Source organism: Lolium rigidum, chromosome 1 (assembly GCF_022539505.1).
Source record: "Lolium rigidum isolate FL_2022 chromosome 1, APGP_CSIRO_Lrig_0.1, whole genome shotgun sequence".
Lineage (NCBI taxonomy): Eukaryota > Viridiplantae > Streptophyta > Magnoliopsida > Poales > Poaceae > Lolium > Lolium rigidum.
In genome coordinates, this window is record NC_061508.1 from 289,844,101 (window position 1) to 289,987,943 (window position 143,843).

General features: G+C 45.8%; 8 protein-coding genes and 1 pseudogene across 9 annotated transcripts in view; 3 read left to right on the forward strand and 6 right to left on the reverse strand.

Moving 5' to 3' along the window:
• Nucleotides 1-6,105: 6,105 nt before the first annotated feature.
• LOC124659941 (putative F-box/LRR-repeat protein At3g28410) lies at nt 6,106-8,524 on the reverse strand. Its single transcript, XM_047197748.1, has 3 exons — nt 7,697-8,524; nt 6,761-6,904; nt 6,106-6,648 (listed from the first exon to the last, which is right to left on the reverse strand). The coding sequence occupies exons 1-3, from the start codon at nt 8,522-8,524 to the stop codon at nt 6,265-6,267; spliced, it is 1,356 nt and encodes a 451-aa protein (XP_047053704.1). The 3' UTR covers nt 6,106-6,264.
• A 2,929-nt stretch (nt 8,525-11,453) lies between these two features.
• LOC124659950 (protein ALP1-like) lies at nt 11,454-12,568 on the forward strand. The gene is made up of 2 exons (XM_047197758.1): nt 11,454-12,025; nt 12,111-12,568. The coding sequence occupies exons 1-2, from the start codon at nt 11,482-11,484 to the stop codon at nt 12,566-12,568; spliced, it is 1,002 nt and encodes a 333-aa protein (XP_047053714.1). The 5' UTR covers nt 11,454-11,481.
• Nucleotides 12,569-15,866: 3,298 nt separating this feature from the next.
• LOC124659959 (putative F-box/LRR-repeat protein At3g28410) lies at nt 15,867-18,076 on the reverse strand (the record flags this gene model as incomplete). The annotated part of the gene is made up of 3 exons (XM_047197765.1): nt 15,867-16,457; nt 16,560-16,703; nt 17,282-18,076. Coding segments are annotated over 3 exons (1,323 nt in total), but the record flags the coding sequence as incomplete, so codon positions are not given.
• A 559-nt stretch (nt 18,077-18,635) lies between these two features.
• On the reverse strand, nt 18,636-21,091 carry LOC124683895 (inosine-5'-monophosphate dehydrogenase-like). The gene is made up of 5 exons (XM_047218323.1): nt 20,708-21,091; nt 20,418-20,600; nt 19,760-19,829; nt 19,567-19,638; nt 18,636-19,007 (listed from the first exon to the last, which is right to left on the reverse strand). The coding sequence occupies exons 1-5, from the start codon at nt 20,996-20,998 to the stop codon at nt 18,952-18,954; spliced, it is 672 nt and encodes a 223-aa protein (XP_047074279.1). The 5' UTR covers nt 20,999-21,091; the 3' UTR covers nt 18,636-18,951.
• A 9,780-nt stretch (nt 21,092-30,871) lies between these two features.
• LOC124695710 lies at nt 30,872-38,416 on the reverse strand. 2 transcript variants are annotated; one of them, XM_047228539.1, is made up of 14 exons: nt 37,986-38,415; nt 36,271-36,642; nt 35,714-35,973; nt 35,508-35,585; nt 34,667-34,738; nt 34,473-34,577; nt 34,245-34,385; nt 33,552-33,737; nt 33,397-33,476; nt 32,696-32,768; nt 32,527-32,628; nt 31,912-32,023; nt 31,451-31,535; nt 30,872-31,359 (listed from the first exon to the last, which is right to left on the reverse strand). In XM_047228539.1, the coding sequence occupies exons 1-14, from the start codon at nt 38,296-38,298 to the stop codon at nt 31,179-31,181; spliced, it is 2,160 nt and encodes a 719-aa protein (XP_047084495.1). In that variant the 5' UTR covers nt 38,299-38,415; the 3' UTR covers nt 30,872-31,178. The 2 variants fall into 2 exon arrangements, with proteins under 2 accessions (XP_047084495.1, XP_047084489.1); XM_047228533.1 differs by having other exon boundaries at nt 35,714-36,642; nt 37,986-38,416.
• Nucleotides 38,417-40,594: 2,178 nt separating this feature from the next.
• On the reverse strand, nt 40,595-45,903 carry LOC124695728 (110 kDa U5 small nuclear ribonucleoprotein component CLO-like). The gene is made up of 10 exons (XM_047228548.1): nt 45,124-45,903; nt 44,000-44,068; nt 42,732-43,925; nt 42,541-42,639; nt 42,272-42,430; nt 41,942-42,027; nt 41,655-41,853; nt 41,400-41,510; nt 41,094-41,300; nt 40,595-40,997 (listed from the first exon to the last, which is right to left on the reverse strand). Exons 1-10 carry the CDS (start codon nt 45,886-45,888, stop codon nt 40,899-40,901), a joined length of 2,988 nt encoding a protein of 995 aa, XP_047084504.1. The 5' UTR covers nt 45,889-45,903; the 3' UTR covers nt 40,595-40,898.
• Nucleotides 45,904-62,134: 16,231 nt separating this feature from the next.
• On the forward strand, nt 62,135-66,361 carry LOC124683896 (annotated as a pseudogene).
• Nucleotides 66,362-95,296: 28,935 nt separating this feature from the next.
• Nucleotides 95,297-99,517, forward strand: LOC124695737 (vacuolar protein sorting-associated protein 32 homolog 2-like). The gene is made up of 8 exons (XM_047228559.1): nt 95,297-95,417; nt 95,511-95,641; nt 96,693-96,792; nt 97,620-97,705; nt 97,813-97,904; nt 98,671-98,785; nt 98,875-99,067; nt 99,278-99,517. Exons 2-7 carry the CDS (start codon nt 95,555-95,557, stop codon nt 99,061-99,063), a joined length of 669 nt encoding a protein of 222 aa, XP_047084515.1. The 5' UTR covers nt 95,297-95,417; nt 95,511-95,554; the 3' UTR covers nt 99,064-99,067; nt 99,278-99,517.
• Nucleotides 99,518-140,405: 40,888 nt separating this feature from the next.
• Nucleotides 140,406-143,843, reverse strand: part of LOC124683898 — a 4,138-nt gene continuing 700 nt past the window's right edge. The window contains exon 2 of the mRNA XM_047218324.1: nt 140,406-143,378. Within this exon, the coding sequence (XP_047074280.1) occupies nt 140,666-143,338 (2,673 nt within the window). The 5' untranslated portion in view covers nt 143,339-143,378 and the 3' untranslated portion in view covers nt 140,406-140,665. The remainder of the gene's footprint in view (nt 143,379-143,843) is intronic.

Below are 143,843 nucleotides of genomic sequence, written 5' to 3' on the forward strand. Positions count from 1 at the left end.
TTGTTTCCGCGGTTATGGACGGATTGCCATTGGGCTTCGCCGCCGCTGGCGAGCATCTCCGGCTAAGGTTTTCCGGCTCGTGGAAGGTCAAGCGGGCAAGCCGGAAAATAATGAGATCAGCACTTGCTTTCCGACATAAAACGAAACATGCACATAATATTAAACGGATAGCAGGATAAGTGTTTCCGCCCCATGCATAATCGTTTCGTTCCTAGCTACTTAAGAATTTAAAGTCTTATTACAAACCCTCGCTGGGGGCCAAAATGATGCATTGTTTTTCCCGCAGGAATAAAAGTTCTCACTCCCCTTAGCCGGAGAAGTCTTGCCCTCTCGGATCTTGTTCCTTGGCGCCTTCGGCCGGAGAAGACACATCTTCTTCACTTTCTTTTCAGAAGCAGCAGCGCTGGTCTTGGGTTCCTCTTGGGGAGTTTCCTTGGAGCTGGTCCAGGTAAATTGGGTTCCGGATTCCGCAGGTCGCGCCTTGGCAGCAAGCTCCTTCTGAAGTTCCGCTTCTAAGGGCTCGTCCGCAGGAAGAACGACCTTGTCGTAGAATTCCTCGTGCCGGATCCTGCGCGCGATACGGGTGTCGTAGCCGCTCACTGCATCCAGTAGCGCGTTGACATCCGCATCCGGAGGAACGCCCGTGGTCACTTCATCAAGATCAAGATCCGGAGTATGTGCCGTGCACATGGTTAAGGCCATTGCAGCTGCGCCTCGGCCGAGGATGCTTGCGGATCTGTCACCGGTTCCGGCAGGACATCCATCTTCCTAATAAGTTTCCGGACGTCGCAAGTGCGGCTCCTCTTGATGGATAAGTTGTAACATATCTTGCGGGAGGCGGAGATAAGATCTTTGCGCTCATCGCCTGCAAGTTGAAGGAGGTCGTCACGTGGGTACAAATTCCGGCGCTCTTCCGAGTACCCAAGCGGCTCTGCACAAAACAGTCAGGGTATAAGCATACAGTATTGAGCATAAAGTAAAACGTCGGAACAAATATCTGGGCAGGGTTCCAGTATTGGTACCCAAGATGTTCTCATTGAGCAAGTCCCAGTGCTGCTCCGCCGTCCGCATAAATTTCCGGAGTCCGTCAATCTCTTTTTGCTGCCTCTTGATGGTCTCGCTATCAGCATTCTTTTTTAGTACAAGCTCGCCCTTTTCCCTGATATGCTCGGAGTTTTTCTCCGTCAGCTGCTTTTCGGCTTGTTCCCTCTTAAGTTCCGCCTCCTTTAGCTTCGTCTCCAATTCTTGGTACGAGGAGCGCAGGTTCTCAAGTTCGGTTGAGGCTGTAGCAAGGGAAGAGGATGCGCCTATAATAATATAAGTTAACAATAAGTTCAAAGTCGGAAATTGGTTAATGACGAAGAAGGCGGAAACCAACCTTGGGCGTCCGCCGCTTGTTTAGCCAAATCTGCATTCTCATCCTTCGTGGTCCGGATATTTTCCGCCCGACTCGGAGTAACGCGGCGCTGCAAGGCAATGTTCTTGTGCAGCTCGTAGTGTAGCGCCTCGTCGTTCTCGTAAAATTTAAACAGTGCAGGAGTAAAAAGTTCCGCCTGTAGCAGTGGTTTCTCTTAAAAGCATCATTGCCGGAACCTTTCCGCCATAATGCTTGGGGGCTACTGGTTCATTCTAAAAAACTTTCTCGGAAGTAATCTTTCTCTAAGCATCTAAGCGCTAACTACTTTTTCAGTTTCCGCTTACATGCTTGGGGGCTACTGGGGGAGTACCTTTTGCTTGCGGATGAGTTGGTCGCGAATCGGCCAACATTTTTCTTGAAATCTTGGATTTCCGACGTCCCGGAATCAGGTTTCCCCTGTGCGTTGTTCAGCATGGCGTTAAGCAGGTCTTGTTGAAGCTCCCACTTTTCCGCCTCGGCCGGCTTGTTGAAAAATTTAGTGGCATAGGCCTTTGGGGTGGAAGTGGTGTCGCCGGATCTCCAAAGTTCTTCGGAAAACGACCATATCGCCGCCGCCTTCCCCAGCCTTTCTCGGAAGAAGTTACTTCCACCTCTCCTTGTACTTGTTTTTCCGCCTCCTCTTGGGCTGGGCCTTTGGCCTTAGGGTCTTCATCGCCCGCATGCTCGCCGCTAACCGGAATTATTTCCGGTGGAGTGTTTGCGAGCAGGTGGGGAAGATGGATCCGCCCGAGGGGGCGACGGTTGGGGAGTTGGGTGGGTGACGCTTGGTGGAACTGGGGTAGAGGGACCAACAGCCGGAGATTTCTTCATGTATTTTGTGATGGGCTCTTGGCTGGTGGTCCGCGTGGTAGTGATTTTCGGATTCCTGCGAACAAGTGAAAGGGTTTAGACAAGAGATAATTTCGTTAAGTTAAAATCGCATCATGACTCGGAAACTTACGGGGCGCCGGGGATGATGGGGCGCGTGCCTTGGCCAGCCGTTGAGAGCATCCTTATACGAGCACGCTCCGCTTTCCTTGAGTCTAGCGGAGGTGGTTTTACCGTCTTCGGTTTCTTGGCGGAGGCCTCGCCGCTAGCTCCGGCTTCGGAGCCGGAAGCCTTGGCGCGGGGACGCTTTGTAGGTCGAGGGGCCGCCTTGCGAGGTGCCTGTTCCTCTTCCTCCTCATCGTCATCCGGAACCTCCTCCGCCGTGTCTTCGGTGACGGGGACGCGGAGAATGGCGCGAAAGTCTTCCTCCGCCAAAGTGTTGAGCTGGAAGGAAGATGGATAAAAGTTAAGTTAAACATCTAAAAACTTGTGAAGTTTGAAGCACTGAAAGGAACAAAGTTTACCGGAGGACACTGGTCGTTTGTAAAGATGTCTTTGGTCAGTTCCGGGACTTGTTGGCCCCTCGGAATCTTTACCAGCGTCTTGATCCTTCTCTTCAGAGAATCGGCCGGAAGGTCGTGGCGGGTTACTCGGAGAAGATCATCCGCCCCGGTATAAGCGCACATCAGGCGCGCGTTGTAGCGTAGAGGCTGGATTCTCCGAGAAAACCAGCTAAGTGTGAGCTGGGCTCCGGTTAGTCCGTCGTGGACTAGCCAGGAGATTCTCCGCGCAGCCTTCTCCAGAATTGGGGTCTGGGCGAGCGAAGGGACGAAGCTCCAGCTTGCAAGCTCTTCCGGAGGTTCGTTGACAAACTGGGGGAGGCCTTCATGGACTTTCGGAACTGAGGCGTTCCTCTCATAAAACCATCCGGCGTTCCAGTACCGGACGGATTCGTGCGAGTCATGAGGAGGGTACATGCGGCTAGGGCGGAGCATAAATGTCATGCTTCCGCAGTTCACCATAGCTTTCTCCTTGGTTTCTTTCTTCACCCGGAAAAAGAACTGCCACAACTTGACGTCTGGCCGGATCCCAAGATGTCCTTCGCAGAGAGTCACGAAGTTGGACAAGAGAAGGTATGAATTCGGGCAAATGTTGTGGGGCTGGAGCCCGTAGGTGCTGAGGATGGAGAGAAAAAATTCCGAACAAGGGAGTGAAAGTCCGCGTTCCACCCAAGCCTTAGTCATAACGACTTCTCCGGCTTCTGGCTTGGGGACGACGGAGTCACGTGTGAAGCTCCAATGTGAGGAGATCATTCCTTCGTTCTGGAGCTCTCTAAGCTCCACATCGGTAGTTTCGCAAGGCCACCATTGACCTCGTTCTCCTTCGCGGATCCGGGCCTTGGACGCCTTCTTGTTTTCCGCCTCCTGCACCTTTGCGGCCATCCGAGCTTGTCCTTCGAGTTATTCTTGGAGCTCTTGGAGGGTAGGAATCCGGCTTGGAGCGGTGCTGGAAGATGCGGAAAAAGGTTGAGCTAGTCTGATGTCGGAAACATACGGTGGTAGGAATGATATGGGATCCGGGCATATGGGTTCTATCTGATTGGGATCCGGGCTACTCGAAGAGCTACCAGTGCAAAGTGACGATTCGAGTGGCATGCTTCCGGCTGCACCCATACAAAGTGTTTGAGTACCCGGATCACTAAGCCTATCTTCTACACTAGGTTGTCTTCTACAAAGCCGATGAACTTACCGCTAATGGCGCGGTGGCTCGACGGAGCTCCGGCGGAGATGAGGTCGCCGAACTTGAAGGAAATCGACCCGCGTGACCACGAATCGGCGGCGGAGCGAGTTTCTCGTTCAAACGTGAGAATCTTGGTGCGAAGGGAGCCTAGGTTCGGCGGCGCGCGAAGTTCACCGTGACGAAGCTCGCCGGAGTCAAGATCTGGCGGGCGGCGCGGGCGCGAGGAGGAAGACGATGTGGTGAAAGGGGGTGAAAGAATGAGTTTTTACCGGGCCGCGGGGTATTTATAGGCCGCGCTCGGAGATTCGGGATCCGGATCCGACGGTGGAAACTGAACGGTCGCGCCGTTGGATGGATGACACGTGTTTAGGTCAAATGCGGTAAAACGACGTGGAGGTAATTTAACCATGCACTCCCGAAAATTCCGGCTGAAGATTGGCATCTGCGAAATTTTAGCGCGGGAAATAGGGAAGTTATGCGCGGGAAATACGGGACTTCCGTTGTTGAGCATGATCTGAAAATGAAGGATTTCCGAAGCCGTTTGAGTCTTTTGAGATTCCGGATATAATTTGTCTCTCATTCGAGCGGAGAGTAACCCGGAGATGTTCTTTTGAATGTCGATGGATGAAGTCCCGCGGGGTGGGAGCATTTTCCGGCTATAAGTTGGAAAAAAGAAGAAAATGCAAAGTTGGAGCTCTTCAAGTTTCTCCGCGTTACCAACGTTTGCCGGAGATTATAATGAACCAAGCAAGGCGGAAACTGCAGGTGAAACTCGGAGAACTCTGGGGGCTACTGTTGTGGGTATACTTCATAGGTGTACCATCGACAGTGCCTAGATCCGGCAAGCCCGGGTGGCCCACAGGCGGTGATGAGGCATGTGGCCCATCGGGCGGCCCAGTTGCTGTTGATCATGAAGGAAGAAGTCCAGTCCAGGATCAGCAGGCCGGATTCGCACCGACATAGGAGTGACCCGGATCCATGGAGGCCCATGGCGGAATCCGGATCCAGGACGACGTGTATGGAAGGCGGATCCGTGACGTGCACGGCAAGATATTGTACCGTAGTTAGGCTATCTGTAATCCGGCTAGGACTCTCCATGTAAACCCTAGATCCGTGCGCCTTTATAAGCCGGATCCCGGGAGCCCTAGAGGCACAACCACAACTCATTGTAACAACGCGAAAGCGCCCGGATAATTCCGGACAAGCAGCGAGTAGGCCCCGTCTTCGTGCAGGTGTTCCGAAGCTGGGTAACTCGCGTACCACCGTCCCGTGTGCACTCCGCCCTATGGCCCCTACTTCTTCTCCCCCTCGTGAGGATCCCTCCTCCGAGGTACCGTCGATTAGGCAACGACAGTGGAGAACCGCGATCTGTTTACTGAAGTTGTGTGTACACGGTTGGAGGACATGGCAAGGGATACTTTTTTCCTACATGAGTGGCAGCATAATCTCCAGACTTTTGAGACCTTTTAAACGGTTGTGTGCATCTTAGCTATGCAGAGGTCGGGTGTAATTGTTTCTCTATAAGTAATAAAGCGCCTATTATCAAAAAAAAAAAAAACTTGGCCAAGTCAGGCCACTTTGCAGAAAGGAATTCCTTGCAAACATTAGTGAGCCTACAACATTTCATTACCTGAAAGATAAATTCGATTCCCAAATGCACAAACACTAAGTAGGGTCACGAGCACCAGGTTTGCTCACTTTCAACAGAATAGCCAGTCGCCCTAAAGAAAGACAATACCCAATTAAATGTTCACACAGGGCTTCAGCTTTGAGAGTTGTACTTACAGCTACAGAAGATCAGCTTCTGATGGACAATAAGAAGTTAACTAGCCGAGCTATCATACGGCATGGGATCACAAGCATTTGCCATCCTGATCATATCTACAAAAGCTGATGCATTAAACAAGAACAAATCCTTATCCTAGTCACTACAATTAACAGAGAAGAGGTAGGTAACATGTCAAAAAAGCTCATCATACCCTGAACATCTGATGACACTGACCAAAATTTGACAAGCAAAGAAAATGGCACCTAAGACATGCTACAGAACTAGCGCACTATATTCAGAAGAACATGGCTGTTATAATACCAACACATGGATATTGGACAACACATGGAAAATAACACTTGTTTTTGGATACTTGTTCTAGCTTCAAGACTATTTACGTATTCATGCTAGTTGAAATCAGCCATATCTCAGGAGAAGCATGCCTACACGCGAAACAGCATGATCTACAGTCAGCGATTTCCCAAAAGGAGCGGAGCAATCTTGAAAAACATATGGTGCATTAACTATGCATTCAGAAGCGAAAAGGGTCATCGAATGTAAGATCGGTTGCTTTCTGCATGCTCGAAATAGAGTCCTCTTTAGGCAACACCAGCAGCACTGCAGAAACCCCTGTTTGAAACCGTAGACTCTGCAATTTCTCTCTTGTGTCGTTCCCCTTGTCAGTGGAAGAAGTGTTTTCTTCTTGCAACACAACATGCAAAGACTGCAGCTCCTGGGAATTCATGGCGACGAACTTGAGGAATTCAAATTCGTTTTGATCCGCTCGGAATTCGTGGATGACCATCTTCTTGACATGTGATCTCAAGCACTCAACCGGACTTGCCCCCTGCCAGAAGCTGGCATGAAGCTCCGCACTGTGTTCATTGGCAGTTACAGATGGATCATGCAGGGCAGACTGCAAAATGCGAACCAATGCGTGAAAAAATCAGTTACATATATATATGGTGCTGGCTAGCTGCTAGATACCATTCAAAAACGGCTGCCTGGCTGAAGTAACCGGCAGATACCTCGATGTGCAGAGTGTCAATGTTGGGAAAGCATCTGAGGAAGCTGGCCAACATCTTGACCTCCCTGAGGATAACGAAATTCACAGTCACCGCCAATATCCTGACGCTTGGAATCGCAGTGCTTGTACTCGCCATTGTGTTAAGCTGCAATGCGGTCCACCGAGACAGGCAGACATCATTAATCATCAAGTTTTCTACTATCATAGGGAATATCATGATGGATGGATCAATGTACCGAGTAATCTATAGCTAGCTTTGAGAGACAGGTCCATGCCATTTTATTTCATTTTTTACCGTGTACTGTGAGGCAACATCCCCACAGCAATTTTATTACTCAACCCAAAAAGCAAGTCCTATGTACAGAACATAAAGGAAAAAAGACTAGGCTAGAAAAAATACAAGAAGGAAGAGTCCTGATCCAAGATATCAGGATATCCTTGTGCTTGGGTTGAACCCTATGTTGCAGCAAAGAGATGTCATGTGTAAATTTGCATTTTCACTTAGTGAAAGAATGCCTCTCCTCTCTGAAAATACTCCCACTGCGAATCAGCCAAACATTCCAGCAAATGGAGATCTTAAACTTGTTTTCGCCTGTTCCACTACCAGCTGCAAATCATGATGCGGGTGGGTTTCAGTCAATTTGCAGGTAATTCCGAATTCTTCTGCTGTGGTTGCACTCAAAAAATAAGTGAAGGTCCACAAATGATTACTCATCAAGTTTTCTACGATCACAGGAAATATCATGTTGGATGGATCATGTAATAATTTTGAGAGACTGCACTGCATTGCATTGAGGTGCACCAAGAAGCACTAGTATCGAAATCAATTGACTACTACTTTATGATCACAGAGGAGAAGATGTTGAATGGATCGAGGTGGATGGCATAAGCTGAGAGAGATGGAGAGATAGCAGTAGTGCAGTATTGCCGTACGTACCTCGATGAGGGTGTCGCGGATCTGCAGCCTGTGAAGTCGTCTTGTATCCAGGTGGCCGAGCACCCGCAGGTTGGCTACACGATCGATCTTGACCATCGCGGGAGTAGCAGGCAGAAACAAGACGAGCCGCTCCAGCAGCGGCGCGTCCACCACCGCCAAGTTTTCGTCCCTGGACAGCGTAACGGTCGCGCATCGGAGGCTTGGGCTGCAGAGGTGGATGCGCTTGGCTGTTGTGCCGGCGAGCTTCAGGATCTCCAGAGCGGTGCAGGCGGTGATGAGGTGCTGGAGGTCTCGGTCTTCTATGGCAGCCGTTACCAGGGTGAGCTTCCGGAGGTTGGGAAGGGAGACGCCGGCGCCGCGGGAGAGGTCGACGGGGAAGGCCCAGGAGCCGAGCAGGAGCTCCTCGAGCGAGCCGCAGCGGAGGATGTCGGCGGGGACGAGTGGCAGGATGTCGTTGGCCTGGCAGCGGTTGGCGAGGTGGAGTTCCTGGGTGTGCTTCGCGGCGACGAGGCGCGGCCAGCCGGGGAGCTCACGGTCGAGGGAGGCGAGCCTGAGGTCGTGGAGGGCGACGGTGCGGAAGTGGCCTTCGTGCTTGGCGAGGACTCGCGGGACCAGGGCGTCGCGCGCGGGCTCGGGGACGGCGGCGTCGCGGAGGACGAGCGGGGTGGAGCTCCAGAGGTGGCGCCAGCGCCTGGCGAGGGCGGCGGTTTTGGCGGCTTCGGTGACGGGGAGGTACTGGGTGATGATTTGGTGGAGGAGGTCGTCGCTGAGGGCGCTGAGGCGGTCCCGGCGGACGGCAGCGGAGAGGGGGGCGGCGCCGTCGGCCATGGCGGCGAGGCGAAGCGAGGGTTTGATTTTGGTGGAAATGGAGCGGCGGCCCAGCGGTCCAGACCAGCCTGGAATGTTCTAGAGGATGTTTTCTTCCCGGATGCCGGAGCTCACGCTTAAAACGAAGAATGCCTTTTCCTTTTGTTTTTTCCGAAACTGAGGCAAAAGCTTTACAATTGATGCATGCATGAGAAAAGAGCTGGCCCGTTTTCTAAAAAAAACTGGCTAAAACCCGTTGCAACACAATACCATACACAAGTCCTGAGGCTGCCTTCTACACGAGTCGGCGATCCACTAGGTTAACATTAGACCTCAACGTAATATGCGGAGGCAAAAGACCGAAGCCACTGCTTCAACTACCACGCCGACTCCAAGGTTGTGCCTCGTTTGGTCGAAGATGAACCCGCCTCCGCCGAACCATCAAAACACTCCACATGTCTCTTTAGGGCCGGTTTGTTTGGGCTAGAGCTTGTGCTTCTACTGCTTTTAGGTTCCTATAAGCACAAGCCCAAACAAACACCTAACTTTTGGGTCTAAGCTTTTAGAAGCACTTCTCCATTTTGTACTACAAGCCCGGAAGCGTCTCGGGAGGAACTTCCCGCAGCTTCCCGCAGAGTGGAAACCCTCCCGCTATCTCATGCCCCAGGATATCTACGTATTTACGGAAGAAATGCCACCGCGTATATATAAGAAAACCCTTCACGATTTTTCCCCAAATCCCACCCCAGCTCCGAGTCGCACGACCTGGATAGGGTTCGAGGCGTCGCCTCCGGGCTCTCCCGCCGCGCCGCCGCCGGGCTCTCCCGCCGCGCCGCCGGCCTCCCCCGCCACGCCACAGCCTCTCCGACCTCGTGCCCCGCCAGCTCGCCGCTCCTCCGCGCCGGCCGCCACGCCCCAGGCCTCTCCGCCCGTGCCGCCCGCCAGCTCGCCGCTCCTCCGCGCCGCCCGCCAGCTCGCCGCTCCTCCACGACGACGCCCGCCACCAGCGTCCCCGGCCTCTCCCGCCAGCACGCCGGCCGTCTGCCTCGTCCAGGCCGCCCTCCACCAGGGTCCCCGGCCTCTCCCGCCCGTCCCTGACCTGCCGACCTGCTGAAGAAGAGCAAGGTATGATGTGTAATCTCCCCTGATAATTTGGCTCCCTGTTAAGTATTATTAGATGTGTAATTTCCCTGCTAAGTGTGACATACTTGCTGCTATGTTTTATGATTGCATAATTTGTGTGTATCATGTACATATTCTTTACATACTAGTTGTTCATGTATTGTTAGATGGAATCAGAGAGTAAGAATCAACCCAAAGCAAATTGGGATGCAATTGCTGCCCAAGCATTTTGTGAAATTTGTGCTCAAGAGAAGCAAGATGGTAACAGACCAACGGCATTTTTGAGCAACACGGGTTACAAAAACCTAGAGATGAAGTTTTTCCAAAAAACTAGAAGAGCTTACACTAGAAAACAATTCAAAAACCGATGGGATGCGATGAAATCTTTGTACTTGGCATGGAAGTACTATAGAACTCACGCAACCGGACTTGGTTGGGACCCCGAAAAGATGACATTTACAGCTGATGATGCATGGTGGAAGGAGATCATAGCGGTATAATTTCCATTTTATTTTCTCAAGTAATTTATGTTGCACAATTGACTCAAGTATTGCATGCTAAATTCCAATACCATTGTGCATAGGCCAACAAGTTGTGTGCTGGTTTTCGTGAAGGACCTCCACCACATTTGAAAGAACTAGATATTATGTTTTCTAAAGCTCATGTTGATGGCACGACTTCTTTCATACCCGGAGCTGCCACCAATGTGAATGAGGTGGTATATGAGGAAGATGAAGAAGTTGAGGAGGTAGTTGCTACCCCCGAAAGTGCAGCGCGTGGGGTAGCAAAGCGCCCGCTTGAAGTATGTGACAATCCAACGATGAAGAAAAGTGCAATACAAAAAGACTTCAAACGTATGGTTGACCATTATACTTCCGGGTCCAGTTCGGTTGCAACTAGTGCTCTTACATTAACCTCTGAAATTGAAGCTATAATGGAGAAGGTTGTGGAGTGTGGAGCACAAGAAGGAAGTGAAGAGTACTACATAGCCACAAAATTGTTTGGTAAACTTGAAAATCGAGTCTTCTTCAACACTATGAAGACAAATGACGGAAGAAAAATGTGGTTAACGAGGATGTACCAAGATAGGAAGAAAAATTAGCTCACCTATGTTCCTATCATGTATCTTGCAATTTCAAATTGTTAGTTTCCATTTGCATTGAACAAGTATTGTCGGTTGTAATATCTAAACCCGGATGTATGCACTCATTTGGATGTCTTGTTTGGATATTTGTTGATGTATGTTGCTGTTAAGTGCTGCTGTTATATGCTGTTGTATGTTGCTGTTAAGTGCTGCTGTTATATGCTGATGTTATATGCTGCTGTATGTTGCTGTTAAGTGCTGTTGTTGTATGCTGCTGTTTATATGCTGCTGTTATATGCTGCTGTATGTTGCTGTTAAGTGCTGCTGTTATGTTTGAGGGGGCGTATCCCCGGGAAGGGGAGAGTGGCCGAGCGGTCAAAAGCGACAGACTGTAAATCTGTTGAAGGTTTTCTACGTAGGTTCGCTCCATGGTTAGAACCTCTAAGGGGCCCCAATGGTTTGGACTTGAATAGGTTGAAAAAAGTTGTTGCTGTTTATATGCTGCTGTTATATGCTGCTATATGCTGATATGTGCTGCTATATGTTGTTGTTTGCTGTTTTGTAGATGAGCACTAGTGAGAGTGATAGTGGAAGTGATGATGAAGTTGCTAGGGATGCTCAATCAAAAGAAGACGAGCTGATGCTAATGGTTGGTTATTTTATTATGAACCACGATGAGAAGCACTTGAACAAGAAACCGAGGAAGGTACCATTATGCACCGGTCAACAATGGGTTTTTGAAAATCTTAGCGATCCTGCAGATTGTTACTCCATGTTCAGAATGTATCCTCATTGCTTCCATGCACTTCATACCACATTGGTTGAAGACTATGGATTGAAGTCAACACGGCAAATGTGTTCTATGGAGGCTCTTGGTATGTTCTTATGGATGGTTGGAGGTCCTGAACCGGTAAGTCAAGCACAAAATCGTTTCAAGAGGTCTAAAGAAACAATTCATCGTAAATTCGATGAGGTGTTGGAGTGCTTGGTTTGTTTGGCTACGGATATCATTAAACCAAGAGATCCGGAATTCTCCACTTTGCATTCAAGGCTTCAAGACTCGAGATTCTATCCCCACTTCAATGACTGTATCGGTGCAATTGATGGGACACACATACGTGTTGTTGTCCCCACCGATGAGATTGTAAACCATGTGGGACGATATGGATATCCGACGCAAAATGTGATGGCTGTGTGTGACTTTGACATGAGATTTACATCAATAGTTGCCGGATGGCCGGGGTATGCACATGACACAAGGATATTCAAAGATACCTTGAGAAAGTATGAAGAAGAATTCCCACATCCACCCCCAGGTTAGAAATCTTGATTCAACTGACAAAGTGTGGAAATGATACAATGTTGATTCCTTTGCCTTGCACTAACATGTTTTTCTTGTAGGAAAATATTACCTTGTTGATTCCGGATATCCCAATCAAACCGGCTATCTTGCTCCATATAAGGGACAAAAGTACCATCTACCGGAGTTTCGACAAGGCCGCAAACCAAGTGGAAAAGGAGAAGTCTTTAATCATGCACATTCATCGCTCCGAAATGTCATTGAGCGAGCCTTTGGTGTCTTGAAGATGAAGTGGCGTATTTTACTACATATCACAAGTTACCCAATTCTGAAGCAAACACGCATCATTGTTGCATGCATGGCACTTCACAATTGGATAAGAGAGAGTAATCTACATGACAAAGAGTTCTACAAGTGTGATCAAAATGAAAACTATATGCCGGGAAACATACAACCTGAACCATCTGTACCACTTCCTGGAGTTCAGTTGGGTGTTGAGCATGGAGACATGCATGTGATTCGCGAAAATATTGCGGATGGTTTGATGGGAGATGTGTAGCTAGTTTGGTTACAATGACGTCTTACCTAGCTAGCTAGTGTCCAAATGAATCTCGTTTTCTTTTGTGGCTCGATGTATCAAAACCAAATGTTGGACCTCCTACTAATGGTAATATTGACCATAAAAATATATTATGAAAAATCAAAGTATTTATTATGATTTAATTTTATTTATTATAATATTCTATTACGAAGTCGAAAAGAATGCTTAACACACCGATAAGCATATTATCCTGATCAACGTAATTCATCGAAATACTTGTACATCATCTTCAGCATACAAGGGTATTTCAGACAATCACCGCCAGCTGCATGTCCACAAGCCGTCCTAGAAGCAGGATGCCAAACAACATTTTTACATTTCACCAGCTGCCCAGCTCCAGCTGCTTCTCAGATCCTACCAGCTCCAGCTGCTTCTCGTTCAGCTGTAGCCCAAACAAACAGGCACTTAGTCCGATGGACTATCCGTAGTTTCTCTCCCCTCTCTCTATTCTTCAATATTAGAAGCACCAAAGCAACCAAGTCCCAAAATTTATGTCAAGAAAAATAGTACTTCGAAACGAAACAAGTGTATCTTTTATAAGAAAGAGCAGCCGGTCGATTGCCTAATCAACTGAATTAAGGAGGAAGCTAGCATATGGAAAGGGTAAGCACTAATCTCTAGGTTTAGAGGCTCTCATTTCCCCCCCATCTCGCTCTCAGCCAGCTACACCTGTCCGCCTCTTCCTCCTTACCGGGCCGCTCCTTCCTCCTCTCCGCCGGAATAGCCGGTCGGAGATGGAGAGGAGAAGGCGCCGGTTGTAGATATTTAGTTTCTTTTTTGTAGTTTTCGTCCCTTTGTGGTGTTTTGGATCTGCACCTCGGATCTAGGCGACAAGATCTGGGGTTAGGGTTCCTCTTCTTGCTGCTATGGCTCCTGTGGTTGGAGCATGGAGTTGAGGAGGGAGCCACTGTCTCCGCAAATAAAGTAGGGGGCCGCGGATCTTGTGCTGCTGTTGGGGTGCTGCGAAGCAGAGCCTCCCCTGACCGGCCATGGAGGCGAGGGGGAGGGGCGATGCTTTCTGCGACGCAAAACGGAGCTTCTTCTGGCCGGTCGTGGAGGCGAGGAGGAGAGGTGAAGCAGTGCGCTCTCCCCGGCGAAGAGGAGATCCTGGTACTTCTCTCTGACTCTGGGTTTGGTGGATTCTTGGGCAACTCTTCCTCCTCCTTGTGGTTGTGGGGACAGACAGGAGGGTGCGAGCCCCAGAGTTCGTCGATCTCAAGTTCGGAGGCACACTGGTGAGCGTGCGGTGCTCATCATGACGGAAGCTCTCAATCGGCGGCAGATCCCAAGCATCGGCAACTACAGCCGCCGCTATCTTTGGCCAAGGGGGCCTCTCCGCACCTCGGGAGAATTTGCTCCGGGGAGAATCAACTTCCTCCAGGCCTTAGTGCTGCGGTGGAAGATCTTCAATCTCGGCACGGTGGTCCATCCTGGCGACGAACCAAGTGGCGTAGTCCCCGGCGTCGCCGCCAGCGACCGTGGCCCGATTTAGTCAACGGCGAGGTGGAGAAGAAGGACTTGATTGCTTTTCACTTTATCTTTTTGGGGTCCTTCTTGTAATATTTCAGGACTCTTGTGCAGCTGCTACTCAAGCCAAGGTCCTTTTTGTATTTGTACCCACCGTTTAATGGAGCTTCTCGGTCCTTCGGGGCCTTATCTGTTCAAAAAAAAAATCTCTAGGTTTCTAAGAGATAGCTTTTTAATATACATTCTGAAAAATACTGCAATGAATTCTCAAGGTTTGAAACATTCATGAATTCAATAATACTACACGCATGCAATCCGATTGAGAATTTTCATTTCATAGTTATCAAATCGTATATTTTGACTCCAGGCTACCTATTGTAGATGTCTAAACATTTTATTTTCTCGGTATCTAATAAGGGTATGGCGGTACGTATTTTTGCTACGGTGACAAAACAAAACCCTATATATTCAGTAAATTTTGTGGGGATTTTAAGTTGTGCTCAATGTCCACCCCCTTATGCTTATTTCCTGGCTCCGCCGTTGGTCCAAAGCTTGCACAGCCTGCCAAACAAGTACGCTATTTATCTTTGCCACCATTCAGGTTATTTGATCTAAATACACTGCAAGATCATGTAAAGACCTGAGCAATAGTGATATGTGAGATTGGACACTGATATTTAGTTCTTATGGCATCCACACAACACGCCAGCCAAACCTAAATACGGCATGGGATCACAAGCATTTGCCGTGTCCTGATCCTGATACAATTAGAAAGGAAGAAACCCTATCCTTGTCACTATGATGCAAAGGGAAGAGGTAGGTAACATCGCCAAACAAGTTCAGCATACCCTGAACATATGATGATAATGAACAAAATTGACAGCAGCAACGCATATGACACTAAGACATGCTACAAAACTGGTGCACCATATTCAGATTCAGACGAACATGGCTGTTATAATACCAACACATAGATATTGGACAGCACATGGAAAATAACACTTTTTTTTGGATAATAACTTGTAGATTCAACACTTGCGTACTAATGGTAGTTGAAATCAGCCATATATCAGGAGAAGCAATTGCAGTACTTCTGGAGCTGGAGTTTTAGGCTTAGTTTTACACATTCTAGCAATTGCTAATTACCAAAATCAATGACACATAGCAGTCGGATAGAAGGGCTTCTGAAAGACTGAACTATATTTGCTTCCTCCCCATTTGCCAGTACCAATTCAGCTTCACTTGGCACCGTCAGGTGCCATTTGTGAAGAAAGGAATTGCTTGCAAACACTAGTGAGCCTACAACATTTCATTAGCTGAAAGAACAGATAACTTCGATTCCCAGATGCACAAACACTAAGTAGGGTCACCAGCACCAGGTTTGCTCACTTTAATTAAACAAAATAGCCAGTCGCCCTAAAGAAACACAATACCCAGTTAAATGTTCACACATGGCTTCAGCTTTGAGAGTTGTACTTACAGCTACAGAAGATCAGCTTCTGATGGACAATAAGAAGTTAACTAGCGGAGCTATCATACGGCATGGGATCACAAGCATTTGCCATCCTGATCATGTCTACTAAAGCTGATGCATTAAACAAGAACAAATCCTTACCCCAGTCACTGCAATGCACAGAGAAGAGGTAGGTAACATGTCAAAAAAGCTCATCATACCCTGAACATCTGAAGACAACTGACCAAAATTTGACAAGCAAAGCAAATGGCACATAAGACATGCTACAGAACTAGCGCACTATATTCAGAAGAACATGGCTGTTATAATACCAACACATGGATATTGGACAACACATGGAAAATAACACTTGTTTTTGGATACTTGTTCTAGCTTCAAGTCTACTTACATATTCATGCTAGTTGAAATCAGCCATATCTCAGGAGAAGCATGCCTACACCCGAAACAACATGATCTACAGTCAGCGATTCCCCAAAAGGAGCGGATCAATCATGAAAAACATAGGGCAAAATAACAAAGCATTCAGAAGCGAAAAGGGTCATCGAATGTGAGATCGGTTGCTTTCTGCAATCTCGAAAGAGTGCCCTCTGTAGGCAACACCAGCAGCACTCCAGAGATCCCTGTTTGAAACTGAAGACTCTCCAATTTCTCTCTTATCTCGTTCACCTTGTCACTCAAAGAAATGTTTTCTTCTTGCAACACAACATGCAAAGACTGCAGCTCCTGGGCATTCATGGCGACGAACTTGAGGAATTGGAATTCGTTTTGATTCCCTCGGAATTCGTGGATGACCATCTTCTTGACGTCTGATCTCACGCATTCAACCGGACTTGCCTCCTGCCAGAACCTGGCATGATGCTCCCCACTGGGTTCATTGGCAGTTACAGATGGACCATGCAGGGCAGACTGCAAATGCGAACCAAAGAGTGAAAAAGATCAGTTACATATATATGGTGCTGCTAGATACCACTGAAAAATGATGGACTGACTGAAGGAACCGGCAGCTACCTCGATGTGCAGCGTGTTAATATTGGGAAAGCATCTGAGGAAGCAGGCCAGCATCTTGACCTCCCAGAGGACACCAAAATTCACAGTCACCGCCAATATCTTGACGCTTGGAATCGCAGTGCTCATGCTGGCCACTGTGTTAAGCTGCAATGTGGTCCAGCAAGACAGGTCTACATCATTTTTTTTTATTACTCAGCCCCACAGAACATAAAAGGGAAGACTAGACTACTGTAGAAAAGAATACAAGAAGAGGACACTTAAGGCAGAGTCCTGATCCATGACTTGGGTTTAATCCTCCTATATTGCAGCAAAGAGATGTCATGTATAAATTTGCATTTCCATTTAGTGAAAGAATCCCTCTCCTATCTGAAAATATTCTCATCGCACAGACCTTCATTTCGCCTGTTTCACTACCAGCTGCAAATCATCATGCAGGTTCCAGTCAATTTGCAGGTAATTCCAAATTCTTCTGCTTAAGTTGCACTCAAAAAAATAGATGAAGGTCCACATCATTACTCATCAAGTTTTCTATGATCATATTAGGAAATATCATGATGGGTGGAGCAATGTAATAATTTTGAGAGACTGCATTAAAGTGCACCAAGAAGCAATAGTATCAAAATCAATTGTCTCCTTTATAACCACGGAGGAGAACATGCTGAATTGATCGATGTGGATGGCATAATAAGTTGAGAGAAAGAGAGATAGCAGTATGGACGTACCCCGATCACGGTGTCGCGGATCTGCAGCCTGTGAACTCTTGTATCCAGGTGGCCGAGCACCCGCAGGTTGGCTGCATAACCGATCTTGACCATGGCAACCTTACTGGGCAGAAACAAGACGAGCCGCTCCAGCAGCGGCGCGTCCACCACCGCGAAGTCCTCCACCCTGGACAGCCCAACGAGCGCGCACCGGAGGCTTGGGCTGCGGAGATGGATGCGCTTGGGTGTTGTGCCGCTGAGCTTCAGGATGTCCAGAACGGTGCAGGCGGTGATGAGGTGCTCGAGGTCGTCGTCTCTTATGGCAACCATTATCAAGGTGAGGCACCGGAGGTTGGGAAGAGAGATGCCGGCGCCGTGGGAGAGGTCGACGGGGAACGCCCAGAAGCCCAGCAAGAGCTCCTGGAGCGAGCCGCAGCGGAGGATATCTGCGGGGATGTGCGGCAAGGCGTCGTAGGTCAGGTTCGGGGTGGAGCGGTTGGCGAGATAGAGTTTCTGGGTGTGCTTGTCGGCGAGGAGGCGCGGCCAGTCGGGGAGCTCACGGTCCAGGGAGGCGAGCCTGCAGTCGAGGAGGACGACGGCGCTGAAGTGGCCTGGGTGCTCGGCGAGGACTCGCGGGACCACGGCGTCGCGCGCGGGCTCGGGGAGGGCGGCGTCGCGGAGGACGAGCGGGGTTGAGCTCCAGAGGTGGCGCCAGCGCCTGGCGAGGGCGGCGGTTTTGGCGGCTTCGGTGACGGGGAGGTACTGGGTGATGATTTCGTGGAGGAGGTCGTCGCTGAGGGCGCTGAGGCGGTCCCGCCGGCGGCCGGCAGGGGAGAGGGGGGCGGCGCCGTCGGCCATGGCGGCGAGGCGAGGCGAGGGTTTGGTTTGATTTTGGTCGAAATGGAGCAGCGGCCCGCCAGCGATCCAGACTGATCTGGAATGTTCTAAAATGAAGGACTGCCATTGTTTGTTGCGATATCAGCCATTTTTAGCTGTAACAAAAAGTCATTCGTACTAACTTCTGAAAATTATTGGTTTCAAAGAAAAAACCTCTGAACATTAATTTTCTGCTAGAACTAACACAGAAACTGATAAACGGACATTGTGTCTAATCGTGCAGAGTCATTGGTTTCTCTCTATATTGGTCTACCATCCCCCAGATTTTGTAAGTTGTAGAAAAACTGATCATTGATTCATATTACTTGACACTAATAGTCTAATATGGATGAACCTAGAACTAAAGTATGTCTACATACATCTATATTAGAAGCAACTAATATAGATCGGAAATAGAAGAGATAATTTGGGGGATTGTAAACCAAGTACGTATCAAAGATGACTGCAGATGGCATCCATCAGCCATAGCTCCAGCTCGTAGCAAAAGAGATAGGTAATGCAGTTAACTGAAAGAATATCTCACAAGTTCATGACAAAACAGAGCAAAGGACAGCCATGCTAAATTAAACGACTACTCAAGATCTCACGGATCCACAACACAGCATAAAACTCATACAGACAGAAACATGGTATACCACTATACCGAGCCCTCGCCCGCCATATATACAGGAAGGCCTCAGTATATATGTCCATATTACACCGCTAGGATTATTCATGTACAGGAGTGGCACCCCGCCGCGCCGTCGAAATGTACAGGGATGAGGATGGATGGCCTGCAGGGAACAGGGAGGATCTTAGGCCTTGTTGGCCTCCTCCAAAGCCTGGAACACGTCTGTGCGCGTCACGATCCCTGTTCGTCGGAAATAAAAACATGTTTGGTGAGAAGAGAGTTCCTGTTATCGCAAGGAAAATAAGGTTTTCATGTCTGCAGCTGAGGACTCGTTCGAATTTTATGCATTCGTAAGTGTTCTGTGAGAGTGCGAAACGGGTGAAACTTTGCAAAGGACAGTGTGGCAAACTTGGGCATTTTTCAGCTGAAACCTGCAGGGGGGCAGGAAGTTTCTACCGCTAGTACAATGTTCAGGAAACATGATGCTCGATAAAGCAGAAACAGAACTAAAATGTGAAATGCATTGTTCATACAAATACCGCAGGAGACCGGTGGGTTCCCGTCCAACTTGCAGGGACCTGGTATTTTTAGTGCAACTACCGATGCAAGCGGCTTCAATCAAAGGTCAGTACTTTTACAGAGCATGATAGGACAATAACGTGAACCTAGATTTCATAGAAACTACACTACAAGCGGTATCAATCGTGACAACCCAAATCAAGAGATACAAGTAAACGGCCACAGCTACATATCTTTCAGAAATGAGGCTAATAGAAAGGAGGGGCATCAAAATTCTTACCAATCACTTGCAGCTGTTCATTCACAACTGGAATCCTGTGAACTTTATGCTTCAGCATTAGTGCGGCAGCTTCTGCTCAGGCAAAAAGTTGCATAGAAGGACATTAGCACATCTTACCGGGAGAACACTTTGTGTTTCTGTATAACCGTGGTTTAGGAATGCAGGCTGCAGGGCAGAGGAAAGAGAAAGTTACCCAAGACAGTCTTGTCAAGCGTCAGAGTTATCGCAGGAGATGACATGACTTCTGCAACGGTCGAGTCCAACTGCATCATAAGAGCAAGCAAGAAAAGATCAACATCGTTAGAGACCGGGTACCGGAAACTGTACAGTGTATTGGTCTTCTGTGCACATATCCTGATCATACCAATCTGAAACTAACATACTCCAAACCCGAACTGATTGATTAGAAAAACTGTTCTCTGCTTGCCCCATGAATCGCCGCAATATTCAGTCATCTCAAAGTGAAATTCATGGTACAGTTTGTTTTAATATGCATTCAAGGCTGTTCTTAGAGGTTCAGACAATTTAATTTAACCCTGGAATATTGCGGAACCAACTCAAGTGACTTCAACATGTTCCTAGTCGCCTTAATACTGCTACACTTCATTCTTCAGCATGCAACATAAACAGAAAAAAAAACGACTAGTGATACTCTGAATCATACAACTGAATTGCATTTCAACAGATGAAACAAAGCAGGGTCATTCCAGCAGATCTATCATTATCAAACAAATATAGGAGTACATATACTTGTATCATCCGCATTCGATTACTCAGATAGTTGCAATTGCAAGTAATGGGGGACATGCAAAAAAAAAAAAAAGATGGACAGAGGACACTGAAGCACTGACCCCGTTGGATGCCTTGGCCTTGTCTTTCTTGGAGACGACCCCGATGCACCTGCCCTCGCCGTCGAGCACGGGCAGTCCGGACTGCGTGGCGAAGAGCGCGTCGATCTCGGCCAGCCTCTGGTCCGCCATGGCCACCTCCACCGGGCGCGACATGACCTCGCTGAGCTTCGCCGTGGGGCTCATCTGGCAAGGCAGACCGAATTCAGGCATCAGATTCGAGGAACCCGAGAAGGCGGGCGGGCGGGCGAGGAGGAAAGAGGTCGTGAGCAAGAAAGGGAAGGGGAGGCAACCTTGTCGGTGGAGACGATCTGGGACTCGAGGTACTTGCGGAGGTCCTCGTAGCTGACGAGGGAGAAGTTGTCGGGCCACTCGCCCGACAGCACGCCCTCCGGGTTCTCGTCGATCGCCGGGCGCATGTCCCCCAGCGCCGCCGCCACCACCGCGGCGCCCCTCCGCTGCCGCCGCCGCGGCGCCACAGCGCGGACGAGTGAAGCGGGTGCCGGCGCGCGGCGCGGGTGGGAGGAGGGCGGCGACAGGGTACTTCTCGCGCAGTGGACGGCGGCGGAGGGCGAGGACGCCATGGACGGCGGTGGGTTCGGGAGGGATGGGGACGGAGATTTGGCGATGGGATCCCGGGCGGCGCGGCGCGGCGTGTTGTGTTGCACGAGTGGGACGGTGGGTGGCGCAGAGTGAGGGCAGTGGAGTGCAGAGTGGTGTGGATGTTTCTGGAAGGATGTGGCGCCGTGGGGCCCGCCCGCCCGCAGGCGGATGGACGACGAGTGTCACCTTCACGTGTTGACTGAGTTTCCACAAAAAGCAAAATACATGTGCTCGTGCTCGTGCCTTGGGCTTGGATTTTATTCCTCCTCCTAGCGATCCAGATATCTCCACTCTTAGAGCTTCTTGAACCGTCCAATTTTCGGTTCGCCTTCTTGTTTAAAATGGAAGAAATGTGAAACACATATTATATGCTAAAAAAGGGAATAATGAGCTGAGGATGGGATTCTTTCACTTGCTTTTCTTTCTATTTTCCTTCTCTAACGGTTTTCGCTAGACTTACTTATTTTATTTAAGCCACTTTTCTTAAACTCAAGGACGCATTATTTTTGTTTCTTGAATAGACGAGATTTATTTTCTATACGCAATAATTCATGTTCCCTACATAAATAAGATATGTTATTCGGATGCAATATCTTGTTCCCCCGAGTAGAGAGAGACATGTATTTCTCGGACACAATATTTTTACCCCCAAATAAACGAGGTTAGTTATTTGGACGCAATATGCTTGTTGAAAGTGGGTGAACTAGACCAGAAGGGGTATAGGTTGAACAAGATCTACCCATTTTTTCCAAATTTTATGTTGGTTGCGGAACGTAAATGTGATTGCACAAAGTAAACGTAATCCTATATGCCATGCAAACAAGAACAAAGAAAACACAATAAAAAAAATAAGTGTAAAGGGAAGCGGTACGACTGGGATACCGTGCGGAGACGAGGAGACGCGATATATTTCATGTAGTTGCCTCTCCACAAAAAGAGGTACGTCTATGTTGAGTAGGTGTGGCACCACAAAGTTGTCACCTTGTTCTCGCAGGCACACCAGGCGTACCTACTTCTCCACTAAGCAAGGCCGCTCGAGGTGGCTAGCCTTCACACAAGGTTGGACTGGAGCAAGCCCCATAAAGGAAGGAGGCTCTCAACGACATCACGTGAACTAGTCACAACATGATCTAGAACGAGTGATACGTGTAAAATGCATACATGAACTTTGTAGTTTATTGATAAATATTTCCACATATTTGAAATATATATATGATATTATATATATTTTTATATTAATTTTTATGGGGATTTACCAATGACCTTTATTTGGGTTATAACATTGTAGGACAGGAAAACCTTGTTTTGTGTATTTTTTCTTTTTTACTTTCAGCGATCTAAACGGAGTCAAATTGAGTTAGGATTTCGGGGATGTCAATATTTCATCAAAAGAAGCATCCGGAGCGCTTGGACATCAGTCTTCTTTCTTTTATCACTTAGGAGCCGTGCGAGAAATCAAAAATATTAGGAGATAACTATGAAAACATCTCTCTGGATCCTCGAATTGAAAGAGATATTGAGAGGGATCAAGAATCCTAATTCTTGCTATTTGGAATGGATCCAATTCTATTGAATCTGACTCATAGTGATCATTTCTCTTTAGCAAAGAATGACCTTGGTTATCAAAGGATTGAACAACCGAGAGGCTTTCCCAATAAAAACTTACTTTCTTTTATCATTTTTTTGAAGCTCCATTGTGGCCTAGAGGTCCAAAAGAGAGCAGGTGGCGCGCCCAGTAAGGGTGGGCGCGCCATCCTGACTCTTTTGTCCCTTGGCCCTCCGATTCGCCTAATTATTTCGCTAGCCGACTTCATTTGACCTAAAACCCCTATATATACGACCCACAGGGTTCCCTTGTCAACACCCGGATTTTTAAGTCCAGATGCCTGTCATGCCATACATCGCAATCCCAGGAATATTGTTGTTGCGAGACATAACAGTTGAATATCATAAGTCATCATTCATTACATACCATAGTCGTCTTACAAATAGAGATCACATGATCCCATAGTACACACAGAGTTGATCTAGGGATCAACATTCACCAAGTTCATAGTTTCATAGCGGAAGCGTAACGTAGAAAGGACTCTCTAGTCCACAGGCCAACGCTTGACGTCAGAAGGCTCCCTAGTTGTCGTGGGCGTCCCGCTCGGTCGTCTTCTTCATACTCGTTGTTCTGCCTCGAATCCGGCCATTTGAATAGCCGGGATACAGTCCGTGAGTACTTTAAAGTACTCGCAAACTAATACTAATGAAAGTGCTAACAATTCTAATAAGGGGGTACTAAGCTCTAGTTTGTTTTGCATAAAGCCAATTTTATTTCACAAACATTTTTGGTAAACAACTCTTTCTGTGCTAACTAACTCAAGTGGGAACATTAGTGTCATTCCCACCATTCGGTTGTGATTCCAAGTCCATGTCACCGTTCAAGTTCAAATCCACAAGTCACCCTTCACCATTCATAGTTTTCGAAAAGTTCTGATGACGGAACAGTATGGCCTTTCCAACTGTCCATAACCGAGGACGCGGCTATTCGAATAGGTTTAACTCTGCAGAGGTTGTACACTTGTGCCACAACAATTGCAATAGCTCGTCGTGGGTAACCGGCCCTGATTTATCGTACGCAGACGCGAACTACCAATCATAACCTTTCATTTACATACCCTAGTATAGGCACCTCTCCCCATGAGCGTGGCCTCCCAGTGAAGACCGACGGTCAGCTCGGGAACCGCACAGTGGCTTGGGCCGGACATTCACCTCATTTCGCATCATATCATATCATATCGTTTCGTTGTGGTAGAGGCAGCTTTCGGCATAACCCCGATGACGCTTGTTTAGAGGGAACCCATACTAAGACACACAAACTTCCAGCTAAGCCCTACCCGGATTCGGGTATTGTGGGGGTACATGTAAAATTGGAATGGTATCGCATCCGAACCCAACCATCGTTGTTTTTTTGTAAAATTCACCAAGTCATTCACCAGCCATATCCACCTTCAAAATCTTTCAATAGAATGACTCATCATTCCAAGGTTTTCAAAGTCATTTCAATTCCCAAGTTCCCAAATGTAGTAGTCACTTCCAAATTTAGCACTAGCATCTATGTATGAGGGGTGCTAAGTATTTTGCTTTGCTTCTAGGCTAACTTTGATACTCTTGTACTAATCCAAGTACTAACCAAGTGAATCATGAATCGAAAAGTACTTTGATAAAATAAAAGTAAATAAAGCTTGTAAAGTAAAACTGGGAAATAGGATCATAAGCATAAGGTAAATAGGGGAATGCCTTGCTCATAGAGAGCTTTGCACTTTGCAAGAGTATTATCTTGCAACCAAAATGGTTTGCATCAATCTAGCTTGCATTAGTATTGGCTTGCAAGAGTGTAGCTTGCATGGGTAATAACTTGCAATAATATCAGCTTGCAAGAGTGTAGCTTGCATGGGTAATAGCAGTAACTCATTGAGAAAACGAGTAAAAGCTTGTAAAGTAAAAACTTGGGATAGGCTTATGTAAGAAAGGTAAGAGTCATGGTGCCTTGCCCCAAGGGGGCTTTGCACTTTGCAAGAATATTAGCTTGCCTTGGTTGGAGTGGGGGTCCAAGTTCTCGTCTCCTTTCTTGTTGTAGAAGTCCTCCTCTTCCTGATGGTCTCCGGTACTAACGTCTAAAATACGAATACGGGGTACACAATCATCATACCAAACTTACATACTAAACTAATCACACACAAGCTTCACACAACTTAACTAGCATCACACCCTACTATTAAGTGAGTGGAGGTGTTCCTCTTATTTAAGAAAAATAATTTCCTCTCATTATCTTATTAAGATTTAATTTCGCTTATGAACAATATATGACCTAGGTTGACCAAAGTCAACCTCTTCATACTCCTTATTTGAGAAAATGATTTAAATGAGGTTCCATACCTCATACGATTTAATACTAACATGGTAGTGATTTAATGTCACCAAATACTCAACATGAGATTATATATATCATGGTCACCACCTCATGTTGAAATACTTGAGACCAAGATTTAAATGAGAGGAAAACTTCTCATATGGTTTAGCACATAGTTGTAACTAGGTTAACAGTTACCATTGAGGTGATTTAACATTATAAACAATTCATTGGCTATTCTAACATTACTTGTACTCACACCAATTATTCTATTCACACCAATACTATAATTAGGGTGCATTGGTTGTGTTGCTTGAGGAAGATAAATTCCTCTCCTTACATATGTAAATGATAGTTTCCAAATGGTTCTGAAGAAATACTTTTCTCTCATTGAAATTTCTTAAGATTTAATTTCTCAAACAAGCATACATGAAATCATGTTGACCCAAGTCAACCATTCATCATCCTCATTTGAGAAATAGATTTAAATGAGGTAGAGTACCTCATATCATTTAATAACACTACATATGATTTAAATCTCTAAGTAATTCATATAAGTGAGTTTGACCAGGGGTCCAAACATCACATGAATTCATTTGAGACAAGATTTAAATGAAGTATAAGGCTTCATAAGAATTACTTAATAGTTTTGGACAATATCAACTAGTTAAACTAGCCATATTATCCACTACTTAAACTAGGGCATGATCATGCAAAGTGACCACACCATTTTATTTCATAAACAATTAGTGTAAGTCAAATGTGAGCTATTAGAGTTGGAATTAACTCAATATCTAGTTTGGTTGATTTTTAAGAATTATGCTAAGGCAGAAAAGTCCCTGTCTTGTTATTTTTGTCAGATTAATCCTACACAAGATCTTGAGGTGGGACCAGTGGCATTGGGTAGATATTTTCCTAAGCTTTCCGAATATATAAAATTTATCAATTTTGGTTCAGTAGATTTGAAACTATTCAATTTCAAAGTGGGATTCAGATTCAATTTCATTTACAATTTATTTAACTGGAATTGACTAACGAGGCCGGCGGGAAATTAAACGGGCCCAAAGATTTGAAAATGCCAGGGGCAGAGTTGGGCCGGCCCAGTAGTGCGTCCAGCGCGCAGCGGGCCAGCTGACAGGGGGGGTCCACAGGTCGGCGGGTGAAACTCACCGAAACGGTACGGGGATCGTGGGCGGTTGGATTAGAGGCAGATCGTGCGGTCGAGGCGCGTCGTCGTCGTCGACGCGAGGGCTGACTGGCACGGCGGCGGTAGGAGGTCGGAGTGGTCGTCGGAGCTCCGGCGGTCGACGGCGATGTGCGCAGCGACGTTGTCGAAGACGGCGGTCCTCCCGGTAGCGATGGCGTCTCCGGGAGGGCTCCAATCGGCGGCGGCGATCTCAGGTCCTCTCGCGGCTCCGGCGAAGAAATTGGAGGGCTCCGGTGACTAATTGAGGGAGAGAGATGGTTGAGGAGGATCGAAGAGAGGGAAGCAAGCGAGTGTGAAGAAATCGTCCAGGGTTGCTCTCTTTTTATAGCGGCGCGAGGTGCTGCGGGGGTGAGCTCGGGTCGACCGTGGCGCGGCTTCTCCGGCGAGGGAATCGGGTCGGCGACATCAGCGCGAGCCAAGTGAGGTCGAGGCGGTGCTAGAGAGCTAGAGAGCGAGGTGGGGGACGGTCTGGTGACGACGCCTTGAGTCCGGGTCTGCGGCGGTGTTCACGGGATCGTGTCGCCGTCTCCGGCGGCGGCGGTCCAGGGCCGCTGCCGCGCGCGTGTCTGGCGGCGTCCAGGTGCCACGCTGGTGCTCAACGTGCTCACGGGGGTCCAGGGAGGGCTCGAGGCGGTGGCATTGCACGTGGCCAGTGCGCGTCCACGGCGCCCCTCTGCGACGCGAGCGGCATGGCCGTGCCGATCTGGGCGCGCGATTTCCGGCTGCTGTTGTCGACGAGTTCGACCGTGGCGGTGCTAGGACGGCGTAGGAGCGCATGGTGGCGAGCTATGGCACTAGGGCCAGGGCAGAGGAGCAATGGGAGAGGAGGGGGAGGAACATGGCCGGCATGGCCATGGCTAGGCCATGTCTTGCCCCTCCCTAGGGTTTCTGTGGTGGTGTGAGGCAGAGAGGGGGCAAGGGAACATGTAGGGTTGGTTTGGGTAGGTTAGAGTTAGGATAGATCACTATTTCGAATAGTGTCACATAGTGCCATAATTGAATTTTGTGAACTTTGTCCAAATTTGATTAAATTCAAAGGGTTGACCAATTTGAATTGTGTGTGTTTAGTTGAGTTAGAAAAAGCCAGAGATGATGAGAGGTGGTGGTGGAATGGTTGAATGCAAAGAATTGCAAAAATTGGCAAAGTTGGAGATTGTTGAATAAGTTAAAAAGTTGAAACTTTGGATGAGCATAGCTCATGATCAAAAATGATTTTGGCATTGGTATCTTTACAGAAGTTGTTCACCTTGATGTTGACTTGGATTACATGCAAAGAGTTGGGAAAGTTTAGTTTGAAAAACTTGAAATAGAGAGGCTCAAAGTAGTGATCAGACTATAATTGGCAGATTTGACCAATATCATATGTGGGCAAGTTTTGTATTTGAAAACCATTGATTTGTGATTCTTTGTTTCCAAAAGTTGTAGTAAGTGTTTAGTATCATTATTCAACTCTTGGTGAAGGCCAAATTGGTCTAGGTCAATTATTTGAAAACAAATGGCATACACCATATGTGAGGGTTTTGGTGAATTTCTAACTATTTATTATTTTATTTTTCTTGGCCTCACTTTGACAAGGGTGAGGTTTATTTGGTGTTAGATTGAGTTGGATAAAAGGTTCCAACCATTTTGAGACCAAGTTGGGGCCTAGGGCAAGGTTTGATAAATTGGTACTATGTGTATGTGAGGGAAAAATGGAATTATCCCACTATTGGATTTCTCTCCATTTGATTGGACTTGTCTTTACTCTAATGTCATTCTTATTAGTTTAGAAACATTTTCAAACCATTGAAACCATTCCAAAAGGTCTAGCTCAAAGATTTGTAAAATTGGCCAAAACACATGAGAGGTGATATGTCAATTTTCATTATTCTTGTAATGTGCTCCCCTTGCTTTGCTTGGGCAAGGTTGAGGGTCAATTTAGGGTTGGATTAGGTTTATAGATTGTTTCACACCATTTGGTCAAGGTAGAAGTGCATAGGACAAGAATTGGTAAAAATGGCTATGTGTCACATATGCCTCTATGCATATGTGGCATTTGATTCTTATTTTGACTAGGCTTGAACCAATTGGTATTGTTGAGTGTTGAAATGGTATATAGGAGTGATCCAACCATTCACTACAAGTCTTAGGGTCAAGATCCTCAATTTCACAAATTTGATATTTTGCTCTCATATGCCTCTATGGCATTATTACTTTCTTTTCAAAAAATCTTTTATTTCACTTTGGACTATGTTTGAGGAGTACTAGATAAGGTTTGTGAAGGTTTTCCAATCCTCTAAATAAAGTAGAAAGGCCTAGGGTAAAGTTTTACAAAAATAGCCATATGCACATATAACTCTATGCATATGTTTGATTTCATTTTGTTTCACACTTGAATTGATTGGTAAGTGCTTTGTTGAGTGTGTTGAGGTATTTCAATTCATCTACTCAAGGTAGACAAGGCAAAGCTCATTATTTTCCACCAGTATCCATAGGCTTGCATATGCCTTTTTCTTAAATAAGATATTTCCTTTTTATTTTATTTCTCAAAGTTTGATGACAAGAGGGATGTGGTTTAGGGTTTAATAAGTTTTGCAATGGTTCACCACCATTTAGTTAAATAAGAAAAGGTAGGGTTCAAGATTTATATATTATGGCTATAGGCCCACATAGGGCTTTTTCTTTAATTTAGGTTTCTCAAAATAGATCCAAATGATTTTTTTGAGAAGGTTAGGGTTTAGGGTTTTTCTTATTTGATTTCTTTCTCTTTTAATTTCATTTGGTCTGTGATCTTCACTTGATCACTCTAGGGTTTTAGGGTGTATCACACAAGCATAATAACACTCATCATGGCAAAGACACAAGTGATAGGTAGGAGCACTAAGCATAGCACTCTATGTAAGAAAAGTTTTTGTTGGTTCTCATTTTTGGAAAAAGGAAATTTATTTTCTCTTTGTTTTGAAATTTGGGGTGTTACATCCCTCGAGAAAAGCGCCGCAGAAACACCAAAACAGAGGCAGAAACAACAAAGATTAGAGGGGAAAACTCTGTCAAAACCGTCTTTGGAGGGATCTCCACCTTCTCTAACATATTCTACATCATCACCATGATGAAGGGGAAGTAGTCCACCTCTGAACTATGGGTTTGTGGCAGTAGCTTGATCTATTTCTTTCTTGTTCTTCATAGATCTTAGTACCATATGAGTTGCCCAACATAATTATGATTGTATATGTAATTTCTATGTGGTGAATCTTTATTGTATGATATTGATATATGAGATTGGAATCTATGAGCTAGGATGAGTCCTTGCTTTAGAGCTTGGGCTTCCGCCGAGAGCACATCCTGGACAAAGTCTAGTTTCATGTAAATTTGCTTTTTTTTTCTTAGAGGAAATGGCTTCTATACCATTGACAAACTCTGCAAATGGTTGCCATTGAACAAAGATACAGTGCTTATATACCAAACACAAACAAATTCAATTGCTTATATACCACTGGTTGCTAGTCAAACGTTATCTCAGTCTGTTAAGAGGCCATGACTGATTTGCCCTTAATAGAAAATAAGCAACAATTGTAAAACATGTCTAGATTTTTTTGGAATTTTCTATTCCTTTTTTTGCGGGAATTTTCTATTTCTCTTTTTTTGCGAAAACGCAAAAACATTGCGTTTTGATGCATTGATAGAAAAAGAAGTTTATATGTACATATTCGAGAAAGAAATATATCTCTGATACGTGAAGCGTACCGGTCCTCATACATACGTGCATCCCGAGACATTGAAGTATTTTCCTTAATCATTATTCATTCCAGTGTTAAACAACCGGCCAATGAGATAGACCATGGTTAATGATGCAAGTGGATCAATATTAGGGTACCCTCTACCCACTTTAGTCTAAAAAATGAACTAACTTTTTTTATAACATCATCATATTTATTTCATTTTTTGCATCAAAGAGGGTAGAGTGTATCCTAATAGTGATCCATTTGTACCTCTAATCATGGTGGTTATCATGTATGTTCAATCGTGAGACCCTGTCACTGCCTTTTCTTAAAGGAAAATATCTCATTCGGATATTATCAAGCATTTTGTAAGATTGAATCTGTACTGGGTAGCCACTTGTGAGACGTTTAGAACAATATAGTTTTCACTTAGTTGTGATGTATCTTTTAGGGACAATATTCTGTTTCATGTGCTCTTGGATTATCCATAACAGTAATACGTTCATGAATATTGCTGTCCAGCTCGACGTCTAGCCTATGTTGTAGATTTGACATTGCCACGCCTGAATGCTGACTGGTTCCTTAAGCCTTACCACCTAAGATAGAAATTTTTCTACGCTGAGGTAAGATAGGAATTTTTGGATGGATTGTGAGACACGCTAATGACTAACTAAAAGCGATGGCAAATAAAATAAGCACTTAAACTTGCTTGTGTTTGGTATATAAGAGCTGTAGCTTTGTAGGATGGCAAATAATCCATTGTGTAGGTTGTCAATGGTACAAAAGCAAATTTCTCCTGTTCTTACAGTACCCATTTCCATCTGCACCTCTCTTGTTTTATTTTATTTTTTATCTGGCTAAGAATCTCCACCTCTGTACATGAGTTAATAGACAAACTTCAGTTGTATTGTGCCAAAATGACACAGTTTTCGGACTGCAAATTTAGACTCCCTCCATTTCCTTTTTAATTGACTTTGATTTAGTATAAATACTGAATCAGTGTCAATTAAAAGGGAACGGAGGGGTAGTATGCAATTCTATGTGATTGAGATTCAGGACAGCTTAACATCTTTTTAGTGAGCACAGCGGCTTCACTTGGCAGTGCCAGTGCGTCAGGTCCCATTACTTCAGCATTCACAAGAAATGCTTACATACAGCAACTCATTAGCTCAAAGAAGAGAAAACTTTCCGGCTGAGATGCTCTAGTCTAGCAGTCAGTTGGATCACGACTCACGAGCACTCCAGTTGCAAAAGGCAAAAAAAACCCACTCCATTGTCCAAGAAGGAGAGCGGTATCTACATAAGGTGATGCTATCCTACCAGACTTCATGTGCAGCAACGCATAGCAGTCTGGCAGGTCAGCCTGGCAACGTGTTAACCAGCCGGGACAACATCCGGCACAGCCTGAGGATCATCGTGCGCCCCGGCTGAAGGTCCCTGATGGAAGCCGTCAGCTTGTCCACGCTTGGCTGGGACAGCGTTGTCTGAGCTTGGCATACCTTGATCGGCAACTCCGATGGCTCAGCAGGGTAGACCGCGCTGTTCCAAATTATTAGGACATATACAGTTGTAAGCAAATAGCGTAGAGATGTAAAGGTATCTAAGCTCTGGTTGGTTTCGCTGGACTAACCGGCTCAAGTCTGTCATGTCGATGGTGAAAGCAACCCTCTTGGCGCTCTTGTAACTCATGAAGCGAAGGCTAAAGATAAGTTGCCCTGCTTGAAATGGTACAGATTCAGAGTTATTATTACACAATTGCCAGGTCAAGAGAGCACTACAGCAAGCTCACAACTGCTATCATGCCACTATCTTTTTAGTTTTTCCACATCAAATACTTTCATATATAAAATCCAGTGAGAACTATGATAAATCGTAACTGTTGTCTAGATCGAACAAAATCCTCCTCATTTCCAGGTGTACCTTCAGCAGTCAAAGCATGACGACATCTACACCCTAGCCTATGGACTGTCTGCTTACCTCCTTTCCGTAAAGCAAAATAGCAACTAACAGCATAATCTTGACGATTTGTCTGAAAATGGATGTGCATGCAGCCCCATTCTAAAATACAGAAGTAAGGGATAGAGAGGAGACCTGTCTGGGAATCCATGCTGAAATTTGCAGAGGTCAGATTCAATAACTCCCCTTTAGCATCATCAATTTCATCTAGGACATCAACAAGATTTCCCAGAAGCAAACTTGTTTCCTGCACAAATACGTGGGGACAATTAGACTGAATTTGTTATGTCACTTCCAAGACATGGCAGCTGTTTTGGACTTTTGATAAGCGCACACGGTTCTGAACTCACCCACCTATGTTCAGGCCCGGCTTCTACCTTAATTTCAAAAGTTAGGGAACCAAGTCAAAGCTAAAAGCCAAGTGTCATAATACTCAAACTGACACAGCTCAAGGTGAAAACATTATAGGCATAAACACATAACTGCAGACTACTATACCTGTCTGTAATAACATTCTGAAACTACAAATTCATATAGAAATGTCGTATAAAATGTGTCTGCTGTCTGTGATACAAAATGTAATGCCCTCCAATGTCTGCTTAGGGCACACAAATATATTTCATATGCGACTTCATATGCTAGCCATTGCGGTCTCAAAAAAAATATTAAAACCATTACTTTAACTTTACTCAAAAGGGTTAGTCCAAATTGTCTCACATCTAAGAACTTCCAAAGTAAAAGCAAACTCACCATTGACTTCTTCTGCAAGGATCGCAAGTCACTAAGTCTTTGGTTCTCCTCAGGTTTGAAAACAAAATTGAATGCCACCGATGCATTCAAATTTGGGAATGCCTGACCAAGGGGTGTATCATGAGATTCTTACATACAGAAGAAGAAAAGATCAGTTTCCTCATCTCACCTGTTCTATTTTGGATCCCAACAGTGAGTTATTCACAAATATGGTTGACATATCGCTGATGTTTAAGATGATCCTGCCAAAGGTACAGTAACCAAACAAGTAAGACAGACACATGATATAAAGGGAAGATTGTGTTTCGCTGTTGGCTTGTTGCTACCAAATGTTTTGCAAACTAACAGTAACTAGCAGGTGCAAGAGTGGCATGAATTTGTGCCTAGGCTCAGGGTTACACACCAACAAACCTCTGACATGGGGTTCATTCTACTAGTGCAAAGTTTTAGCTGGTTGAAAACAGGCTTTACATTGCACAGAGATATCCTTGCAAAACACGGTAAATACAAGAGCTGCAACTTGCCATTTGCCAAGTCCATGCAGGTTCATCAGTAGCATACAAAAAAGCTAAGGTTTGAAGCACATTGAGCCAGTTAAAGTCAGTAATTGGTTTGAAAAAGTAACCTGGCAGTGTCCTGTTCCACAGTGGATTGGGAATCATGGCAGTGGCGGAGCCACATGCTAGTTGTGTAGTCAATTGACTACACAGTTTTTTTGGTACACAAGTAGAAATCGTGCCAAATATTATAAAATATTCATATATTTGACTACGCAACTTTAAATTGACCACAAAAGGTTAATGTTCTGGCTCCACCACTGAATCATGGTTGCTATACTATGCAAAAGGGCAGGTGATTGTAGGATAATACCTTTGGAACAGCAAATTGTGATAGTTGAGGATGACGTCACGCTTATTTTCTCTTTTAACAATGTCATTCAGCGTCCAGAGCTGAAAAACAAAAATAAATGTAAGTCACTGAAGGGAGAAAGTATATTACGGTAGATCTAAGGCATGCACTAATACCGATGCTTGCTGGCTGATGATCTGACGCCGGTTTCTCATCTCCAATTGCTCTTCAGCAACCCTCACGACTTCGCCAATATCACCTTTAATGTCGCAAAAATGTTCAAGCGAACTCTTAAGCTTCTCCGCCTTCTTTTGAACCATGCTGAGTACAAGCTTCTTTTCAGCAATCCTAGCATGTACTTCCTGGGGAAACACAGGATATGTTCCTCATAATTGTATGTGTGAGAGAATACATGAAGGTATGCACAAGTACTATACTTAGCAAATGCGAGTATATAAATAGATGATGGTCAAAGCAACTGAATTTACGGAAAAACAAAGGATAAACAAGAATAAGAACAAATGAGAGAAGTGAAAGTAAGAGCCGCAGAAGCAGTAGTAGCACTGTTACAGCAAGAAGTATTGCTACTGATAGTTTGATAGCCAGAAGTAATAGATCAGCTTCATGAAACACAACAGCAACTAAACAAAATATACACTGTCCAATTTCAGATATTTTCGGGTTGTCCAGATGACTGACTCTTACAACTTTGGCAAATGAAACAAGTATAATCATTTGAAAGGAATGCCTGACGGTGTCATATATTGATATGCAACACACACACACACAAAAAAAAAAACAGTGCAGGATCTAATACTATGGATATGGGACCATAGTTATGCGAAGTACAGTGGAACATGGTGCTGTACCTGTGCATTGATCGAAGTTGCTGCACCAAGAGGGCCTCCCTTATCCTGTGTAGCACCCGCTTTGGAACGACGAAGCTGTGAAATCTTGGATTTCAGATAGCTGCATTCTTGAATTCCAACATGACATAGCTGTGCTTTGTTCTACGCCAAACAGAACAGGGGTAAGCTAACTGCACTGCACCTTAGAAACCATCAAGAGGGCTGAAAGGAAGACGAAGAAATCCCTACTTGCAGTTTATCTAGTTTAACAGAATTTATTTGCAATTTTGTCTTTTCATGTAAAAGCTTGTCATGGAGACATCTTGCTTCAGCTAGTCTGGAATCTTGAATCCTCTGAGTTCAGAAAACAAACACATCAGACAAGTGGAAGTAATTTTCTAACGGTGACAGACAATATGACAACTAAATGATGGATAGCATACCACAGTAGCAGCAAGTCTCTTATATTTTCTAGCCGCATGAATCTTCCCCAGCTTATCTCCGAACATATCAAGCTTCATTAAAAAAGAAACATACATCAGATACAACAAACTCACGCTGCATAGAACATTTCCACGAGACATCCCGGACACTAGATCATAAGGTTGAAATATCGAATTGAACACATTATAAAAAATAAACCTCGCGGAAAAAAGTTCACAAAAGAGGTTTAGAGAACTATAAATTCTGAATAACAATTAACAACTTTACTCTTTTTTAGATTGCTCAACACATGCAATTAGCAACTGTACTCAAACTCCAAATAAGCAAGTAGACCATATATCCATATCAGACTGATATCTAGAAGTCTGGCTAAACTGGTTGAGAGAGTAATTCACTCAGGAATTTGCAGCTTCCAGATTTGAGAATAGACATAGATAGTTTGAAAACAATCAAACCGTCTTTGAACGAATGGTGGTCATCTGATTGCAGAAGTAATCATGAATTTCCTTTTCAAGCCACCTCGGCTGTTTATTACAGAAGATAATGCTACCTCAAATACTCTTGAGAATTAAAGGATAATGCATGTCAAACACATGAATCGTGTCACTTAGAAGACCCTAACTATGTGGAGCCAAGGTTAGTCCGAAGGATGACAACATATTTTCCCAAGTAAATCTAAGGAATAACTAAGAACCGTGATTCAGTTTCTGTAGGACCTGTTATTGAAGCATATTAAAATAAAATAAGACTACTGCAGTACTGCAAGAGTCTCTGAAGTATTCAAAGTGAATGAACAGAAGGGAACAATAGCTTAGTCCCATAGCAGGGCAAAATGCATACCTGTTGTGGGTTAAGCTTACTAATAGATGCTGGGCAAATTCGCATTTGCTTCAGGGAACTAGATACGGTGAACACTACCTGCACGAGGAAAACACTAGATTTCATATAGAGACTAGTCACTCTAAAGTTCAAACATTTTGAAGAACAAGAAACATGAATAACTTCAACAGTTTGGACACAGTTAAACTGGCAATTTTTAGTCTTACCTTGTTGCAATCATCACCTAATGATTGTGCACTATCATGAGGCTCACTCTGATTTTCTTCTGCCATACGAGAAGACAACGATACACAAGGAAGCTGTTTCTGTGATGTTATTGGGCTTCTTGGTCCCTTTGCTCTTTTTTCTGGCAACGCATGTTCAGCACAGACATTTTCTTCGCTGCTCCTTTTTCTTCCACTACCATCTGAATCCATATGAGAATTGTGTTCACGATTGGGTAGCGCAAGGACATTGCACGAAGTATCTTGAAACTCAGTGGCCTCATTCAGCTCCTGCCTTGTAGGAGCAGGTGATTCATTAAGCCTGAACTTTAGCACATGGCCTAGAGCTGAAATTCTTTTCCCATGTTTCCTAAACTCGCTCCCCAAAGAGCCTGCCTCCTGGTCCGCCGCATTACTAGTGGAATGAGGAATAGGTGTGAAAACTTGCTGCCTTTTGGAGCGTAGCGAAGATACAGAGCCTTGTGAAATTGGCAGCGGCTGAACTAGTGTTCTCGGAGTATGTAGAACAGTTTCCGAATTCATGATTTGGTTAGCTCCATCTTTAGGAGACTCGGGTTCCTGGACCTCTTGCAGTAAATTGTTCAATGTGGGTGACAACTTAGTGTAATCATAACGTTCAGCGTTTTCTGCACACAAACTCATGTCAGTTAACCCATCCCGGCCAGCACTCGATTTTACAGACTCGGATCCCTTCAGTTCCTTCAGTGGTGTTGTAGATTCTAAATCGGGTAACCTTAGACTTCCAGCTGAGTGTGCTGAACAGTCATCTGGAGGAATAAGATTGTTATAATGCATAGAGAATGTGTGGGAATCTAAGGTTTGATCATGGTAATTATCCTCTGACATTCCAGAATCTGATGGTCTCCCCGGTTGAATAAAGCTTGTTGAGACAACCCCAAAGAAGTTGCCATCTGTCAAGACAACGATCATGTAAGTAAGAAGATATAGCACTTCTACAAAGAAGTTGCCATCTGTCAAGACAACGATCATGTAAGTAAGAAGATATAGCACTTCTACAAAGAAGTTGCCATCTGTCAAGACAACGATCATGTAAGTAAGAAGATATAGCACTTCTACAAAGAATAATTGATTTGTCATTGCTGTAAAATACCACAAATCGTAGCGACATTTCAAGGGGGAAAGATATAGTGAAACTGCTAGCATGTATGCATTCACAGTGTGTGGTTTGAAGATCTTACTGAGCAGACGCTAACAATATCTGGCACTTGCTATATTAAGCAATTCAAATATCCAAGACAAATATGTATTCAGCAGTCTATCAGTCAATAGTCACTTTCTGCACACTCTGTTGGATACGCAAAATGATTTCGGAACCCAAATTGCTCAAATTCTAACAATAAAGCATAAAGGCAACCTTAAGTAGTCCCGATGATACACTCGGCATAAGACTCAACGAAAAGCTATGACATCATAATAAAAGGATAGTCTCCATCTTGGACCAAATCCTAAACTAAAACAAAGTCATTATCAACAACAAGAAAAGTACCCTTGCACCCCCCACCCACTACTCACAGGTATAGCATGTACAAAACAAAAACGATCAGCTTACTAAGCGCGTGAATAGAGCGCCATGAGGGTGTATCTCGTTTCGCACTGGTCAAGATCTTGAAGCTAACAAGCTCATGTCTTAACCCGATTTCTTGTGTCTGCAGGTTCGGGGAGGCGGCAACGATCGTTCCCGCACCGTTGGCCATCCAGACCCCAGGAGAGGCCGTCGATAATCTCTCACTCTAAGGTGCACCTCACCCCCAATTCTTACTAAGCTAAAAATGCCCCAGCTAAATCTTGGTTCCAACAATTAAGTAAGCAAAAAAACAAAACCCTGAAAGCAACTAAAATTAATGGTTATTTCTGGACAGGGAGATGAATTTGTGGATCCTAAATAATTTGAACTAAATCCCCAAACCTCGGGGAAAAAATGTAACTCGTTCCAACAGTCCCAGAAACATAAACAAATGACAGTGGGCAACCCTCCTTCCCTGTTCAAGACTTAAGGTCAGCCTTAACATAAACCATTGAATTGAGCACTTAAACAGTTAAACTGAGGTGAGGAACCACTCATAAACAAACATAAGCTAAAAAATGGCTTGACAAATGCAGCGATCTGAGCCTCAAATTAACTGTATAGAATGCAGCACTTCTGGGAGGCTCGAAATGTGGGCCGGTAATAAAATAAAAACGAATTAATTCGCCCAGGAATCCGGCGAGACAAACAAACGAAGGAGGGGGTTACCTCCGTCGAAGGAGGAGAGGGACCCGGCGGCGCTGGCGGGCGAGTCGGAGCCGAGATCGACATCCCCCAGGAACCCGAAGGGCGCGCGCACGAACTCCTCGTCTCCCTCCTCCGTCTCGTCGCCCTCCGCCGCCGGGGACGGGGAGGGGGAGGCGGGGCGCTCCTCCGGGGGCGTCTCGAAGTCCTCGTCGCGCTGGAACACGTGCACGGCGGTGGTGTCCGCGAAGCTCACGCGGCGGGAGCGCTTCCGCGCTAACGTCTCGTCCTCCGTCGCCGGCGACTGGAAGAGGCGGCCGCCGCCGCTGGTGTCCATGGGAGCGCGTGGGGAGCTTGGGTGGCCGCGCGGGGTGGCGAGGTGAGGCTAGGGTTTTGGGGATTCGAAATGGTGTGGGGAAAGGAAGACGACGGGAGATGCGGGTTTTGGATGGAGATTTTTTTTGGTTGGCCGATTTCCGCGAACGGTAGGAAAAGAGTTGGGAGAAGTGACAAGTCGATGGGTTTTCACTTCCTCATTTGGAGAAACTATAGTGTGCACGTGTAGTTTCTTTTTTTTTTTGCGAAAATTCCACCGATCCATTAATAATTATCAACATTAGTACAAAGATGCCTAAAAGTAATAAAAATTACAAATATACCGTTGGACCACCTAGCGACGACTACAGACACTAGCACGAGCCGAAGGCGCGCCACTGTCCTCGCCCCTCCATCACCGGAGCCAGGCAAAGCTTGTCGTAGTAGAGCTTGTTGTAGTAGACAGACGGGAAGTCGTCGTGCTAAGGCCCCAAAGGACCAGCGCACCAGAGCAGCAACCATCGCCAATGATAACAATCGTAGATCGGAAGAGACCGACCTGAAACCACACAATCGAACACGAGAGACGATCGGATCACAGGGGATCCGCCGGACACACAACTCCACGCGTCCTCCGCCGGCGCTAGATGCACCACCAGAGCGAGGATAGAACGGGGAGGATCTTATTCTAACTTTAGGAAGTAGTCGCCGTCTCACCATCCCGAAGAAGACACCGAAAACAAACTAAACGAAGAACTAAAAACTAAAACCTTCCCGCCGGTGAGAGGCCACGGTCCGCCACACCTCCAAAGCCCCAAGGGCACCGGAGGCGGAGCGGACCGGCAGCGTCGCCGACGAGAGGGACGAAACCCTAGATGGGTTTTAGAGCCGCCTCAAAACGCCTTGTTGTTTCCGTACCGGTTCACAGGAGGTTGTTACCTTCCACGTGTAACGTAGTTGGGTCAATCAACTTCCGCAAGATGGAGGCAGACAAGATCCGCTCCAACGCGGCGCGGATCTGCGAGAGCTACCGCTTCCGCAGCTACGGTGTTGCGGCGTCGCCCGCCTTCGCCAAGCGCGAGTCCGACCGCTATTGTCGCCGTGCCTCCTCCCCTTCCGTGGCGTCCTCGTCGTCGAGCTCCCGCCAGCTCCCGCCGGCGGCGTTGGTGCTGAAGATGGAGGAAGACGCGGAGCTGGAGCGCCTCCCGCAACCCAACTTCAAGCCGGGCGACTACCTCGACGACGCGGAGCTGGAGCGCCTCCTCCGGCAGCTCTGTGTGGACGCAGGGCTCGCGCCCGGCGACTTCGTCGACGAGCGCCGCCTCGACATCGGCATCGGGCTCGTCTCGCGCTCGAGTCAGCGCGACGCGGACAAGGTGGAGGAGTGGCGGCTCGTCGCGGAGGAGTAGGGCAAGGTCTTCGTCGACCTCGGCAGCGACGGCGAGTGACGAGGCCGCCGACGCACCGCCACCACGGCACAAGGCTCCGGTGAGCATCCCGGAGGCAATTTTTAGTTCTAGGTTGCGGTAGCGGCGGATTTTGGCTCGAATTTAGCTAATTTAAATTCCTTTTGGTTCAATGTAGTCAAATTTTAGCTATATGTATGGAGTCCAAATCCAATGGAATTCCCTCTTACGCGCCAAATTTTTTTAAATATGCAGTTATGTTTGTTGCGCGTATGGATACGTGGTTTTGGGGTTTGCGGTTTGACATTTCTGCTATAGATGCTCTCATACCCATATGATTTCATAATTCTTATTGTAAATTTGGATGTATATTTTGTACTCGATAGTTTTATTTGTCAGAGCTGTAAACGTTCTTTTTTTAACTGCATACTGCAGTCGGCAAACTGTCAGATACAACATGTCTGGTCCAGAGCTAACTTTGCCACAAGCTTAAGCAAAGTATAACTCACCATGCAGATCTGACTAACAAAATACAAATTTTGGCAACAAAAAATAGTTAAGTGACACAAGAGACCATATCAAGTTATCAACCAATAGTTGGTGGACACGTACCTAGAAATATAACATCCCCAAGATTATGTGTTGAAAAATGCAATTGAGAACCAACAGAACCTGACACACCAGCGCACAAGAGTTTACAACAACAACAAAAAAAGGCACATTACATGCACTAATCCCTCGGGATAAAATCACAGATCAAATAGGCACGGCAAGGAACATAACTATCCTCCAGAAACTGAATATGGTGCTCAATGCTGCATCGGTTTAGGAAAGAAACAAAGAGAGAATGAAACCAGCAATGCCAACATCATCGCTGGAGATGCCCTCGCCTATCAAATGTCAAAACTAGTCTCAGCTCTTGATCGTTACACTAATTGGTTAGATGCCGTAGATGTTAGAGCAATAGTACATACATGACAGACAGCTGGTGCTCGGTGTATGATAATGTGTTACAATAATAGACAAAGATCAGAACGCAGCAGATCCAAGTGCAACAAGTGTGGGCATTTTGCATCTCTTGGAAGATCGCCACATGGTAGCCCCAAAAAGAACTTGATCGGTTTCCAGTGTGAAAGGAAAATGGACCACTGCATCATCTGAAGATCATGTCATGACGCTATCCTAACAGAGGCAACCGGGGCTTCCATTCTTTGAACTACATCATCTGCAAGTGAAGATCTGCAGCCTGCTGCGCCAGCTCATTCATCATAGCCTCGTCAAAGAACTTGTTGATGCTAACATCCTCGCTCATGCCCTGGAAAATGGGTGTACATACGATTAGTTCTACAATCAGTTTAAGAGAGGATATTATAGTATGTTTGTACAGTATCTACATGTACGTATGTCTTACCTTCCTTCGCCTGGTCTTTACCATGAACTCACGGGCTAGGTGCTGTATAGGTGCCGGTTCCAGAGGCCGGAGGGCAATGTTCTTGTCAAGAGGGTCGCCAGGAACAATAGCCCAGTGATCAAACACTGACACACAAAAGGCTTGTCCCTGTGTATGGTATCTGAGATCTGTCTCAAAGCCAAAAGACTCTATGACAGGTAAAAATGCCTGACAATTACAAAAACAATACAGTCAGCAAGAGTCATGCAGGTTTAACTTAAGGTAAAAAAAAAAGGCTGAATTCAGAAGAAAAAACATGTTTCGTACCTTCACAACATATACTGGAGTGCCTGGCTTGGGTACATCGGCTGTCACATGACCACGTCGCCGAGACAGGACCGTATATATAGCAGAGACACAGTCAATTGGAGTTTGGATCTGCCACAGACATCAGATCAGGTCATCAAACCAGAATTTCTTTTAACCCAACATGATAAAGCAAATATAAAATATGTACGCATTGTTCTAGATAACAATGATAGCTCTATTTTCAAGAACCAGGAGTCTGTGACTGTGACTAACCTCAATATAATAAACAGGCTCCATGAGACGAGGATTAGCCATCAAAAAGGCTGAGTAGACCACCCGACGGGCTGTGGGGATTATTTGACCACCACCACGATGCAATGGTTCTGGAGCGATGTTTGCATTTAAGATCTTGAACTTCACATTCCTAATTGGTTCGTCACACAAGGGACCTTCTCTAGCACCCCACTGAAACCTGTGGTTAGGGCAATAAATAAAATGATTAAGGCACTGACAAAGATTCTGAGTGAATTTTGAATTAACAGTACAGCAGAGTACCCTACCCTTGGACAATTGAATCTTTGACTGCATTTAGCAAGTTCTTATCCACCTCTACCGAAAGAGAGTCATCCAGTAGAATGTTAGGACCCTGTATGTCAAAGTAAGATATGTTCAGTCCACAAAATGATGGGATTCTGATATGGATGAAACTATAAACTGATGATCTGGTGGAAAGTTTGTGGCATATGACCAACTCAGCATTAATTGCAAACACATAATCAGCAGGCTGGTGGGATTCATACAACTCTAATAAACAGATGAGAGAACCCAACCAATAAGACCCAACTTGTTACATGCCTACTGATAGGTCAATAAGCAGTTTGCCATCTTACCTGCTTATCAGGTCCAAAAGCCCATATTGACCTTGCTGCAAGCACATCCCACTGGTAGCGTTGGCGAAAGAAGTCGGTGACTTCTTTCTGTCTGGAATCAAGACTAACAAGGCCATTCTCAATATCTTCTGCCAAGCCCTTCTCTAATGGTTCAGCTAACTGCAAATTTTGTCACAGACATAAACAAAGGCCACAATTAATTAACCTTGTATGCTTATTTACCATCATGAAGAAAGAAGGGCACAAAAATCCCTGAAACAAAATCTAACCATGGTAATTTTGTTCCTCTTGTTGGGTGTTTCAGCAAAACATTTCATGGAGGAAGTATCAACAACTGTTTCACAAAACGTCACAACTGGATCTGCAACCTGTGTACAAAAAAGGTAACAAAGTCAGTAAAAAAAAGCTTCAAGAAAGAAGAAAAAAAGAAGAAAAGGCAAGTTAAGTGCATTGTTTATACCTTCACTTCTACTTCAGAGTAGAGCTCTCTGAGGTCCTTCATTATAGAATCCAGATATAGCTCGCCAGTTCCAAGGATAGTGTGTTCTCCTGACTCTTCTACCTTAGTAATTGCAAGAGGATAGCTCTTGCTGATTTTACGGAGACCTTCCACCATTTTAGGTAGCTCACTTGGGTTAAGAGGCTCAGCTGCTATTTTTACAACAGGCAAGGTATTGAAGCGTAGAGGTCTAAATATGTACACATCATCATCCATGTGCATAGGACATATGGTTGCAGTTTTCATGATTGATGCATCCACACCTTCAATAAGAACCCAAGAACCAGCAGGGGCTTTACTTATTGGAACACGGTACCGTGCCTGATAGACCCACAACTTGGTGACCTCTTTGACAGTCATGTCCTCCTCATCATCAGGAGAATAGCCTTCTCCAAGGACCCGGACAGTCTGACCAGTCTGTATTGTGCCACTATAAACTCGTCCAAAGGCATCAAAGACACTACAGTCAGGCTTAGGATACAGTTTCGTAACATTGACCATAAGGGGGCCTTGAGAATCACATTTCTTCATTGCATCCACAAGTGCTGAATCTTGTTGACCAGTGTATATGTGTTCTATCTTCCTTGCTGCAGCATCTTTCACGTTAGGAATATTTTTCACTAACATGTCCGTAAAGCCAGTAGCAGTGCCAAAAATTGAGCGGCAAGCAAGTCTTAGCAAAGGCATAACATTAAGTTTATAAGCTGCATTGCTCAGTGTCACACCCAAATCAGCAAGAGTTGATTCAACATTTCTCTTCTGCTCTCCGACAACCTGACTATAGATTTTGTACAGAGGCTCAAGGATGAACTCAATGAATGATCTGTTAGCTCCTACTGCTGGTGGCTTCTTTTTGAAGGTTCTAGAGGTATGGTCATAATACAAATCACCCCATAGACGAGATGCAAATTTCTCATGGTCAAATGGTATCCCATGAATCTTTAAATAAAGATGAGCAAAGGATTGCAAGGTAAAAGACCAGCCAGCAGAACCACTCGCAAAACAAACATTTCCAGCAGCAGGATCTACCAGTTGAGTGCCACCTACTGTGGTAGAACAAGATGAGATTAGATCGTTGATTGTGTCCAGTGTATGCCGTAGCTTGAAATATGCATCAGTTGGTGGCAGCTTTAGCTCTGTTATTAGTCTATCAACCTGCAATAACACAATGGAGTAAACGTCAGTTTCAGCTTGCAAGTGAATCAAGAAGAAAACAGCTGGAATTGTACCTTGTTAATCACAACAACGATGGGAAGCCTTTCTTGGATTGCATGACGAATCGCCCTCTCGGTGTTTACCTAATCATCAATGCAGGTACATAAATAACAAAACTCTTGATGCTTCCGATAAAAAATTGAAGCATAGCTTCAGCACTTCATTTCTGGAAATGCTTGTATGCATGCAGCCAAGATACTATTTTAGCAGAAGAAAAAACCTAAACAGCAAACTTATATACCTCTAGTGCATGTTGCAGATTTGTAGTTTTTATTTGAGCAAAAACAGTATGGAAGTTCATAGGTTTGCAGGCTTAAGCATATAAGCTCACTGTCGAACTGGGTTTAGCTAATACAATAAGAACAAGCTTAGAACAGAAAATGAGGGTGGCACTGACTAAATGACAATGTTTTTCTTGTCAAGCCAATTACTACTTTGTTCTAGTTTTATGATAATGTGTGTTCCATCTACTAAGAAGACACAACAGCAACAATGATAAAATGGTGCTGACAGTTTCAAAAAAATAGATTTTCGATATTAACTCTATTGAGTTCTGAATGCCTTAGAAGCTTTAATTGAGCGTATCTTCAACCAAATAAAAATACAATAGAACAATGACACAGAAGAGAATTTTAGCTTCTTTTTAGAATATTAGCACTATATGGTTGATCATGCTTGTCATCAGCAGGTGCAGCTGTTATACTGTCCCAAATTCAGCAAATTCAGCACCAGCAAACCATTTCCAAATTCTACCTGAATAATGTTAAGCTTACACAAACCAAGTTCAAGCAACATACAATTTATTTGCCTTCAAAACTGTTGAATGCTGGATACCTATTGAGTTATCAATGCCTTGCAAGCTTTAATTGAGCGTAATAAGTTAAGCTCACACAAACCAAGTTATCAATGTCATTGAACTTGTGAAGCTATAAAGATGTATCCCCTAGCCCATTTATGTCCAAATGAATTATGCTGAGGATTAGACAATACCCCTAATTCAGACCAGTGCAACTACCATAACTTTATCGAACATAAGCAGTGATCACAAAACTACCAATTCGAGTTTAATACTCCTAGTTTGAGTGGTTAATCTATCACTAGAGCAGAGATGTATAAAGCAATAGGATCAGTGAATTACCATGACGCCTTCAGCAGCATCCACAACAAGCACAGCCCCATCGGCCAGCCGGAGGGCAGCAGTCATCTCATCGGAGAAATTGACATGCCCGGGCGTGTCCATGATATTGCAGAGATACGACTTGCCGTTTCCCCCCTCGAGCACGAGCGACATGGGCACGGCCTTGATGGAGACCCTGCGCTCCTGCTCGTCGACCCGGGTGTCGGTGAACCTGACGTGGCGCTCGCCCTCGGAGTCGAAGGTGTCCACCTCGTGGGTCTGCTCCACGAGCATGTCCATGAAGACCGTCTTGCCGTGCTGCAGGTGGCCCACGAGCGCCACGTTGCGGACGAGCAGCGGGTTGGAGGCGAGGCCGAGCACGAAGTCGGTGGAGGCGTAGGTGGAGGCGGCGCCCGCGCGGGTGCCCACCTCGAACTTGACGTCGCGCGGCGGCGCCACGATGGGCTTCTCGAGCGCCTGCTCGTCCTCGTCCATGACCAGCGCCTCGACGCCGGGGCCGTACACCTCCTCCGCCGTGGGGTAGTACTTCTTGTCCTCGGCCAGGACGATGGCGCCCTGGGCGGCGGAGGCGTAGTCGTCGTCGTCGACGTCCATGAGGGCGGCGGGGCGGCGGGAGCTGGGGGATCCGGATGGGGAGCGCGCCGGGGAGGGGGAGCGGGACTGCGAGGGCGATGGGGAGGCGGCGGCGTCCGAGTCGTCGGCGTCGGAGTCGGCCAGCTCCGGGCCGATGTAGTTGCCGAACTCGTCGTAGAGGCTGTCGTCCATGGCGGCGAAATCGGCGGCGGCGGCGGGCTAGGGTTTTGGGGGCCGCCGGGAGGGGGCGGGGAGGTTTGAGATTTGGGGAGAGAGGGCAGGCAGGCAGAGGCGGTAGAGAAGGAGAGGTCGAAACCGGCATACACATGTGCGATGCGATGTCGTCCTTTGGATCGGGATCATGCCGCTCACCAGCAAACACACGAAATAGCACACGACCTATTACTCCGTACAGTACAGTATTATTTTTGGAAATGACAGCCGACTTGGTGAGCCCCGTTATATTAGTGTACAACAGCAAACTAACCATACTCAATATTTCAATTTTTTATTTGGACGGTTATTTCCATATTATTACATCTTTGTATAGGAATAAGATACACAATGCAAGTTTGAGAGACTAAGGCCATATCCAGCGTAGAGACGCAAATGTGACACCTTTTGTGTTCTATTTGATCCGTTTGGGTGGCGGCGTGGACGCGGGTGGATAGGACGGTGTCCAGGTGTGACGTGGGGTAACCACGGCAATTCTCACACATGATGAACTTGGATTTAGAGAAAACGGCATGATGGTGGTCTCGGCGGTGTACAAACACAAGACACAGGAGACAACGAGGGTTTTACCTGGCTTCATGACACTAGAGGAGAAACCTTACATGTTGCTTGTTGGTTGTATTGATGATGAGATTATAATGTCGTCGAGATTAGGTGTGGTTTAGCGAGTCTAGGGTTTTTGTTGCGTGATGTTGTGTTCTGCGATTGCGTATGTCCTGCTATTTATTATTAATCGGATAGGTGTCTAGATCATGTCCATAGATTCTCGAACCTGTAGGGTCACAAACTTAATGCTCAACGTCGCCTGGGTAGAAATGGGATATTCATGATCGTGATACCGAAGGTTTGTTTGGAGTCTATGATGGGATCCAGGACATCACGAGGAGCTTCAGAATGCTCCGGAGAATAAGATTCATTTATGGGAAAGTCATTTTAGGGTTTCAAAAAAGTTCGGGAATTTTCCAAAGATTGTATGTATGGAAGTTCTCTAGAAGGTTTTAGAGGGGCCACCAGTGGGGCCCACACCTTCCTAGAGGCCCACTTGGACCAAGTGCAAGTGCCCAGGCCTACATGGGCATGGGGAATCAGCCCCGCAAGGCTCATGCAGCCAGCCGAATGGAAACCCTAAAGGCCGAAGGGAGTGAGGGACTATCGAAGGCGAAACTTAAGGGGTAAGTTTTCTCCCTAGGAGGCCCACCAGCCCTAGGCTTGGAAAGGGGGCCAATTTGGCCGACCCTATGGCCTATATAACTAGAGGGAGGGGAAGGGGTGTGGCACACCAAACCCTAGCCTCCGCCCCCTCTCCTCTCCCATCTCCTCCTCGACAGCAGCTTGGCAAAGCCCTGGTGGAGTTCTCCACCATAGCCTCCACCGTCGTCGAGTTGTTGGCATGTATATCCCATCTACCTCTCCACCATACTTGTTTTATCAACAAGGAGGATACAGTGGTTGAAAGAACATCTCTCGGTTTATAGTTTTGTATGTTTGATGACAATACATGTCATACACTAATGTGTGTTAATATAGTGCAGAAACTAGTTGTGGTTGGATTTGTGTTGAGAAAGAAGAAAAAGGAAGCAGGAAACTAACACCAGGCCGGATATTCCGGGGGGCCCTGAAAAACGGCTAAGGACCTGAGCGGCCAACCCCCTGGACTAGGGCCGGATATTTTGTCGAGGGCCGGATATTTCGGGGGGGGGGGGGGGTTAATCTGGCCCATACTTAGGCCGAAATATCCGGCCTCAGCTTTCACCAACGGCTGGATTTCTTGGGGGGGGGTATAAATACCCCCTTCTTCCTCAAGTGATGGTTGCTCATTTCTGCTCAAGTTCATCCACCATTAGAGCCACCTCAAGAAATACAAGATTCACTAGATCTCCTCCTCCAACCACCCAAAGCTCTTGATCGTTGGAGAATCGAAGGAGAAGACCCCGATCTACATCTTCACCAAAGCGATTTACATTTCCCCCTCGTTGGAAACCCTAGTTGCTTGTGATTGATTTGCTTGTTGTTATTGTTTGTGTTGTTACAGATATTGGGAGTCTCCAATTCAGTTGTGGATGTGTGCCCCAAGAACTTTGTAAAGGCCCATTTTCCGCCTTGAGGAATTCCCTTAGTGGAAGTGGGCTAGGCCTTTGTGGCGTTGCTCACAGGAGACCTGAGTATGTGAGGCATTTGTGGCGACCACACTCCTCCAAACGTAGACGTACTTCCCCTCAAAATTAAGGAAGGAACTACGGGAATCATATCTGTGTCTCCGCGTGCTCCACTCTCGGTTATCTCTATCCTTATTAGCTATATTATATCTTGCTTAGGTGTATATCTTGTCATATAGGTAAATTCACATAGTTGCATATCTAGAGAATTTACCTTTGTGTCAAGCCTAAATTGAAAGGAACAAAAAATTGGGTAGCACCTAATCACCCCCCCCCCCTCTCTAGGTGCGGCATACGATCCTTTCAATTTGTATCAGATCTTAGGCTCTTATTTCGGGCTTAACCGCCTATGAGTATGCCGAACGATGAGACTCCGGAAGGGGCCACAAAGCCGGCCTCCATGGAAGATCTCAAGTCAATGGAAACATCCTTGAGATCCTCCATGGAAGCTCAAATCGAAAGTATGAAGATATACTTTTCGGGGCTTATAACATCGCTCCCTCCCGCCGTTCCCTTCGTAGAGGAAAAGGATAAGGACAAGGACCTTGTAGTAGACGGAGATGCTTCGGGCTCACACTCTACTACAAAGCCCTTGGATGGTTATCACTTATACAAAATTAAAACCCCTCGTACTTCTCCTAGAACGGGTGTTGATGAGAGCTAAAATGCCGTTCCTCCACCTTTCCGCTCTCCCGATATCCCGGTTCCCCACCCTCATATAAACAATAGAGGTGTGATATGTCTCCAACGTATCTATAATTTCTTACGTTCCATGCTAGTTTTATGACAATACTCACATGTTTTATATACACTTTATATCATTTTTATGCATTTTCCGTGACTAACCTATTAACAAGATGCCGAAGCGCCAGTTCCTGTTTTCTGCTGTTTTTGGTTTCAGAAATCTTACACATGAAATATTCTCGGAATTGGACGAAAAAAAACCACGGCCCTATTTTCCACGGGGGGTTCCAGAACATCGAAGAAGAGTCGGAGGCGGCCAGCAGGGGGACCACCCCATAGGGCAGCGCGGCCCCACCTCCTAGCGCGCCCAGGTGTGGGGAGCCCACCCCTGGCTCCCCCGACGCTGCCTCTTCTCCTATATATTCCTTCGTATCGGAAAACCCTAGTACCGAGAGCCAAAATACGAGAAAAGTTCCAGAGACGCCGCCGCCGTCAACCCCATCTCGGGGGTTACGAAGATCTCCTCCGGCACCCTGCCGGAGAGGGGAATCATCACCGAAGGGCTCTACATCACCATGCCCGCCTCCGGACTGATGCGTGAGTAGTTCATCCTTGGACTATGGGTCCATAGCAGTAGCTAGATGGTTGTCTTATCCTATTGTGCCATCATGTCTAGATCTTGTGAGCTGCCTATCATGATCAAGATCATCTATTTGTAATGCTACATGTTGTGTTTGTTGGGATCCGATGAATATGGAATACTATATCAAGTTGATTATCGATCTATCATATATGTGTTGTTTATGATCTTGCATGCTCTCCGTTGCTAGTACAGGCTCTGGCCAAGTTGATACTTGTAACTCCAAGAGGGGGTATTTATGCTAGATAGTGGGTTCATGCCTCCATTGAATCTGGGACAGTGACAGAAAGTTCTAAGGTTGTGGATGTGATGTTGCCACTAGGGATAAAACATCAATGCTTTATCTAAGGATATTTGTATTGTTTACATTACACACATTACTTAATGCAATTCTCTGTTGTTTTCAACTTAATACTGGAAGGGGTGCGGATGCTAATCCGAAGGTGGACTTTTTAGGCATAGATGCATGCTGGATGGCGGTCTATGTTCTTTGTCGTAATGCCCTAAGTAAATCTCATAGTAGTCATCATGATATGTATGTGCATTGTTATGCCCTCTCTATTTGTCAATTGCCCAAGCTGTAATTTTTTCACCCAACATGTTATTTATCTTATTGGAGAGACACCACTAGTGAACTGTGGACCCCGGTCCATTCTTTTACATCCGAAATACAACCTACCGCAATCATTGTTCTCTGTTGTTCTTTGCAAGCAAACATCATTCTCCACACCATACGTTTAATCCTTTGTTTTCAGCAAGCCGGTGAGATTGACAACCTCACTGTTAAGTTGGGGCAAATTATCTTGACTGTGTTGTGCAGGTTCCACGTTGGCGCCGGAATCCCTGGTGTTGCGCCGCACTACACTCTTTCACCAACAACCTTCACGTGGCCTTCATCTCCTACTGGGTTCGATAACCTTGGTTTCTTACTGAGGGAAAACTCGCTGCTGTACGCATCATACCTTCCTCTTGGGGTTCCCAACGGACGTGTGCTTTACCGTCACAAGCAGCTACTTTTCTGGCGCCGTTGCAAGCCTCGTCACGCACAAGCAGCTACTTTTCTGGCGCCGTTGCCGAGGAGATCAAGACACGCTGCAAGGGGAGTCTCTCACACCCAATCTCTTTACTTTGTTTATTGTCTTGCTTTATTTTATTTTATGTCTTGTTTGCTTTGCTTATATCAAAAACACAAAAAAATTAGTTACTTGTTTTACTTTATTTAATTCGGTTTGCTTTACTTATTTTTATTATTATTAAAATGAATACTCCCGAGAACACTAAGTTGTCTGACTTTACTAGCACCAATAATAATGATTTCATATGCACTCCTATTGCTCCACCTGCCTCTACAGCAGAATTTTATGAAATTAAACCTGCTTTACTAAATCTTGTTATGAGAGAGCAATTTTCTGGTGTTAGTACTGATGATGTTGTTGCCCATCTTAATAATTTTTTTGAACTTTGTGAAATGCAAAAGTATAAGGATGTAGATCGGGATATTATAAAACTTAAATTGTTTCCTTTCTCCTTAAGAGGAAGAGCTAAAGATTGGTTGCTATCTTTGCCTAAAAATAGTATTGATTCATGGACTAAATGTAAAGATGCTTTCATTGGAAGATATTATCCTCCTGCTAAAATTATATCTTTGAGAAGTAGCATTATGAATTTTAAGCAATTGGATAATGAACATGTTGCCCAAGCATGGGAGAGAATGAAATCTTTGGTAAAGAATTGCCCTACCCATGGACTAACTACTTGGATGATCATCCAAACTTTTTATGCAGGATTAAATTTTTCTTCAAGGAACCTATTGGATTTAGCTGCTGGAGGTACTTTTATGTCCATCACTTTGGGTGCTGCAACAAAGCTTCCTGATGATATGATGATCAACTACTCTGAATGGCACACTGAAAGGACTCCTCAAGGTAAGAAGGTAAATTATGTTGAAGAAACCTCCTCCTTGAGTGATAAGATCGATGTTATTATGTCTATGCTTGTTAATGGTAAATCTCATGTTGATCCTAATAATGTTCCTTTAGCTTCATTGGTTGCTCAAGAAGAGCATGTTGATGTGAACTTCATTAAAAATAATAATTTCAACAACAATGCTTATAGGAATAATTTTGGTAACAACAACTATAGGCCATATCCTTCTAATAATGGTAATTGTTATGGTAATTCTTATAACAAAGGTAGGAGTGTACCCTCTGGTCTTGAAGTCATGCTTAAAGAATTTATTAGTACACAAACTGCTTTTAACAAATCTGTTGAGGAAAAGCTTGGTAAAATTGATGTTCTTGCTTCTAAGGTTGATAGTCTTGCTGCTGATGTTGATCTTTTAAAATTGAAAGTTATGCCTAATGAAACTAAAGATATTAAGTCATTTGCTACAGCAAATGCTATCCAAGTTCGAATTAATGACAATATTAGAATGATGGCTGAATTGCATGCTAGGTGGGAAAGAGAAGAAAAACTTGCTAAAGAGAATAATATAGCTAAAGTTTGGACTATTACCACCACTAGTAATGTTGATGCTTCATATGTTGCTAAACCTCCTACTATCAATGGTAAAATAATTGGTGTTGGCAATGTTTCTACTTCTATTATAAAGCGTGCAAAATTGCCTGAAACTGCTGAAACTGTTTGTGATGAAAGTGCTGAAATTTTTCAAAGTGTTGGGGACAATGGTCCCATTGCTTTAGATCATAATGGTTTTGATTTTGATAATTGTCATATTTCTGAAGTTATTAAGTTCTTGCAAAACCTTGCTAGAAGTCCTAATGCTAGTGCTATAAACTTGGCCTTTACAAAACATATTACAAATGCTCTCATTAAAGCTAGAGAAGAGGAATTAAAACTTGAAGCTTCTATTCCTAGGAAGTTGGAAGATGGTTGGGAGCCCATCATTAAAATGAAGGTCAATGATTTTGATTGTAATGTTTTATGTGATCTTGGTGCAAGTATTTCTGTTATGCCTAAGAAACTTTATGATATGCTTGGCTTGCCACCGTTGAAATATTGTTATTTTGATGTTAATCCTGCTGATAATTCTATAAAGAAACCTTTGGGGAGAATTGACAATGTTCACATTACGGTTAACAATAACCTTGTCCCCGTTGATTTTGTTGTTTTGGATATTGAATGCAAAGCATCTTATCCTATTATTTTGGGAAGACCCTTTCTTCGAACCGTTGGTGCTATTATTGGTATGAAAGAAGGAAATATTAAATATCAATTCCCTCTTAAGAAAGGTATGGACACCTCCCTAGAAATAGAATGAAGTTGCCTTTTGATTCTATTATTAGAATAAATTATGATGTTGATGCTTCTTCTCTTGATGTTACTTGATTTTCACTTTCTGCGCCTAGCTGAAAGGCGTTAAAGAAAGCGCTTATGGGAGACAACCCATTATTTTATTTCTGCAATTTTTGTTTTACATTTGAGTCAAGGTGCTTGTTACTACTGTAGCAATACCTTTGTATCTTTACTTTATTGCACTGTTGTGCCAAGTAAAGTATTTGATAGAAAGTTGATACTAGATTTGGATTTCTGCGTAGGAACAGATTTTTTGCTGTCACGAATTTGAGTTGTTCTCTCTGTAGGAAATTCGTAAAATCTTGAAAAAATTCATGAGTAATCCTCAGATATGTACGCAACTTTCATTCAATTTGAGCTTTTTCATCTGAGCATGTTAAGTGCCTCGAAATTTTTTGTCTTTACGGACTGTTCTGTTTTGACAGATTCTGCCTTTTATTTCGTATTGCCTCTTTTACTGTTTTTGAGTGGATTTCTTTGCTCCATTAAATTTTAGTAACCTTGGGTAATGTCCAGAAGTGTTGGAAATGATTGTGTCCTTGCTGAACATGTGAATTTTTTATTATGCACTAACCCTCTAATGAGATTGTTTTGAGTTTGGTGTGAAGGAAGTTTTCAAGGATCAAGAGAGGAGGATGATATAATATGATCAAGAAGAGTGAAAAGTCCAAGCTTGGGGATGCCCCCGTGGTTCATCCCTGCATATTTCAAGAAGACTCAAGCATCTAAGCTTGGGGATGCCCAAGGCATCCCCTTCTTCATCAATAACTTATCAGGTCACCTCTAGTGAAACTATATTTTTATTCCGTCACATCTTATGTGCTTTACTTGGAGAGTCTGTGTGCTTTATTTTGTTTTGTTATTTTCATTCTCTGAATAAAATCGGATCCTAACATGCTTCTATGGGAGAGAGACACGCTCCGCTTTTTCATTTGAACACCGGTGTTCTTCGCTTTAACTTTTAATGTTCATGGCAAAAGCTAAAAGCCGCTGCACTTATTGCTATTCGGTTGGAAACAAAAAATGCTTCATGTGATAATTGGTATATTGTCTTGAATAATTTGATACTTGGCAATTGTTTTGAGCTCTCAAGTAGATCATGTTTAAGCTCTTGCATCATGTAGTTTAAACCTATTAGTGGAGAACTACCGTAGAGCTTGTTAAAATTTGGTTTGCATGATTGGTCTCTCTAAGGTCTAGATATTTTCTCGTAAGAGTGTTTGAGCAACAAGGAAGACAGTGTAGAGTCTTATAATGCTTGTAATATGTTTTTATGTAAGTTTTGCTGTACCGGTTCATACTTGTGTTGCTTCAAACAACCTTGCTAGCCAAAGCCTTGTACTGAGAGGGAATGCTTCTCGTGCATCCAAAACCTTGAGCCAAAACCTATGCCATTTGTGTCCACCATAACTACCTACTATGTGGTATTTTTCTGCCATTCCAAGTAAATACTTCATGTGCTACCTTTAAACAATTCAAAAGTTATTATCTCTTATTTGTGTCAATGTTTTATAGCTCATGAGGAAGTATGTGGCGTTTTATCTTTCAATCTTGGTTGGGCAGACTTTCACCAATGGACTAGTGGCACATCCGCTTATCCAATAATTTTGCAAAAAGAGCTGGCATCGGGGTTCCCAGCCCCAATTAATTAACTTTCATTAATAATTCTCTTCACATGTTTTGCCCCGATTCATCGTAAGCAACTTAATTTTGCAAATAGACACTCCTCCATGGCATGTGAAATGTTGGAAGGCACCCGAGGATTCGGTTAGCCATGGCTTGTGAAATAAAAAGGTTGGGAGGAGTGTCATCTCTAAATAAAACTAAAGTACATGTGTAAACAAAAGAGAAGAGGGATGATCTACCTTGCTGGTAGAAATAACGTCCTTCATGGGAGCCGCTCTTTGAAAGTCTGTTTGGCGAGGGGGTTAGAGTGCCCACTACCATTCGTTGACAACAACAAACACCTCTCAAAACTTTACTTTTATGCTCTCTATATGATTTCAAAACTTGAAAAGCTCTAGCACATGATTTAATCCCCGCTTCCCTCTGCGAAGGGCCTTTCTTTTACTTTATGTTGAGTCAGTTTACCTACTTCTTTCTATCTTAGAAGCAAACACTTGTGTCAACTGTGTGCATGTTGATTCTTACATGCTTGCTTATTGCACTCATCATATTACTTTGTGTTGACAATTATCCATGAGATATACATGTTGAAAGTTGAAAGCAACTGCTGAAACTTAAATCTTCCTTTGTGTTGCTTCAAAACCTTCTATTAAGAATCTATTGCTTTATGAGTTAACTCTTATGCAAGACATTTTGATGCTTGTCTTAAAAGTACTATTCATGAAAAGTCTTTGCTATATGATTCAATTGTTTAGTCATTATCTATTTGTTAACAAACTATAGACCAATGCTTTGAGTCACTTCATTAATCTCATATGCTTTACAATAGTATTGATCAAGATCATGTTGGTAGCATGTCACTTCAGAAATTATTCGTTTTATCGTTTACCTACTCGAGGGCGAGTAGGAACTAAGCTTGGGGATGCTTGATACGTCTCCAACGTATCTATAATTTCTTATGTTTCATGCTAGTTTTATGACAATACTCACATGTTTTATATACACTTTATATCATTTTTATGCATTTTCCGGGACTAACCTATTAACAAGATGCCGAAGCGCCGGTTCTCGTTTTCTGCTGTTTTTGGTTTCAGAAATCCTACACAGGAAATATTCTCGGAATTGGACGAAACAAAAGCCCACGGCCCTATTTTCCACGGAGGGTTCCAGAACATCGAAGAAGAGTCGTAGGCGGCCAGCAGGGGGACCACCCCATAGGGCGGCGCGGCCCCACCTCCTGGCGCGCCCAGGTGTGGGGAGCCCACCCCCTGGCTCTCCCGACGCTGCCTCTTCGCCTATATATTCCTTCGTATCGGAAACCCTAGTACCGAGAGCCAAAATACGAGAAAAGTTCCAGAGACACCGCCGCCGTCAACCCCATCTCGGTGGGTTCTGAAGATCTCCTCCGGCACCCTGCCGGAGAGGGAATCATCACCGGAGGGCTCTACATCACCATGCCCGCCTCCGGACTGATGCGTGAGTAGTTCATCCTTGGACTATGGGTCCATAGCAGTAGCTAGATGGTTGTCTTCTCCTATTGTGCCATCATGTTTAGATCTTGTGAGCTGCCTATCATGATCAAGATCATCTATTTGTAATGCTACATGTTGTGTTTGTTGGGATCCGATGAATATGATGCCCTAAGTAAATCTCATAGTAGTCATCATGATATGTATGTGCATTGTTATGCCCTCTCTATTTGTCAATTGCCCAACTGTAATTTGTTCACCCAACATGTTATTTATCTTATTGGAGAGACACCACTAGTGAACTGTGGACCCCGGTCCATTCTTTTACATCTGAAATACAACCTACTGCAATCATTGTTCTCTGTTGTTCTTTGCAACCAAACATCATTCTCCACACCATACGTTTAATCCTTTGTTTTCAGCAAGCCGGTGAGATTGACAACCTCACTGTTAAGTTGGGGCAAATTATCTTGACTGTGTTGTGCAGGTTCCACGTTGGCGCCGGAATCCCTGGTGTTGCGCCGCACTACACTCTTTCACCAACAACCTTCATGTGGCCTTCATCTCCTACTGGTTCGATAACCTTGGTTTCTTACTGAGGGAAAACTCGCTGCTGTACGCATCATACCTTCCTCTTGGGGTTCCCAACGAACGTGTGCTTTACCGTCACAAGCAGCTACTTTTCTGGCGCCGTTGCAAGCCTCGTCACGCACAAGCAAGGTGATCCACCCAAGTTTAATGTTAAAGATTTTAATAAGTGGCAATTTGAGTTTCGCTCTCATGTTTGCAGTGCCTCCAATGAGCTTTGGAGAATCATTAAGGAAGGTTACAAGCCTTACAACCCCAACAAGTTGAATAGAAGAGAAAAGGTTGATAACCTACTCAACTCTATTGCCTTGAACATGATTCAAACCATTGTGGGGACAAAGGTTGGCCTATGTTCGGAACTTCACCACCTCCAAGGAAGCTTGGGAGGGTTTGTCCATAATCTTCATGGGAAGTGAAAGAATGAAGAGAAACAAGTATAGTGCTCTACGGAACCAAGCCGAAGGTTTCATGAGGCTCCCAAATGAAGATCATCATGAGATGTATAGAAGGCTTATCACCATTGTCGATGCCTTTCGAAATGTGGGTGCTCAACATATTGATGACTTTTGGATCAAGGACAAGTATATTGATTGCATGATTCCTTATGAACCCATTGACGCCAAGAGTCTCATGGGAAGGGAAAGCTATCATAAACTCACCTCCTATCAAGTGGTGCACAGGATGCGAGCTTTCAAGGTGGCCAAACAAAACTCTCAAGATTCCCGAAATCGTGCTATAGGAATGGCCAAAGGTGCAAATCTTGCTTTGAAATTCAATACGGTGGAAGTGGAAGAGGTGGACACTCAAGAACAATATAGAACCTCTTGGAGCATGGCCTATCCGAAGGACTTGGAATACCATTACCATGACCACATGGCATTCCATGCAAGAACCTTTTGGGTGGATCCATCCAAAGCAAAGGAAGAAAACATCATCACTGTGTTTGGATGTTGGAAAAGTTACGTGGAATTAGATATCTAGAATTTCCGGCCCGCTTTCCGTTGTTTGGAGTGGCTAAGGAATTATAACGTGGAAACTTGAAAAAATTCCGAGCAGACCCTCCCGCACGCGTCGAGTGGGCTCTCTCAATTCCGACCTCCAGCCCTCGGAAAGGCGTGGAAACTGACGCTCGTACCGCTTCGTCTCTCCCTTCCCATCGCGAGACGATTGCTAGAGACGAGCGCCGCCTTGACCTTTAGCCACCGGCCGCCGGCGAGGGCGGTAAGACATATTTTCTGGCCTCCTCTCTCCCTTCCCGACCTCCTCGATCTTCTCCTCCCCATCTTCCCTGGCGGCTACTGACTTGAACCCGCCCTAACCCTAACTCCATGGCGGCTGCGCCATGATCGCTAGCAGTTCATGGACGTTGATAGAGTGATGGCATGGGATGGGCAGGGGATCAGCAGGTAGATGGGAACAGCGGGAGGGGATGGGCGGCGACTCCCCTGGACATCCCAAACCGATCTTCTCTGTTAGCACGTACTAATCATGATATACGTATCTGTATCTGCATGTTTAGTACTGCATGAACTCATGTTTATTTCAGCACTAGTGGCCATGTGAATTGGCCGAGTGTGTGTGCTGTGCATGAGCCCACTAGGATAGGTCGTGCTGTTGGCGTGAGAGAATCAACTCCATCATTCTCCCTGCCCTCTTTTCCCACTTTTTCTTTCTATTCAACATACATTAACATATGTTTTGTTCACTGCTGCAGAACCAGACTGAAATCATAAGGTGCTGAGTTCAATTGTTGAAGGTATAAAAATCTGTCTCTATACTCTATGTTTTGAGATGCAATTTTTTACAACATAAATTTTTGATCACGTCTCTATACTCTACGTTATCTCTATACTGCTGCATGTGTAGATAAGTTTGATTTGATCTGCAATATAGACAAGTTTTATTTCAAGTATGTATGCATCGTAACACATCATTACAGTGTCAATGCTCTGAATAATAAGATTTCAAATATTATGTGCATTGTAGCATTGTCATGTCTCAACAAGAGTTTTTTTTGAGGTAATGTCTCAACAAGAGTTGGTTGCATACGTAACCGAAGAGAGCAAAAGAAGAAAAAGGAAAAGGATCCTATTGACAAAGATGTGGTTCGAGATGTCATGCATTGCATTTGCTTATCTTAGTACGCAAAGGACACCGAGAAACCTAGGATGTTTCAATGATGATGAGGAGAAGGTTGCATATAGGAAGTACATCTTAAGAAAAACATATAATGGGTCCGAGGCAGCTTGCTATGATACGCTAGGGTTAACTAAAAGAAACTTCCACGATCTTTGTGCTATGTTGCGTGAGAAGTGTGGTTTGAAGGTTTGGAGGATTCTGATATGCTGGTAGCTTATGGGAAGTTGATCATCAACGAGCGTTTGGTTGAAACACTCATGGCGCTCCCCGATACCTTAAGGAAGCCATGGCTCATGACCTTGCCTTGATGTTTGGTATCATGTGTAGTTTGTTTTATGAACTATGTGTGCGTTATATGTAAGACATGATCTATGCACTTTTCCTAGTTGTTACGGACATGTTAATTATTCATGTTACAATTGTCGTTGGTACTATATATATTTCGTCACATTGTACTACATACATGCTATTTTTATTGATGTACACAACTTTATATGATCTAAACTCAACAAAATATCCAATTCCATGGTATGTACATCCAAACAGGAATTGGAATTGGTCACCAGTCTCTGATTTCAGCAAGAAATTCCAAACACACCCAAACAGCTGAATTGAAATTGGAAGCCATTTCCCTTCCATCTTGGATTTGGAATTACTTTTCCAATTCAATTCCATGCCAGTTTTCCAACATCCAAACACAGCGCAAGAGGAACCAAGCAAGCGGGTTCAAGAGCTTGGGAGCATACATGCCATAGGGAACAACCGTCATCGTCGCTATGCAAGAGGAACGCGAGGGCTCATCCAGCTTCGTTCTCGGCGGCAGTGGCTTGAGGTGCAGCTGCCTCGCGCTCCACTAATCTAGTCATCTTGAGTGCGAGTGAGGAGAGAGAGGAGAGATTACAAAGGACTCATGTGAGAGAATGTGAAAAAACTAGGGATTTATTCGCATATGTTTCAGGATGAGAACAGGTCGTGGGGCAATGTTTAATTCTCTCCCTTGAAAATCAACAAACGACTCATCTTGGTGGAATCATGTGTAGCACACAAGTGCCATGTAGCACTAGATACTTTCTCGAACTTCCACAAGCGCTCTAGACCCTGGGATCTTAGAACTCTTTAGGGAAATACACATGAGTACATGTCGACATTTTGGCCTAGTCAAAACTGATGATGGCAGCGATTTCGTGGATGTTTATATATAGGTATTTGTGTACAAACAAAATAATAAGAATTCTACAATAATCATCGTTTGTGACTATTTGTACCAATGTTTTGAATATCTCTAGAAAGAGAAAAAAAATGTGGTGGTATGACTGCTCAACCTTTCTCATTGGAGCATATGGGTAATAACATATACACAACATCTATTATCTCTTTGGAATTTTACATTCCAACTGAACTCACGATACAAGAAACAAAAGGATAAACCGAACACAATATCAAATTCAGATAGAAGTGAACATCAAGTCACTAGTACTATCATACTCGGATTTTGCCAGCCCGGCCCTGCTGAGGAGCCGAGCCCATCACGACAGGCCTCCATCTGTATTTATATTCAATACTCCATAAGAGAGCCGCCCTCTTCCCCTCTCTCCGCTCAGTAACAGAGGGGCGATTTTTTTGAGAGTCGGCCGTCGTTTCCACCTTGCCGCCGGTGAGGCGCGGGTTCCTCCCTCTCCGCCGGCCGCCTTGGCGGCAGGAGGGTGGGGGAAGCCCATCTCACGGAGTGTATATAGCGTAGGCGTCGGTAGATCTCCGGCCGGCGGCGCTTGGGAGGTGGAGGTGCTGCTGATGCGGGTTTTGGTGTCGGCGTGGTTCCCCTTCGGCGGCGCAGCTCCTCGGAGCTTCGGCGTCACACGCGCGACTTCCTCGAGCCCGAAGATCAGCGGATCTCCTGCGCTCGCTTCACCACAGCCAGATCCGGGTGTGCGGCGAATCTGGGAGAGCTCGTTCTGGAGGATGGTGCGGCAGATCGGCATGGCGGCGCTGTCGGCTTCAACGGTAGTCTCCTCGGAGGCGGTGTTTGGGGACTTCCCGTCTGCTCGGTGGTGGGCTCCGGCGATCCAATGTTTGGGGAGCTTGAGCGGCGGCGCGTCAACGACAGCCTCGTCTTCGTCTTCGTCGCCGGGATCCAGTGGTCTTCATTGTAACTTTTTCCTTTCTTATGGATCTATCTTGTAAGATCGTGGATCTGTAATATCATCCTTTTCAGCTTGCAAAAAAAAAAAAAAAGGTATCAGCATACAACAGATAACAATCACCTAAGATCATGGGATATGCTAGCTAACGTATACTATTTGGATACAACACATAGTATGCACGTTGGCGTCTGCGTCCTCCGCACCTCATACTGTGCCAACGGCCATTGATCGTGGAGGGAACTTGTCTATAAATTAATGGAGAAACATCGCAAAAATTGCAAACGAAAGGTGAGCTACATGTAGCTCTTTATTTTTAAAAACCCAAATATTATATTTTAAGGTTCTAAAAAATCTGAAAAAATGATACATGTAGCCAATGTTGTATTCTACAAACCTACAAAATATCAATGTGGAACTCTTTGTATTCTGGGCTACACAAAAATGGAAAAATCTAACAATTTTGAAATATGCACTATTCACTATACTTAGATCCACAAATTTATCATTTTTGTATAGCCTATAATATAACGAATTTTACATTGAGATTTTTCACAATTGTAGATTTCATTATTGGCTACATCTAGAATTTATTTTCAGATTTTTTAAAATTTACAAATATGATTTCCGATTTTCTAAGAATAAAGAGCTACGTGTAGCTCGGTCTCACTTTATCCACTCCCGAAAACATCGCTGTTTGATGTATCTAGTTAGTTGTATAGCGTGGCTAGCACGTTACCAGTCAGATCGGATTGACTAGCCGATCTGTGCATTAAAATGCTGCACGTAGTATTATTTATTTATATTATTTAACGCAAGCTTATAAAGAAATATAATGATAAGTTCCAAGCTAGCTTGGTAAAGGGTGGCCATGTAAGGCCCTCACCTTTACCTCACACCTATCTACATCATTTTAAAACCGGATGCCTCACCAACCTGTTCAAAGGCTGAGTCGGAAGCATAAATTGGTCCAGTACAGACGTACTGTTGAACACGCTTCAGAAGTTGTTGTCACCATTTTGTGGATTCATCTTTGAGATAGGATCAAGGCAATGTCCTTGACATGCCTATCGTCAACACCACCACGAGGCGGCACCCCCACACTACGCGCATTCATCAACACGTGTTCGCCACCAAGACCCTGCTATGTCACGCTGCCGACACTCGCTGTCTTTAACTCGGAAGAAAACATGCTGCTCCATCTCGGAGCCCCTCCAGCTAGCACCTGCGAAAAAAATATGCCCTTGGAAGGATTTGTTCTCTTTTGATCGCTATATAATGGAAACGAGCACCGGCCCTGGAGAGAGCTGTGCCTTCCTATCCAATCTCTGTCAATTTTCAATCGCCATGTCAATTGCGGCATAGTCGCAGTTACAGTAGCGTATTCATATCCCCTGACTACTTATAGAACAGTCGAAGAATCAACAAGAAAACTAGTGATAGCGCCCAATGTCGATTCCGTTGTCGCCAGAGCTGCTCATCTCCGCAGTTCTGGTGCTGCTACTTGTTCCCGTGTACTTGTACTTCAGGTCTAGCCGTAGTAGATCAAGGAATCCAGCATCGCTCCCCACAAACTGGCCACTGTTGTACATGTTCCCTTCCCTCATGGCCAACCTCCACAACCTGCTTGACTTCTTCACCCTGGTCCTCGCCGGGTCAGGTCACAGCTTCAGGGCGCATGGCCCGCCTGGGACCGGGATGCGGTTCTTCGTCACCTGCGATCCGGCGAACGTCCAACACATCCTCGCAGCGAACTACGCCAACTTCCTCAAGGGCCCGGAGTTTGCCGCCATCTTCGACATCATGAGCGGCAGCCTCTTCACCGTCGACGGCGAGCAGTGCCGTCGACAGCGTGCAAAATTCCAAAGGGTGGTCACTAGCCCGCGGTTTGTTGCTGGTATGGCGGCTCGATGCCGCGACAAGGTGGAGAAGGGCCTCCTCCCGCTGTTTGCTCGCTTGGCGGGCAACGACGCTCCGTTCGATGTGCAAGAAGTGCTATCGAGGTTCATGTTTGACCTGACCACCATGAGTATCTTCGGCGTGGACCCTGGCCTCGTGTCCTTGGAGATGCCGCTACCGGAAGCCGTCGACGCCCCAGCCGCGATGGACACGGTCTTGGAAGTGGCCTTTTTCCGGCACACCATGCCGGCCTGTTGCTGGAAGGCATTGAGGTGGCTAACATTGGCCCCGAGAGAAAGCTCAGCGCGGCACACGCGGTGCTACAAGCGTTCGTCACGGGGATGATGGAGAGGGGGAAGATCAACGGTGGACGTGTTGCTAGTGATGAAGACCAAGAGGGTTTAGAGGATCTTCGTCTTCCTACATCAACGACCCGGACTACGCGGACGATGACTTTCTCCGTGCGACGCTCATTGGCTCTATGCTTGCTGGGAAGGACACAGTCGCCACGACACTGCCATGGACCTTCTACAACCTCGCCCAAAACCCTTACACCATGTCAGCCATCCGTTCGCCCATTGCATCATACAAAGTACCTAGTATGGGGATCTTTGAGCCAGAGGAGACCAAATCTCTGGTCTATGTGAGAGCTGCCTTGTATGAGACTCTCAGGTTGTACCCACCGGCGCCTATCGAGCGCAAGACGGTGGTCGCCGATGATATCATGCCAAGTGGTCATGAGGTGCGTGCCAACGACATCATCCTCATATCTATTCGCTCCATGGGAAGAATGGAGGGCGTGTGGGGTAAAGATTGTCTCGACTATAGCCCAGATAGATGGCTCTCAGAGAACGGTGAGATGAAGCATGTACCTTCTCATTAAGAAACAGTAAAACTTAACCACCTAGGCTCATTCTCAGTGATTTGAGGTCTTCAGCCGTCCGATCATGCCACTGAACGTTCAAGATCTCTCGGTCATCCCCTAACAGCATTTGGGCCTTTTTTCACCGCACCAGCCGCATGATCTGCTCGACCCAACATAGCCTGGGCTGCTTCGCCGGAGAACGACTTGGACTCCTTCTGGCGAACCAGGCCCCGACATAGTGATTGGGCCTCTTTGTTGGCTGTATGGGCTGCGAGCTGTGCTCTGCCTCGACGGAAGGGCGAAAGGCGAGGAGGCACCGCGCCGCTTCGTGTAATTAATAGCTTTGAAGGTGAGCCGCTATTACCCTTCGATTCCATCGCGTATTTGATTCTGTTTCTGGTCTGCCTACCTTTCCCCAATCCCCATAGTTCATGAGGCTATTCATTTCAAAAAAAAAATAGTTCATGAGGCTATTTGATTTGATTTCTATCTCACCCTATTTTCTCGGACTGCAGGTTGTTATTTTGGTGATTATTCCACGATTATCGCGACCAGGACGATGGCCGATGCAGAGGAGGAGACGGCGGTGGCCACGGTGGAGCGATGAAGAGGAGGAGCCTGTGACGTAAACAAATAAAGGACGCATAAAGGATACGGAGAATTTAGCAGCTGCAACAGGTCTCCATGGTGCAAGAGAACCGTACATCTTCACCTCCATCTGGTGCTGGACAAGCATCTTTAACGGCGCATTAGTTCAGTCCAAAACAATCAGGTAAAGAACCGTAGATCTTCACCTCCATCCCAAAGCCTTATGTAATTCGCCCATCTATTCGGTTCATTTTGTTGGGTACCTCCTTTCAGTTGAAAATCCATGGGTAGGAGGGTCAGGACGAGAATCCAGTGGGGAAGAGGAGATGATGTGCATCGTTGAAGCTTCGTAACAGATGTCATCAAACGAATCTATCTTTCCTCCTTTCCTTACTAATGCTTACACATATGTTATTGGTGATCTTTCCCAAATTGTACAAGTTAGTTTTTTTTTGTAGGAGGGTTACAGCAGACTCAGCGCACTGATTTAACGTCGATTGTTGTATTGTCAGCAATCACACACACATGGACAATGGTTCTGTATGTGATGGACTTATATAAAGTTTATGATAAATAGCACCCTCTTATCAAATTTTCTTTTAGGCGCATTTGAATAATTGATATGAATAAATGGACAGTTCCCTGATTTTTCTATCGCAACAAGCAGTTACAATTTGCAGTGTTCTTTAATCCCAACTTATTAAGTAAATAAATACATGTGACACTTCTTTGTATTGCAGCTAACTGTCTTATGCTTGGTTGTTCGAAATATTCATTTTGGTTGTTGTGGTTTATATTATCATTGGTTCATCATTTTTAATTGCTTGGATGGGTTGGTAAAAGGTTTAGAGTTCTGCAGTATCAACGAAATCAGCAATTCTTGCTTATGCATATGGCGATTTCAGCGCAATTGGAGATAGTTCCATATTATTTCAACAACTTATGGTTTTCCCCCTTTTTATTAGGTTGGATTAGCTTTGTTTCGGTTGAGCCTTTACTTTTCCTCGCCAACATATCATTTTATATGTGGTAGTATTACAAAATAAATCATGTTCAGTTCAACTAGCACATGTGTTGAGCAAGTGTATTGATAGTCTTATCAAGATTTAATATTCCATCCTCTATTCTAAGCCTACCATTTAATTACTATGCTTCTACTGTTTGTGAGCTATATAGATTTAATTTCAGAAACACGAAGATGTGCCGCATGACACGGTCATTCCATCTATCAGCCACCCTTAAGTTGCAACTGCAACTTTTAGTTGACTGATTTGCAATTTGCAGTGGCTGCAGTTCTTTCGCAAGAAGTTTAAGATTAGATTGTTTGTGTATCTTTCAGCCTAACGTGAGTGCATTTCTTTTGCAGGTAACCATAGTGTAGGTTGACTTGCTATTTCAGTTGAATATACGATTCTCAATGTACACTACGTTGGGCAAGTGGAGAACAAATCCGCTGATGTGAAGATACAGATAATCTGAGATCAGAAAGAGGTTTGATCATTGGCTTGGTATATCAATAGGGTTTAATAAGCTTTCGTTGATCTTATTCACTTGGTTGTGTTCATATGTCAAAGTAAAGTCAATTATATTATTTCTGTACAAATGGAATCCATGGATATTGTGTACCAGCCATAAATACATGATATTGTCTCTCCCTATTTCTCAGATAATGTCCGATTCTTGCATATTTCTTAGATGATGGTTTCTGATCGGCTCTACCTCGAGAAAATCCTTAGTTTTAGTGTTGCACTTTACATTGTCCTTTAGGTTTAGCAATTAAAATAAAAAAGCACATTAGTGCTCAAAATGCAAGACTTGAATTGTTCCAAAATGTGATTTCATATTAGAGTTCAATTATGCGTAAGAATAGAGGATGCAAGCCTTGAGAGGATATAATTTGTATTGATTTGCTCTGTCCATTTGTATGAATTTTATCTAGAAAAAAATGTTAAAGCAAGCAGGTACGCACGTGAGTGTAGTAGTTCTGAATTTATATAATGTATCATCGCATTGTAATTAAAATATATTCAAGTTCTACACAATGTCTCCATTTCCCAGTTTTCTTTTTAGCATTCTTCCCTAAAGATGGGCGGGCGCGACAACGTGCGCCTTCATGATCTAGTAAGTTCATGGCCTTCAACTCGGGCCCGAGGATCTGCCCTGGCAAGGAGATCGCAATTATGCAGATGAAGACCATTGTCGCTGCAGTGGTGTGGAACTTCGATGTGGAGGTGGTGGAAGGGCAGAGCATCCAGCCTAAGCTATCATGTTCACTGCAGATGAAAAATGGGCTCATGGTGAAACTGAAGACGCGAAAAATATAACAAGTTGCTTATGGCATCTATACCAAAATGCTGCTAGACATCTCTTCGATCATCCGGAGTTTCTTAAGGTATTAAAGAAGTGTGCATATGAAGATAGGCCGGTGGCACATTTTGATATGAAATGGCATGATTTATTGGTTCAATACAATCTCTGCGATTTTTTTCGGATCAATAATATGTACTCGCTCCATCCTAAAATAAATGTCTCGAGTTTTGCAAGATATAGATATATCTTTAATTAAAATGCATCTATATATATACAAAACAGCTCTTCAAGGTAGATAAATCAAGCCGAAGCAAACAGATACTATAGAAGCTATTGTCATCAAAGCAAACAAGAATCCCGCAAATCTACCCTACCTATATCTGTAAATCGGGGGACGCCTGTAAATATTCCTGTGAAACAAATCCTATGGATAAGATAAGCTCAATTCTTTTTTAGTATCCTATTTAAATAAAATTGAGGCACTTATTTTTGGATGGAGGTAGTTCAAGGTTTGATGTAGAAGTGGAGAAAGGGCAGAGCATCCAGCCTCATGGTGAAAGTGAAGAAACGAGAAATATAACACTGGAGGTTTAGACTTTCTTTCCTTGCTTAAAAAAAATTGGAATTGCTAGTTTTCAGTAAATTGGGAACGGATCTGGTGCTCAGTAGGTTCCTGCAATATCGGATTTGCGTTGTGATTCGTGCACTTAAGTTGCAAGTACATCCAAATCATTATATTTACTTCGTGATCCATGCTAATGGTGAGTTGCAACTAAGATTCGATAATATCATTCTATTAAAAACAAAGTTAGTTTTCAATAGACTAAGAACTAGTCACATCCTCTTTTAAAAGTGTCTTTCCTTGGACTCGGATGGTCTTGGTTCTTACAGAAAATGTGTTTCATCGGTCTTGTAAACTTTAAGCGTGATAGAAGAAAGCTACGTGCAAACCAAGCAGGCACCTAGAGATCTAACATGCCTACGAAAAAGATTGCGTTGGCAATCTTAGAATGAACATTACCACAGTGATACACCACCTCACAAGAGATTACCACGAAGAACGCATGACAACCACTAATTCCTCCTGGTAATAACATAGATCAAATAGGCACGACAAGAAAGAAACATGAATATCCCCCAGTGCTACATTGGTTGTACAGAAAATAAAGATCAAACAAGTAATAAAAATATGACATGATCGTAATTCGTACAGGAGATGCCATCACCTATCAAATGTCAAAACTAGTCTCAGCTCGTTCGTTACACTAACTACTTGAATACCCATGCGTTGCAACAAAATAATAATATAACGTGTAAAAGCATGAACCTAAGTTGCAACAGAATAATAATATGACATGTAAAAGCATGAATGTAATTGGGAACCTTTTTAGTTTCTCCCATCTAGCTATCTTTTTCCCCTTTTAATTGTCTATATAAAGATTTGGTCATCAGCACCATGTGCTAGTACTAGTGTTGTACCACCATGAATGCATAAGTAAGCTCTGCGCGGGAGGGGAGGGGGAGGGGGGGGGCGGTGGCCCCCACCTCCCCCGAATTACCCTAAGCTCCGCCACTTGTTTGCATTCATTTGCTTCCAAATAGTCTAGGACACTATGATGAAGGCCTCCATGAAGAAAGGCTTGTCGTAGTTTGCTCTGATGTGAATGGCGAGCACACATGACATGTCTGTTTGCATATGTTCAAGAAGACAGACTGCATACTCTTTGGTAAACACTTCCTTTGAACGATACTCCCAAACCCGCATAATTATATGCATCGCAAGTGTGATGAATTCAACCAGGCACCTTTATGATTCATGGCTGGCAAAGTGATTCTTACCATTTTACCAATGTCGAGTTTGAGATCAGGAAAGTCCCTCAAGACAGTCTTGACGGTGGCTTCGACAAGGTCCCAGTCCTACAAAAAAAGACACGTAGAAATGTCAGGCAAACTTTCTAAAATAGCAAGTGCGCAAGAACACTGAAACTTGATGTACCTTCGCGTCAACATTTCTGAAATGGACTGATAGCAAAATTTATTGTTTTCAACAAAAATACCACTGATCCCTTGAAAGGGCCTCCTCCAGACACTCTGTAGTCTGTTGTGCAAAAAAGAGTATTAGAATTTTCAGATTATATATTACGTTATACTAGAGAATTCCGCACGCGATTGAGCGAGCCAAAGTACATTTCTACATGTTGTGCATCTTTTTAGGAACCGTTGCACATCTTATTCTTTGATAAAAAAAGAGTAAGCCAAGTACTTTAAGATATTTCACATGTTATATATCGCCCTGGCACTACGCCAGGAGCCAGGGGTTTTTTTCTAGGGGAAACCCCTAGAAAAAAACCCCTGTTTGACCTCCATGAGACCTTTCCAGAATGGAGAATCAGTCGGTTTCACTTGAACCTCCGATATGTCTTCTGTCTGAGGTATTTGTTATGTAGCAATTCTTGCCACACCCCATCCTCATTGAGAAGTTTAAAAAGCCATTTACTCAATAAACATCTGTTTTTGATCTCAAGAACTTCAATACCTAAGCCCCCTTGATCCTTCGGTCCACAAACAATGTTCCATTTTGTAAGCCGATATTTTCTCTTGTTTTCATCGGACTGCCAAAAGAATCTAGATCTATAGAAGTCCAAACGTTTCCTTATCCCAACAGGTATTTGTAGGAAAGACAACATAAACATCGGTAAACTAGTTAATACTGAGAATAAGCACTAACCTATCACCATAGGATAGCAACTTCCCATTCCAGCATCCTAATTTACTCTCAAATCTTGTTTCTACCGGATACCAATCTGCATTTCTGAGTTTTTTGTAATGGATTGGAATACCTAAGTATCTAAAAGGAAGTTGTCCAGCATCACATCCAAAGGGATCTTCTTATACTGTTCTTCCTCCTCTTTTGCCTTTCCAAAACAAAAAATCTCACTCTTATGAAAATTAATCTTGAGGCCCGATAGTTCTTCAAAAAGACACAAGATTAGCTTCATATTGACAGCTTTATTGAGGTCATGTTCCAAAAAAAGGATAGTATCATCGGCATATTGTAATATAGAGAGACCGCCCTCAACTAAATGAGGAATTAATCCTCCGACTTGGCCATCTTCTTTAGCTCTTTCAATTAAGATGGCAAGCATATCCACTACAATATTAAAATACATTGGAGACAGCGAATCCCCTTGCCTTAGACCTTTTTTTGTTTGGAAATAATGACCAATGCCATCATTTACCTTCACCCCAACACTACCCCCTTGCACAAATTGTTGCACTAGTCTACCCCATTCTGGAGCAAAACCTTTCATCCTTAATGTTTGCTGTAAGAAAGGCCATTTCACCTTATCGTATGCTTTTTCAAAATCAATCTTAAATAACACCCCATCCGACTTCTTATTATGTAGCTCATGAATCGTTTCATGGAGTATAACTACCCCTTCTAAAATATTTCTACCAGGCATAAAAGCTGATTGAGTTGGCTTAATAACCCTCGGAGCAATCCCGATATGCGATTAGTACCAACTTTAGTGAATATCTTGAAACAAACATTAAGTAAACAAATAGGTCTGTATTGTTGAATCTGAACCGCACTCTCTTTTTTTGGATAGTAATGTGATAACTCCGAAATTCAATTTATAAAGGGGCAAGTCCCCATTAGTAAACTGTGCAAACAAAGCCATTAGATCACCTTTTATTACTTCCCAGAATTTTTGATAGAATTCAGCTGGAAAACCGTCCGGCCCTGGAGCTTTATTCAGCTCCATTTGTGAGATAGCTTGAAAAACCTCCTCTTCAGTAAAAGGGGCCGTCAAGATCTCATTTTCAATAGATGAAATTTGCGTGATATCATTAATCTCGCCCTCAACTAGAGAAATGTTTGTTGGTACCGGTTCTCCAAAAAGCTTCTTATAGAATTCAGTAATATATACTTTTAGATTATCTTCCCCAACAATAGTCCCCTCTTGCTATTCAAGTTGGAAGATTTTCTTCTTTCGGTGTTTACCATTTGCTATTAAGTGAAAGTATTTTGTATTATTACCCCCTTCCTGAATATGTTTGACCTTCGCTCTCTGAGCCCATTTGGACTCCTGATCTCTTCTTAGTTTATTCAGACTATCATGTGCCTTTTTTAATTCTTCCCTTTCATTTGTATTCAAAATATTTGTTTCCGCTTTCAAATCCAGATAATCAATAATTTTCAACAATCTCTCTTTCTCTTTCTTGTATTTTCCACACTGATTTTTTGCCCATCCCTTCAGAAATCGCCTTATATGTCTTAGCTTATTCAACCAAACCTCCATCGGATCCACCTAAAACTGAGTTCCACTCCTTTGCTACCATGTCAAAAAAAACCTCTTGACGCAACCAATGTAGCTCAAAAGAGAATTTTGCTTGATTACCCAGGTGTGCTTTCACTCCTGAATCAATTAGTATTGGAGTATGATCAGATTCAGCTCTAGCTAAAGCTCTAACAGTCACTAATGGAAATTTTTGTTCCCACGAGATTGATGCTAGAAATCAATATGTAGGTACATTTCTTCTACTTGCCCATGTAAATTGTCTCCCAGTGAGAGCAATTTCATGGCAGTGGCCCCCCACCTCCCCTGAATTACCCTAAGCCGCCACTGTTTGCATTCATTTGCTTCCAAATAGTCTAGGACACTATGATGAAGGCCTCCATGAAGAAAGGCTTGTCGTAGTTTGCTCTGATGTGAATGGCGAGCACACATGACATGTATGTTTGCATATGTTCAAGAAAACAGACTGCATACTCTTTGGTAAACACTTCCTTTGAACGAAACTCCCAAACCCGCATAATTATATGCATCGCAAGTGTGATGAATTCAACCAGGCACCTTTATGATTCATGGCTGGCAAAGTGATTCTTACCATTTTACCAATGTCGAGTCTGAGATCAGGAAAGTCCCTCAAGACAGTCTTGACGGTGGCTTCGACAAGGTCCCAGTCCTACAAAAAAGACACGTAGAAATGTCAGGCAAACTTTCTAAAATAGCAAGTGCGCAAGAACACTGAAACTTGATGTACCTTCGCGTCAACATTTCTGAAATGGACTGATAGCAAAATTTATTGTTTTCAACAAAAATACCACTGATCCCTTGAAAGGGCCTCCTCCAGACACTCTGTAGTCTGTTGTGCAAAAAAGAGTATTAGAATTTTCAGATTATATATTACGTTATACTAGAGAATTCCTCACGCGATTGAGCGAGCCAAAGTACATTTCTACATGTTGTGCATCTTTTTAGGAACCGTTGCGCATCTTATTCTTTGATAAAAAAAAGAGTAAGCCAAGTACTTTAAGATATTTCACATGTTATATATCGCCCTGGCACTACGCCAGGCGCCAGGGCATATGTGGCCTCACCTATCACAACGCTGTTTCTGGCAGTGGCCCTCCTGAACTACAGTAAGCTCCGCCACTTTTTGCATTGATTTGGTTCCAAATAGTCTAGGCCGCTATGATGAAGGCCTCCATGAAGAAAGTCTTCTCGAAGTTTGCACTGGTGTTGGAAAACATGGTGTGAACATCTTGAGCGGTGTTCCAATGGGAAACCAACAAAATTCGAACAAGTTGCGCTAAAAGGGCAGATCTACGGGAGATGATCTTTGGTTTCCGAGGAATTGGAAGCACAACATACATAGTGCTATCCATCATGAAGGTGCATATTTTTTCTTAATTTGGAGCAGGTTTGTACTCTGTAGTGTTTGTTCTATCCATCAAAAGTACCCAAGTTAATGCTTTGGCTTTGGATGGACATTGGAGAGCCCAAATCGAGATTTGTTTTGGCAAAGTGATGGACACAAAAGGAAGTATAGACTAACTAAGTAGAACATCATATGCCGACCTAGGGATCAATGGGACTTGGGGTAGAGGTTTTAGACATAAAAAAACAAGTGTTTACTTTACATGTGGCTATTTAAACTCTTAAACGAAAAGGGGGTGTGGCAAAAGCTGCTGCAAAATAAATATTTTCATTCTAATACCCTTTCCCAAGTCTAATCTAAACCTTCCGACTCACCTTTCTGGAAGGGTTTGATGAAAGTGAAGGAATATTTATTTTCTAGGGGTTCCTTTAAGTTAGGGAATGGCTTAGATACTCGGTTCTGGGAGGATGTCTGGCTCGGAGATAAGCCCCTAGCGCAGCAGTATCCCTCCTTATACGATATTGTGCAACATAAAGATGTCTTAGTAGCAAATGTCTTAATAGGATTTCCTATAAATATATCCTTTAGAAGAAATCTTACTGAATATAAATGGACAAGATGGTTGCATCTACTGGGCCGACTAGTTCATATGTAAACCTCTCAAATGAAGATGATACTTTTGTTTGGAGGGTATACAGTTAAGTCCATGTATCTCGATCTGTTGAATGGGCATACTACTTATTTAAGAAAATGTATTTAGAAACTGAAAGTACCACTAAAAATCAGAATTTTTATGTGGTTCTTACACCACAAAGTGATTCTTACAAAAGATAATCTTATTAGGAGAAAATGGCAAGGAAATAAGACATGCTGTTTTTGTGACAAAGAATAGACAATTCAACATTTGTTCATTGATTGTCCGCTTGCAAAGATTATTTGGCTGATCATTCATATGTCATTTGGAATATCGCCACCCAAAAATATTACTAATCTATTCGGGAATTGGCTTCATGGAATAGAAAAGAGAGTCAAATGCCAAATTAGAGTTGGTATATGCGCACTCTTATGGGCAACAATATGACATGTACGGAATTATTCTATCTTTAAAAATTCAAAATATGCTTCATTTTTGCAGGTTATCCCTCCTGCTATACATTAGACCCATATGTGGTTATGTCTCCAGCCGGAAGACCAACACTAGGACATGTTTTTTTGGGTGCAACTGTTTGGAGACGGTCACTCAGGATTTATTCTGCTGGTGCGGCTGTCAGCTTGATCGTAGGATAACATCATGTTGATTATTTGGCGACATTTTTGTTTATCACTTTTTAGATGGTTGATACATGTACCGACTTTAAGTGATCCGTGAGTTGTAATAAAAGTGTAATAAAGTGACTTTGAGACTCCTTTCAATAAAGTAATAAGTGTCGTATGCATCAATTTGATGCAGAGGCTAGAGCTAGCTTCACCCTTTCGAAAAAAGGTTATAAATCTTCAGAGAAGGCAAGCTTATAAGTCTTTGAAGATGAATGCCAGCCGGAGCTCCCAATAAAACGCCAGACATCATCAGTGTTGTTAGATGTATATATCTGTATAATTGTAGTTTCCCCATATGTTAGGGGGCTTTCTGCATATGTGCACCTGTACATGTACTATATATTGTGGTCTTTGGCCCCCTGGTAATACAACAAGTATATTGCTCTAATATGGTATCAGAGCTTTAGGTTAGCTCCTCCTCCTCCATCGCAGCCGCCGCCGCCCGCTCGCCCCGGCATCTTGCGCCGCGACCCGGCCGCCGCCGCTGCCTTTTTTTTCTCGCCGACTGCGAGCTCCCGCCAAGCCATCCCCGTCCGCCCTCTACCCGGTCGTCGCCCGCCGCTGCCGACCGCGTCTTCTTCTCCCCTGCACCTGTGCGCCTCCGTGCAGTCTCGTCGCCGGCCGTCTGCTCCGGCCACCGCCGCTCCGCCGCCGGCCCCGCCTCGCTCCGGCCACCGCTGCTCCGCCGCCGGCCCCGCCTGCTCCGGCCACCGCCGCCGGCCTCGTCCGCTCCGGCCACTCGCCGCTCCGCCGCCCGGCCCCGCCTGCTCCGGCCACCGCCGCTCCGCCGCCGGCCCTCACCTCCCCCGGCCGGTCCTCTCCCGCGGCCGGCCAGTGCTGCCCGTCCGCCCGCCGCCTCTCTTCTCTATCTTCCGACGCGTGAGTCTGAGAACGCGTCGAGTCTTCTCTCGCTCGATCTGATCTGATTAAAAAAAAAGCAAAAAAAAAAAAAACATACTGTCGTCGGCTATGTCTTCTTTCGCTGATCCCGCCTTATTTTTGGGCCTCCCCTCGGTACTTGGTATTTGTCCGCTGCCTCCGTGTCTGACGGCTAGCCACTCTTCGTCGCCGTTTGCAGCCTCTTCACGCGGCTCTGCCCGCGCTTCACCGACTCCGTCTACGTCGGCTTGCCGCTCTACATCGACTTTTGCGGCCTCTTCACGCGGCTCTGCCCGCGCTTTGCCGACTTCGTCTACGTCGGCCCTCCGCTCTACATCAACTTTTGCGGCCTCTTCCCGCGGTTATGGCCGCGCTTCGTCGACTCCGTCTACGTCGGCCTGCCGCTCTACATCGACTTTCGCGGCCTCTTCACGTGGTTATGACCGCGCTTTGCCGACTCTGTCTTCATCGGCGTGTTGCTCTCCGTCGCCCCCTTTGGTGGCCTCTGTGCGTGTGGATGATAGCTCCTCGTCGGCACCTGATTGTACGTCGACCTCTCCAGTCGCGCCCCTCTCTTCGCATGAGATAGCGGAGCTTCACTGCCTGCTTGATGCTTGAGATTCCAGTTTACGTCCGCAGCCTCGCGGTCCGAGTCTCCGCCCTCGTCCTCATTGCACCTACTGTGGCAAGGTTGGCCACACTCCCTCCACCTGCTGGACGCGGGATCCCAATTTACGTCAGCAGTTCCAGGATCGTCAGCAGGCTGGCTCTTCAGGATCTTCTGCAGTTGCTGCTGGCATCGTGCCAGGCGTTGTCAAACTCCTTGGCCGCACGCCGCAGCCGGCCAAAGTGTTGGACAGTGCTACAGGGCCAGAGGGATCGACCACCGGAAGCTTGTCCTTGCCGAGGCCCCGCGTCACCGGCGTCAGATCTGCCCGATTCCACTTTTCAGCATAATCGAGCAGGTGGCCCAGGTCAGCTCCTTGGCGCTGGAACTCGGTAATCCGGCCAATCTGGGCGGAGGCTGCCTCGGAGGCCACCACGGCGGCACGGCCGGTATGCAGAACCATCGTCCGCGAACCGGAAGAGGGATCCGTGGCCGCAGTCACCACCGCAGCAAATTGCTGGGCAGTGAGCTTGTCGCCCTCTGGTGGTGTGGGCTTGGCAGAAACCGGCTTCCCAGTAGAGGTTGCCAGAGGAGGAGTTGGTGTGGTCCTTGTTGGCGCAGGAGCTTCGGTAGCGTCCTTTGCCGGAGCAGAGCTAGCCGGCTCGGAAGAATCCGGCACGGTCTTCGAGGGGGAGGAAGCGGAAGTCTTTTTCTTCTTCTTCGGGGCAAGAGGAACCAGAGGTTCCGCCTGCTCGGCATCTTCGGTGCCGGCGCCGATGTTGCTGGGAATGACCCCTGGTATGCCAAAGGCATGCCAAAACCGGATGGTTTTAGCCATCAAAGTACCAGTTAAGTGTTATTCCGGATAACAAAGGTTGATTCAGAGAATCATACCGGTATCCCAGGAGGGGGATACCGGAACTAGCTAAAAACATACCGGAACTACCGGAACAGGCTACCGTGTAGCACGTCGGCAAGACTGGTCAAAGATGCTCTCCAGAGCTAGAAGACAAAGATGAGCGAAGCACTTCAGCTTTAATCGAAGCCATGACGCTAAAGGCAAAGGATGACGTAAAAGGTGCCGGAGGATGTCACAGCTTCTGATTAAAGGCATATCGGCATCACCGGTAGCTAAAGTAGCTTTGTAAAGTAGTTTGTCCAGTCAAAGATCCCATTAGGGTTTCTTAGGGTTTCTTCCTCTGTAAGCCACCCTCTCCCCTATATAAGGAGAGGGGGCACAGCCCTTCGCGGGCACGAGGTGATTCTAGGTTACGAAGCTTGTACACAGAAACCTGTAAGCTCATATGATCAAGAAATAGAGAGATCTAGTGCTGTCTTTGCTCTTGAGTTCATCGTCTTCTACCTTCGGCCAAGGCCAAGTCCTTGAGGAATCCATCCGGAAACCTCTCCATTCATACCAAAAACCCTCCCCCGAATCCTCTAGCGTCCTTTCGGCCCCAAGATAAGCCATCCCATGTCATCTGTCTGTTCACCACGACGACAGTTGGCGCCCACCGTGGGGCCAGCAGCGGCGCTTGCTGGAGTTCATATTCAGGCGGGCCTCCTCACCGTCGGCGGCGAGCGTGTCGTCACCGCGCTCGTCAACCGCATCTGCGACATGCGCTTCATCAACGACAACACGGGCTGCTTCTCCAACGGAGGTAAGTTCCCCAAGAACGGCGCGTCATCGAGTTCGGGAGCATCCTCGTCTACTACGGCACCGTCCCTGAGCGCCAGCGCCTCTCGCCGGTGCTGGTGGCTCTGGACCCGCCAAGATCTGCGCTTCGCGATGGCCGCGCCGTCGGCAGCGTCGAGGTGCTGGTCGTTGGCGCGGGCAATGCCGACAAAGGACCTGCGGCGGAAGGCGCAGGACCGACGAAGTCCACACGCCCGGTCAAGCCGCCGACCGAGCGCGACCAGGTGGCAGCGGGTGCATCCGCACCACCACCAGAAACTCCTCTCCAAGCGGCCATGAGCGTGCTGGCTACGCCCATCGCGTAGAACATCGACCCGGCAGAGGCTCAGGCGGAGCTGGAGGCACAACGCCAGAAGCTGCTCGCGAACGGCGCCGACATCGTCCGGCGCGGCGCGAGCTGAACCTAACCCTACGTGAGTATAACGCTGCCCATGGCTTTGCTTCAGTTAGTGCTCAGGCCGCCAGGATACCGGAAAACCGGCTTAGAGCTCGCAACTTAGATCAGGATCTGCGTAAGGAGATTCTTACCGGAAAGAGTACATCTGCATCATTGAGCATCGTAGAGAAACCTAAGTACAACAATCCAGATAAAACCATCAAAGCGGCTAAGGCTGCAGTAGAGCTGTGTGAGTCGCTTTCCGGAGAGGCTTTGGCGAAACAGCAAGAGCGTGTTAGAGAGTTGCTTGAAACCATCGAGCAGCAAAATGCCGAGCAGCTTGTTAAGCTGAACAAGGCTGCGGCTTCAAAATCCGCGCGTTCAACAAAGAATGCCGGAAGCAAGTCCCATGGCTAGGCATCGTCCCCCCATCCGGACAGAAGAAAAGAAAAAGAAGTGAATGCGCAACAAATGACTGTGTACGATCCGGTTCTTGCCGGAAAAACAACAAGCCGGACGACACGAGGCCGGTAGAAAAAGCCAAGGGGCAGCTCGCGGCTATGCCGGAAAGGGCTATGCCGGAAATGAATATGCCGCTAGAGAAGAGAGCGGGCAAAACTATCGTGCGCCAAGAGGAGCGTACGTGGAGGAGGAAGTCCCCCCACCAAGGTACCGGCAGGCGAGGGTCGCGGTACCGGAACGTTACGATGAAGCTGATTCAGGAATTGAGAGAGGAGTAGCCTACCGGAACCCTTTGGGGACACGGTTAGGAGAAAGATGCCTACCAGACCAGGATGCGAGGCACATGCTGGATAGGATGTATTTATCTGAGATGGTCGAGGCAGAAGGTCCTCCGGGTCCCAAGTGTTTTGGCCCACGCATCATGAAAGAGGAACCACCGGTTCACAACTTCACGTTGCCCCGGGACACAAAAACATATGATGGCTCAACTAAGCCGGAAGATTGGCTTGCGGATTACGTGACCGCAGTTTATGTTGCTGGTGGCGGAGGAACCGTCACCGGAGGAGGAAACTGGCGATGGGCCGTGAGAATTGTACCATCTTTCCTGGTGGGGCCGGCACGTATCTGGCTAAACAACTTACCGGCAGGAAGCATAAATGACTGGTTGGACTTCGAGGAAGCTTTTGTGAGCAACTTCAGCAGTACCTACCGGAGGCCAAACAGGCCTCAGCAGCTCGCCTTGTGCGTGCAGCATCAGCATGAAACAGACCGAGATTATCTAACCCGGTGGAACTCCATAAGGAACTCTTGCGAAGGAGTGATCGAGGCACAATCCATTGCTTGGTTTTGCAATGGCTGCAGAAGAGGTTCACCGCTGTGGCAAAAGCTACAGAGAAACATGCCAACTACTTCGGCGGAGATGATACGAGTGGAAGATAACTATGCGTTGGGAGATCCAATGCAACCAGCGGTACAAGCTGAGCCGGAACAATCAAACCCGCATCAGCAGCGCCAAGAGCAATACCGGGATAACCGGCACAACAAAAGAAGGGAAGATTTTTCGGATAGAAGGTATGGGCAACAAGTAGCTGCGGTGCAGGATAATTCCGACGCCAGCGGAAGTCAGAGGCAAAAAACTGGATCGCAGCCGTGGGCGGGTCCTAAAAAACAATGGGTCGAGAAAAAGCCATGGGGCCAGAAAATGAATTGTCAGGAACCTGCGAAATATACCATGGAGGCAGCTATGGACCAACCTTGCCGGTGGCACACTCCGAATCCGGCTCATCCATCAAATCATCTGACGAAGGACTGTTCTTGGACCAAGTACTTGATGCTTGAAGGGTGCGATAAAAGATGCGCAAGCACAAGGCAGTACCACAATGCTACCACCATCTCAAGATATGTTGCACCAACACCAACTACCACCACCACCACCGCTTACGGGGCAAATGCTTTACCGGTACAGCCTCGGCCAAACCGGCAGCGAGTACCGGCGAGTCCATCAGGTGGGAGAAGGCAATGGCCAACCACCTCCACCGGCACCTTTGGGCCGGAACGTTTACCAGGATCCGGACGTATGCTGTGTTGTGTTCGTCACAGAGCCAACAGACAGGCAAAGCCTGCATCGCCGTTCCATGGAGGTGAACGCTGTGATGCCGGCGGTACCAAAATACATGCTGTGGTCCGATCAGGAAATCTCTTGGTCGTTCAAAGATCATCCTAAGATAATGCCAAATCCGGGTGGCTATGCTCTTGTTGTAGACTCAATCATGCATGGGCCAACCACTCGAGTCAAATTCAGCAAGATGCTGATAGACAATGGGAGCAGCATAAACATAATGTACCGGCACACCATGCATACGCTGGGAATCACAGAAAATATGCTACAACCAACTCGCATTCTTAGAATTGGCAGGAACCTGCGAAATATACCATGTGTCTCTGTACATTCTCAGGGGTCTTCGTGGTCTGCTCGCTACTACAGACTCTTCCTCGTCGGGCGCTGCTGGTTCACGTGAGTCGGCTCTTCGCACGCTGCGCGACCACCACTTTCTACACAATCGGGTACGTCTCCGTGGTATCCGGATTACCGGAGCTTCCTTTCATATGACCTCCGAGTCTTCTATTACATGCTGCTCTTCGGTCTCTTATTTCTCCTGTCCGTGTTGTCGCGGCTGATGGTACCTCTATTCCTGTTTCTAGTAGAGGCACTCTTTCTACTCCCTCTTTCTCTGTCCCTGATGTTTCTCATGTTCCTCGCCTTCAGATGAACCTTTTCTCTGCTAGCCAGCTCACCGATTCTGGTTGTCGCATCATTCTTGACGCTGAGTCTTGTGCGGTTCAGGATCGTCGCACACAGGCCCTGGTTGGAGCTGGCCCTCGTAGCCGTACGTCTCCGGGGCATTGGGAGTTAGACTGACTTTGTGTTCCTTCCGCTGCCACTCCATCTGCCAGTTCTCCTCCGGTTGTTGCCTCTGTCATCGGCTCTTTTCAGCAGTGGCATCATCGTCTTGGTCACCTTTGTGACTCTCTGATGTCTACGGGAGCTTCTATTCTTGTAGACAGTGTTGGGCCTCCAAGAGCAGAGGTTTGTAGAACAGCAGCAAGTTTCCCTTAAGTGGATCACCCAAGGTTTATCGATCTCGGGGAGGAAGAGGTCAAAGATATCCCTCTCATGCAACCCTGCAACCACAAAGCAAGAAGTCTCTTGTGTCCCCAACACACCTAATAGGTGCACTAGTTCGGCGAAGAGATAGTGAAATACAGGTGGTATGAATAAGCGAGTAGCAACGGCACCCGGAAAAGTGCTTTGCCCGGTGATGGCGTGTATTTCACACGTTCGTTGGGCAACCCCAAGAGGAAGGTATGATGCGCACAGCAGCAAGTTTTCCCTCGTAAAGAAACCAAGGTTTATCGAACCAGGAGGAGCCAAGAAGCACGTTGAAGGTTGATGGCGGCGGGATGTAGTGCGGCGCAACACCGTAGATTCCGGCGCCAACGTGGAACCCGCACAACACAACCAAGCTACTTTGCCCCAACGAAACAAGTGAGGTTGTCAATCTCACCGGCTTGCTGTAACAAAGGATTAACCGTATTGTGTGGAAGATGATTGTTTGCAGAGAAAACAAGTAGAAACAAGTATTGCAAGTAGATTGTATTTCAGTAAAGAGAATTGGACCGGGGTCCACAGCTCACTAGAGGTGTCTCTCCCATAAGACGAACAAGCATGTTGGGTGAACAAATTACAGCTTGGGCAATTGACAAATAAAGAGAGCATGACAATGCACATACATATCATGATGAGTATAGTGAGATTTAATTGGGCATTACGACAAAGTACATAGACCGCCATCCAACCGCATCTATGCCTAAAAAGTCCACCTTCGAAGTTATCATCCGAACCCCTCCAGCATTAAGTTGCAAAACAACGGACAATTGCATTAAGTATGGTGCGTAATGTAATCAACAACTACATCCTTAGACATAGCATCAATGTTTTATCCCTAGTGGCAACAAGCACAACACAACCTTAGAACTTTCGTCACTCGTCCCGTGTGTCAATGCAGGCATGAACCCACTATCGAGCATAAGTACTCCCTCTTGGAGTTAAAAGCATCTACTTGGCCGGAGCATCTACTAATAACGGAGAGCATGCAAGATCATAAACAACACATAAGCATAACTTTGATAATCAACATAACAAGTATTCTCTATTCATCGGATCCCAACAAACGCAACATATAGAATTACATATAGATGATCTTGATCATGATAGGCAGCTCACAAGATCCGACAATGATAGCACAATGGGGAGAAGACAACCATCTAGCTACCGCTATGGACCCATAGTCCAGGGGTAGACTACTCACTCATCACTCCGGAGGCGACCATGGCGGTGTAGAGTCCTCCGGGAGATGAATCCCCTCTCCGGCAGGGTGCCGGAGGCGATCTCCAGGATCCCCCGAGATGGGATCGGCGGCGACGGCGTCTCGCAATGTTTTCCGTATCGTGGCTCTCGGTACTCGGGGGTTTCGTCACGGAGGCTATTTGTAGGCGGAAGGGCAGGTCAAGAGGCGGCACAGGGGCCCACACCACAGGCCGGCGCGGCCAAGGGGGGCCGCGCCGCCCTAGGGTTTGGCGCCCCGTGGCCCCTCTTCGTCTCTCCTTCGGACTTCCGGAAGCTTCGTGAGAAAATAGGCCTCCGGGCTTTTATTTCGTCCAATTCCGAGAATATTTCTTTACTAGGATTTCTGAAACCAAAAACAGCAGTAAAACAAGAATCGGCACTTCGGCATCTTGTTAATAGGTTAGTTCCGTAAAATGCACGAATATGACATAAAGTGTGCATAAAACATGTAGATAACATCAATAATGTGGCATGGAACACAAGAAATTATCGATACGTTGGAGACGTATCAGCATCCCCAAGCTTAGTTCTGCTCGTCCCGAGCAGGTAAAACGATAACAAAGATAATTTCTGGAGTGACATGCCATCATAAACTTGATCATACTATTTGTAAAGCATATGTAGAGAATGCAGCGATCAAAACAATGTGTATGACATGAGTAAACAAGTGAATCATATAGCAAAGACTTTTCATGAATAGCATTTCAAGACAAGCATCAATAAGTCTTGCATAAGAGTTAACTCATAAAGCAATAATTCGAAGTAAAGGTATTGAAGCAACACAAAAGAAGATTAAGTTTCAGCGGTTGCTTTCAACTTGTAACATGTATATCTCATGGATATTGTCAACATAGAGTAATATAATAAGTGCAATAAGCAAGTATGTAAGAATCAATGCACAGCTTCACACAAGTGTTTGCTTCTTGAGGTGGAGAGAAATAGGTGAACTGACTCAACATAAAAGTAAAAGAATGGTCCTCATAGAGGAAAAGCATCGATTGCTATATTTGTGCTAGAGCTTTGATTTTGAAAACATGAAACAATTTTGTCAACGGTAGTAATAAAGCATATGCATCATGTAAATTATATCTTATAAGTTGCAAGCCTCATGCATAGTGTACTAATAGTGCTCGCACCTTGTCCTAATTAGCTTGGACTACCCGGATTATCACCGCAATACATATGCTTTAACCAAGTATCACAAAGGGGTACCTCTATGCCGCCTGTACAAAGGTCTAAGGAGAAAGCTCGCATTTGGATTTCTCGCTTTTGATTATTCTCAACTTAGACATCCATACCGGGACAACATAGACAACAGTATAATGGACTCCTCTTTTAATGCTTTAAGCATTCAACAACAATTAATTCTTTTCTCATTAGAGATTTGAGGATGTTTGTCCAAAACTGAAACTTCCACCATGGAACATGGCTTTAGTTAGCGGCCCAATGTTCTTCTCTCACAATATGCATGCTCAAACCATTCAACTCAGTGTAGATCGCCCTTACTTCGGACAAGACGAACATGCATAGCAACTCACATGAAATTCAACAATGAGTTGATGGCGTTCCCCAGTAAACATGGTTATCGCACAACAAGCAACTTAATAAGAGATAAAGTGCATAATTACATATTCAATACCACAATAGTTTTTAAGCTATTTGTCCCATGAGCTATATATTGCAAAGGTGAATGATGGAATTTTAAAGGTAGCACTCAAGCAATTTACTTTGGAATGGCGGGAAAATACCATGTAGTATAGGTAGGTATGGTGGACACAAATGGCATAGTGGTTGGCTCAAGTATTTTGGATGCATGAGAAGTATTCCCTCTCGATACAAGGTTTAGGCTAGCAAGGTTGTTTGAGGCAAACACAAGGATGAACTAGTACAGCAAAACTCACATAAAAGACATATTGAAAGCATTATAATACTCTATACCGTCTTCCTTGTTGTTCAAACTCAAAACTAGAAATTATCTAGACCTTAGAGAAACCAAATATGCAAACCAAATTTTAGCATGCTCTATGTATTTCTTCATTAATGGGTGCAAAGCATATGATGCAAGAGCTTAAACATGAGCACAACAATTGCCAAGTATCACATTACCCAAAACATTTATAGCAATTACTACATGTATCATTTTCCAATTCCAACCATATAACAATTTAACGAAGGAGAAACTTCGCCATGAATACTATGAGTAGAAACCAAGGACATATTTGTCCATAAGCTACAGCGGAGTGTGTATCTCTCCCATAAAGTGAATGCTAGGATCCATTTTATTCAAACAAAACAAAAACAAAAACAAAACGACGCTCCAAGAAAAAGCACATAAGATGTGGCCGAATAAAAATGTAGTTTCAGGGGAGGAACCCGATAATTTGTTGATGAAGAAGGGGATGCCTTGGGCATCCCCAAGCTTAGACGCTTGAGTCTTCTTGATATATGCAGGGGTGAACCACCGGGTGCATCCCCAAGCTTAGAGCTTTCACTCTCCTTGATCATGTTGCATCATACTCCTCTCTTGATCCTTGAAAACTTCCTCCACACCAAACTCGAAACAACTCATTAGAGGGTTAGTGCACAATATAAATTGACATATTCAGAGGTGACACACTCATTCTTAACACTTCTGGACATTGCATAATGCTACTGGACATTAGTGGATCAAAGAAATTCATCCAACATAGCGAAAGAGGCAATGCGAAATAAAAGGCAGAATCTGTCAAAACAGAACAGTTCGTATTGACGAATTTTAAAATGGCACCAGACTTGCTCAAATGAAAATGCTCAAATTGAATGAAAGTTGCGTACATATCTGAGGATCATGCACGTAAATTGGCATAATTTTCTGAGCTTCCTGCAGGGCAGTGGGCTCAGATTCGTGACAGCAAAGAAATCTGGAACTGCGCAGTAATCCAAATCTAGTACTTACTTTTCTATCAACGGCTTAACTTGGCACAACAAAACTCAAAACTAAGATAAGGAGAGGTTGCTACAGTAGTAAACAACTTCCAAGACACAAAATAAAAACAAAGTACTGTAGGTAAAAACATGGGTTGTCTCCCATAAGCGCTTTCTTTAACGCCTTTCAGCCTAGGCGCGAAAGTGTGTATCAAGTATTATCGAAGGATGAAGCATTCTCAGCGAGGTGTGGAGTTTTCTCAACTAGGCATATTATATTAGATACATAAGTTTTAGCATCTCCCTTTTCATTAGTCTTAGGTGTGCTACTCTCATCAAACAAATTTTCAGGAACAAGCCAAGCATAGTTATTTTCTAGTGCATCATTCATAGCTAGGAGCTTACATGGTATTGGTGCTTTGATCTCCCCTCCATCATCAATATTATTAGTGTATCTTATTCTATCCATATCCATCTTTTCAAGGAGACTAACAAAATTAGTAGGAGAACCAAGCATATTAAATTTAGCAAACACCTTTCTAGCTTCTCTTGCTAGACCACCAAATTCTCTAAGAAGGGTTTCTAATACAAAATCTTTCTTTTCCCCTTCTTCCATATCACCAAGCGTGAAAAACATGTGTTGGATTATAGGATTAAGATTAACAAATTTAGTTTCCAACAAGCGAACTAAATGCGCAGCAGCAATTTCATAAGTAGGCGCAAGATCTATCAAGTGTCTATCTTCAAAATTTTCAATGGTACTAACATGGTTGAAGAATTCTTCTATATTATTTCTCCCGACTATAGACCCACGTCCTACCGGTATGTTCTTTGTAGTAAAATTAAAAGGAAACATGATGAAATAAGTAAAGTGAATGCAGGTAAACTAAAATTTTTTTGTGTTTTTGATATAGCAAACAAGATAGCAAATAAAGTAGAACTAGCAACTAATTTTTTTGTATTTTGATTTAGTGCAGCAAACAAAGTAGTAAATAAAATAAAGCAAGACAAAAACAAAGTAAAGAGATTGAGAAGTGGAGACTCCCTTGCAGCGTGTCTTGATCTCCCCGGCAACGGCGCCGTAAAAAGAGCTTGATGGCGTGTATTTCACACGTTCGTTGGGCAACCCCAAGAGGAAGGTATGATGCGCACAGCAGCAAGTTTTCCCTCGTAAAGAAACCAAGGTTTATCGAACCAGGAGGAGCCAAGAAGCACGTTGAAGGTTGATGGCGGCGGGATGTAGTGCGGCGCAACACCGGAGATTCCGGCGCCAACGTGGAACCCGCACAACACAACCAAGCTACTTTGCCCCAACGAAACAAGTGAGGTTGTCAATCTCACCGGCTTGCCGTAACAAAGGATTAACCGTATTGTGTGGAAGATGATTGTTTGCAGAGAAAACAAGTAGAAACAAGTATTGCAGTAGATTGTATTTCAAGAAAGAGAATTGGACCGGGGTCCACAGCTCACTAGAGGTGTCTCTCCCATAAGACGAACAAGCATGTTGGGTGAACAAATTACAGCTTGGGCAATTGACAAATAAAGAGAGCATGACAATGCACATACATATCATGATGAGTATAGTGAGATTTAATTGGGCATTACGACAAAGTACATAGACCGCCATCCAACCGCATCTATGCCTAAAAAGTCCACCTTCAGAGTTATCATCCGAACCCCTCCAGCATTAAGTTGCAAAACAACGTACAATTGCATTAAGTATGGTGCGTAATGTAATCAACAACTACATCCTTAGACATAGCATCAATGTTTTATCCCTAGTGGCAACAAGCACAACACAACCTTAGAACTTTCGTCACATCGTCCCGGTGTCAATGCAGCATGAACCCACTATCGAGCATAAGTACTCCCTCTTGGAGTTAAAAGCATCTACTTGGCCGGAGCATCTACTAATAACGGAGAGCATGCAAGATCATAAACAACACATAAGCATAACTTTGATAATCAACATAACAAGTATTCTCTATTCATCGGATCCCAACAAACGCAACATATAGAATTACATATAGATGATCTTGATCATGATAGGCAGCTCACAAGATCCGACAATGATAGCACAATGGGGAGAAGACAACCATCTAGCTACCGCTATGGACCCATAGTCCAGGGGTAGACTACTCACTCATCACTCCGGAGGCGACCATGGCGGTGTAGAGTCCTCCGGGAGATGAATCCCCTCTCCGGCAGGGTGCCGGAGGCGATCTCCAGGATCCCCCGAGATGGGATCGGCGGCGACGGCGTCTCGCAATGTTTTCCGTATCGTGGCTCTCGGTACCGGGGGTTTCGTCACGGAGGCTATTTGTAGGCGGAAGGGCAGGTCAAGAGGCGGCACAGGGGGCCCACACCACAGGCCGGCGCGGCCAAGGGGGCCGCGCCGCCCTAGGGTTTGGCGCCCCCGTGGCCCCTCTTCGTCTCTCCTTCGGACTTCCGGAAGCTTCGTGAGAAAATAGGCCTCTCGGGCTTTTATTTCGTCCAATTCCGAGAATATTTCTTTACTAGGATTTCTGAAACCAAAAACAGCAGAAAACAAAGAATCGGCACTTCGGCATCTTGTTAATAGGTTAGTTCCGGAAAATGCACGAATATGACATAAAGTGTGCATAAAACATGTAGATAACATCAATAATGTGGCATGGAACACAAGAAATTATCGATACGTTGGAGACGTATCACCCGGAGACAATAAACAAGCGAGTAGTAACGTAGCGAGTAGTAACGCAATAAAATAGTAAACAAGCAGCGATAGCGATATTTAGGAACAAGGCCTAGGGATTACACTTTCACTAGTGGACACTCTCAACATTGATCACATAACAGAATAGATAAATGCATACTCTACACTTTTGTTGGATGATGAACACATTGCGTAGGATTACACGAACCCTCAATGCCGGAGTTAACAAGCTCCACAATAATGCTCATATTTTAGTAACCTTTAGTGTAAGATAGATCAAAAGACTAAACCAAGTACTAGCATAGCATGCACACTGTCACCTTCATGCATATGTAGGAGGAATAGATCATATCAATATTATCATAGCAATAGTTAACTTCATAATCTACAAGAGATCATAATCATAGCATAAACCAAGTACTAACACGGTGCACACACTGTCACCTTTGCACACGTGCGGGAGGAATAAAACTACTTTAATAACATTGCTAGAGTAGCACATAGATAAATTGTGATACAAACACATTGCAATCATAAAGAGATATAAATAAGCACCTCACTATGCCATTCAACGAGTGAATAAGTATTACGTGAAATATAGCCTAAGAGACCCACACGGTGCACACACTTGTCACCTTTACACACGTGGGACAAGGAGTCTCCGGAGATCACATAAGTAAAACTCACTTGACTAGCATAATGACATCTAGATTACAAGCATCATCATATGAATCTCAATCATGTAAGGCAGCTCATGAGATTATTGTATTGAAGCACATAGGAGAGAGATGAACCACATAGCTACCGGTACAGCCCCGATCCTCGATGGAGAACTACTCCCTCCTCATGGGAGCAGCGGCGGTGATGAAGATGGCGGTGGAGATGGCAGCGGTGTCGATGGAGAAGCCTTCCGGGGGCACTTCCCCGCTCCGGCAGGGTGCCGGAACAGAGACTCCTGTCCCCCAGATCTTGGCTTCGCGATGGCGGCGGCTCTGGAAGGTTTTTCGTATCGTGGTTTTTTTTTCATCAGGGTTTTCGCGATGGAGGCTTTATATAGGCGAAGAGGCGGCGCAGGAGGGCTGAAGGGGTGGCCACACCATATGGCGGCGCGGCCAGGGCCTGGGCCGCGCCGGCCTATGGTCTGGGGGCCCAGTGCCCCCTCTCGGTCCTTCCGGTGTTCTGGATGCTTCCGGTGAAAATAGGAACGTGGGTCTTGATTTCGTCCGATTCCGAGAATATTTCGTTACTAGGATTTCTGAAACCAAAAACAGCAGAAAACAGAAGCGGCACTTCGGCATCTTGTTAATAGGTTAGTTCCGAGAAAATGCACGAATATGATATAAAGTGTGCATAAAACATGTAGGTATCATCAATAATGTGGCATGGAACACAAGAAATTATCGATACGTCGGAGACGTATCAGCATCCCCAAGCTTAGTTCTGCTCGTCCCGAGCGAGGTAAAACGATAACAAAGATAATTTACGAAGTGACATGCCATCATAAACTTGATCATATTGTAAACATATGTAATGAATGCAACGATCAAAACAATGGTAATGACATGAGTAAACAACTGAATCATGAAGCAATGACTTTTCATGAATATCACTTTCAAGACAAGCATCAATAAGTCTTGCATAAGAGTTAACTCATAAAGCAATAAATCAAAGTAAAGGTATTGAAGCAACACAAAGGAAGATGAAGTTTTAGCGGTTGCTTTCGACTTATAACATGTATATCTCATGGATATTGTCAACATAGAGTAATATAACAAGTACAATATGCAAGTATGTAAGAATCAATGCACAGTTCACACAAGTGTTTGCTTCTTGAGGTGGAGAGAAATAGGTGAACTGACTCAACATAAAAGTAAAAAGAATGGTCCTTCAAAGAGGAAAGCATCGATTGCTATATTTGTGCTAGAGCTTTTATTTTGAAAACATGAAACAATTTTGTCAACGGTAGTAATAAAGCATATGAGTTATGTACATTATATCTTACAAGTTGCAAGCCTCATGCATAGTATACTAATAGTGCCCGCACCTTGTCCTAATTAACTTGGACTACCGGATCTTTGCAATGCACATGTTTTGACCAAGTGTCACGATGGGGTACCTCCATGCCGCCTGTACAAAGGTCTAAGGAGAAAGCTCGCATTTTGGATTTCTCGCTTTTGATTATTCTCAACTTAGACATCCATACCGGGACAACATGGACAACAGATAATGGACTCCTCTTTAATGCATAAGCATGTGACAACAATTATTATTCTCATATGAGATTGAGGATGTGTGTCCAAAACTGAAACTTCCACCATGGATCATGGCTTTAGTTAGCGGCCCAATGTTCCTCTCTAACAACATGCATGCTCCAACCATAAAGGTGGTAGATCTCTCTTACTTCAGACAAGACGGACATGCATAGCAACTCACATGATATTCAACAAAGAATAGTTGATGGCGCCCCCAGAAACATGGTTATCGCACAACAAGCAACTTAATAAGAGATAAAGTGCATAAGTACATATTCAATACCACAATAGTTTTTAAGCTATTTGTCCCATGAGCTATATATTGCAAAGGTGAATGATGGAATTTTAAAGGTAGCACTCAAGCAATTTACTTTGGAATGGCGGATAAATACCATGTAGTAGGTAGGTATGGTGGACACAAATGGCATAGTGGTTGGCTCAAGTATTTTGGATGCATGAGAAGTATTCCCTCTCGATACAAGGTTTAGGCTAGCAAGGTTATTTGAAACAAACACAAGGATGAACAGTACAGCAAAACTCACATAAAAGACATATGGTAAACATTATAAGACTCCATACCGTCTTCCTTGTTGTTCAAAACTCAATACTAGATGTTATCTAGACTCTAGAGAAACCAAATATGCAAACCAAATTAGCAAGCTCTAAGTATTTCTTCATTAATGGGTGCAAAGTATATGATGCAAGAGCTTAAACATGAGCACAACAATTGCCAAGTATCAAATTATCCAAGACATTTTAGAGTTACTACATGTAGCATTTTTCAATTCCAACCATATAACAATTTAACGAAGAAGAAACTTCGCCATGAATATTATGAGCTAAGAACACATGTGTTCATATGAACCAGCGGAGCGTGTCTATCTCCCACACAAGCATGATGTAATACAATTTATTCAAACACAAACAAAAATAGAAACAAACAAACAGACGCTCCAAGTAAAGTACATAAGATGTGACAGAATAAAAATATAGTTTCAGGGGAGGAACCTGATAATGTTGTCGATGAAGAATGGGATGCCTTGGGCATCCCCAAGCTTAGACGCTTGAGTCTTCTTGAAATATGCAGGGGTGAACCACCGGGGCATCCCCAAGCTTAGAGCTTTCACTCTCCTTGATCATAGTATATCATCCTCCTCTCTTGACCCTTGAAAACTTCTTCCACACCAAACTTTAAGCAAACTCATTAGAGGGTTAGTGCATAATCAAAAACTCACATGTTCAGAGGTGACACAATCATTCTTAACACTTCTGGACATTTCTCAAAGCTACTGGAAGGTAATGGAACAAAGAAATCCACCCAACACAGCGAAAGAAGCAATGCGAAATAAAAGGCAGAATCTGTCAAAAACAGAACAGTCCGTAAAGACGAATTTTAAAATGGCACCAGACTTGCTCAAATGGAAAAACTCAAAACCAATGAAAGTTGCGTACATATCTGGGGATCACTCACGTAAATTGGCATAATTTTCTGAGTTACCTACAGAGAATTAGACCCAGATTCGTGACAGACAGCAATGCTGTTTCTGCGCAGCAATCCAAATCTAGCATCAACTTTACCATAGAGACTTTACTTGGCACAAAAACATGACAAGGAGAGGTTGCTACAGTAGTAAACAACTTCCAAGACACAAATATAAAACAAAATACTGTAGCAAAATAACACATGGGCTATCTCCCAAGAAGTTCTTTTCTTTATAGCCATTAAGATGGGCTCAGCGAGTTTTAATGATGCACTCGCAAGAGATAGTATGTGAAGCAAAAGAGAGCATCAAGAGGCAAATTCAAAACACATTTAAGTCTAACATGCTTCCTATGCATAGGAATCTTGTAAATAAACAAGTTCATGAAGAGCAAAGTAACAAGCATAGGAAGATAAAACAAGCGTAGCATCAAAAATTTCAGCACATAGAGAGGCATTTTAGTAACATGAAAATTTCTACAACCATATTTTCCTCTCTCATAATAACTTTCAGTAGCAACATGAGCAAACTCAACAATATAACTATCACATAAAGCATTCTTATCATGAGTCTCATGCATAAAATTATTACTCTCCACATAAGCATAATCAATTTTATTAGTTGTAGTGGGAGCAAATTCAACAAAGTAGCTATCATTATTATTCTCATCAAGTGTAGGAGGCATAGTATAATCACAACAAAATTTACTCTCCATAGTAGGTGGCACCAAAAGACCACTATCATTATAATCATAAATAGGAGGCAAAGTATCATCAAAGAAAATTTTCTCCTCAATGCTTGGGGGACTAAAAAGATCATGAAAACCAGCTTCCCCAAGCTTAGAACTTTCTATATTATTATCAACAATGGTGTTCAAAGCGTTCATACTAATATTACTACCGGCATGCAAATAAGATTTCATAGGTTTTTTAATTTTCGCATCAAACAATCCATGTTTTAAATCAGGAAATAGAATAAGAAGCTCATTGTTGTCCATTATGCCAAACTAGTGTAAACAAGAAACAAAAAGATGCAATTGCAGGATCTAAAGGAAATAGCTTCGAGCACAAACACAATGGCGCCGGAAAAGTACTGTTACACGGAACCGGAGTATGAGTGCCTTTTTACCTTTCCTCCCCGGCAACGGCGCCGAGAAAAGTGCTTGGCGCGTAGTTGACGAGGGAGGAAAAGTGCTTAGTTGCCGGGCTTGCCAATGTGTGAGTGCCGTTTACCTTCCCTCCCCGGCAACGGCGCCAGAAAAGTGCTTGATGTCTACGGGAGCTTCTATTCTTGTAGACGGTGTTGGGCCTCCAAGAGCGAGAGGTTTGTAGAACGGCGAGCAAGTTTCCCTTAAGTGGATCACCCAAGGTTTATCGATCTCGGGGAGGAAGAGGTCAAAAATATCCCTCTCAAGCAACCCTGCAACCACAAAGCAAGAAGTCTCTTGTGTCCCCAACACACCTAATAGGTGCACTAGTTCGGCGAAGAGATAGTGAAATACGGGTGGTATGAATAAGCAGTAGCAACGGCACCAGAAAAGTGCTTTGCCCAGGACGATAAACAAGCGAGTAGTAACGTAGCGGTAGTAACGCGAGTAAAATAGTAAACAAGCGAGCGATAGCGATATTTAGGAACAAGGCCTAGGGATTACACTTTCACTAGTGGACACTCTCAACATTGATCACATAACAGAATAGATAAATGCATACTCTACACTTTTGTTGGATGATGAACACATTGCGTAGGATTACACGAACCCTCAATGCTCGGAGTTAACAAGCTCCACAATAATGCTCATATTTTAGTAACCTTTAGTGTAAGATAGATCAAAAGACTAAACCAAGTACTAGCATAGCATGCACACTCGTCACCTTCATGCATATGTAGGAGGAATAGATCATATCAATATTATCATAGCAATAGTTAACTTCATAATCTACAAGAGATCATAATCATAGCATAAACCAAGTACTAACACGGTGCACACACTTGTCACCTTTGCACACGTGCGGGAGGAATAAAACTACTTTAATAACATTGCTAGAGTAGCACATAGATAAATTGTGATACAAACACATTGCAATCATAAAGAGATATAAATAAGCACCTCACTATGCCATTCAACGAGTGAATAAGTATTCGTGAAATATAGCCTAAGAGACCCACACGGTGCACACACTCGTCACCTTTACACACGTGGGACAAGGAGTCTCCGGAGATCACATAAGTAAAACTCACTTGACTAGCATAATGACATCTAGATTACAAGCATCATCATATGAATCTCAATCATGTAAGGCAGCTCATGAGATTATTGTATTGAAGCACATAGGAGAGAGATGAACCACATAGCTACCGGTACAGCCCCGAGCCTCGATGGAGAACTACTCCCTCCTCATGGGAGCAGCAGCGGTGATGAAGATGGCGGTGGAGATGGCAGCGGTGTCGATGGAGAAGCCTTCCGGGGGCACTTCCCCGCTCCGGCAGGGTGCCGGAACAGAGACTCCTGTCCCCCAGATCTTGGCTTCGCGATGGCGGGGGCTCTGGAAGGTTTTCCGTATCGTGGTTTTTTTTTTCATCAGGGTTTTCGCGATGGAGGCTTTATATAGGCGAAGAGGCGGCGCAGGAGGGCTGAAGGGGTGGCCACACCATATGGCGGCGCGGCCAGGGCCTGGGCCGCGCCGGCCTATGGTCTGGGGGCCCAGTGCCCCCTCCGGTCCTTCCCGGATGTTCCGGATGCTTCCGGTGAAAATAGGAACGTGGGTCTTGATTTCGTCCGATTCCGAGAATATTTCGTTACTAGGATTTCTGAAACCAAAAACAGCAGAAAACAGCAACTGGCACTTCGGCATCTTGTTAATAGGTTAGTTCCAGAAAATGCACGAATATGATATAAAGTGTGCATAAAACATGTAGGTATCATCAATAATGTGGCATGGAACACAAGAAATTATCGATACGTCGGAGACGTATCACTCTCGCCTATCGTCTTTGGTTCATCGTGGCCTCTGGAGATGGGTCGTGATGTATATATCTATATATTGTAGTTTCCCCATATGTTAGGGGGCTTTCTGTATATGTGCACATGTATATGTACTATATATTGTGGCCTTTGACCCTCTGGTATTGTCGATCATCAAATGCCTCAGTGGACTTAGTGGTGGAAAAGTCTGCCAGGTCCTGATGAGCTAAGGCTCGCATCCGTACGTGGATTCGAATTCGTAAGCATGCAAGCTTTTGTGCAGCTGGATATTCAAAACTAGTATACACTATCCACCACCGGCTCAGTTTTTTTTCCTTTCAGACTATGTAAGAATCCTACCTTCGTCAATGAATTTCAGCGGAAAGTATAAGAAACGCTGGTGAAGCACTACGCACTGACGCTGCAGACCATATGGGATCGGACACCCAATCTTTGCTACAGATTGACAGATTCTAATTTTTTATTGGCGCAAACGCTACTCCATGATCGCGCGCGGGAACCTTCTCGCCCCACACACACTGACCATCAAGCTCGCCGCCAGGGGGAAAGCTCTTCTTTCTCTTCCACCGAAAGCTCCCCGAAGCCGCACTCGCCCGGTTCTTTCCTCTGCGCTGCCGGGCCGGACAGGAGCCGCTCCTGCGAGTGATGCTGGCTGGAGTAGGCAAAGGAAGGGCGCCGGAAGTAGTAGTAGGTTTAGTTTTTGTCTAGATTTTCCCTATGTGGAGTCTGGGGGTAGGATGCTGGATCCCATCAGCCGGATATGGTGCTCCCTTTGCTCTGTCGTCCTCGCGGCTCTGCTCTGGTGGCGAGAGTTGCAGCCTGGGAGAAAGATGGAGATAGGCATCTCCCGAAATAAAGCCGTCTTTCTTTTCTTCTGGAGGCTGCTCGTCCTGGTGCTTGGCTGCGGTATCAGGCGGTCGCCAGAGAAGCTCTTCGTCAAGCTTTCGAGGCGTAAGCTAGGCGTGGTCGGCAGATCTGGTGAGGTCTTCTTCAATAAGCAACTTGGTGGTCTTCTCTGTTGTTGGAGTATGCTGTCGCCGTTCTCTCTTCTGGCCGGCCGTGGAGGCGAGGAGAAGGGTGTGATTGATGGAGCTCACTGCAATGACGGAGGTGGCTGGGGAGTTCGTGGTACTGCGACGACCTGGAGGATATCCTCGGTAGCCCAAGATTGGCGGCCGACCCTTGATGCGTCGGGCGGCGAACTCCAGGGCCTGATGCCGGAGATGCGTCAGGTTTTCTTCTACCTCCCTTGGAGGCCATGTGTTGGTCTTGCGGCGGAGCTCACCCTCTTCACTGAACCAAGTGGTCTAGTCTCCGGTGCTGGTGTAGATGGCCGCCGTTTCAGACCTGAGTTCGCCGGCGGTGTTGCAGGACCCGATTGCGTTTTCATTTCTTTGTTCAGGGTCTGTGTGGTAAAAGCCAAGGACATAGATAAATTTCTTCCTGTAAACAACGTCCTTGATGTAATTTGTATCACACCACTGTTAGTTTCATGCAGTATCCAGGCCCTCTTGTTAATTTTTTTTTATTGCACTAATAAAGATAGAGATACCCTAAATTGAAGTACCTGCATCTCTAGGCCAGGCTCTAGCCCATCCATCCCGGCCCGCCCTCTCCACAAACCACTGGGACCCAGCGTCCCGCCCGGGCCCGCCCAAACTGCCGCACCGATACCTATACGGCTATACCGATACAGACTTGAGAGGCCGGTAACGATAACTCCGCGTCCCGCTTTTACCCCTTCTTCTCCCCCGCCCAGAGCGACTCCCGACCACGAGCCCCGCCGACGAAGCTACCGCCACAAGACGCCGCCCGCAAGCAAGAGGGAGAGCTCCAATCCCGGCGTACCTATCCATCCATCTACTGCTTGACTCCCCCGATCGGATCCGCCGCTCGATTTTGACCCCTTGTCCTTTTGTTTTGTTACTCTGTCGCAGATTCAATCCGATCGGAGCGCGATCCGGCAGGTCGGCGGCCAGCCATGTCGGGGATGTTCGGCAGGGTGTTCGGCAAGTCCAAGGAGCAGAGCCAGGCTACCGCGTTGGCCTCCATCGACAAGCTCAGCGAGGTGAATGAATCGATAATCGTCTGACCCCCTCGCCCCGAATTTTTTTTTTGTTGCGAAATCCCTCGGCCCGATTAGATGATAGGAGGAGTAGTTAATACTCTTGGGGTGGTTGCCACTTGATATCTCAGTGTAGAATTGGTGAGCTAGTTTGCACTGTGTAGGCTCTGTGCATGTATGGAAGGGGATTGGATTAGTTGTAACTTCTCATTGCATGTCGGCTGCAATCTACTCCCTCCGGTCGGATTTAATCGACGCGGAGGGAGACCTGCTGATGCATGCCATTAGCTGGTGAGTGCGTCAATTAAATGCGTCCGGAGGTAGTAGTAGATTTGAGGTGTCTCCTCTCCGGGATGCTGCCGTACTGGTACCGGGTGGGCAGACGGATTGGGAAGGTTTTGTACTTAGAAGCCACACCTTAACTTTGTGATAATTAGTATGGAAGGGTAATACTCTCATGTGGTCAGTGGCTGACATAGATGAACGAAAACTATGCCCTCACGTGATGCAGTAGTTAGCAGCGTAAAGAGATTCTGATGTAAGAACTTGCCAGGACGAATGGTTTTGTTCAATGAGTTAGTGCGAAAGGTTGATGATGCTATTAACTATACGGAGTTACAAAAGAAAAGGGTTCAGTTTGCTGGTCTGAAGGTGTGGGAGATAGAATTTAGGTTTTGGACATGCTTTTTTGGTTTAAGTGGGTCCTTTTCAGTGTTGTAATCAGCCGCTTCCGAAAGAAGAGAAGTAGTAGGAAACAAGGTCAAGAGGGTTCAATTCTATGTACATAATAGCTGTTGTCTTCTTAGTCCTCTGGATTCTGAAACCCCTCGGAATCATTAATGCATGTAATGTTTAAATTCAAATATGAAATATCGTATAACTCATAGATCTATATCTTAACTACTCCATGTTGCCTTGATAGGTTCTAGTGTGACCTGCATTCTTTCAGAAGAAAGTTTTTTCCCATGAAATGCAATAGTGGTTATAATGTTCTTATTTTATTACAGTTTGTATCTGCAAACTAACTGTCTTAAATGCTTCTTAAATGCTTCAGACTCTTGAAATGTTAGAAAAGAAGGAAAATTTGCTAATGAAGAAGGCAAATCTTGAGGTTGAGAAGGCCAAAGCGTTCACCAAAGCCAAAAACAAAAAGGGTATATACCAGCTCCAAGAAATTCATTGATTTTCAGGATAAACTCCTAAAAACTGCCTGCTCTTTCATTATTTTTGGCTATTGCAGTATGTTCTATCCATGTAAATGTAATGATAGTATCTTCATAACCACGCACATTTTAATTGCCACCCATGCTGCTTTGTGCTATTATCGTGCTATTTTTCCTTTTATTTTCCTAGTTTTCTACCGTTAGTTTATTTGGTGAGCCATCATGCCAGTTTTCATGCCTTGTGCTGTTACTCTGCTGTTTTGCCTTTTATTTTCCTAGTTTTCTACTGTTAGGTTATTGGTGAGCCAGCATGTCAGTTTACATTCTTAGTTACCTCAATCCTTACCAGTTATCAACATTTGATCAAGTCACTTCAGATGATTTACTATATGATGAAAGTTATTATTCTGAGACAATTTTGGATGGGTTACCTACTGCTTCTATTTGTGAACAATGTTTGTGTGCTTTCCTCCTGTGGTCTAAGGCCTTCTTTTCTGAATAGACATTGCAAATTTCATTGGCTAGTGTAGAGTTCTCCTCTTGTGCTCTGGTACTCTTTATTTTTAATCATTTGTTCAAAAGTGCATCACCTATGCCTATGACTGCTGCGCTTCTAATGTCCTAGCTAGAAAGTGTTATTCCTTTCCACAATTCTATGTTTGCTCCTCATTCTAAAACACATAGTCATCTTTTCTTCTGTTAATCCATATGTTTCTCTTGCTGGATACTGTGCAGTATCACCAAATGGCATGAGTTTCCTTTCTTTCCAAAGCTAATGAGTGGAGAATTAATTAATAAATTGTCTTTTTTTTTCATAGCTGCGATACAGTGCTTGAAGAGGAAAAGACTATATGAGCAACAGGTCGAGCAGCTTGGGAACTTCCAATTAAGGATACATGATCAGGTGAAGTCTCAAAGGACATGTGGTTCGGTTTTCCTTCTTGGTCCTATTACCCGGATTGTCTGATTTAGTATTCACTATATTACTTTATGTGTCTGTTCTTATTGTAGATGATAATGCTGGAAGGTGCAAAAGCTACAACAGAGACTGTGGATGCATTGAGAACCGGCGCATCAGCAATGAAAGCTATGCACAAATCAACGTATGTAATAGTAATCACCTATCTTGCATTTGAGTTCTATTTTTTTTCCATTATTTTCTCTCCAAATCACTATGTTTGTTGGTATATATACTTTGATAATAGGCCACATCTGTTGGTAAGCTGAGGTAGCATAATCTGTTAGGTTGGACTTTAGATCATCGTATTTTGTATTTTCCTACGATTTTCATCTAAACTATTGATTATCAACTTAGATGGTACATCAAAGAAGGTCTAGTGACTTAACAGATGTAAGCATACATGTGTTTACTATTGGTGGGGCAATAATAAATGCTTAAGGACTTGCAGTGCAATATACTTGAGGGGAGCTCTTGAAAGAGCTTTTATGGTAGAAGCTAAAGTTTATGCACACTTAAAAATCTCGGACAATACTTTGTTTGATACAGTAAAGTTCTGCAGAACGCCATAGAACACATACAGCTTCATATGCTCCCTAGTTTTTGCATCAGTAACAAATAAGTCCTGTTAGCAGTTGGATTCTGACTTGCTGTCAGTGCAACACCATATACATGTCAGATTTATAGTCCTTTTCCTTGTAATAGGAATGCTCTAAAAGCTGGTCAGTTTTAATAGAGTTTCAAGTTTTACAGTTATATTATCATACACTTGTTTTCATTATGTAAATAATTGAAATCAGAAGCCATATAAATAAATGGAATGCTTTTGCTTTTTTTTTTCCTTTGCTTCTTTCATTTTAGCGATTGCTTCTTGGTCTGCAGATATAACTCTTGTGTGTTTTCTTTTCCAGAAATATTGATGATGTTGACAAGACCATGGATGAAATTAATGACAATATGGAGAACATGAGGCAAATCCAGGATCTTCTATCTGCGCCTATTGGGGCAGCAAGTGATTTCGATGAAGTATGTCTCTCTGTTTCTTTCTTTCTATCCTCTCAAATGTGCACGCATTCACGAAAGCAAATTTTCTAACCTTTTACTGTATTCGCTAGGATGAACTGGAAGCTGAACTTGCGGATTTGGAGGGAGAGGAGTTGGAGGCAGAGCTACTAGCACCTACCACAACGGCTCCTAGCACTGCTCCAGTGCGTGTACCTGCTGCCCAGCAGTCGAGTCGGCCCTCTGCTAGTAAAACTGAAGATGATGAGCTGGCAGCTTTACAAGCAGAGATGGCCATGTAATTAGGTATTTTCCCATCTCTTATTCCCTGAGTCAGGGTTGCTTTGTTGTTTCATCTCATTCAGTAAACATGCGAATTAAACCACTCTCAAGGAGCACAAGCCTTAAAAACAGTTAATTTGGGGATGTTACTTTACATGATCATTACAACCTGAATAACTACGGTGTCACACGTTGCGCTTAGAACATGTCACTAACAAGTTCTTTATATCACAGTTTACAGGCCTTGGTGTGGTCTTGTTTAGAGATCAGATTCTGCAAATATATATTGGGACCACAGTGTTTTTATGGAGGTCTTCCTAGAAAGATGTGAGAAGTACACAGAAACGAGTTGCATCTCAACCTGACCCCCTTATGTATGATATCTTGTCATGCTAGTGCTTTGTAATCAAACGTCCAAGATGCGCTGTTGAGCACATTGTCAGATAATAAAGGGCATTCTGCCGTCATTGTGTATTTCTGTTTTTATCATTTTTAATATAGCGTCAATTAGTGGGCCGATCACAGAGTTGCTGTTGAATCTAATTTTCAGTGCATGTTTAGTGTGAGAACTCGAAGTTGTCAATGCTTTCGTTGGTGTTGTACCTGAGATGATCGATTGCTCGTTGAATATAGATCGTCCAGTCGTGCAAGGCGTTGTAAAATTTAAAGGGCGGGTCTAGCGAGCACACTCGCTTTGGTTAATCCTAGCACACCTCTAAATAAGGAAAGTTAGTTTCCTCGTCATCCAAAAGATAAAAAAGGAAAGATTTTGTCCTCGTCATCCAAAAGATAAAAAAGGATAAAAAAACCTCTAAATAAGGAAAGTTAGTTTCCTCGTCATCCAAAAGACAAAAAAGAAAAGATTTTGTCCTCGTCATCCAAAAGATAAAAAAGGATAAAAAAGAAAGATTTCGTCCTCGGCATCCAAAAGATAAAAAAGAAAAGATTTCGTACACGTGGACCTGATCCCAGAAAATAACTCACATTAATTTTCCTTTTTAAATGTTCAAAATCATATAACTTTTACATCAGATGTCGAAATTAGGATCCGTTTTCACTTCTGAATTTCTTGCGGTGCAGGATCTTCAAAACTAGATCTCATTTCTGTGTATTTGGATGAAGTTTTTTTAAAGCAACTTCTACGTGCGACAAAGCAATTATAATGCGAGACGATGCAACTTTAGTGCGGGTCGAAGCAACTTTGCTGCACAATATAAATCTACATTCACAACGAAAGTTGCATCGCTGGACGCCAAAGTTGCCCAACCATCCATCAAAATTTATTCGGTGGACACCAAAGTTGCTTCACGGATGCCAAAATTGGGCCGTCACAAATAAAATTTGCTCTGCCGAGTACCAAAGTTGCTTTGCAGACACTAAAATTGCTTGGTCGGGCACCAAAGTTGCTCAAAAATTGCGTCACCGGGCACCAAAGTTGCTCTGCAGGACACTTAAGTTGCTTCGTCACATATTGAAATTGCTCCGATGGACATCAAAATTGTTGTCGGGCACCATAGTTGTGCCTTTGTGTACTAAAAAGTGTACATGTTTGTTGCACACTAAAGTTGCTTTGTCGCACATCAAAATTCTTTTGCTGCACAACAAAATTACTCTATCGCGCGTTAAAATTGCTTGTTAAAAAAATTCGTCGAAACATATGAAAACGTGGTCTAGTTTCGAAGCTCTCGTGAAGATTTTAGAAGTGAAAACAAATTGTAATTTTACCACTCGATTTAAAAGTTAGTGTTTTAAAAAACGACACCTAATATGAAATAGCCTATCATTTCTTTGACGTCCGTCTGGCACGGCGTCGGCCCGTAAGATTTCAGGCTCAAAAATAGCTGCAGCTCCTCCCGCTCAAACCACGCATGCATAAGACCCACATGCGGTCACGTGGTAACAAACTCAGTGCTTACCACTCGATAATGTCTAGATTCATTCCGAACTATGTGAAACAGGAAGCCGAAAGACCCGTGGAGATGACGACGTACGTACCAAACGCGTCCCTCATGTGACGGGATAGGAAATCGATCTTAACTGAACACATCTCTGTATCCTTATCTCAACACATGCACCCCTTATATAAATGGATCAGCACCATATGTTGGTGAGGCCATTCAGAGCAGTAGAGCACGCACACGCGGCACACAGAAACAAAGAGATCCATCCATGGCGCCCTCCAAGTGCCACCTCCTCGCCTTGTTCCTCGCCATCGCCATGATCGCCGCCATGCCACAGCCTTCGGCGGCCGTCAAGCCTGAACCCCCTACTTCCTCCACCACCGCAGCACAACCACCGACTAATCCGAGGGTACGACCGGCCTGCTTGTGGCCGTTTTTGTCACCGATATTGTGTCCGATTTTCGCTCCGATTTTAGGTTCAATTTTATGTCCGCCCTCGCCGCCACCGCCGCCAAGTCCACCAATGCCACCACAGCCGAAAGAGTGTCTGCCATCGATTATGGGGCTGATGCCATGCAAGGACTTCCTCACCAACCAAACGGCACCGCCGCCTCCATACCCAGGCAAGTGCTGCGACGGCCTTATGTCGCTCATGAAAGACACGCCCATCTGCCTCTGCCACTTAGGAGACGGTGGCTTCGACCAGGTCTTGTCGGCACACATGATTTTAGAAAACTTCGTCGGTCTCATGGATATCTGCAAAAGCGACATTCCCGCTGATTATGGAAGTTGCTCGGGTAAGTGAATACTGTTTTTTCTTTGTACATGTCTTTAGTTAATTATGGGAGGATTCTGAATATTTTGATGGATCTGAGAGCAGGACCCGTGCCACCGGTGAGGGCACCTGCCCCAGGAGCTGCTCCATAATGATGCTAAAATCAGGTAACTAGTTGTTTTCTGATAAATTCAGTCCTTATGTCAGCTATATCATTCCTACATGAACAGTACGTATCTATTTCTGTATTCTAACATGACCTGTCTTTGTTTGCGTTTTTGCAGAGCCACGGTCGTCATAGCATTAAGAAAGTCAGAAAGAAGATGAAGCTATGGTGCCGGACGTATCGTCGTTCAAGATCCATTAGTAGTGTCCATTGGTACGATTAGGGAGAAATTTTATTAGTTACGGTCGTCCATTATATGTAGCTTCATTGGTGTGCCAATGTCGCAGAAAGTTTGAGAAATTTTATCAGTTAAGGACATCCATTATTATATACTAGGAAAATTGCCCGTACGTTGCAACGGGAATAAAAGCAAAGAGTCTTCTTTGAACACTCTGGGTTGACAATGACTTCTCATGCATCGGTAATGGTGCTAGGCGCGAGGAATTTGTAAATTTAATAAATTTTGCTACGCCAACTTCTATTCCTCTTGCGCGACAACAACTACAACAATGGCCACCGAGTTGGCATCGAAGGGCAAATCCATTAATCATGTCATTCACCAAATTTGAATTTGAGAAAAAAATGGATAAAAATAAAGAGAAAAACACTAAAATCGCCTAAGTTTATCCATGTGTTAAAATCTCTCAATTGTTTCTACAATTCAAACAAAAAATGTGGAGATTCCCTACTTTTAAGTTCAGTGAAGCTTTATATAATTTTAAAGCTTGTTTGAGATGCTGAATTTGTATAGACTAATTTGTGATTGTTATCGTACTGAGGAAAACAAATGGCTGCATTCGAACTAAAGATGGTGAATTTGAGGTGCCAACTTACCACAATTGTAAAGTACTAAATGACCTCACGCCTGCCCAGAGTCAATGATCTACTTGTAGAACTGCTCAGCCAGAACTTGTCCACCATCTTTCTGGGTTCTTATTGTAGATGATAATGCTAGAAGGTGCAAAAGCTACAACAGAGACTGTGGATGCTTTGAGAACTGGAGCATCAGTAATGATAGCTATGCACAAATCAACGCATGTAATAATAGACAAATATTTCGCATTTGAGTTTTTCTCCAATTTTATTTCTAAATATTTCTAGTATGTACTCTGATAATAGGCCACATCTGCTGGTAAAGCTAGGTACCATAATCTGTTAGATCGTACTTTACATAAAAAAAGCAGGTGTAGTGATTTACCAGATGAAAGCATAAGTTTTTTTAACTATAGGTGGTGCAATAATAAATGCTTAAGGACTTGCAGTATAATATACTTGGCAAGAGGTCTTAAAAGAGCTTGTATGGTACTCTGTTAATATGTTATTTCACACATTAAAGATTTACAGAACACCGTACTGGATACTAATAGATTCATATACTCCCTATTTAAAATTCGAAAAAGGTCTCCCTATTTTTCCATCGATGACAAATAACTGTTATTAGCTGTAGGATCGGGCAATTCTGCCAGTGCAAGACTACATACATGTCAAATTGATAACGCTTTTCTTTGTAATAGGAGTGATCTGAAGGGTTGTCAATTTAAATCGAGTTTCAAGTATTACAATTATATTGTCATACACTTGTTGTCATTATGAGTAAATAATTGGAATCAGGAGCATTGGAACGTAATACACTTGTTGTCATTATGAGTAAATATTGATGATGTTGACAAGACCATGGATGAAATTAATGACAATATAGAGAAGAGACAGGTTTTTCAGAGCAGGTGCGCTCCGCACACCTGTATCTGGACCATACATCCCTTGCATAGCTTCTTGGGGATATGGGCCATGCCTGGCGTGTGTGGCAGACCAATGAGGCTTGCTAATCAGCCCCCAGAGCGGCAAGTTTTGAATCCTAATGGACCTCGTAGGTCACTGTTCCTCTGATGTACAGTTTTCAGTTTTCGTCTCTATCTGCCCTCGTGTGACCCGTGACTTGACCTGCCCCTTCATTTCCCCTCCTTCTCTCCATACGAAGGAGAACCTCACAGTAGCATCTATGGTGGGCGTATGTAATCACCCTTTTTATCATTGGTTATCGCACTAGCACCATCATCTCTCAATCTTACTAGCTGAAGCCAATATTAATCCCAGCTTAACTTGCTATCACTCATAGGCGTACCTAGCATTCCTCTTGCCCGGGCAGCTGCCCAGGCTTTCGGCCGAACGACAGACTTATTTTTACCCCTATTTCATATGTATTTGATACAAAATAAGCACTCTAGGCGTATTTGCCCAGGCTTCAGAATTTTCCTGAGTCCGCTTATGCTATCACTGATGTATGAATTTTATCTGCATGAGTTTGGAGAGGAATACTACGACATCCGATTTATGAACATTGACAGATGGTACTTATGCATCAAAAGTATGACTTTGTTGTTCTGATTTTGCACATGAACAAGGCATTGTCCGGCCCTAATTCGAGGTCTTCACCTAGCAACATTAGAGCATCTCCAGTCGCGTCCCCCAAACCGTCCCCCAAAGCGATTTGGGGCGCGCCGGACAAAAAAGCGTTCCGGCCCGCGTCCCCCAAAGCCCTTTTCGTCCGGCGCGCCCCCATTCGGTGTCCGGCGCCCCGAGCCCGTCCCCGTCCCACGGGGGACGCACCGGGGACGCCGGACACAACGAAAAGCGAGGCGGGGAGTGGCGGGGCCGACCCGTCGCCGGCACAATTAATTTAAACCTAACCGTCGCCTACCTCGCGACGGAAGTTATTGGCACGCAGCGACGGTGCAGCTTCCCGCGAGGGCGCGGCGACGCGTCCCGTCGCGCCTAGCTCGCGTGCCGGCGTTAATGAGCGCCACCGCTCCTCCGCCTCCCTCCGGCCTATAAAAAGGGGCGCCTCTCATCGTCCCTCTCACACACAAACCCTAGCGCCTCTCTCCCAAACCCTAGCCGCCACCATCTCTCAACAAGACTCGACGCTATGTCCGGTAGAGGCGGAGGCGGACCTCGCGGCCGCGGCCGTGGTCGTGGTCGTGGTCGTGGCCGCGGCGCAGCCTGAACGCTCGCCGTCGCCTTCCACGCCGCCGCCTTCATCATCGTCGGAGATGGACGTGGAGCCGGACGTCCCGTTCGAGTTCGTCCACGTCCTCACGGGCGACCCGCGCGGCATCCGCAGGCTGCCGGACTCCTTCGCCGAGTACGTCGGTGGCGTACGCCCGCGCACGATGCATCCGCGGGAGCATTCGTGCGGCTATCGCCGGTGGATCGTCAAGGCGATCTACGACGCGCGCGGCAAGATGTACCTCAACATCGGCCGGGAGAAGTTCGCGCGCCACCACAGCCTCCAAGCCGGCTTCATCCTCGTGTTCTCCTACTTCGGCAACGGGGACATGAAAGTCAAGGTCTTCGACGAGAGGCGCCGCCTCCGGGACTACCACGTCGACAGGGACGACGACAAGCACCGACGAGGAGGACGACCGAATGAGTGTTGTTTCTTCGCAGCGAATACGTGCACGGAGGTTTCGCTCGTTCGCCTCATCGATAGAACCAACAAGGGCACCATCCTCCCGCTGGATTTTCCAGCTTAGGTGATCTGGTGTGCCCTCGAGTGTTCTTTCTTAGCAGCGAACACACGAAACCTTCGATGCACGGCCTAGTTAGGTTTAGTTTCTTTGCAATATTTTATATTTGTGTCCACCATGGTTCAAACTATGTATTAGTTTGTGGAAAACCATGTTCCAAACTCGTGTTTTCGTGTAAACCACGTTCCAAATTATGTATTAGTTTGTGGAAATTGAAATAAAAATGCTAGAAAAATTATTTTAAATGTTTGGGGGCGGCGTTTGGGGGACGCGGCTGGGGAGCGACGTCCCCCAAACGCGGCACGAACGAAACACGTCCCCCAAACGCTCGATCCGGCGCGGTTTGGGGGACGGTTTGGGGGACGCGGCTGGAGATGCTCTTAGTTCAATGGATGCTTGTATAATAAAAGCTGCAGAAGGAAACAAACGTCTGGACATTTTCGCTCGTGTTATAGGAGCGGGAGGAATCGGAAGGGGAGGGAGATGGGAGTTAACTGCTGCACGTGCTAGGTACAAGACAAACAGTATGCTACAGGGGCTAGGCCCACATGTTAGTTGACGGCCAACGCTAGACTAAATGAAGCTGACTCTGCAAATCATCTGCCGGCGTGAGGAATCCATCTCCTATCCCTAGAACCAAGCGACGGCAGCGATAGGCGTGCGCACTGTGCACGTGCTTCGCCACACTTTTTCCTATGGAGAACATGAGGCAGATCCAGGATCTACTATCTGCGCCTACTGGAGCAGCAAGTGATTTCGACGAAGTATGTCTCTCTATTCGTTTTTGCTTCCGTACGCACCCACCACAAACTCGCCAAACCGCGAAAAGACGTGGACGGTTAGGATTCGGTCATACCGATTCGGGTCTGGGGGCATGATCGTCATTTCCTGTGGACTTCGGGTTTGGCTGGGTTCGTATCAGCCCACGTACAAGCCCGTATGACCCATACCTCTATGTATTATACGCCTACGTGTCCACGCGCGGCCACGACGGAACCGCCGACATATAAATGTCTTTCTCCCCTGTCCTCTTCACCACATCTATCCAAAGCAAAAGCAATCCCCAAATCGGGCAAAAAACCCTAGGTCAAGAACAGCAGAGCTCGCTCTCGTGCTCGTTCGCGCTCGTCCATGGAGAGGGGAAGGGGAAGGAGGGGAAGGGCAAGGAGGCGGCGGTTGAGGAAACCCGGTTGGCCGCTTCATCGGCGGGCGGAGCTGCCCCGGATCCGAGCTCCGCTTGGGGCCGGAGGACGGTGGGTGCACCGGCGAGCAAGAAGCGTGCGCACGAGACGGAGGCGCGAAGCGGCGGCGCCAGAAGAAGAATCGGAAGAACCGCGAGAGGCGGGGAGAGGAAGGCGGCGGGGCAAAAGATCAACAGCCCCGACGACGTGCCCACCTTCGACGAATCCGACTCCGCCGACCCGTCCGAGGTAAATTTCTCCGCCGACCCCGACGACATGCATGAATGCCTTGCTCGCTCGCAAGCTTGTACGAAATCCGTGGATTTGGCTAATCTATATGCTTGTGAATTTGTTGTACTACCAAGCCATTTTGATATTTCTAGTAGTTCCGAGAGATGAATTTGAGCTTGCTCAAGTGTTCATCCGAGGTTCTTGCTTGGTTGGGTTCCACTGTAATCCCTATCTGCTCATAAATAAGGCTATCTAGTTTGATTAGCTTGCTATTATGACTGGTTCCTAGCAATTATATGGATCTACGCCTTTGGATGATTCACTTATCAATTGTGCCTGCTTGCAATTGATGTCTAGACAGGTTTTAGATTAAGCTGCTACTACATTGTATGGACAAAGAAGTTTATCATAAATGTGGCTCCAATACTAGCGAGATGTTGCTCGTTAATCACTTGCATGGAAGCCTTGATTTCTTGGTTGGAGCTTTGCCTTCACTAGAGTGTCATGTGCAAGTCATGCTACTGTAAACTTGATCATTTGGTGTTGTTATTGTTAATAATTGAACTATGGTTGCTTGCTTGTGTAAGGATATTCACTGGAATTCTTTATTGATGAGCTGTGTATTGGTAATGATTCAATTTGTTTGAGAAGAATGGATGGATGCCAACTATTGTTGGATTAATATTCATCACAATCTAAATCTGTCCATATTATGATGATTGATGCTATGGTTGTGGCTTACTAGGTTTGATGTGACCTCGGTAGCTCTTGGTACTGCTCTTGGTTGCTCACCTTGATGGATAAAGCTGTTGGTTTTTATTAATAGAGATCCTCACGGTAGGGTATCATACATATGAATGCCACTATGATTGTTTTATGAAGAAAATAAGGGTTTATGATGGTTTAATAGCTAGGTGGTGCTAGGTGGTGTATGTGGCTGTCAAAGCTTTGTGTGTATCTGGTTTATACTTGGATATGCTTGTATTTCATACTATTTTGCATATCTTCATCTACTGGGCACTCCAAGTTTTTGTTTGCCTCAAATATTGCTACCATCACTTGGTCTATACGAAGTGATGACTAATACCTTTTGAGCATCTGCTCATTGGTGTGATTTGAGCATGCATATTGATGGATTGGATCCTCTGGATCCTTTCCAGGTATCAAGTATACCTTTCTCCAGCATCTAGACATATATAGTGTTTTTCTTCTGTGATGGTATTGCCACTTGTTCCATTCCAAACACTAGTTTTTGTTTAAATTAGATATGGTATGTATAGTTACTAACTAATGTGCATTTATACAAATAATTACTTTGCATTGTTTTCATTCCTTTTCTATTTATAGTCATTACATTGTTTATATGCAATAGCAGCTAATTAACCTAATTTACTTCATCTAACGGGAGGATCCTTCGGATGAAGTCGGTTACGACCGGGAGGATAGGGACCGGAAGAGCGAGGCATGTTCTCCGCGAGGCTTAGGTGCAGGGAGATTCGCTACCTTCTTGGCCCGGGTAGGTTCAAGTGCCCCTGGTGCAGCCGCAAGGAAATGCCGACGGACTTCCTCGGCATGTACCGGCATGCCACCTACACTCGGTGTTGGCAGCGGGCGGACACCCGCACACATCGGGGCCAAGCATGCCGCCTACGGCCTGTTCCTCAAGAAGTACGCCCCGGCGGTAGGAGCATGCGGAGGATGGTGCCGACCTGCTGCCTACTGCACTGCCGACACTGCTGCCTACCGATGCCTCTTTCTTTAGTTGTGTGTTTATGTTAAACTCTGTCGTGCTTGTGGTGTTAAAACTTGGTTAATGCTTGTTGTGAACTATGTTTCTATTTAAGTATGTGTGAACTATGTTTCTAATTAAGTATGCTTAGTGTTTAAGCATGTGTATGATGTGCTTACTACATATGCTTGATGTGTTGTGCATGCTTGGCCGTGTTGTGTGCTTGGATGCTAGGTAAGCATGTTCTATTTGCTTCTTGTTGATCTAGCTTTGTTAGCATGATGTAGTGACAAAGATTTTTTTTTTAGATCAACACGGGTTGCCCCCCAGCCCCAATTTCATTGAAAAAGAAGCCAAGTGTATTACGGGATTAAAACTAGACACCAACAAAATAAAAGGAAAACAGGGTTTCTTGGGTAGATTGGCTGCCATCCCAACCAACTCCGATGTACCGGGATAGCACTGGAACGGGTTTAGAGCGATGATCACACACCGAAAACAACCGCCATCTAAATCCATTACATGGGGTCAAACGGATAGGTAGGACACACTAGCACAACTGCCATGCTTCAATTCACCAAGTGACAAAGATTTTGCCAAAGTAAGCGTTTGATTATAGGAAATCATGTGTCGGTTTTGCTCGGTTGTGTTGCGGACGATTTGTACATAATTGATACGGTATTTTCCGGTGGAAATGGGGGAAAACCTCCGGTAATCTAAAATAAAGACGGCGTGTTGGCGGTAGGGTGGAGTTGTTATCTTATGTGATACTTGACGGCAACAAATCTCTCGAGTCAACAACAACAAATAGCTCATTTCACGGCTACAACACTCACAGCGAGACGACAGCCCAATCTAGACTTGACTAATGGGCCAACTCCATCCAATTAGGCCCATTAGGCTACATATAAAACAGGAACAACTATCTCATTTAACGGCAACAATAATCGCAGCGGATAGCCCAATCTAGATTTGACTAATGGGCCATCTCCAACCAAATTAGGCCCATTAGGCTAGTTGAGGTGGTACATATTAAATATCAAAAAAAATGAAGCAAAAAATGGGTGTTGCCGCGACTCGAACCGCACACCTCGTGGGAAGTCGTCTCGCGGGGGTAGTACGGTAACCGAGTGGGACGGATAGATACATATTGACATCTCAAGTAATAAAGGTATCTATAGTTATTTTATCACTTCCGTTAGGTTATTAAATCCATGTTTGTACATTTTTCAACACACGGATCTTTGTGTAGTCTATTATATACAATTCACTAATTCACTAATTGAATATGAAATAGATAATTCAATATGAATCTTAACACTAAATTTGTAATATATATGAATAACAACTTAAAAAATTGAAAATAGCTAAAATTCTAGTCTTAGTGGATTAGAATTTTTTTTTTTTTGTTGGGTTTTGTAAACAATTTGGTACAAGAAATAGTAGTCATTTGAGGACGAACAGGTTTGAACACACATAGAGACTCACTTAGATTACATAAATATGTCACTTACATAAATAAGGATGTAAACAAGTACCACCGTCGTTACATAGATAAGTCCGGGGACACGACACGGTACAATATATAAAAACACGGCATTTTAAATAAACACGATAAAACTAAAAAGTAGAGAAACGTGCATGACAAGCTTCACGAAATTCCTCCTCAACTTTCTTCCACCACTGGCCGGCGCTACTCGACCACCGTACGTCATCAACACCTCACTCCTCGTAGGGGAGGCGGTGCATACTGGTTTTCGGTGGGGAAGATGCACTCGCGGTTGGTGAAGATGTTGTACGTCGTGAAGAAGATTGACTCGCGGCCGCACCGGAACACTTGGCCGAGGAGCTCGTACGCGTCCCACGGGTTGGTGAGGGTGACCGTGAGCAACTTGAGGGTAACGCCGTCACGAACCTCGTCGAGGTGGAACATCGGCGGCGATCCCGGTGGGAGGTGGGCGAAGCCGGCGGTGAAGAATGCGTCGGCGAGCTCGACGGGGCTCCTCCACCTGGATTGCGCCCACACACGGAGCGTGCGCTCGACGAGGACGCCGGCGGGTGGCGCGGCTACGGCACGGTAGGCGGCCGAACGAAGGTCGGTCCGACGTCTTGCATCTTACGGTGGTGCTTTGGCGTTCTAGGAAAGGATGAAGGGCGTCGTGTGCGGGTGGAGGCTGGGTGGTGTGTGGGAGAGGAATGTAGACGTATAAATAGGCTAGAAAAATGTGGTGTGGGAGACGAAGATTGTTGTTTGGCGATGAAACGACGCGAGTGACGCGTGCATGTAGCCGTTGCCGTTTCGCACATTAATCGAGGGGGTGTCCCGTGTCGTTGTCGTTTTACACGCGAAACGGGGCGGCGCGTACGCTATCGGCTGAATCGACCGCACTGAAACGGGGCTTGCTGGCTCATTCATGGCGACGTCGTGGCGATGCATGCATAGGCTGAGTCAGCTGCTGCGGGGCGCATGCATGCCGTCGTCGTCGCTTCCCGCGCATGCGAGGCCTAGGCCGGCGCATTGCACAACGGGCACAAGGCCGGACCGCAACACGGCCCAACGGTCCATCTAGCGTGCCCGCTCGGAACCCCCACCCGTGTTCGGGAAAAAAAAAGGAGTCCGGCCAATCGGATTGCTTGTATATTCAAATATTCCTAAAAATTTCAGAGAAAATCTAAAAAAAATAAAATCTTCAAAAACAGTGTATACATATCAAGTAGATGTCTAGGAAATTTATTTGGGTCGTTTAGACAAGGTCGAAAAAAAACATGCTTAGAAATGAGGCCATTTACCCTACCTTTGGAGCATGTTTCTGGCACTTTTTTACCAACCACAGGATGACCCCATATTGTCGGCGGTGGTGCACCATGTCATTTAACACACTTCAAGCCATGAGTTTTGCAATTTGCATGTGTGAATGCACTTGTTCATGTGGTGTACACCCCTCAAATACGGTGTCAAAACGGTGGATCGTACGACGGCGCGTGTGCATGGTGGTCCCATCTTTTGGGATGCTGCTTCACCATGGCATCCAAACACCACTTACATCACCATCCATGGAAGAAATCATGTGCTCCTTGCCTAGCTACCTCACGGGAGCCCGCACACATGGTTTACGTGCAAAACGGCTCTACCCGGGCCACAAAGTGGGCCCACAACCCTTGGGTGACCCCATGTGGTGGGCACTTGGTGCACCATGTCACCCCACCCACTCCTAGCCATGGGTTTAGGGTTGTGCATGTGTGAATGCCCATGTTCATGTGGTGTAGACCCACGAAATACGGGGTTCTCGTCGGAACGAGGTGTCAAAACGAGTGGATCGTCGACGGCGCGTGTGCATGGTGGTCCCATCTTTTGGGATCTGCTTCACCATGGCATCCAAACACCACTTACATCACCATCCATGGAAGAAATCATGTGCTCCTTGCCTAGCTACCTCACGGGAGCCCGCACACATGGTTTACGTGCAAAACGGCTCTACCCGAGGCCACAAAGTGGGCCCACAACCCTTGGGTGACCCCATGTGGTGGGCACTTGGTGCACCATGTCACCCCACCCACTCCTAGCCATGGGTTTAGGGTTGTGCATGTGTGAATGCCCATGTTCATGTGGTGTAGACCCACTGAAATACGGGGTTCTCGTCGGAACGAGGTGTCAAAACGAGTGGATCGTCGACGGCGCGTGTGCATGGTGGTCCCATCTTTTGGGATCTGCTTCACCATGGCATCCAAACACCACTTACATCACCATCCATGGAAGAAATCATGTGCTCCTTGCCTAGCTACCTCACGGGAGCCCGCGCACATGGTTTACGTGCAAAACGGCTCTACCCGAGGCCACAAAGTGGGCCCACAACCCTTGGGTGACCCCATGTGGTGGGCACTGGTGCACCATGTCACCCCACCCACTCCTAGCCATGGGTTTAGGGTTGTGCATGTGTGAATGCCCATGTTCATGTGGTGTAGACCCACGAAATACGGGGTTCTCGTCGGAACGAGGTGTCAAAACGGTGGATCGTCGACGGCGCGTGTGCATGGTGGTCCCATCTTTTGGGATCTGCTTCACCATGGCATCCAAACACCACTTACATCACCATCCATGGAAGAAATCATGTGCTCCTTGCCTAGCTACCTCACGGGAGCCCGCGCACATGGTTTACGTGCAAAACGGCTCTACCCGAGGCCACAAAGTGGGCCCACAACCCTTGGGTGACCCCATGTGGTGGGCACTTGGTGCACCATGTCACCCCACCCACTCCTAGCCATGGGTTTAGGGTTGTGCATGTGTGAATGCCCATGTTCATGTGGTGTAGACCCACGAAATACGGGGTTCTCGTCGGAACGAGGTGTCAAAACGAGTGGATCGTCGACGGCGCGTGTGCATGGTGGTCCCATCTTTTGGGATCTGCTTCACCATGGCATCCAAACACCACTTACATCACCATCCATGGAAGAAATCATGTGCTCCTTGCCTAGCTACCTCACGGGAGCCCGCGCACATGGTTTACGTGCAAAACGGCTCTACCCGGGCCACAAAGTGGGCCCACAACCCTTGGGTGACCCCATGTGGTGGGCACTGGTGCACCATGTCACCCCACCCACTCCTAGCCATGGGTTTAGGGTTGTGCATGTGTGAATGCCCATGTTCATGTGGTGTAGACCCACTGAAATACGGGGTTCTCGTCGGAACGAGGTGTCAAAACGAGTGGATCGTCGACGGCGCGTGTGCATGGTGGTCCCATCTTTTGGGATCTGCTTCACCATGGCATCCAAACACCACTTACATCACCATCCATGGAAGAAATCATGTGCTCCTTGCCTAGCTACCTCACGGGAGCCCGCGCACATGGTTTACGTGCAAAACGGCTCTACCCGAGGCCACAAAGTGGGCCCACAACCCTTGGGTGACCCCATGTGGTGGGCACTGGTGCACCATGTCACCCCACCCACTCCTAGCCATGGGTTTAGGGTTGTGCATGTGTGAATGCCCATGTTCATGTGGTGTAGACCCCTGAAATACGGGGTTCTCGTCGGAACGAGGTGTCAAAACGAGTGGATCGTCGACGGCGCGTGTGCATGGTGGTCCCATCTTTTGGGATCTGCTTCACCATGGCATCCAAACACCACTTACATCACCATCCATGGAAGAAATCATGTGCTCCTTGCCTAGCTACCTCACGGGAGCCCGCGCACATGGTTTACGTGCAAAACGGCTCTACCCGAGGCCACAAAGTGGGCCCACAACCCTTGGGTGACCCCATGTGGTGGGCACTGGTGCACCATGTCACCCCACCCACTCCTAGCCATGGGTTTAGGGTTGTGCATGTGTGAATGCCCATGTTCATGTGGTGTAGACCCACGAAATACGGGGTTCTCGTCGGAACGAGGTGTCAAAACGAGTGGATCGTACGACGGCGCGTGTGCATGGTGGTCCCATCTTTTGGGATCTGCTTCACCATGGCATCCAAACACCACTTACATCACCATCCATGGAAGAAATCATGTGCTCCTTGCCTAGCTACCTCACGGGAGCCCGCGCACATGGTTTACGTGCAAAACGGCTCTACCCGGGCCACAAAGTGGGCCCACAACCCTTGGGTGACCCCATGTGGTGGGCACTGGTGCACCATGTCACCCCACCCACTCCTAGCCATGGGTTTAGGGTTGTGCATGTGTGAATGCCCATGTTCATGTGGTGTAGACCCACTGAAATACGGGGTTCTCGTCGGAACGAGGTGTCAAAACGAGTGGATCGTCGACGGCGCGTGTGCATGGTGGTCCCATCTTTTGGGATCTGCTTCACCATGGCATCCAAACACCACTTACATCACCATCCATGGAAGAAATCATGTGCTCCTTGCCTAGCTACCTCACGGGAGCCCGCGCACATGGTTTACGTGCAAAACGGCTCTACCCGGGCCACAAAGTGGGCCCACAACCCTTGGGTGACCCCATGTGGTGGGCACTGGTGCACCATGTCACCCCACCCACTCCTAGCCATGGGTTTAGGGTTGTGCATGTGTGAATGCCCATGTTCATGTGGTGTAGACCCACTGAAATACGGGGTTCTCGTCGGAACGAGGTGTCAAAACGAGTGGATCGTCGACGGCGCGTGTGCATGGTGGTCCCATCTTTTGGGATCTGCTTCACCATGGCATCCAAACACCACTTACATCACCATCCATGGAAGAAATCATGTGCTCCTTGCCTAGCTACCTCACGGGAGCCCGCGCACATGGTTTACGTGCAAAACGGCTCTACCCGAGGCCACAAAGTGGGCCCACAACCCTTGGGTGACCCCATGTGGTGGGCAGCTGGTGCACCATGTCACCCCACCCACTCCTAGCCATGGGTTTAGGGTTGTGCATGTGTGAATGCCCATGTTCATGTGGTGTAGACCCACGAAATACGGGGTTCTCGTCGGAACGAGGTGTCAAAACGAGTGGATCGTACGACGGCGCGTGTGCATGGTGGTCCCATCTTTTGGGATCTGCTTCACCATGGCATCCAAACACCACTTACATCACCATCCATGGAAGAAATCATGTGCTCCTTGCCTAGCTACCTCACGGGAGCCCGCGCACATGGTTTACGTGCAAAACGGCTCTACCCGAGGCCACAAAGTGGGCCCACAACCCTTGGGTGACCCCATGTGGTGGGCACTGGTGCACCATGTCACCCCACCCACTCCTAGCCATGGGTTTAGGGTTGTGCATGTGTGAATGCCCATGTTCATGTGGTGTAGACCCACGAAATACGGGGTTCTCGTCGGAACGAGGTGTCAAAACGGTGGATCGTCGACGGCGCGTGTGCATGGTGGTCCCATCTTTTGGGATCTGCTTCACCATGGCATCCAAACACCACTTACATCACCATCCATGGAAGAAATCATGTGCTCCTTGCCTAGCTACCTCACGGGAGCCCGCGCACATGGTTTACGTGCAAAACGGCTCTACCCGAGGCCACAAAGTGGGCCCACAACCCTTGGGTGACCCCATGTGGTGGGCACTGGTGCACCATGTCACCCCACCCACTCCTAGCCATGGGTTTAGGGTTGTGCATGTGTGAATGCCCATGTTCATGTGGTGTAGACCCACGAAATACGGGGTTCTCGTCGGAACGAGGTGTCAAAACGGTGGATCGTCGACGGCGCGTGTGCATGGTGGTCCCATCTTTTGGGATCTGCTTCACCATGGCATCCAAACACCACTTACATCACCATCCATGGAAGAAATCATGTGCTCCTTGCCTAGCTACCTCACGGGAGCCCGCGCACATGGTTTACGTGCAAAACGGCTCTACCCGAGGCCACAAAGTGGGCCCACAACCCTTGGGTGACCCCATGTGGTGGGCACTGGTGCACCATGTCACCCCACCCACTCCTAGCCATGGGTTTAGGGTTGTGCATGTGTGAATGCCCATGTTCATGTGGTGTAGACCCACGAAATACGGGGTTCTCGTCGGAACGAGGTGTCAAAACGAGTGGATCGTCGACGGCGCGTGTGCATGGTGGTCCCATCTTTTGGGATCTGCTTCACCATGGCATCCAAACACCACTTACATCACCATCCATGGAAGAAATCATGTGCTCCTTGCCTAGCTACCTCACGGGAGCCCGCACACATGGTTTACGTGCAAAACGGCTCTACCCGAGGCCACAAAGTGGGCCCACAACCCTTGGGTGACCCCATGTGGTGGGCATCTGGTGCACCATGTCACCCCACCCACTCCTAGCCATGGGTTTAGGGTTGTGCATGTGTGAATGCCCATGTTCATGTGGTGTAGACCCACGAAATACGGGGTTCTCGTCGGAACGAGGTGTCAAAACGAGTGGATCGTACGACGGCGCGTGTGCATGGTGGTCCCATCTTTTGGGATCTGCTTCACCATGGCATCCAAACACCACTTACATCACCATCCATGGAAGAAATCATGTGCTCCTTGCCTAGCTACCTCACGGGAGCCCGCGCACATGGTTTACGTGCAAAACGGCTCTACCCGAGGCCACAAAGTGGGCCCACAACCCTTGGGTGACCCCATGTGGTGGGCACTTGGTGCACCATGTCACCCCACCCACTCCTAGCCATGGGTTTAGGGTTGTGCATGTGTGAATGCCCATGTTCATGTGGTGTAGACCCACTGAAATACGGGGTTCTCGTCGGAACGAGGTGTCAAAACAGTGGATCGTCGACGGCGCGTGTGCATGGTGGTCCCATCTTTTGGGATCTGCTTCACCATGGCATCCAAACACCACTTACATCACCATCCATGGAAGAAATCATGTGCTCCTTGCCTAGCTACCTCACGGGAGCCCGCACACATGGTTTACGTGCAAAACGGCTCTACCCGAGGCCACAAAGTGGGCCCACAACCCTTGGGTGAAACCAACAAAAAATGACTACCAAAAACCTAACATAATCAACTGAAAACACTACTTTTTAAAAAAAACTCCACGCATAGATCGGGTTCCCCACTCCTCCAGACACGCGACGAAGCCGGCCGGAAGAGGGGAACCCAATCTATGGAGGAGACTGAGGTGGAGGTGGCGGGCTGTACCTAGGAAAAAGTTTATGTTCTTCTTACTTTCGACTATTTTTAATTCGGACAATTGTTTGTAATTCGAGACTATTTCTAATGTCACACGGTTTTTAGGGCGTAATAGGTTGTTTAATTTGAGAAAGGCGAGAGATAGAGATAGAACCGGCTGGGCCGCTCGCGCGTCAAAGCATTGCCAAGCTGGCCCGTCTAGGCACTGCCTCCGCCTGCTGCGGCCCTCGATCGGGTCACCACCTTTACATGCATGCGCCATGCGGCACGCTATTAAATTACCCGCGCCACGCTCTCATGCATGCCAACCACCGTTTCGGCACCGTGACATCGTCTCGGAGGTTGCCCTCGTCTCGGCGTGCCATCGAGTTGGGCGGCATCGGTATTAAAGTGAAATTTGTGTGCATTATTTAAGTGAATTTTACAAACTCCCCCGTCTATATATAAGGGCACCTCTTCTTCCTCTTCTCTCACACATCTCACGCACTCTTCCGCTTCATCCATCTACCACCGCATCCGTGGACTAGCCACGAAACACCAAACCCTAGCCGCCACCATGGAGTTCTTTGGCCCAACTTACCGTCGCCCGGCCACCGTGCGCGAGAGGGAGTGGCCGGAGGGTGTCATCGTGGAGAACGAGCTGCGCATGCGGGCGATATCGAGGTGGAGGAGCGACAGGGCGCTAGCCGAGATCTTTCTCTCGCGGGGCTACCGCCACCTCAACCTCCCTCTAGGCTCGCCGCCCATGTACACGATCGAGTCCCACTTCGACGGCAACGGCAACCATGAGATAGGCCTCTTCGTCCACTTCGGGAACCCCTTCGACGCGCACCACCTCCTCGGGCGGGTGTTACGGTGTGGTTGTGAGTTTATCGCTTTCACTACCTACAATATCTTCACCAACTTCCACGTCATCTTTCCCGACCGTTTCAACATGCACTGCCTCCCATACCGCTACCACGTTGACGGCCCCGTCGGTGATGAGGAGGACTAAAACAGCGAAGGAGGAGCAAGGGGAATGAACATCCTAGGAGGGACGACGGCGTTGCCTCATCTTTATCAGTGTTTTTAGAGCTGTTTTATTATCTATGTCTTGTTGTCGTGTACTGTGGGCCCGGGATTTGTTGTGTGCTTCGGTATCGTACGTGTGATGGAATTCCTATGTAAGGTTTGTACTATCTAGCTCTAAATATCAATGTTTTTACAGTCCGTGCTACAACAACACACCATAAAAATTCAAAAGCTTAGAAATGAGGCCGTTTACCCTACCTTTAGAGCCTGTTTAAACCATAGTGAGAAGAAAGTGCCACGGTGTACGTGCGCCGCGCGGCGGAAATTACCACGCGCCTCGTAACTAGAAACCACGCGCGCACGATCTGAGGCGTCGCGGCTCTGTAAACACCGGAATGGCAACGGCCGCCCTCTACCATTACCGCGTTGCCTTGCATACAAGTACGGTGCCAACGCTAGCGGTTCGCATATCTTCCAGACCCGCTCCCCACCGTCGTCAAACACCCGCGGCGCGACCATGAGTGACGTTTCTGGCCGTCCGACTCCGACGGCGACGGAAAGCCGCACGGGTGGCGCCACGCGGTGGGAAAGGGAACCACCGCGGAGCGCCGATCGGTCGGACGGTGCGACGAGGAGGAGGGACGCCGCGGACGGCTCGGAGCCCGACGGCTCGGAGCCCGGCGGCTCGGAGCCGGCGACGCGCGACGGCGCGGACGAGGAGGAGGGCGCCGCCGGCGACGCGGACGCGGAGGAACATGCCGTGGACGACGCGGAAGAGGACGAGGACTCCGACGCGAAGTGGGCGCGGGCTGGAGGAGGCCTTGGCCGCCGATGAGAAGGCGGCCGCGAAAAGAAGGCTCGCGCGAAGAAGGCAGCCGTGGCGCGGGCGCGGGCGCGGGCCGAGGTGACGGACGAGGAGGAGGAGTACAACGGCTCTTCGGAGTACTCCTCGTCGGAAGATGACGCGTCGGAGTCCACCTCGTCGGACGACGGCTCCTCGTCGGAGAAGGCTTCTCGCAAACGGGGCGCCGGACGACGACGAGGCGAGTCGTCGTACAAACGTTCCAAGTAGACGACGAGGCATGTCCTCTATATTTTTATCTGCATTTTTATACGCATTTGTAGTATTGTGTGCGGACCTTATATTTTCTGCATTTTAATTATTGTAAGAGGTAATTATGCTATGTACTTCTCCTCATCGGCTTTTCAACTGTCGAAAAAGAAATTTTTATTTACGGACATGATCACATTACGGAATTGACTGTTGCCCAACCATAACATCTAGGCCGAGCATTTTAAAAGCCCTGACATCGCGATTATAACAGCTACTAGAATAATTATAGCACACAAGGCGTACTGAAGACACAATTCCCGTTGGAGAGCATATTTTTTGACCTTATTTATCTTCAACCTTGTTGTCGCCTTTGTTTCGTTTTTACTAATGTTGTGTTCATCGATGATATCAGCCATCATCAACTCGATTCGGCCTTTCTCCTCCGGAAGTGTTTCTATTTTTTTGTTGGTAGTCATCAATGCTTGTTCCATCTTCCGAATTGTCTCATGAGCCACCCGAGCTTCTCTTTGACAATCCTCAATTCTTCATCAATCTTCATTTTCTCCTCTCTTTTAAAATTTAGTTCTTCTAGGAGAACAATTTTTGCTTGTAGACAATGTTGAAGCTGGGCACAGCCATCCCGAATACCACACTCACAGATTGATTCCTACAATAAAACGTGAAAACATATTAAATTCGACATAACTTATGAGCTGCACATACCGAGTGACTCTTCAAGATATTTAGAATCCCATGAGATGAAGACGTTAACTTAGAATCATACCTCATCCGATGAGTTGTGCATGGGTTCGACGCGGTCGATGTCGTCCATAGCCGAAATCACCATGGCGGCGGCGACTCTGTAGGTGGAGGCGAGGATGGAGATGCTTGATGAGATAACGGGCCGAGGGATCCATCTTTTCGTTTGTGGTATGCTTCTTTATGCTCCTCGTGGGCCGCAATTGAGGCCCATCCTGGCCCAGCCTTTTATTTAGGTATTTAACTGCCGTACTAATTAATCCTCAAATCTAATTCCCAAACGATCTATCCTCCTCCTCAACGCCTCCTCGATCTACGGCGGACGCCGACTTGCGTCCTCGAAGACGTTGGTTACGAGCTGACTCGGATCTCATCGCCATGGATGTAAGTATAGTTCGCTCACCTCGTGCCATGCACCTAATTTTTTTATGAACTCTTGCACGACAACATATGTAGACGCGGTAGATCGTCTTTACTTTGATCTGCCCAAGTTAGATCTGGTCGTCTAATCTTACTTCCCTTGGTTGGTTCGCTTGGGAAAAAAATATCGGCCGACTTAATTAGATCTAGTGGTTAATTTGATCGTACGTATATGACATATGAGAACATTGACATTGATCAGCCATTCCTTGCTACGCCTGCCTGACTTCGTGCTTTACCGAATTGGAGGAAAAGGCCTATTATAAGGGGTAAGTCTGTTTATGGCACTCAATGAGAACACGGTGTTATGAACAACTTAATTTAGAATTAATTGATGTCCCTTATGTTTTTTAATATTACATGTAGGTCCTGGAGAAGAGGAAGAGTATGATTTTGAAGCTTTCATAGAGTATGCAAATCGAGTTAAGATGAATTATGACGATTTTGATGCACTCGAACGACTAGTTGCGAAAACCCTACTCGTAATTCCATTGTACGTGTGCACCATCAAGAAATCACACGTCGTGAAGAATAAAGCAAAGATGGTAATTAATTTTGATTTCCATCATTTCTTACTACTAACCAAGATATGCCGATAATTGACTGTCAAATTTATGTGTAGTACTTCTCAAGGAGGTTCACCCTCAAGCACATTACTGCCCAATATTCAGCTACCGGCAACCATAAAGCTTTACTCTCCAGGTGCCAATGTTACAGAAGTTACGATGGTGATGAACATGTCAACGGTGAAAGGAGTACCAAAAGGAGGTGCCATGATAACATCACCTTTGGATGGATGTGGTGAGGCGAGAATGGCATGAAGAAAAATCAGAAATACGTGTTACGGTTCCGTAAGCAAGGAGAAGGTGGTCCGAAGATTATGCTTGATTGTGTGTGAGAGCAGCCCGGTTCGGACTTCGCTCATGAAGACTACTATAGCTATCTAAATTTTTTTGTTTATGTCATGTCCGTTGGTACACTTTTAGTATGGTGCACATTTATGTCATTTTTAATGGTTTCTCACTTTTATGACAATGTGTGAAGAGTTCGATCGTGAATGCTTATTAATTATATCCAGCTTATTTCTCTACAAGTGTTGTATGAGGGTTGTAGCATTGTGAAATTTGTTGATGCCCCACTCGAGAGTGGCACTATAGATATGTCAATTATGTGCATTGCGAGATCTAGTAATGTGCAAAAAAGACCATATTTTTTAAAAAATTCTTCGTTACAAACAATTGAAATCGTAATTAAAAAATATTTTGCACCGTCGTACTAGCTACAAGCCATTGTTGTGTGGTGCCATGCGGAACCATGGTATGCTTGTAGGTGATCAGCACCTTTGAACATGTATATATTGTTGCTCCAAAAGAGAGAGGGAGAAGTAAGTTATCGATTCGTCTGCCGAATGCAAAGCAGTGTCTTATCACATGCATAGAGTTTTTTTTTTTTGAGAAAAACATGCATAGAGTGGCCTCCGTGTATGGGCTGGGTACTAACGGGCTGGCCCAGATATCCATCGAGAGCTTGCCTAATTATAGTATTAACAGCAGATGCCCTAGTTAGCGGCACGTCGGACGCACAACGTGTAACTACCCACGATTTCTTCTTCAAGTCAACGTCGCCTTCCATCGCCGTCCGGAGAAGATAGGAGTCCTTTCGTCGGCGGAGCCTACAGCTCAATCTAACGACGGCAACATCCGTGTTCCAGCCTTCCAGGTGCGCGCGTTTGCAATCTCGTTTATCATCGATCCTTTCGCCCACTTGATCTAGAGTGCGCTTGATCTAAACCTTCATTCTTTGCCGGACGTGTAAGTTTTAGGTTGACATTTACGCTGTAGATGGTTATTAGGAGATTTTCTATGTCGGCAATAATTGTTGTTTGTATATGTTATTTGCGAGAATGGATGAATTAGATGGCCCGGTCTATTGTGACCACACATTGTGGACGAATCTCGTAGCCACTTTCTCGGGACCTCAACGTGCGAGGTTTAGCTCTACTAGTTTGCGGACGATGTTGCAAGCTGCCAGCCTTCGCCACGCGCACAAATATGATTAGATTTATGATAGAGCTATATGATACTAAAAGCTGAGACATTCGTCGTACAAGACAAGGCGGGAGCGATAAGCGCAACCTCTGTAGACATAGAATGCATTTATGGTCTACGTAATGAGGGTTTTTCCGCTTTTGATATAATTGATCAAGAATGTCTAACAAGTAGAAGGAAAATACCGCCTAGTTATCTCAGCAAGTCTAGTGGAAATCTAGTTATTTCCGACTTGATTGCTGACATACGAGAGAGAAAGCTTCCGATGATGACTTTGTGCGGAAAGCGAGTGCTTGTGCTAATTGGCACGGTTACGGCGCCATACGGCCCAAAAACGATCGATAGAGATCACTATTGTTTAGTGGAGGATGTTCCTAGAATATTTCAAATTAAGCTGGAATCACTTCACATTGCGCTACCTCCTCGATAATTTGTCTGCTTACACAAGATCAGCAGCAAAAGGTAGGGGATGGCCGGTTGGAAATCTTTGTCTCACTCGGGTATGCAAACATGATTAGCACTATATTTGATGTATGTGACAATTTGAAACTTATTTCATTTAAAATGTGTTGTTTGTAGCTACTATCTTGGGAAAAGGTGGTAGTCGTGGATGATCCTACGTATATTCCACACAAGTCTATTAGGCCACTAATGAAAAAGCTGGAGTGAAGCGGAAGCAGAAAGGAGGTCGCAGTACGACTATGCAAATGGTCGTGGGAGAGGAAAAGTGAAGGTTTTGTTTTTTTATCACTACTTCTAGCTACATTATATCATAGTCGATGTTGTGTTGTTATATTAATTTATGCCATTTGTTTTCTAATTTGACATGCAGATTATTAATGATCTTACACCTCAAGCCAATGCCGGTGCGCAAACAAAGCGGAACACATCGCGAGAATGGTGAACAGTCACGTTCGACACGTTCGAGACGAGAGGCGTAGTAACAAGGACATACTATTGGAAAGTTTGAAGAAGGAGCTGACGGATCACATTGACACACAATTAGCACTTGTACCAAAGAGATGTGCGAGAGGTGAGGAGCCATACATTTTACGAACACGAAAGTTTTACATTATCGGTAATGAATAATTATGGTACTACTTGTTTTGCGGGAAGTTCTAAAAATGCTAAATAAGAATGGTGTCATGTACAAACCGGTTGAAGGATCAGAGTCGAGATAAAGGAGGAGATGAGGAAGAAGACACTTCTATTCACATCGATGATTCATCTAAGAAAGAATTCATGTACAAGAACAGTTCGACGAGTTAGATGCTTTAATTAGCAATGTAACAAAGACTTACGGTAAGTTTGTCACACCTCCTAAGCATAATGGGGTGCCGGAGGCAGGAGATAATGTGTACGTCACACCGGGAAACCTCGGTAACACGGAGGGTACACAAGATAATCCTTTTATCTTAAATGATACCACAAAACCGGCATCATCCTCGGATATACGTATACCGGATGACATTTTCGCAAGATCTACCACCAAGGTGAATGCTTTGGACAGAAGGATGATGACCTACATGACGGTGAACATGAAGTTATGAGTACTCATAGTGTTGAAACAATGGGACGAGAGGCTAGTAGGAAGAAGGGCAATACGGCAAAGTGTGCAAATAGTAATGGTAGAAGGAGAAACGCAGCGGCGGTACAAGTTGGAGGGAAAAGGAAACGGACGACGAATCAAAAATATGGATCACCATATGTGGTCGCGAAACCTAGAGCAAAACGTCAAAGCCGTGTAAAGAAAGGTAACACCATTTATTCGTTATTTCTTTGTTGGCAAATAAATGATGCTGCAACTTGTAACACATATGTTATTACTATTATGTGCATCAGGGTTGTTTGCGAGAACATGAAGTTGGGGTATCTTCGGCGGTACCAACACGAGCGGGAAATAGAAAGCTGCCACTTTATATGTTAAAACAATATCCAAGCTACCAAAAGAAGCATCTAAAGGAGTGTACAAGAATGAATATGGCGCCGGCTTGTCTTCGAGAAAATCTTAACGTCGTTCTTGCGCACGAATGGCTATCGATAGTGTAAGTCTTCAAAACCAAAAGTTTGCGTTATACTCGTAATTAAACTATTTGAATTTGAAAATATTGTTGTTGCTATCAGATTATTGATGCTGCTATTGGGTATTTGTCTCTCCGTGTTGGGTACGATCGAATGTTATGTCCTGCGTGGAGGACAAACTATCTCCTTGAACAAGCGAGAAAAACAATACGGGAAAAAAATACACTATTAGAAATATAGATGAGGTAGTTACAAGACCGGGAGCCTTAGGTAGGGTTATGGATGAATATTTCAAGCGTGAGAAGGTAACTGACACTTTCTTTCAATGTTTCATGCGAAATTAGAATAAAATAATATGATAATTGACAAAGTTTTTTCCTTCTCTTGTAGACATTTTTCGCCTTGAACATACGGAAAACTCATTACGTAAGCTCGTTGTCATGCATACAAAGAAGAAGGAATTCCAGGTCCTTGATCCTCTTGTTTGGTTTAGGGGTGTCAAAATCAGTTGTGGAAGACTTGGTATTACACTCTCTACACACATGTCTTTGTGTACTTTCTCATGTACGTACGGTAATATATTTGTTGTTTCGTAGATTGGGCAAATTTCACGGGACATACAACAAGCAAACAATACTTGTGACACGAGAATATCCGGATGTCGAAGAATGGCCTATTAAAAGATATGACATCCCTAAGCAAACCGATGAGTAAGTACCTATATTGCATTACACATAAAGAAAGTCGGTTTTGTATATGCGGACACATTTAAATTTTGTCACATTATATACCGGCAATTCATGCGGATTATGGGTATTGCAATGTATGGAGCAACTGGGACGGAGATCGGATGACTTGCCCGGTTTCTCGGGTTGGCTATACTATGTTCCATGCACTCGGTTAATTTTAACAATGTTAACAACCCATGTGTATAACACCTTATAATGTTTTGGCAGGCCACGGTCGATGAATCGAGAGAAAGTACAGTTGCAAACATTGTTTTATCACCACACAACATTCTTGAGAAGGTGAAAAACAAAGTGAGATTGCTAGCAAAGACCAAGAACATATAAATTTGATAGTGTGACTGTTCGGTTTGCTCCCGCAGAAGGTTTCCGGACACATGTGATATTGAATTTTTAATTGTCTTCGGTTGTAAACAATATTTATTCGGTTAAGATTATCTACAAAATTTTGTAACATTGATTTATTTCCCATTATCGAAAGTATGCAATTATTTTTATCTTTGTACATGCATGCTATGATGATTATAAGGAAATGCCTACTTCACAATATATAATGTCTTTTGCCATTTTTACAAAAGAACACCGAGAGAATTAAGAACATCGGTACAAAATAAAAACATCGATACGTTGCAAACATTAACAACTCCATCAAATACAAAGCTATAGTCGTCCCATTCATAATTAAGGAAATTTACTGCCCTTTAGATAACTATGAAAGAACTACCCTTCCTGCTGCAGCACATTCCTGCACATGTTCACAGACATAAAATTACACAACAACTCATATGAATCTTTTAAAGTATATGAAACAAAATGGCAGAAAAACTTACTTCGGATGAAATATGCATATTGGGTTTCTTACGTTATGCCCTTCTCCTTGGCATGCCCCGCACACTGCACCCTGCGTTCCTTGTGTCCTAGTGGTCTTCCATTTTTAGTCATTGGAGATTTCTGCGCTTCTTGCCTAGGTGCACCCTTAGTGGACACTTTCAAAGGATCACCAACAACAATATCGCATGGTCCACTAGCATCTTCATTTTCATGCACCGACCTCGAGGGGACCATATGCTTTACCTTTAGCATACCCCTCTCTTCTAGAAATTATGCCATCAATGGTACTGTTCAGCAGATCATATTCCTCTGAATTGTTTAATGCAATATGCATAGCCTGTGATACCTTAATATTCATCCTGCTGTATTTCATCCGCTCCTCTGCCCCAGACCAACCCCACCCAAACATGTCGCTGGTGCGTTTAGATGGCAACCCTAACCTGGCATTTTTTGTGAATCGTCGTAGAGCACAACATTGTGGAATTTCAGTAAATTTCAAGAAATGCAGCACATGCAGTATGTGCTTGCAAGGGATCCCCTTTCTAATCATCCTTTGACAGCTGCACCTTATAATTTCTGCCTCCTTGGGTCTATATTCCACGTAGAACCTGGTCCTTACATGATTCCTCCATGCCACAATGAAGATGTTTGAGTCTCCTGCCTGCATTTTTTCTAAGATCTCTATGCCACCAATCTTTGAAAGCTCACCTTGAATAATATAGAACACAGCGAGGAGTGAAGATTTTTGCGGCAGCAACCTCTAGTTCTACGAAATTAGTAATTGCCACTGGTGTAGTCACGTGAAGCCGTGCGGTCGTCGTGGGCTTCGTTCTCACGGAGACGGACAATTGCGTTGTCGTAGTGCATAATCATATCAACAATTGTCATTTCCCCATCTAGGTGCAGAGTGCGGACAAGAGTTTAAACTTTCACTCCAGCTGGTTACTTTTCATACCCGGCCGAGAATCCTTGAGAGAGATACGCTTGCAGCCCAAAGTTTCCTCTTGGTGTACATCCTCTTCATCCATGTTACTGGTTTTTGGGGATTGCCATTTTACTGTAAAATGCATGCCATCGCTCCTCAAATACTTGCTACGAGGTGGTGTAATACAAAAGAGTCCTGAACTCGTTCGGTGACTTGTTAGGTAGATGCATCTCCATATTTTTTTCAATGTGGAAGGCTGCGGATGCGATGCGGCACACCGAGAAAATACTTCGCCGATTGCGGCGATCATCGCGGCATCTGCATCCGTGATTACTTGCCTTTGGCTTACGTTGACACATCGCTTTGAGGAAAGTCTTTAGAAGCCAAACATATGTTTGTTCATTCTCACTTGAAAGGATGGCACACCCAAAAACCGTTGTCCTACGGTGGTTGTTCAAGCCCACAAAAGGAACAAATGGCATCTTATATTTATTCATCTTGTATGTGCTATCAAACACCAGCACATCTCCGTAGTCCTGGTAATCCCTACGTGACTGGGAATCACACCGGAACATGTGCTTCGGACGGCCTTTTTCATCAACGTCATATTCAAAGAAAAATTCAGGGTCCCTCTTTTTCCTCTTTGACATAATGCGGATGGGCTGTGGTAGCGTCACCGTCGAAAAGCAGCCTCCTCCTCTCCCTAGAGCACATGTTGTACAAATCCTTTCTTGTGAATCCAACACCGGCAAATGAACCGGAGCCTGCAATGAATTTTCTCATAATGAGGTGCTTCACGATTCCCATGGATCCCATTGATAATATCTCGAGATCTCAGCGCGTCGTTGATCGTCCTATGGGACCGAAGAAACGGAGTACGACATGGTTCAGCTAGGTCATGGTTATGTTTGTCACGAAAATCTTCAACAACCCGAAACCAGTTCTTCCATCAAACTTGACCACCAAACGTGCCTTGCGGCCGCGGCCGAGACTCAGTGTCATGTGCCTATATACACGGCCTTCCGTGGTCGGTTGGTTTTTGGGACGTACGCCTGTACTGGAACACACAAAACGCCTTAACCGAATTACTCCATCATCAAACCGCTTAACCTGGTCAAGCCGGATGCTTGAACCCATAATCTTTAGCATATCTGTTGTAGAAAGAATATCTTCTTGCTTCGAAATAAAAGTCATCTCTTTTATCATCCGGTATAAATCCCGATCACTATCGGGATATTCATTGCCATTGCTACCTTTGTGTGGTTTCTCGAGCTGACTAGCGCTCGGCGTCGCCTGCAAGTAGAAAACGTAGGCATTAATTAAAACTATAAATTTATGTGTTCCAGCTATATAAGACTCGATAAAAAGAGATAACAACCTGGCTCATGTCAACAGAATCCTCGGGAACCGATGCACCTTCCACATCATCGGTGTGGCCCGTGTCCAAGTCGGATTCACCGTAATAGTCGTACTCAAGCTGCGTGTCAAATTGTTCCTGAAATTTATTAATGCATTTCGAAATTTAGTAACCGTAAATTTTACGGTTGCCATCATTTCATGCATCATTTTATGTCACTTGTATGAGTCACTACACATACCTCACTAGTATTTAGACTGTCCGTGTGTTCACCATGGTTCTCATCATTTTGATCGTCCGTGTGTTCGCTATGGTTGTCAACATTATCAAATTCATCGTACGCAATCTGCATAAATTATGACATGAGGAACCATATATAATTTGATGATGCTTGGACTGCTGGTAATCGAAATGAAAAATAGTGGCTCACATCAAACTCATCTTCGCTCCGGCCGGCTTCGTGCTTGCAAATTATCCTCCATTTCGAGTCATCGGAATTATAGCCGACGTACTCGTTTTGTTCCTCAATCATACCGGATATAGAGTTCTCCATATTCGTAGTATTGGACCATAATTAGAATTGAAAAACCGGCAGAATTGCTTCCTCTTACTATGCTACAAGATGAAGTCATGGTACCCGTAATTTTAAACCCTAGCGGGGAAGATGCCGAGCCGGTGGCGCGCCTTTCCAAGGTCGTCGATCCGCGGGGGGCTTCGCGCGCGGTCGGCGGCGTCGACGTGCGAAACAACCACCGGCGGCGACGGACGTGCCGGCAACAACCGCCGACGGCCGGGCCGGCAACAACCGCTTGCGTTCAACCTAGCGACGGCGTGGAACAGCTCGATCAGATTTCCAGTACGTGCCGATGAAAACGATGCATGCAATGGGAGCTAATCACGGTGATTAGCTTAGCACGTGGGACCCACCCACGTGGGGTCGTCCGTATAGATACGCCCAGGCCCTGTATACCCATACGAGTCTTGCACTGGGCTTGGATATGGGTTTCGGCGGGCAGCACAAAAAAAACAAAATCGGGACCACCGTACCCCTTCGGCGATAAGTCGCGAGTTTGGAGAGGGTGCGCACCGAAGCACACCTCCTCTCTGTTTCTGTCTTTCTATCTCTCTCAAATGTGCACGCATTCACGAAAGCAAACACTAACCATTTACTGTAGTCGCTAGGATGAACTGGAAGCTGAACTTGCGGATTTGGAGGGAGAGGAGTTGGAGGCAGAGCTACTAGCACCTACCACAACGGCTCCTAGTACTGCTCCAGTGCGTGTACCTGCTGCTCAGCAGTCGAGTCGGCCCTCTGCTAGTAAAACAGAAGATGATTGAGCTGGCAGCTTTACAAGCAGAGATGGCTATGTAATTAGGTATTTCACCAGTTTTTATTATCTGAATCAGGGTTGAATTGTTGTGTCGTCTCATTCAGTAAACATGCAAATTAAACCACTCTCAAAGAGGGTGAACCATAAAGACTGTAATTTTGGGGAAATTACTTTTCGTGATTACTACAACTTGAATAAGTACGTTCTACGTTGTGTCACACAGTGCGCCCCGAATCTGTCACTAGCAGCAACTCTATATTGCAGTTTGCAGGACTTGGTGTGGTCTTGTCTAGAGAACGGATTCTGCAAATATATTGGGACCACGGTGTTTTCATGGAGGTCTTCCTTGAAAGATGTCCGAATTACACACAGAAACGAGCTGCATCTCAACCTGACCCCCTTGTGTATGATATCTTGTCATGCTAGTGCTTTGTAATCAAACGTCCAAGATGCGTTGTTGAGCACATTGTCAGATAATAAAGGGCATTCTGCCGTCATAGTGTATTGTTGTTTTTATCATTTCAATATAGCGCCAATTAGTGGGCCAATCACAGAGCTGCTGTTGAGTCTGATTTTCGGTGCATGTTTAGTGTGAGAACGTGAAGTTGTCAATGCTTCTTCTGTCTTTTGTTGGTGTTGTATCTAAGATGATTGTGCAAGGCCTTGTAAAAATTGAAATTGTGATTGGCAACGGCGGGACTGCTCCGGCCTCCTCTCCGCTTGTATGACAGGGTCACCATTTTGTGCTCTGGCCGCCACCGCCCGCCGCTAGGAGTTGGCCACACACTCATAGCGACACTGATGGTGGGAAACAAAAACGGTCTTGGCACGCGCTCCAGTCCAGCCACGAAAGCCCCTTGTAAGAAGCGAACATGGCTTTAAGCAAGGAGGAAGATGAAGCGAAAGAGCTTAGGTGCAGAAATTTGTTATTTGAATCCATCCTTTCACATGATAACACGAGACTTTAAAGAATGATATGACGAAAGTATTTTATAGGTACAAAAATTCCTTGAATGAGCTTTCTGTTGTATGTTGGATGAACTGTATGTATGATTGTTGATGTTAAATCTTGTTGGACTTATATTTGAATTTGTTGGACTCAAATGCATGTATGAGTGTTGATTTCTGCCTTAAATATGCCGATGAATTGTTAGTTTTTTTTCAGCAAAGGCCATAACAAATTTTTTTGCACCTAGCGTTAGAGTAGGCAAAGCCGGGATTTGCGAATATTTGCCACCATTGCATAATGTTAAAAAGTCGTTTGACCCTTAATAACCGACGATTAACCAAATTGCTATCCGTGTACACGTACATAGACAAGTCCGTCTGGTACCCTTTGCCTTGAAATGCTCACGGGATGGCTAGGGTTCTTCGCCTCCCGTCGGTTCCGCCGATGATCTGTCTCGCTTCTGTGGCCTTCGGGCCATGGAGGCAGGGTGGATCTCGGCCGCCTTTGGTGGGAGGGCTTCTATTCTCCTGTTTTAGGGTTTTAGTTTGGTGGGGCGATGTTCAGGTGGTGGTGGTGTCTTCTCCAATAAAGTCTCACAGGCTTCAACCACATCTTGACGGTTCCGCCGAGAAGCTTGTGAGATTGGTGTGGTTCTCGAGGACTTCTTCTTGCTAGGGGATCTCCAGATCTTCATGGAGCTTTATCTGTGGTCATTCCTTACTCTTCGTCTCCGTGACAAATGTGGTCTTCTTGACCCGTTTGGCGACTTCACGTCCGCAACCAACAACGGCAGGCCGACTCAAGGAGGAGCGGCAGCAGCAACGCGTCGTCGACACTGTCAAGAGGTTGTAGACGAAGGCCATGAGAATTTTGTTGGAATTTTTGTTTTTGTTGAGGTGCTTTGTACTGTTCGATGTTTCTTATAATGCTAGGGTTCTATTAGCAAAAATACAACGTCTAACCATTTAAACCATATTAATAATATAATGGTTGACATATATTATTCCATTCTAGAAAATGGTAAAGACAATTTGAATCCGAAAGATAAATATGGTTAACCAAATCCTATCATGACTAGCGCTGGTACAACCTGGTCGGAGTTGCACCACGGACCCATGTATCACACTTAGAGCATTTTCAATGGGGCGACCCATCGGGTCCTGATCTATTTAAAATGGTCCGCGCGAATACCTTCAACGGAACGATCCGATAGGTCCCGGTCTATTTGAAATGGTCCGCGTGGATAGGTGAATCGGCCGCGCATGCTCCAGCGGGTTCATCTCCCAACCCAACGGCAGACGTGGAGATCCTCCCCATTCCAGCTATTGATTGACACGCCGCGCGTAGGCAACATGGGCAGTCATCGGGGACCTCGTTGCGGAGCAGGACGTACGAAGAGAACATGGCTGCGTGTTGGGCTGATTTGTTTAGTACCACATCGCTATTTTAAGTCGAACACCACCGGCATAAATGGTGGCGCTCCGGTGCTTGACGTACACTGCACGTACCCAATTTGATTACAGAACCGCGTGGACGCCAACCTGCGGCAGGTATATGGACTGATATATTCTTCCTTAACCCCCAGCTACCAGATCACATAATTATGGGAACTAACGGATAAATAGTATTCTGTTGCAGGACGGCTTTTTGTTACTCCTACTTCAAATGACAATGCATACCTATATTTAATCCGTATTTATATATTCTTTTGGAAAGGAGGCTATGTCTCAGGCTCTATAACGATCGATGCATACACTTTTTTTATTAATTTATTTAACAAAGGTCTAAAGAAAATTATATTAAGAAACCGAAGCCACCCGTAACACCTATAACCTGGCAATGAGTGAAGATAATGGTAAAATGACTTTATACCCTAAACAATGCACCCTCCCTCTCCCCACACATCAACTAGAAACCAGAAATATCGCATAGCCCGAGACACGATCTAGAAGAAACATGAGAGCTCACTTGGTTCGTAAATTGAATGTACAACCCAACTACCCAGGTTCAAGTTCCTAGGGACGCAGATTTGGGTTCTTATTATTTTTTTTTTAAAATCACTGTAGAGGCTTCCCTACTGTATTTCTTTCAAAAGAAGGAACGCTCATCTAGTGTAGCAAACTTTTAGCGAGCACCTCATGTAACATGCTACAGAAGCCGTTACCTCCATCAAACCGCCGAGCAATCTTCAGGATAGAGATTTCCGCATAATCTTCATCGTCCTTATCGTCGATGCTACCACAACGCCAGACATCGCCCCGCCCTGCGAGAGTCCATTATGTCGTGTTTGTCACTGAGACCTCGGCGCACCATGCCGTAGGGACCATTCATCGTCAACGAGAAAGATGCAACACCAATCCACCTCTTCCCTTTCCCATCCAACACTTGCTCCAAAAAATGATGCCTTGGTAGGAACAACGACACCGAAAGCGCCACCATCATTCGATTCAGGGGATCCAGGTTTAGAGTTTCCCTCGGAGCAGCCCGAGCTATGGAGAGGCGATGGATGCAAAGTCATTGCTTTCAACAAGGTAAAGGCGTGAAGATGCCGCCATCGTCTACCCTGAACGCTATCGGAGCTCAGTTTTCACTGGTTGCCACGCCTCCCGACGAACTCACTGCTGGCTAGATCGCCACCGAGTCGTGCAGATCAGCTCCGCACTAGCGCCTCCCAACCGCAGTGCCACCAAAGGCCATGGATGACGGATCTAGGCTCCCGCCTAGACCCACGGCCGATGGCCGTTGCCCTCGCAAAGATGATGAGGTGGAGAAGTTGTAGCCGGCCGCTGCCTGACCAGGGGCGCTAGGCCGCTGCCCTCGGCTATCTCCAAAGTGGCCGCCCTAGCCTCCCCAATGAAGAAGCCACCGCGACATGTCGATCCCGGGTGCCTTCTGCACCGTGGCCTGCCGTCACCGTGGTCCTTGCCGGCGGCAGCAACGCCGGGGATCCGCCCGGATGTGCTCGAGGCAGCGCTAGGGTTTCCACCCCAATATTGCCCTTCGCAAATAGAACCTGCACCTAGGGAAGCATCCCTATGCGAATGATACAAAAACAAAATTCTGAAGTTGCACGCTAGCTCGCTATGTTGTATCGATCTTCTCAGTAAATTTCCACCTGATTTCTTTGAGTTTCTTGCCATCTAGCCACGGCGTCCCAACCCCACGGTGATAGTGGTATAAAAGAGCTCCATATCCAACTCGATGCAAGGGTAGCCCAGGCAATTGCATCATAGGAAATGGCATGTCAGTTCATATTTCAAGTCAACTTTCATGGCCGGGAACATCGCGTCATCAAGTGCATACTGCATAAACAGTCTAGAGAAACACACCTCCAGGCACAAACTCGGGCGGTGGCGGCGGAATCGTTGGTCGACCAGCTTCAACACGCGGCATCAGCATCCTGCCGGCAAGAAGCGAAGATGAAGTGCGCTGATGCGGGGCGACAGAAGTGTCGCGCAGACGCGGCTGAAGCCAGCCAGGCGCTCCGGCCGGCGCGATCCGTCGTCGCGCGCGGCCGTTGCTGCCCTCGTCGGAGCGACACCGCTCGGCGCTCGCGGCAACCAGCGACCATCCGCACCGCACGCCCTCCACCCAACCCGCACGAGTTAGGCATCAACCAGGGCCACTGTGGCGGCCGGAGAAAACCATCTGTCCGAACACACGAATAAGATCAATCAACAGGAGAGGATCTCCGGCTCGAGGCGGATCCAGCAGGACAAAGAGAGCATGGCGCGCGACGGAACGACGATCGGACGGATGACGAGCTAACGGGGAAGGAAATCGGCAACGGAAACAAGCGCGCGCGCGCACTCGGCCGATCCCGTGTTTATGTGTTGGGCCGATTTTTTAGTACCACATCGCTAATTTAGGTGGAGCATCTCCAGGATAAAAGGTGACGCTCGGGTGTTGGACGTACACCGTGCGGCAAGCACGGTAAATGCACATACCGAAACCGATTATACAGAGTGCGCAGACGCCAACCAGCGACAGGTAACTACTGATATATATTATTCCTTGAACCAGCTATCATGTCACAAAATTATGGAAACTAACGAAAAATAGTATTCTGTCGCAGGCGTCCTTTTGTTTTTCAAGATAGCGTCCTTTTTTGTGAAGCAAACAATGAACTATACTCCCGTTTCTTTTTTCGACATGAAACACTCGTATTGGAATACCCAAACGGTCACCAGACAGGTTACAGAAATCGGGAGGTCAGTTGTCCAAATGGCATGGTTCATGTGAACTTCCCGAACATCCCTAGCCGCTAAGTCAAGAGCTGGCTTTTTACATGATCCAGGAGCATACACAACTCTAGCATCGACACAATTTAACCGTAGCCTAAACTTCATATCCTTAATCAATTGGAGCCAGTCCGTAATCTTTGGAAACCAAAGCAAGCTTTATCAGATTTAGACCATTCCAACTGCGTCCCCCAAAGCGGCTCTCAAAGGGATTTGAGACTTGTCAGAAATGGAAGGCCGAGGAGGAGGAGGAGGAGGAGGAGGAGGAGGAGGAGGAGGAGGGGGAGGAGGAGGAGGAAGAGGCTGAGGAGGCGGCGGCCCGAGCGGAGGCGGTGGCGAAAGCGAAGGTGAAGGCGGAGCCGGCGAGCACCATCGACAACGAGGAGGACACAAGTTCCTTCAACGCGTTGAACGACACCTCCTCTTCGGAAGAGGTGACGAGCAGGAAGCGCCACCATGAGGACGACGAGGCGGGGCCATCAAAGCAGAAGTAGTTAAAAAATTCAAAGTTTTTATATGTAATTTGTTTATGTTTTTTCGAAGTTTTTGTATGTAATTTGTTTATGTTGCACCGCTTTGAATATTAGTACGGCTACACCATACCTGCAAATTTCTTCTGTCTATTAAAATAAAAATATAGTATTTTAAAGTTTTGGTGGCGCGTTTGAAGGACGCGACTGGGCAGCAACGTCCCCCAAGCGCGGCACGAAGGGAACACGTCCCCCAAGCGATAAATCCGGCCGTTTGGGGGCCACTTTAGGGGACGCGACTGGAGATGCTCCCATCTATTCAGTTACCTGCATCTCTCCTCTCCTCTACCTATTCGCTTTCAGATCTACAACCGGCCGGCGCCATTCATCTCTCCTCTCCTCTCTCACAATGAGCGACCTCTCTCAGCTGCCATCAGACACCGACAACGAGGGGAAGCCGTCGGGATGGCGCAATTGGTGGGATGAAGTTGCAACGCCTAGCAGCGATGGTTCCTTTCCGCCGAACAGCAAGGAGAAATGGAAGGACGAGGAGGAGGAGGAGAAGGCCGAGCTCGCCGACGCCAGGGCCGAGCTCGCGGAGGCGCGGGCGGCCATCGCGGCCCCTCCGGCGGACGACGAACACCCCCCCCGTGCCTAGTCGCTTCGAGTGCGCCGGCGACCAACGGGTTCTGCTCGCGTCTTTCGAGTCCCTGGCTGGGGACGCCCAGCGCGCGTCAGGCTTGGGTGGCGGAGGAGGAAGCCCACAGCTATGCGATGGCCATGGCTTGGGGGTTAATGTGCTCCGACCTGGAATCGCTCCAGCGTAGGGGCCCTTCTCCCGCGCGGGTCGAGAAGGAGAACCGGGAGCTGGAGGCCGCCATCGCCGCCAGGGACGAAGCGGTGGCGGAGGCGGCTAGGGACAGGGCCCGCTTCATCGCCGACGTGGTGGCGATCCAGGCGGCGGCCCAGGCGAACGAGGACGCGGCGGCGGTCCAGGCGGCGGCGGAGGAGGAGGAGGCCCAGGCGACGACGGAGGCGGCGGCTACCCAGGTGGCGTTGGCCCAGGCGGAGGCCCTGTGGGACAGCTCCCTGGCCGAGGCCCTCGAACGGCGCAGGCGGCAGGACGAGATGCCGTTCACCGGCGTGCGTGGCGCGCGTGCGCGAAGCGCTCCCGCTTCGACGACGGCGCCAGCCCTTCCGGGGGCCAGTAGTAGGCCGCGCGACTGTGAGTAACCGAGGCCGGTGTAGGCCGTGCGACGGCGAGTAGGTACGGCCGTTGTAGTTTTAGGTTAACTCGACTAACCATCTCTGTAAAGATGGTCCTTTTGGCCAATCAATAGTAATGAAAAAATCTTTTGCTTACCTACTCACTGCGGACCGGGCCCGGATGCACCCAACGCGGACAGTTTCCGCGACCGCCGAGCGTCCGCGGAGACGCAAACCTGGCGCATATTTGGGCCAGGTTTGCGTCTCTGCGGACGGCCAGTCACTTTGCGTCGCCCTGCTGGAGGTGGTGCCAGACGTATTTCCGGTCACGACGGACGAAAATGGTCGCTCATCGACCGTTTGCATCACGCCGCTGGAGATGCCCTCAAAATTGTAAGGACGCTAGCTAGGACACTTGAAAATACAACAACGAGTACATTTTTGATAAAGGGAATATATTAATATCAAAAGATACCAATTACACCCAGCGGCTCCAACAACGCAACACCCTAATGGCAGTACGGATGCACACAGCCAAAAAAGATAAAAGAAAACTAAGAAAAAAAGTCTCGCTATAGTATTCCAGGCCTAGCAACAGTAATACATCCACCCCCTAGACAACACCTGAAATACAGACTTTCCAAAAGCGACGCATCCAAGAAGGGAACATTGCACAAGCGCCGTCGTCGCCCGATCAAAGATCTTAGGTTTTCATCCTGAAGATAGTCCCCGCTCTCAAAAAAATGCCTGCAACAAGGTCATTTTCAGGCACAACCAGTTAAGACCAGACCTTGGGTTTTCACCCTGAAAGGTAGGACTCTAAACTTCATCTGTGCTGTCGCCCCTCACTTTCATAACACTGCTGAGAATCCTGGAACACCAAGCAGGTTCCTCAACATTGTGGAGACTTGAACTTTTTTTAGTTAATCCCCCAATCCCGCCTTCATGAAATACTTTGTTTCTGACTTCACCATGAACCAAAAGTCTCTTGATATCAACACATAACAGAGCTTTGTACCGCTCCCTCCGGAACCAAACGGTCGAAATAAAAGCATGTGTGCGTGTGACCGAATACCACCCGATCATGTGAACTCCAGGTAAAAGATGCATTGTTACATTCGCTGTTGGAGTCTTTCGAAACACATCACTCCGGCTAGATGAAGAAAAATCGGCATCCGTACATGTGGGCTTTCCCGTACATGTGGGCTTTTCCGCACGTTGTGGAACATGTTTATGTTCTGTGATTTGTTGTTTCTACGTTTTGAACTGCGTTCTGACGCACCGTGCTATACGTCAATTAGTTTCGAAAGAAAAGAAAAAAGGTCAATGACAACCAAGCTTGATTGGTAAAACTGGTTATTAACAATAGAACAAACATCTGTTAGCAACCGCAGACTGGCATATTCAAATACGGAGTATATCTAATCACAAGGGACGTTACAACCTGGTTTTTTTCTCAACGAGAAATCAGCTGTTGTCGATTTCGCTCATCATTGAAAAAATATGTACCATGTATCAGATCGTGACGACAAATCTATATGTTTCCCTGCTGACTGGTTGGGAAACATGCTAATTAAGTAAGCTACACAAATATTGGGTTATACAGTTATTTGGAGAGTTATTCAGTTCACTTTCAATATTGTTCCTCTAACAAATGTTACAAATATGTTTGGAAATTGGTTAAACGGAGTTGACAAAGTGTCCAAGTTCAGAATTAGAATTGGGTTTTGCACGCTCATGTGGGCTATATGGAACTGTCGCAATGATATTGTCTTTAACAAGAGTACGAACTCAAAAAATTTACAGGTTACCCGTATGGTCTCACTGGATCCACGAATGGTCTCTTTTACTGCCGGAAACGCAACGCGAGCCTATGCATGCTGGATGCCGCCGGCTGGATGTGGTGGCACGGGCTATATACAACCAGAATGGCTGGCGTCCTGTTAAACGACTTTCAGATATATAAGCGAGTCTCTCTTATTTTTCATTGGCTAGTTTTTATTCTCTTATTTTTCATTGGCTAGTTTTTGTGTACACGCTTTGTGATTCGTCAATTGTAAAACTAAGAATTATGTTATCTGGGTAATAAAAAAGGGCTGCGTGCATCGATTGATGCAGAGGCCGGGGTCAGCCCCCATTTCGAAGAAAAAAAAAGTAAGCTACACAAAGGCAGATGCAAGATGATAAGCATTGATTGTTTCTGTTCAAAACAATTAGGATACAGTGGAAGGTCAAAACATCTCAACTAACTAAAAAAGAAGCAGCAGTCAACTAAAAATAGTAGTAACTCTTCACAAATTGATGGTATGACTTGAGTGGTCGTGATGTGCCACATGTGGTGGCCTCTATTTTGGGCTATCGGCGGTGCGTGAATAATGCTTGTGGTGTTCAGGACCAAACCCTGCTCGACCTTTGTCACCGCCGATGAAGCCAGTGCTCTCGTGCATCGTTTTCTCCTTGGTGGCATTGTTGAGGAACCCATATTCACCTCCATCCCTTATGGTCTAGTATACATATGAAAACCAAGATTGGCGATCAGACAACGTCGCATTCCACAGAGGCGTTGTTCATGGAGGTCTTCACTAGGTTGACGCGCAAGCTGGTAGCACACACCTTGACTCTAGCCAGTGAACCCTAGTTGCGCTCGCATTTTTCCCATGATAGCAATGATAGTTGGTATGGCATGGGTCACAAAGGACCATATGTCATGGCTTCCTGATCGCATGAGAGCACTCGGTGTGTATCGTCCGGCTAATGCAGGTGTCTGTCGCGATAGGCGAGAAGGCGGTGGCGTGTGGCGGTGCAACATTCAGAACACGAGCGGTGTCTGGCGGTTCCAGGGCCTCGACACTTGTGGCAGTGCAAAGCCCGCCTATCCACGACTGCCAAATATAGATACATAGACGGCGGTGCAACCATGCCAGTTCATGCCCTTAGAGCATGTCCACTCGCCCTCCCCAAAGACCCCCAATAGCCGATTTGGGGCGCCAACGCGGAAACAGGTACCCAGCCGCAGCCTCCAAATTTGTTTTTCCTCCAGCGCGCGCGGCCCAACTCTTCACCCGGCGTCTCCAGGCCGAACCCAATCTACAGGGGAGCTAGCGGGCACGCCGGCGGGCGAGAAAACGCCGCGGGCGAGCCCTATCGGCGACCAGAACCAAAAACACCCAAACATTTTCCTCCTTCTCGCCCGCGACCACTGTCGCCGCCACAAACACCCCTCGCCGCGACGGACCATTGCTGCCGGTAGCACCTACTCCGCCGCTGCGTACGCTCCGACGCAAACCACCGCCACCTCGCCGGCCCTTCCCACCGTCGCCGTTCACCAGCTCCCGCCACCGCCGCTACCTTTGTCTCCACCGCGCTCCCACCCTGCACGCGAGGTGTTCGGCCTTTGCTGCTTTTCTCGCTGGACGTTAAGAAGTTCGAGACTCCAACACTCATCACAAACTGCAAGATGATCTAGTGGAGCATTTGTGGACTCTCAAAGGCGGCGACTAGTTATTTTATTTGTTTGCCATTGTGACTTAAACTTTTAAATTTGTGTGGTTCGATAAATCTGAATTATTTGTGTGCTATGTTAAATTTATTGAATTATTTCCAACATTTGTTTAAGTTGTAATAAATTATTTGTCATGCATGATATACTGTACAAGTGGATGCCTTCTCGTGTCCAATATGATGGTTGGGGGTAACACACCTGGCTAAAATTATCACAGTTTATTTGATGTTTAAATTTAAAATATATATGAAACTGTATTGAGGGCGTCGTTTGGGGTGCACGGCTGGGCGCCGGCCCTTCATTCCAGTAAAAGGCTCTTGCACACTAGTACTAACATTTTTTCTTCACTCCAGTAAAAGGATGTGCAGAAGTGCGAGGGTTACTGATCTGGCGCCCCCTTACAGAAGCAAAATAACAATAAATATAATATGTCACCAAGGAATATCAATATGATATTTACAACCTTATATTCATACAGATAACATAAACATAAGTACTTGCTTTGGCCATACGAGTAACACATAACACAGTTATATTATGCAGACAATGCAAGCCAGCAAATAGCATCTACATCTAGATTTAGACAAATTTCAGACGACTATTTATAGACAGAGGTATCATTCATACTACTACTTAAAAATATGTCCAAGATAATCAACCTAAATCAGAATGGAATTGCTAGCATTTGACAAGGTGTCACCGCAACTTTCTTGCTTCGGCTACACGGGGATACCATGCTAAGCTCTCCTCATATAGCATAGGGACAAGAGGCAAAAATTCAGTGTCCAGTCTATATTTCTCCCCTGACGATTGGTCTTTGGAGCATGTCAAATTACTCCCTGATAAAGATGGATTACAGGGCCCAGAATGTCTGCACTTGTTAATGTCAGATCCTTGACAAACTCTAAGCTGTGCCGTACTTGCGGCACCATGTACCTGATCAAGTGAATACAGACTTTCAACTGTTTGCTCCACTGGATCATATAGACCTACTTTCGTCCCGCTGTTCAGAAGGATCCTGCTGTCATAGGGATCAACAGCTAATGGCACCACCACATTTGTCCCAAGGGAATAGTCAGGCGATGCTTTCAAGCAGATGGAATATGGTCTGCCCCATTGGTCATGCTCTAGCTTCCATACATCTAAACTGTTTGCCACTGGGTCTGCTAAAATAGCACATAAAACTCCCTCAAGCTCAACCACATGTGCATGATAAGAACTTGTGCTATTCCACATTGCAATGCATGGAGGGCAAGGGATGACATCAAACTTGTTCCTAGCAATGTCAAACGAGACAATGGCCCGTTTGCGGCTCCGTCCCAGTCTTGGTTCACTCATCCAGTACAGCAGCCCTTCAACATAGGCAGGTGGCATTTCATTCACAGGCAGAGGCAGTACTGGTACAGAGTTTCCTCGTGCATGACCCCCAGAATTACACCACCGTAATGTGCATTCCAAGTCGTATTGGCGAGATTTGTAGTCCTTCAGATTATAAGAAATTTCCACAATAACATGCTCACGACTCAAAGGGTCGAATGTCAAGCCAGCGTTCTTGTTCCCAACTGTGAAAGCATGCTGTTCTGCTTTATGTACTCTGCAGGCTCTGGAGGGCAGGTGCATCTTTGGCTTCTTGCTATGGTAGACCCTGTAGAAACCAGTACATGCGTTGTACAAATAGTTATCTGTCTCCGTGCTTATCAGGTTGAGCCCATGGCAAGGCTTGGAGCAAATCACCTTTCTACAAAGTAATGCACTGTGATTATGAGCTTCTCTGATCCATCTATTTAAGGGAGCAAAACTGAAGCCCATGTGTCCAGAACCTTCTCCAATAAGCATGACCTTTGGCCTTTTATCCATGTTCTTATGTTTAGAGTATGTCTCAATGAAGTTTTCACTCTCAATCAGTCTGAGCCACTGCTTGCAGACAGCTTTGGACTGTACGGCTGATTTAGCTGGGAGACGGAGTAGAATTTCTTTAGTCACCTTAGCGAGGGTACGTGACAAGGCTATCTCTTCATCTGTTTTATGCACTGGGGTAAGGCTCTCTTCAATTAAACCGAATCTTAGACCAGGGGGCGTCTCGTTAAGAGATGTGTGTGTCTCGGTGACTGAAAGAATGGTTTTGAGCGCTCCAGAACTAGGGTCATAGGTGTGAACCTGTTTTTTAAAGGTGTCGTGGACCTTGTGCGTGCTAGAAGCGATGATTATCTTCTTCCCTGGCCTGCAATTGCCAACAACTGACACGATCTGTGGCTCACGTAGATCTCTTCCCGCATGCCCAGACAAATTGATACAATGATTCAGTGACCAATCGCCAGCACTATAATCTAGCAGTTTCCATATCTCCAGAGTGCTACCATAAGGGTTAGTGCGAAGGTCACGGACCATACAGAGTTGGTTATCCACCACTGTTAGGTGTTCTTCTGATGCCCGGCCAGCCCAGTGCCAGGGGAACCACTGATCTGTTAACCCTCCTGATGCTATGAAGGGGAAGGGTAATGTACGCACTGTTGGTCCGAAGGTTGGTGCTCGTACAGACGTGAAGGTCTCCTCTGCAACAGAAAAGGATAAGATAGCAGTTCTTGGCTTTGCATTTAGATTGTAAGGAGCAACCAACCAGTGCAGGCATCCGTTTGCAAACACGGGTGATACTGTGTTGTCCTCTGCATTACACAGAGCACTTGTTGCAACACGGCACAACCTGAAGGGTACTCCTCTGGCAGCCGGCCTCCAGCAATCACTTCCAGGCGTGTACACTTCACACTTGACCGTCCCCATCTCATTGGTCAACCTCACCACCTTGTGCTGCTGTCTCCGGACATCAAATCCCAGTCCAGCAGAGAACGAATCGAACGCTTCACCGAAAGGTGGTAGGCGTGTGACTGCCCGTGTGGCTGCATTGCAGAGGTAGTAAGCCGGCGTGACATCATCAAACAGAAGTGTGAGGCCACGGCACGGTATGGGCGTCAGAACTTTCACGGAGTCACGGTGGGCATGGTCAAGAGTGAACAGAAGTTGGTCGTTTCTTATGGGGCCGAGCGGCGAGCACGAGTACACGCCAGTGGAGTCAAATCTTTCTGTCGGTGATACAAGCAGTACCTTTAGTTCTGATGGCACCGTCTTAGTGATTTCCATGTGGAGGCTGCGGAACTCATCGGAAGATAGCAGTGCAGCCCAGGAGCAGCAGACCGCTCTGGAGCGGAGGATGGCTTTGATGGGAAGCCGCAGCAGCACCTGCATCAGCATCTCCTCTGGGAGTGACACGGGTACAGCAGCCTTCTTCCTCTTGTTGCATAGGGTCATCCCACAGGGCGGCGTGGTACTGGTTTTCCTCTTGCTGCTACGCACCATCTCTTTCACCCCCAGCATCTGCTGCTTCCACTGGGTCAGGGCAATTTCCCGAGATTGTCTGCAATGAAATGAGCACAGGTCTTAGTCTAATTAACCTTGGTTTTCGTTTGAAACGACGAGAGAATTCATTATTTACCCAAAAGTTCACTGGCCTTGGAATATCCACCCAAAGTTGATTGGTAAAATACTCATTAAAAAGATTACATAAAGGGGGTTTCTGTAAACTAGACAAACTAAAACCTTTAATTCCTCAAGAAAATACTACTTTGCCCCTAGTCCATTTTAATCGCCGTCTAGAGTTGATCATTCTTTTTGTCCCTTCCAAAGTTGAATCGCTCTTTACATTAGCCCATGTATATCCTTTTCATTTCTTAGTAATATATACTTTGATGAATGCAAAATTGGTTACCACGTAGATTAAATTTTCTGAACCACAGCACTCACCAGTACCCTGAGCTAACATGCGTGAATTTTCAGCGGTAAGGCAACACCAAAAAGAGAAGATGAAAATAAGTTCAGGGAG

Excerpts from the sequence above, each read along its gene's own strand:
- LOC124659941 (XM_047197748.1), bottom strand. The coding sequence starts at position 8,524 with ATGGCCGACGGCGCCGCCCCCCTCTCCGCTGCCGTCCGCCGGGACCGC. Across the intron at positions 6,905-7,696 it reads TCCGCGACACCCTCATCGAG|CTTAACACAATGGCGAGTAC; the intron begins GTACGTACGGCA and ends ACCGCATTGCAG. Across the intron at positions 6,649-6,760 it reads TTGACACTCTGCACATCGAG|TCTGCCCTGCATGATCCATC; the intron begins GTATCTGCCGGT and ends CGCATTTTGCAG.
- LOC124659950 (XM_047197758.1), top strand. The coding sequence starts at position 11,482 with ATGTTCAGAATGTATCCTCATTGCTTCCATGCACTTCATACCACATTG. Across the intron at positions 12,026-12,110 it reads ATTCCCACATCCACCCCCAG|GAAAATATTACCTTGTTGAT; the intron begins GTTAGAAATCTT and ends TTTTTCTTGTAG.
- LOC124683895 (XM_047218323.1), bottom strand. The coding sequence starts at position 20,998 with ATGGCGTCCTCGCCCTCCGCCGCCGTCCACTGCGCGAGAAGTACCCTG. Across the intron at positions 20,601-20,707 it reads AGATCGTCTCCACCGACAAG|ATGAGCCCCACGGCGAAGCT; the intron begins GTTGCCTCCCCT and ends CTGCCTTGCCAG. Across the intron at positions 19,830-20,417 it reads AGGCCAAGGCATCCAACGGG|TTGGACTCGACCGTTGCAGA; the intron begins GTCAGTGCTTCA and ends CTTATGATGCAG.
- LOC124695710 (XM_047228533.1), bottom strand. The coding sequence starts at position 38,298 with ATGGACACCAGCGGCGGCGGCCGCCTCTTCCAGTCGCCGGCGACGGAG. Across the intron at positions 34,578-34,666 it reads AGAGACTTGCTGCTACTGTG|AGGATTCAAGATTCCAGACT; the intron begins GTATGCTATCCA and ends TTCTGAACTCAG. Across the intron at positions 31,536-31,911 it reads CAGCATGGATTCCCAGACAG|GGCAACTTATCTTTAGCCTT; the intron begins GTCTCCTCTCTA and ends CATTTCAAGCAG.
- LOC124695728 (XM_047228548.1), bottom strand. The coding sequence starts at position 45,888 with ATGGACGACAGCCTCTACGACGAGTTCGGCAACTACATCGGCCCGGAG. Across the intron at positions 44,069-45,123 it reads ATGCTGCTGAAGGCGTCATG|GTAAACACCGAGAGGGCGAT; the intron begins GTAATTCACTGA and ends ATTGATGATTAG. Across the intron at positions 43,926-43,999 it reads TCGTTGTTGTGATTAACAAG|GTTGATAGACTAATAACAGA; the intron begins GTACAATTCCAG and ends GTGTTATTGCAG.
- LOC124695737 (XM_047228559.1), top strand. The coding sequence starts at position 95,555 with ATGTCGGGGATGTTCGGCAGGGTGTTCGGCAAGTCCAAGGAGCAGAGC. Across the intron at positions 95,642-96,692 it reads CCATCGACAAGCTCAGCGAG|ACTCTTGAAATGTTAGAAAA; the intron begins GTGAATGAATCG and ends TAAATGCTTCAG. Across the intron at positions 97,706-97,812 it reads AATTAAGGATACATGATCAG|ATGATAATGCTGGAAGGTGC; the intron begins GTGAAGTCTCAA and ends TTCTTATTGTAG.